Source organism: Uloborus diversus, chromosome 1 (genome assembly GCF_026930045.1).
Source record: "Uloborus diversus isolate 005 chromosome 1, Udiv.v.3.1, whole genome shotgun sequence".
Lineage (NCBI taxonomy): Eukaryota > Metazoa > Arthropoda > Arachnida > Araneae > Uloboridae > Uloborus > Uloborus diversus.
The window spans coordinates 260,137,360-260,281,538 of NC_072731.1; the positions used below are offsets into that span (position 1 = coordinate 260,137,360).

At 34.4% G+C, this 144,179-nt stretch overlaps 1 protein-coding gene across 1 annotated transcript; it reads right to left on the reverse strand.

Moving 5' to 3' along the window:
* Nucleotides 1-77,734: 77,734 nt before the first annotated feature.
* Nucleotides 77,735-120,337, reverse strand: LOC129220370 (dystrobrevin beta-like). The gene is made up of 16 exons (XM_054854780.1): nt 120,247-120,337; nt 120,085-120,165; nt 119,004-119,217; nt 117,044-117,129; nt 116,738-116,889; nt 113,898-114,006; nt 111,568-111,734; nt 109,707-109,834; nt 106,830-106,925; nt 106,659-106,740; nt 104,196-104,278; nt 101,722-101,926; nt 95,052-95,334; nt 91,016-91,069; nt 86,043-86,245; nt 77,735-77,863 (listed from the first exon to the last, which is right to left on the reverse strand). The coding sequence occupies exons 1-16, from the start codon at nt 120,335-120,337 to the stop codon at nt 77,735-77,737; spliced, it is 2,163 nt and encodes a 720-aa protein (XP_054710755.1).
* Nucleotides 120,338-144,179: the final 23,842 nt, after the last annotated feature.

The following is a 144,179-nucleotide window of genomic DNA, read 5'->3' on the forward strand; positions in this document are numbered from 1 at the left end:
GGTGAACAATTTTAGGTGAAAATTAAATGTAAAATGTTTCATTTAACTCTGCAGAAACTTTTACAGTACTCAAATGTGTATTTTTCATAATTTTTTTAACTTTAAATCTCCGATCACATTTTGTCAACTTTGCCGGTTGACCTTTTCTTACCTTGTTTTCGGTATGATTCCTTTCTTTAAAGCATTTTATCAAGCACTTTACTATGCAAACAAATAAATTAACTAATTTAGAGACATTTCAAACCAATATACCACTACTGTGTGAAAAAAATTCAAATTTTGAATGGTGTTTGCGGTTTTTTACGAATAACCAGCCATTACAGTAATAAGCACAATATTAAGGAATAAATAAACGAAAAATTAAAGCCAAATGACTTATAGGGGTCAACACAATGCAAAAATAATAATAAAACGGCGTATGATAATTTTAATCACGAATTTATTCGAAAATATTTGAGTGTACGATGACTTTTGTGGCGTGTTCTTTCTCTGTTTCTTCGTTTTTTGACCCATTTCAAAAAGAAGATCCGTCAATATTTTGAAAAAAGCAATGGGTTGTATTTAGAGTGACATAGGAATGATGTGAAAAAATATTGGACTTTATATTCGAATTCAGTTTTGAGTTATTTTGGTTTTACTAAAAAATTTCAAAGTGTACGAACACTTTTGGGAGCCACTGTATATCCACGTGTGGTAGGGTTGAAAAATAAACTCAACATTCATTCGGGGGGTGAGAAAAATGGAAATTAATTTTTGAGTGAAATTTTTTTCGCGAATACAATACTTCTTTTTTTTTGTAAAAGGAAGTAAAAAGGAAGTATTGTATTCGCAAAACAAATTTCACTCAAAAATCGGCCTTAACTTCAATTTTGCTCACCCTGAAAGAATGTTGAGTTTTTTTTTTTTTTTTTTTTTCCAATCCGACCACACCTAAGAATGTATAGACACCCGAAATATCCATTCTGAGATCCACGAGTTAATTACAACGAGTTTTCTCGTGGCATCCGTATGTACGTATGCATGTCGCAACTCAAGAACAGTATGTTTTAGAAAGATGTAATTTAGTACGTAGTCTCCTAGTGGGGTCTAATTGTGCACCTCCCTTTCTGGTTGCATTCGGATGTTCCAAATGGGGTCTTTTACACCTTTTTTTTTGGGGGGGGGGAGGAATCATTGCTAATTTCAATGTAAACTCAAGTGGTGTTATAACTTTTCAAACACTTGGCGATATATCGCCAAGCTTTTAGTCGCCAAGTTTTGTCGCCAACTTGGCGACAAATTTGGATTTTTTTTTTTAAATCTGGTTTCATTTCGGCCATTATTGGCGACAGTTAGAAAGTTAACTACTACCAATAATGTCACGTTAAAACTACCAATAATGGGGGAAAAGACATTAAATTGGTGTAAAAGGAAGTCATGTGATGCACACATTAGCTCGTTTTAAATCACTCTGAAGAAAACATTTTGGAGCAGTTTTCAGAACAGTTCTGGAAGCGCCTATCAAAGCGTCTCTTTAATTTAGCATATTTTTTGAACATACAAGCAGCAGATTTTCTAACACACACACATTTGAGAGCAATTTTTGATTACTGACACATGTCCTTTATTTTTGAACACTTTTGGGAAAGCATTTAAGAACATTTTTTAATTACCGACACATGTCCCCTATTTTTGAACAATTTGTTGCATACTTTTTAAAATATTTATGGCACTCTTACCTTTTCCCAGTTTTTTTTAAAGTTTTGCAATAGTGCTTGCGCCCAATCAACCGAAATTTGCAAAGCTGGCCGCTGTCAGCCACCGGATAATAGTAGAAGTCCAAACGTTTTATTTAAAGATTCTATTGATTGGTAGTTAAAATATGATACTGGGTAGTTAAAGCTATTACATTTTGGTAGATTTCAACAAAAGGATTTATTCTCTTTTTACATGGATAGTCTCTCAACAACAAAAAGGCAATTAATGCGACTTTTTTTTTTAGTTTTTCAACCAGAAACGGCGAGTAGTCCCAGAAATATTGATTTGAAATGAGTTTTTGGAAGACTTTGTGGCTACGCCAGATTTAACGTACATCAGCCAGCATTAGGGTACACGGAGAAGCTTCGATCGGCAAGTATAGAACCCGTCAGTCTCTAGTTACGAGTCCAACGCCTTATGAACCAGGGCACAGTGTCAAACAAATTCAAATCATTATAAATAAATATATACAGAAAAGTTTTATTAAGATGCAAAATGTCACTCATTAAATTAGGTAATATTAAAATGCTCATCTTTACCAATAATAAAGCTGAAAGTCTGTCTGGATCTCTCTCTCTCTCTCTGTGTCTGGATATCTGTCAGGATCTCTGTGACGCGCATAGCGCCCAGACCGTTCTGCCGATTTTTATGAAATTTGGCACAAAATTAGTTTGCAGCCTGGGGGTATGCACCTCGAAGCGATTTTTCGAAAATTCGATTTTGCTCTTTTTCTATTCCAGTTTTAAGAACATTTTTCCGAGCAAAATTATCATAAGATGGACGAGTAAATTACCAAGTAAATTACCATCATAACGTGGAACCGTAACATAGGCAAGCCAATTGGCGAGAAATTCCCCATACATTATTGGTAAATATACAGGCGACCCAAAAGATCTTTTAATTTTCTACTACGGGCAAAGCCGTACGGATACTACGAGTTAAATATAAAATAATCCTCCAACTAAATAAGACGAAATTAAGAGACCCATTAAAATATACAGTTATATGCAAAATAAATGCATCAAGTCATTAGAAAACAATAACAGTTCCATCAAAGTGAAAAAAATTAAAAACTAGGAGCAAACATGTCAGCAACAATTTGAGCAAATGAGAAATTTTTTTCCCACCAGCCTTTCATATTCCACGTGATGTGATAACTCCTGTCCCTTCAAAATTGTCACACGATTAATTAATAGCAGTATATATATATATAAGTAATAGATTTTCATTTTTCTGGTAGATAATAATAGGTTTAGCCTTATGACAAAACGAGAACAGTGCAACGATAACTACATGTTTCAAATTGATACATCCCGGAAACATGCGTTCGCTCCATTCGAGATTCGATGTCAATCGATCACATTTCACATCAGAAACTCGAGGCGATGTGGAATGGAAATAGCAATCGATTTCAATCATTCCAGAGCAAATCCGCCCAAAAAGCACGCTTTTAAAGGCGGCTTCGTTTATATAAAAAAATATGATCCAATGACCTCTTTTGGTTATTTCGTACTTGCCGGTTTTGAAAATCACTTCAAATTTGAGGAATTAGATTTCAATAAACACGCATAACCACAATTTCAGGCAAAATAAACAAATCCTCTTACTGTCTAACCACGGATTGTATGGAAAGACAAACATCCGGTTTACACGCGGAAATGGAAGTGACAATGGTGTGCAAATGTAGTTCGATGAAATAAATCAGAAGGTAACTGAAACTAAGAGAACAGAGATACAACTGCACAACAGTTAATTACTAAAAACAACTGTAATATAGCAACGAATACTCTCATAAAAAATATGACAATTAGTTTTTAAGTCCATAAAAAAATATATTTGAAACATATTATAGTAAAAGAATTAAACCAGTGTTTTCCAAACTTTTCTGTGCACCATGGGCGCTCATATAGGGGGGCAAGGGGGGCTCTAGCCCCCCTTAGAAATTAGAACTTCCTTGCTTTTAGTACTTTCTTCTTTGCAAAATGTAAAAACATTTCTTTTCCAGCCATTAATGAATCTTATACATATAAAATCTGAGTATCTATCTATCTATCTATGTCCAAGCTTCTTCTCCCGAACGACAGTGAACTGTCCATCGAACCAGGTATCGATGGATTCGTCATCTTCCCGTCTTCATGTTTGGCTATTTAACATAATCCTCCGATAATAATTAGCGGAGATATCAATTAAAAACTATTAATTATGACTCTTAGATTTCAAAATCAAATCCCTATTTTTCGAAGGCTTTCCTCCATTCAAATTATTATTCAGTGCTTCAACTCAACTTTCCGGATGAACGCTTTTATTAAAATTTACAGCGTGAAGAAAATCATTGAAAAGAAACATCTGTTGCAATTTTTTTCTCGAATATAAAGAAATAAAATTAGGCTTTTGTTTTAAGGCTTTTCCTGTAATCAGGGTGTTTAAGTTGTTTACTTTTCGATTATTTTGCCGTAATCTGCAGCAAAATTTTGCTGTTTTTTTTTTTTTTGTTGTTGTTCAAGCCTGATTGTTAAATACGCGTCACATGACATAACTTTCATTTTCGAGGAGGACCGTGCACGTCGTAAAGTAAATGAGTGATTTACATGCAGTTTATTTTTAGTTACCTAACCTTAGTTAAACCTTGCTTTACGCGCATTTATTTATTCCTTAACGCGTTAGAAACTAGTGTCAGTGTACTACAAAAGCATCAACTGGACTGCTCTTACATTTTTTAGGTAGCCCGTGCAACGCCGAGCACGCAGCTAGTAAGTTATTAAAAATGTCAAATTTTAAAACTAATCTGTCCTGAAATCGGTTTTCATGGGGAAAATATCCTGCTAAATCATGATTAAAATATTTGAGCCCCCCTTACAATTTTGCATATGGGCGCCCATGCTGTGCACCTCTTCTATAATTTTTGTAATACCAAGTACTGTCTAACCACGGATTGTATGGAAAGGCAAACATCCGGTTTACACGCGGGAATGGAAGCATCTATTAGTTTTCAGGGATGTCAGATTTTTGCAGATGTATGTCAGCCTCTAAATTAAACAGTCTCATTCAAATAAGCGGAATACGTGAATCAAATTTTTATTTTTTCCCTCATTCAGATGGAGTCGCCTTAACTGGATGTTTGCCAATTCCATACAATCCGTGGTCAAACAGTATGTATAATAGCCGATGATCGAGTAACGCGCGTGTTTCAACAATGAAACTCGCGCCATGGCATGATCATTTGATAATGTGTTTTGGTAATGTTTAACATTCAGGGAAAGGCTTTATTGTGACAAGGCTGAACTCGATCCGGTCACTTAACTGTTTTACTGGTAAGACTGTCATTTTAGAGAATAAAGAAATGTAAACATTGGTCAACAATGACAGCTCTCTGCTGTTTAATCCACTGGAATTAGGGTTAAACTATCAAATTTAACTTAAACTACCAAAATATCACCAAACAGGTAATCGCTGCGTTCAGATGTACATAGAAGCAAATTTTCGCCCGTCAAACCATGACGGGCGACTTTCTAGTGATCGACTAATGCTCCTAACGTCACCAACAATGAAATTCGCGCCATGGCATGATCATTTGATAATATAATTTGGTAATATTTAACCAAGGCTTCACTGGATACGCGCTTAAGACGCGCATCCAGTGAAGCCTTGGTTTAACATTCAGGGAAAGGCTTGATTGTAACAAGACTGAACTGGATCCGGGCACTTAACTGTTTTATTGGTAAGACTGTGTCATTTCAGGGAAATGAAGAAACGAAAAAGCGGTCAACAATGAAAGCTACCTACGAGAGTTTAGGGTTCATTCACTGGAGTAAGGGTTACAATTTCAACCATCAAAATATCATCAAAGAGACAATGGCTTCGTTCAAATGTAGAAGGAATTTTCACCCGTCATACCTTGACGGGCGACTTTCTAGTGAACGTAATAATAAGGAAGGCTTTTATGTTTCTACAAATACTAGAAAATCGTCCGTCAAGGTATGACGGGTGAAAATTGCTTCTAATTTTGAACGAAGCCATGGCCTGTTTGGTGATATTTTGATGGTTGAAATTGTATCCCTAACTCCAGTCGATGAACCCTAAACTCCAGACTCGACGTTAAATCCCGGTTATCACAAATTTGCCATTTCAACTGCGCTTGCGCACGGACTTAGCTTTTTGGGCTTTCTGTTTTAAGATTTCGTGTTGCTTGTTTATATTTAGGCTGAGCGAGAGTTCAACCAAATTAATGAATGCGTTAGAATATTTTCGTGATATATTATAAGCGATTTCGTGATATATTATATGAAACTACGGATATGAATAACTGCTAATCTTAATAGAAAAGTGACACTTCAATATTTATTAGTTTGGAAATATTTATTTACCATAAATGTAAAATACGTTGCGTACTTCAAAAATGATTGGAATATGAGTACAGATATCCGTCTTTTGCGGATATTTTACGTTAGGCGTAAACAGCTTAGTATTATACATTTTTATTTAGGTTGAGGGTTCGGCTTTGTATTAGAAGTGATGTTGCAATTCTAGTACGCTCTTCTGAGGTTAAAAATTTGGTCTTGAAAAGGGACAGACAAATCAGACACCGAATCCATTAATAATTAAGACGCAAAATTCAATCTTTACCGAGGCCTAAAAACTAAATCAGAGAAAACTTTGTGATTTCTAATTTTTATCTGTTGCCATCTCATATTTATTACCAAACTTAAAATGTTTGTAATTAATTTTAGCAAGATTTTTGAAATCAGCTAAGTCCGTGCGCAAGCGCAGTTGAAATGGCAAATTTGTGATAACCGGGATTTAACGTCAAGTAAACTCCAGTAGAGAGCGTTCATTGTTGACCCTTTTACGTTTCTTCATTCCATTGAAATGACGCAGTCTTACCAGTAAAGCAGTTAAGTTGTCGGATCGAGTTCAGCCTTGCCACAATGAAGCATTTCCCAGCATGTCAAGCATTACCAAAATTCGCTATTCGCAACTCCAGAGTTCGAATACGCTACCTTGCGGTGATTAACAATACTAAAGAAAAAAGTAAAACATTCCATTCCACGTGTTTTCTTTGGGGGTAAACTACAGGCTTCAGACAGTTTATGATGTAAATTTCAGAAGAATAAAAAAAAAAAAGCTTCCCACAAACACGATGAAAAATGACCGTCATTCACAAAGCGTCAAAGCAAGTTATAAGTTACGGCATTTGTTTGTTTTACCTTTTTCATCCGCCATTACATTGGCTGCAGCCCCCCCCCCCCCTATAGTTTATTGGAGTTGCGAATTCGAGCAACATTTAAATTCAAAATTATGCAACCATCCATGAACCAACAAATCTCTGTTAGAAAGATTCGCAACTCCAGAGCTGGAATACGCTACCTTGCGGTGATTAACAATACTAAAGAAAAAGGTAAAACATTCCATCCCACGTGTTTTCTTTGGGGCAAATTACAGGCTTGAGACAGTTTATGATGTAATGTAATTTCAGAAGAATAGAAAAAAAAAAGCTTCCCATAAACACGATGAAAAATTACTGTCCTTCGCTAAGCGTCAAAGCAAGTTATAAGTTACGGCATTTGTTCGTTTTACCTTTTTCATCCGCCATTAGACAGTGGCTGCAGCGATCCCTATAGTTTATTGGAGTTGCGAATGATACATATGAGGATTGTACAAATAAATGCAGATCTGACTCACTTTAACGACCTCTTTCACACGAGTCAACTTAGTTGAATCAACTTTCGAACGAGCGGTTATCAGGATGTGTAAACAGATAAAAAGTTGAAGGAATCGCCCTGAATTCTTTACACGCCAGTCAACTCATCCGGAGCGCTAGGCTGGAATTAATAGCATGTGCCGTTACCATTCTCATCTTGATGAGTCGAATCAACACTTTAGTTGATTCAACTCATATGGACATGCGTTCAAAGCGTTCGCCCTAGACGGCAGTAGACTAGTTGAGTCAACTCGGTTCCGTTTTAACAGCGTTGTGGAACAGCTGCTCGAATAAATTCGGCTTGTTAGAAGAAAAGTTGCTTCAACTAAGTTGTCTTGTGTGAGAACAACGAAAAACGCCCGTCAACTAGTTAACAGACTTTTCCGAAAAGTTGATTTAGCTAACCGCCTCGTGTGTGGGAGGCCTAATACTACACAATAATTAATTTTTTTCCAGTTAATATTTCGAGTTGAGGAGAGTCTTGAAAACAGAACTAAGAACTTTATAATTCCACTAGCAAAAGTACCCGGCGTTGCCTGGGTCAGTAATAATTATTAGAAAAAATCGTTATTTGCTTTTATTTTCTGTTTTAAGTGAAAGAATTTAAAACACATCTTTTTGACGTGATTAAAAATCGAGTTTCTTCCTTACCCATAAAACTAAAATAGCAATAAGTATAAAGAACAAAGTAGTATTGATTTAGAACCGAAAGCACTATATTTAAGCATATACAAATTTAAAAAACATGAAATTAATCTTCTCATGTTTAAAAAGATTAATCTGTTGATATTTTTTTTTTTTTTAACATGGAGTCTAAAACCTTCTCTGTATGGCTAATGAAGTACGAAGTGATTAAAAAAAAGTAGCTGCGCTCGTAATCCCCTTATACTTGCTTTAGTTATTTCGGGAAATTTCAATCATTGTGGCTCTTGGTGCGATTTTGCCGAATTTGCGAAAGTCGTTTCGAGGTACCTTCGATGATGCTCCCCCATTCTTTCCTTACTTTGTAAAACGGTATGATATTAATTTTCGTTACAGAGATATCGTCGCCAGATGCTGAGATATTTTTGGTCACCATAAAATGGCGCAAAACAGTTTCATCCGAAATGTTACCAAAATAAGTAATAAAATTTGGTGATTGTTTGAAATTGTGCAAAAAGGAAAATTAATGGAAGTTTTTGCGCTGTTTATGGATTTGCCTAATTTAGTTGCTGGATTATTTAACACAGTAAAAAAAGTCTTTTGAAAATTCTTTGATTGGCGATATTTCGTTTACATGGTGAAAGCTGAGAAACATTATGACGTAGTCTTCGGCTGCAAAAACAGCAACGTTGAAAAAACTGCCAAATGCATCAGCTACGGAAATCTTTCTGCAAAAATTTTGGCGATCTGCTGGTTGTTTGGATAATGAGTAAGTGTTCAATCAGCATAAATAATAATAAAAACCATTAATTACATTAAAGTTCCGTCTAAATGGAAAATCATCAGCCAAATCATGTATTATTTGCCAATCTTGTGCAAAAATCTTACTTCAAGATTTGACTTGAGAAAAGCCTTGAACAATCACGAAAAGCAAAGAAAGTCAACAATACAACAATTGTCGCTATCGACAGGGAGTTGAGATGATACACTAAATACTGTATTGAGTTGAGGAAAGCCTTCGAACATGGATCTAAAAAGCTCATAACTCGTTTTTTATTCTACTTAGAAATTTCGAACAGGTGCCATCTTCAGCAGAAAAATCAGAGCTTTCGATGGACATATAATGTAAATATGTGCAAGTATTTTTTCATCCCAATATTAGAGAATTTATACAAAAATTGTGTTTTATTGCCCCCCTAAGGGGGTTTTGCCCCCCATAACGGGACGAAAACTACCCTATGTGTTATTCTGATGCATAAGCTATATTATTGTAAAGTTTCATCAAAATCCGTTCAGTAGTTTTTGCGTGAAAGAGTAACAAACATCCATACATCCATCCATACATCCATACATCCATACAGACAAACTTTCGCATATATAATATTAGTAAGATTTCTACTGTACTAAGAAGATTTGAACAAATTTCAGCTTATGTAAAAAAATAAATAAATAAAATAGTAAATAAATTAACTGTGATAACTCCATTTTGTATGTAAAAATTTCAAAATTGTAATTAATAATAGATGTATTTTATTATTGTTATTTATTTACTTGTATTATTTTTTTAAAATCAAGTTCCGCGGGGACTTACTTGCTCAGATTTATCTGAGCATTCAACTCGTAGACCAAGCAGTTGGTAGGTGCAGGGGTCTCTGAGTGTGGCAAGTATCAAGTTTCATCATTATTTAAGATCATCTAATTGGAATAGCCAATAGAGCTGCAGTAAACATCTCATTAAGGCTGAGAGCACCTTCGTATTGGTATCTAAGTTTAACTTTCAGAGTCGGCAACTTTTTGCTTACTACCCAAGCTTTCACCTAAATAGTTAAGAAGATCATTCGTACCATGTTTTCACGTGTGCTAAATTAAATTTAACTACCAGTGTGAAGGTATTCCCTTCTTCAATGAGCGGTTAATAACATCCAGCTCTGTAAGAGCTACTGCAGACTGATGATCCCAAGAAAAAGAATTAACGAAAGAACCTCCTTCAAAAGTAATCTTCCAAACTAATGATGGAGGAACATTTGGAATTAATCCTTTGGAATTTTCCCAAATATTAGCTTTAATTTTAAACGTGCCCTATCTTATACTTTTAATCCTTAATCTTACATCCTTTAAAAAACATCCATTTTTTTACTAACCAACAGAGCTAGCAAAGGGCAGCTTTTTTTTTTCTTTGCCTTCTCTTTGAGACTCCTGACGACGATAAAACGATATTGATGCCAAAGGAAAAGAAATAGAGCAATAGTAGGTACAACCTCTAAATCAAGATGAGTGATAGAATTTTTATGACGTCACTGTAATGGCCGGCATGTCACAATATATATAATAACGTTGTTAACACATCACTGAAACAGTTTTTTTCTTCCCTCTCTAAACGCTTTCGCTCTTTAACTTGTTCGTCACGTCTTGTTCCATGTTGCGTGAAAGTAGGGGAAAAAAAAGCGTTAGCTGGATCTGTTCTGTCGATAAGGTAGTTTTGTTGTTTTTCTTTTGCATGGAGGAGTAATGAAAGTATTGATAATACAATTAAGTTTTTTGCTTGGAGATTACTTCCAACAAAATCAGGGGCGTATGCAAGGGGGTGGTTTATAGGGTTCAAACCCCCTCCGAAAGTTTTCATCCAAAGAAATGCTTTCCATTATTTGTTTATTTATTTACATTTTAGTGACAAAAATAATATTGTTGTTATTATTATTATTTCAATTTTATTTGTGAAAAGAAATTAGTATGACTGAAAAATAGTACACACTCATTGTGTGTTTATGGCAGTTATTGAGAAATTCATTTATTGTGTAACACTATGGCGTTTTGTAAGAACATCAATAACAAAAATCAATAGAATACACATGAAGCCAAATTTGATAGACCATATAAATGTTTCGAAAAATGTGTTTGATAAAACCCCCCAGAGCCCGACTAATTAAAAGTGAGGCCCTAGGCCCACATTAATTTGGAGGAACCCTGAAGACTATGCAGTGTTTGATTTACATTTTTAAAGCACGAACGCACTTTCGGAGGCCTCTTTGTCTAATAACACAACTATGTATAAATCACTTATGTGCTTTTATGTATCCCCTTTGGGCCCCCTCATAATCATGACCTAGTAAATTCGTTACTGGCAGAATGATTAAAAATTCCTACTTAAAAGAAGTTTTTTTCCAATTAATAAGTCATAATTTTTTTTTTTTTTTAAATATATGTATTTTTCATATCGTTGCAAATGCTATGCATAATTATTTAAAAAATGTGGGGCCTAGGCCTAGCCAGCCTGTGTGGTAATAAGGCCCTGAAACCCCCTCCGAAACAAAAGTCTGGTTACGTCCCTGAACGAAATATTTCTTTGGGTACTTTGATGTACGATTGACAGATTTGCATTTATGGGGATGGTCAAAAATGAGTATTTCGGCTGCCCATGAGTTCGATGGCACGAACGGTTGTGCCGAAAGAACTAGAAAGGGGCTGTCTATAAATGATATCACACTTTTTTTATATGACCCCTCAACTGTCACAAATCACCTTACTGTCTTCCCCAACCCCTTATCACATGTCACCAGGGCAGTAACCAGACTTTTGTTTCGGAGGGGGTTTTACCAAACATATTTTTTGAAACATTTATATGGTCTATCAAATTTGGATTCATGTATATTCTATTGATTTTTGTTCCTATGGATTATCTAAATGGAAGGAGGGGCTGTTCTTGCAAAACGCCCTATTGTTACATAATAAATGAATTTCTCAATAACTACCATAACTACCATAAACACACAATAAGTTTGTACAAATTTTCAGTCATACTAATTTCATTTCATAAAGTTAATTTTTAAGAATAGCCCCTCCTTCCATTTAGATAATCCATTGTAACAAAAATCAATAGAATACACAAGAAACCAAATTTGATAGACCTTATAAATGTTTAAAAAATGTGTTTGGTAAAACCCCCTCGGAACAAAAGTCTGATTACAGCCCTGAGCGAAATATTTCTTTGGGTACTTTGATGTACGATTGACAGATTTGCATTTATGGGGATGGTCAAAAATGAGTACTTCGGCTGCTCCTGCGTTCGAAGGCACGAACGGCTGTGCCGAATGAACTAGAAAGGGGCTGTCCATAAATGATATCACACTTTTTTAAATGACCCCTCCCCTGTCTTTGTCACAAGTCACCTTACTCTCTTCCCACCCCTTATCACATGTCACCAGGGCCGTAACCAGACTTTTGTTTCGGAGCGGGTTTTACCAAACACATTTTTTGAAACATTTATATGGTCTATCAAATTTGGTTTCATGTGTATTCTATCGATTTTTGTTACAATAGATTATCTAAATGGAGGGAGGAACTTCTTACAAAACGCCATATTGTTACATAGTAAATGAATTTCGCAATAACTATCATAAGCTACCATAAACACACACTAAGTTTGTACATTTTTTCAGTCATACTAATTTCATTTCACAAATGAAATTGAAATAATAATGATAACAACAATATTATTTTTGTCACCAAAATATATGTAAATAAATAAATAATGGAAAGCATTTCTTAATACCCCGCATTAACCGGCATGCCTCAAAATTCGGGGGTCACCGGATTTTCAATAACACTTGCCTGGTCCTTTCCGGCATGTCGAAAAAATCGAGGTTAGGAAAAAATATAATACTATAAAAAATATATATGTCCATCTTAAAAATGAATGTAAGTTCTGTACATATCTTATTAGTATTTATAAACATTTTAATTTTGTAAAAATATTTACTAACAGTGTCATTTGTTATTTTACAAGAAAAAAATTGTTTTACAACGAATAATTTAAAAAAATTAAACTTTAAAATTAAATTTATGTAAGCAAACATTTAAGCAGCAAGTTACCTCCCCTAAACCAGTGCTAATGAATTTACCATAGCTATTCAATTAATAAATATTAAACTTACCCCTCTAAAAGGGAGCCTAAAATAATTTATTTAAAAAAAATATGAACAGATCGCAGTAACGATAATTGTTTCTGAAATGATTACTTCATTGGCATATAATTAAATCCATTAATAATGACCTACCATAAATAAGCACATATTATGTGCAATACACCTTTTTATTTATTTATTTATTTTATTTATTTATTTATTTATTTTTTTGAAAGAATATTACTTTTGGGATTTATTTATTTTTTTCCTTACAGTGGTTTGCTCCCTGATTGGAACTGAATGGAGAAATTTACTTTTGTTTTGTTGCAAAATAAACCTCGAATTAGCCGGCATGCCGGAAAATTCGAATTTCCCGGCATGCTGGTCAACCTCGCTTTTCTCCGGCATGCCGGATAATGTGGGCAATAGGGTAATACGTACATGTGTTTCTGGATTGGAGAACGTCTTTATCAAAGTTAAAATTATGAGCTTCAGCATGTAAATAATCCGAATGAAGCAATGCAATTGGAGGTTATGTCTTCCATCAATTTATTTCGCAACTTTTCTGGGTCACCTTTTACTTTCTGTTAAATTACTTCATGTGCTTAAGTTTCCACCAATCACATCGCTCGTTAGTTTTCAAAATGCAATCTGGAATCGGTTACTTTTTGCAAAGCCATCACACACTGAAGTGACAAGACTATATCCAATTATCGACTTTTTGTGGTGAAGATAACCAACTTCTTCAAAAGAGATATTGATCCCAGGCACGAAATGCATTAACCTTATTATAACCATGTAATGGAAAATCAATGCCTTACGCTTAATAATTGAACAGACTTTAGCAGGACTCGACTGATTTGTTTTGCTGTTTTCATGTTTAATAATTAAGCGTTTTCCTGTTGGCGAGCTTACATAGATTGTTACTAAACTGTTTCAAGTCTCTTGGGACGAAACGCATAAAATAAGAAGCAGTCTTTAAAAGAGAGCGCAAAATAAGATGAATTAGATACAGTTGGGTGTCATAGTATTAGTTTCATGCATAAGCGATATTCAGTTAAATTGTTCATTGTTGAGTAAGACGTCGAAAAGGAAAAGCATTTAATCGACTTAAAAAGTTTTATTTTGTTGATAAAACGTTTTGTAGTCGACTGGGCAGCGTAGTGCTTCTTATGTCGTTGGTCGCGGGTTCAAGCCCGTGGTTCAATGTTCGGTTGGCGGATTTTCGAGATGCAGAAAGACGTCCGCGATCTACACTGTAAAAAATACCCGTAATTTCAATTGGTTTTCCCCGTAGATTTGACAGTTTAAACCCGTTTCGTTGACAAAACGGTTTTTCTCCGTTCTACGCTTCAGCTATAAACGGTTTAAAACCATAAATTTGTCCTTGTATGGTAAAAGACCGTTATGTTGACGGGTATTCTCCGCAACTTTTACGGTTTTGCACAACCAATCCAGCTGCCGGTAAAAAACCGTAAATTTTACGGATTTTTTTTACAGTGTATTACAAGGCTCGATATTATGCGGTATGTTCCCTTGAGTGTCTATTTGCCTCAGACACTCTCGTTCAAAATGAAATTCTAGGCAATTTCGCATCGTGAGAGTTCAGGTGCCTCCATCTGGTGGAAAACTGGGAGTCAAAATTCTCAACGTGCTATCAGCGCCAAAATAGTGGCAGATGGAAAGATTGGCTCGTACTAGGTAGGGCTTCGGAGTCGGAGTCGAACACTCGGATCGGAAGGAATCGGAGTCAAGAGTCAAAGGTTTAATGTTCTAAGAGTCAGAGTTGGTTATTTTCCATCTAAGTCCGCAAATCTGCCAGTACTTGTGGAATCGGAGGCGGAGTCAAAGGTTCTAAAGTTTCCGGAGTCGGAGCCGGTATTTTCCGCTCCGACTCTAGAGCTTTGACACTAGGTCTAAAGCACAAGGCAAAAGGCGAGGTGCCATTCGCAGCCCTATTGTAAATTAAGAAAAAAACTGTTGGGGGGAGGGCGGAACAGTTTAAAAAAAAAACATAAAACCATAATCAAGAAAAAAAAAGAAAAATGAAAAAAAAACCCCGAAAATTTTTATGACGCTTTTACTGCTCCATTGAGACCTATTATTATGTGCTGTGTGCTATCAGCGCAACTTCACATAAGGTGGAGAATATCCATTAGAATTTTCATGGAAAGAGGATGGATAGGTGTGTGCTGTCAGTATTTCAGTATACTGTCATAGTTAGTATGTTGACAGTCTCCGTTGTGTAGTCAGTATTTTTTTAAGTATTAAAAACAGTATATTAGTTACTCAAAAAAAAAAAAAAAAAAAAAAAACGAGCTGATGTGTGCATCACATGACTTCCTTTTACTCCAATTTAATGTCATAGTCTCATTATTGGCAATTTTAATGTGATTCAATAATAACTTTTTAAATATCACCGTGGCTAAATTGAAACCGAATTTAAAATAAAAAAAAAAAAAACCCGCCAAGTTGGCAACAAAACTTGGCGACCAAAAGACTGGCGATATATCGCCAAGTGTCCGCCAAATTATAACACCACTTGAGTTTACATCGAAATTAACAATGATTCCCCGCCCCCCCCCCCAAAAAAAAGGAGGGGCAAAAGACCCCCTTTGGAGCATCCGAATGCAACCAAAAAGGGAGGTGCACAACTAGACCCCACTAGGAGTCTAACATTCCGTTCTTGAGTTATGCGACATACATACACACGTACGTACATACAGACGTCACGAGAAAACTCGTTGTAATTAACTCGGGGATCGTTAAAATGGATATTTCGGGTGTCTGTACGTTCATAGGCATATATCCACGTGTGGTCGAGTTGAAAAATAAATTCAACTTTCATTCGGGGGTGAACAAAATGGAAATTAAGGCCGATTTTTGAATGAAAATTTTTTCGCGAATACAATACTTCCTTTTTTTGTAAAAAAAAAATAATAAATAAATAAAACCTTTTAATTTTATATGTAATAAAAAATAAAAATAAATGAAATTGAAGAATTTTTTTCCAACAGACAAAATTGTTTTACAGGACATGACAAAAACATTTCCTTAAACGGAAAAGTTTTATATGTGTCTCTTTAAACAGTGATCGTTTTGCAATGTATTTACCTTGCTCTTCACATGCTGAAAACCCGCAAGTTTTCTGAAAAAGTATTCCGAAAAGAGAGACATAGAAAGGAACTAGAAGACTCCGACCAGATCGTCGAACGTAAATTCTGAAAAATCGAAATAAAACAACTTACAAAGCAGATAGATAGAGTTAGAACCCCTATAACTGGAGAGGCCGACGCATCCGCCATTTTGGAGCAAGTGAACAACAGGGAAAGCTACCTTTATTGACAATCGTTCGCCAAACAGGGAACGAGAGAGTCGGAGAGCGAAGGTGAACATTGGCGAAATTTTGGAAACAGTTGGTGTCGTTTCCAGGCTGCCGGTCACTTCGCGGGCTATTATTAATCCATTTCTTTTTTCTTTCTGCATCTGCTGGAAATCTGAAGAACTGAAAATCTTTTTTGGAGATGTTCACACAATTAACAGCCGAACAACCACCCATTTGACTCAATTTAACACATGCTAATGAAATGTAAACATCAGCAGCAATGCTATCACTACGAAGCACTGGATCAAGGTTGCTCCAAAATGGCGGATGCGTCGGCTCCTCCACTATTGGGGCCTTAGACAGAGTAATAGCGGAAAAGCTTCCTCCCATTGATGGCAGAGAAGAAAAGCTGTAAATCAATTCTTCTTCCTACTTTGCAAGCAATAGAAGGAGTTTCTCCCACCAGCAGAAGGAGGTCAGGTATCGACTCGTAATGTTCGGATTCATTTTTGGCAGAGAGAATTTCCTCTGAGGAAAAATTTATAGTTGCCTGGGTTGGTCAAACATTGTTTTTACTCTTCGTCCTGTAAGTGGTAAAAGTATCGATTTTTGCAAAGCTCCGATTGGTTGATCCTATGCAGTTCCAAGTTTTGTTGGATGATTATGAGTTCCGATGCTTCTTTGTTTAGCGTGAGATTAAATCGAGAAACGATAATTATTCTTAATGGGTCAGTTTATGCAAGGAAAATGTAATGAGCCGGGTTACTGCAGCGAGTAGGGAATTATTCCGATTACTTAACGAAATGCTATTAACACCGAAACACGTGTCTGCAATCATTTGCAAGTTTTGTGCTTAATAACGTTGGATTACTGACTTTTTAATTCTCAGCACAAAGGTATTTATTCTTTACTACAGTATGCGTTTAACATTTTGCCCAATGTGGACCGAACAGAGTCTGAGTGTGTGAAAAAAAAAAAGCTGGGTTATCGGAAATACGCGAGCAACAGGTTTTTCGCACGATTTTTACTTCCTTTTACAAAAAAGGAAGTATTGTATTCGCGAAAAAATTTTCACTCAAAAATCGACTTTAATTCCCATTTTGCTCACCCCCGAATAAATGTTGTGTGTGTGTGTGTGTGTGTTTTTTTTTTTTCGATTCGACCACACGTGGATAAGTGCCTAAGAACGTACAGACACGCGAAATATCCATTTTGACGATTCTCGAGTTAATTACAACGAGTTTTCTGGTGACGTCTGTATGTACGTATGTGCGGATGTGCGTATGTATGTCGATAACTCAAGAACGGTATGTCCTAGACAGTTGAAATTTGGTACTTAGACTCCTGGTAGGGTCTAGTTGTGCATCTCCCCTTTTGGTTGCATTCGGGTGTTTCTGAAGGGGTCTTTTGTCCGTTTTTAGGGGGAAATCATTGTTAATTTCGATGTAAACTCAAGTGGTGTCACAATTTGACGGACACTTGGCGATTTATCTCCAATTTTTTGGTCACCAAGTTTTGTCGCCAACTTGGCGACAAATTTGCCATTTATTTTTAAATCTGGTTTTAATTTGACTACTGTTTGTGATATTTAGAGAGTAAACTATTGAATCACATTAAAATTGCCAATAATGGGAAAATGACATTAAATTGGAGCAAAAGGAAGTCACGTGATGCACACATCAGCTCGTTTTTTTCGTTGTGCCGAAGAGTGTCTGAATTTCCTAGTTGGTTTGTTCTATTGGACTTTATGTCGCAAGAGCCTCAATAAGCTATACTGAGCCAAAAGATGATTTTAGAATGGTAAAAGAACGAAAATATATGTCAAATACCAGCAATGACGAAACATTTTCAAAAAATCTCATAAATTAATGTCTTTCAAATTGGTTGTCCACTACTTTATTTAGTTTCAACTACTAAGTATAATTAAAAATAAAATTAGTTCACGAATATGATAGTAGAATCATTCCATGTCAAGTGACCTAGTGGTCCCCACCCGACCATCTTCGATTTGGATGGATTTTTATAGAGGAGCAGACATGCCTTTGAAACTAATCTATGCAAATTTTCAGGTTTCATGATCCAAATTCTGGACATCTATACGATCTCCAAAAAAGTGCTCCAAAATGGCGGATCAACCTCGTGAAAGGATTTGCCATGTTTAGGCTAAAGTTGCAGAAAATGGAATCACACTGGAAACCTTAAATTTTGGAAGCTTGAAGTTTTAACATTTTTAACTATAAATACAACCTTGTATTTTTGTGATTTTCAGCTCATTAGTTTTTGTGTAGCACACATGTAAACTCTTGACAAAGCGAGCTGGTGAAACTTTTCCCTGGATTTTTAGAATTATAACAAGGAAGTGCGATATAACAGGGGTTCGAGTCAAGTAGAAGGGACTCTTAAATCCGAAGAAGAAATAATGTGACACATGCTGTCTTCAAGCTTTTCCACGCGATAAATATTTCATGCCAACCCTCTCCCATCAGCCCTTAATGTCCTTACTGACAAAATCATTAAAAATAACGGATATTGAATCCATTTAGCAGAAACGTAATTATTGCGTGGATCACGCAATTTCCAGCGCATTAACAGTAACGAAGACAGATTGAAGTCTTCCATCCAACTATTAACCAATTCCATCATTTTAAAATGCGTGTACGTGGGGATGGCTTGTACATCAGATAGAGAAGTTTCATTTTAATCGAATGTGTTTCTCTTTTTTATTAAAAAAAAATCATTTGCGTATTCATTTGCGGTTAGATAATGTAATTCACGTGACAACGGCGTCTTGATGGTTAAAGTGCGTTTTTGTTTTAGTTGGTAGTTGTCCGCTGATTTTAAAATTAATATTTGAGGCATTCGGTAGTTTAATCATTAATTTTCTGTGCTTAACTAAGGACCACGGGACATATATGTTACTTAAGTTCAAAATTAATTTTATAAGTTATCGAAGACAAAAAAATTATAAATTATGTCTTTTCCATATGTTTGAGACATCAGAATATAATCAGCAAAATGAATCAATAACAATACTAATAAAAATAAAAATTATTTTTATCTCTATATATTAGAACAACAAATATATTAAAACAAACTTGACATCGTTAGAGGAGCAAAGTAACGTCACAGAAATTGTGAAGTTTTGTCTGCGGCTGACCAGCGTCCATGAGATGCCATAGCACCAACAGCTTTGAAATTTTGTATAAAATTACTTCGAGCTCCGGGGGTTTACACCTGTTTTTTTTTTTTCTTTTTTTTTTTTTTTAAATTTCATATATTTTTTTTGAAGTTAAAATTTCCCATAAATTGCCTATTGAAGGGATGCAAAATTTCTCGCACCCCCTTAACATTCTATATCATTCGAAAGAGCTTCTTTTCTGCATCAGCTTAAGCTTGTTTCAACTGTCTCGTTATACTGCCGTGTGCAGGTAAAAGGCAGTATTTGCAGAAATGAGTTTTCAAGATATTTGAAGAAACGCGTTTCGGATTCAATACTAACTATAGGGAAATGTTGAAATTAGATGTCATTTTCGAGCTTTTTTTTTTTTTTCAGCGGAAACCAAATAAGCGAGCTTGCACTGTGAAGATAACGTACAATAGATGACAAAAATGCAAAAAAAAAAAAAAAAAAAATGAAAAATTTGCAGTTACTGCCCTTTACCTGCACACGGCAGTATATTACATACGCCGATATAAGACCTTCTTATTTGCGAAAGTCCTAGGCTAAATTTAATTCCACCCAGAGGCTGAAGAGCAAAATGTTACTGGTGATCACAAATTTAAAAGCGACCTTTCAAACGTACAAAAGGGCCGTTTTGCTGTGTTCAGAAGGCTCATAAGCTGTAAAACTTGATACAAGTTAATTTGGACCCTAAGGGAGAGGTGCTCTTTGGAGCGTTTCTTCAAAAATAATTTTGTAATGCGTACGTTTATCATATTCTTTTTGTCTTCGGGTTGGAGTGGGATTTTAATAATTTTCTAAATTTAATGAGTTCTTTACTGAAACTCTATTTTATACCGGAACGCGATTTTTATATTGTTCTAACTGTGACGCGTCTTTTAATCTGATTCCTCTTAACAGGTGATTTTAATCTTCGCGAAACAAATACGAGTGTGAAGCAATCTCCGCAGCTGATGAGAGGCAACGAGCAATGGGCGGAGCCCCCTTGTTGTTTCAAATGTACACTACAATTTTATTTTGAAAACATCGCAAATGAAGTATTGTGAGGCTCTGAGAAGTTGAGCTCCGACTCTGACAATATTTACCTGCGTTTCGGAAAATACGGAGGAGTAATTAGCGCTAAGTTGAGTTGAGAAACTTTCTTAGTAGTTTTAAAAAAATATTCCAACTTAAATCCGAGCCAATAACCCGTATATTTTTCACTAAACTCTCCTAAAACAGGTAAACATAGTCAAGGTCACAGCTCAACTAACCAGAGCTGCACTATACATGATGATTGCTAGAGTATATCCAAACCTTGAATGTTTTTCAACTATAAAAACCGTCTGCTACATACCGCAAAGCAACTCAATTCAGAATTCGCAACTCCAATAAACTATAGGGGGCGCTGCAGCTAATGGCGGACGAAAAAGGTAAAACAAACAAATGCCATAACGTATAAGTTGACGTACGTTTGACGCTTAGTGAATGACTTAATTTTCTTCGTGTTTGCGGGAAGCGTTATTTTCTTTCTTCTGAAATTACATTACACCGCAAACTGTCTGAAGCCTGTAATTTACCCCAAAGAAGCGCGTGGAATGTTTTATATATATTTTTTTAGTAGTGTTAATAACCGCAAGGTAGCGTATTCGAGCTCTGGAGTTGCAAATAAGAACCTAGAGCGTTCGGTTTTTTTTTCTTTGAGCAATCACGATTGCTTATTGTTCTCATTTGTCTGTCCTTGACGTTAGGTTGATTTTATTCCCCCCCCCCGCCTCCCTCTGCAGCACCTCCGTCGACCGGCCCTTCCCGATGCTGCTCCTCTAGCAAAAACCTTCTCCAGGTTGCGTCCATATCCAACATACACACATACACACACACACACACGCACTCATGCCTGCACACAGGCACAAACACACACTTACAAACACACACACTCATGCCTGCACACAGACACAAACACCCACGCATACATACACACACTTACATACACACACACTCATGCCTGCATATAGACACAAACGCACACGCATACATAGATATACCTATACACACATACATACCCACACACTCATGCCTTGACACAAACACACACGCCTACATACACACACACACGTGATTGCGAAAAACATAATTTGAAATCAAAAAGCCATAATTCAAATTAATTTTTATCTGTATCTTTTCTCTCTCTCTCTTCGTTCTTCGTTGATATTCGCTATGGCTGGTTTTTCGTATAGCTCCTGAAAAGGAGCATTAATAGTTTATCTAAGGCATTGGTTCCAAAGTAGGGATATATTGGTTAATTAACAATGATTATTAGAATCATTATGTATAAGTCTTGTAAATAATGCACACAAAAATTTATTTGCAGCAAATTCATCTCATTTTTAGTGAAATACAGTCCGCTGAGAAAATCGCCGCAACAATGGTTCTGATTCTGAACTCATACGCTGGTACTTTTAGTCACGATAACTATTTAAGTGAAGAAGAAATGTAGGTAATGTCATTAAGTAATCAAAATATTTCCGAATTGAATAATAAATGAACCAAACTTTTGAACGAACTTTTGCATCGCTAGTGAACCATTTAGACGAGTTTGTTCTATTCATTTGCACAAAACCCACTAAACATATTTTCACGAAATTCAACATGCATGCTATTAACGTTGCCAGTTAAAAACAAAATATATAAACGAGTAGAGACAATTTCCGTTCTTACGGCAAATCTCAGGTCCTTCAAAGGTCTAACTAAACGAGTTTTAACATTATCCTTAAAAATGTGCTTATTTTTTACTATTTTTGAGCAATCACGATTGCTTATTGTTCTCACTTGACTGTTTTTGAGGTCCTATCATTTTATTTTCCCGCCAGCACCCTCAGCAGCACCACCGTCGACCGGTCTCACGATGCTGCTCTCTAGCGAAAACCTTCTCCAGATTGCGTCCATATCCTACACGCATACATACACACACGCATGCCTACACACACAAACACACACATACCCACACACACACACACATACCCACATACGCACAAGCAAAAAAAAACATGATTGCGAAAAACATGATTCATTGAATTCAAGATGTCAAAATTCAAATTAATTTTTGTATATTTCTATATGTTTTGTTCTGTTCTTATTAATTTAGTAATCATATTATCCGAAAAGAAAACTGTAACCTGATTATCAGAAACATTAAAAGAATCAAACCATAACTCACATTTTCAATTCTAAGTATCAATAAATATAGTATCAGGGACTTATATTTGTACTCTAAGAAGAAGCCAGTATTTCTGAACATTTTTTCGGCACCATCATAAGAAATAAGAAAAGTGATGAATACGAATAATAAATGAAACACAGAATTTACAAAATGATGACTCGTTCATAGATCACAAAAATTCAATTTTAGTAGTGGACTAAAATAGCACAAAAAAACTCAAACCTCAAGAATAGGTTCACACTCGTAAGGAATAAAGCACAGAACCATTCGCACGAAGAACACAACAAAATCAATTCGAAATTTATTCTATTCTATTCTATTCAAGAGTCACAACTGACTACAACTGTATTTATGTCGAGGACTGCATACTAAGTGCCTTGCCTCCATTATTTTATATACCGATAGATGGCAGCACCATCACCGGATCGAACAGTTAATGAGAATTTAGAACTAGTCCAAGAGCTAATAGCTACCTGGTACTAGCACCCCCAGAGGTATCGTTTCACTTGGAGGACATTGAGACCACGAGCATATTTAACGTCGCCCAGTCCCCTTTAATGACGACGGTGGGTCTTCGGCCAGCGGGGATCGAACCCAGGACCCTCCGGCCCCGAATCCGACACTCTACCGATCGGGCTACCACGGCCCATTCGAAAATTAAACAAATTCGAAATATTTTTTAGACTGTTGCCACACCCTTAAAAAGAAATTATGTAAATTAAATTGGGAACAAAAACCATGGAGGAAAAAGTTTTAGCCCCACATATAAAGAATAAATTTCAGACTTCAAGGTAATCATATTGAGATAAAATATAACATAATAAAATAAAGTTTTTGATGAATCGAAAACTTCTCTTCGAGAACATTCAACTTTATCGTAATGTCCGATATCAAGAGCTCCGAGTTCATATATGAAAAAAAAAAAAAAAAAACATTTATATTGAATGATGTCATTAGCCACATTGTTATCTTTTTTTTTTTTACATGTAAAAAAGCGATGTCTATCGTTCAAATGTATTGGAAGCTACAGCGCGTTGAAAATGTATTGCCAGGCATATATTTCCAGAAAAGAAGAACATTAATCTCTTCAGAAAATATTGCAAAAGACATTACTAGAAAATGGTTATTCCTATGTCATGCACGCATATACATATTATGTATATAATTTTTATTTCGAATATTATCGGATTTTCAGATAAAAAGTTTTGAATTTCTCCCGAGAAGTTATTTAAAACTAGAAATGCACCGAATGTCATATTTTGCCGAATACCGAACAATGACTTTTCGATTAAAATCGAATACCGAATACTTGATTAAAAATTTTTAACTGTAATATTTGAATTTTAATATAACTTAAAATAGAAAATGTTTCTCTATTTCGGGAAATACATTTCCATTTAACATCTTAAATTTATCTACATTAAGTATAATTATTAATTTAAAATAAATTATTCCAAAAGCAAAGACAAATTAATATAGTAGATAGCTAATTTGATTTAAGTTTATCTCGCATTTACCGAATATTGAAGTATTCGGCCGAACCGAATTTTCGGTTTGTCTGCCGAATATGTTGTATACCGAATGCCAACCGAATATTCGGTCCATCTCTATTGAAAACAAAAAGAAGCCTTGCAATAAAAACCTGAAACACTATGCATCAAAATTTCAATCAGGCGTTATAGTGCGACTCTGGATAGTTCAGTTAAATGTTGAAAATGTTTACTTCTTTTTTTAGGGGCGGGGGATGCGGGCATTAGAGCAGATTTTGATCTGAAAAACTTTAGCAAAACGAAATTTATACGAACGAAAATATTACGAAAGTAATCCAATTCAACTCAGCGCTAATTACTTATCATGTTACCCCAAAGAGGGGTAAATATTGTCAAGATCATAGTTCAATCAACCAGAGCCGCACTGTAAAAAAGACTGGTTCAGTTTATAATATACAAAGGCTTGTAACAATCCGTGAACTGATAAAAACTAAAAATGTAAGATTTCTAATAAAACGGGAACCAGTTATCAAATGTGCACTAAAAAAGATGCGATATTCTGATATGCGCCAATAAAATATAACAATTCAAAAACATTTCAAAACTTAAAACTATATCTATAAACTTCATCTATCTTCTTCTATCTTCATCTATATGCATCTTCATCTATATGTATCTTCATCTATATGCATCTATAAACTTCGAAAAAAAAAAAAAAAGCTCAATTTGTTCTGCAGCCATTTGTAAATGAAATCACACATTTATACCACCTTTATTCAAACCTGTTTAAGTCTTGTCTCTTTCTTTTTTTCTAAAATACAGAAATATTCTGTGTACAAGAAAATAAATACGTAATATTTAAAGTAATATTTAAAGTAAAATATCTTGTTGTGCTGAAAAATAAATGCCTGCAGGCTGCAGGCGAGTTGGCGAGTACCAAACGTGGTAGAAACTGAGTTTAATAGATGAATGAAAATTTAAGTAGGTAAATCTGATTTCAAAAAGTCGTATTTTCGAGACTACTGCACATATTGCAATAAGTAATACATGAATGCAAAGAGAAATACACCAAGGTTTTTTTTTTTTTTTTCAATTATAAATGTTCGATATATGACCCTTTTGTTACAGGCATAGATCCAATCGATAATTCGATTATTTCCCTGGAGCAAGAATTAGTAAGTGGAAGGAGCAAGTCCGAATTATTGGCTAAGGAAAAGCTGAAGCAATGATCCCAAGTCACGTGATTCAACTACGACGAGTGTGCGACACGTTTTGCATAAAACTAATGAAATAAACCTGATCCAAGATACTTAGGATCTTTGCTTCGAGAAAAAAAGAGTTTCACTCCCTCCATCTTTTATTTCTTCTCAACGGTTTTTCCCACACATTTTGGAGTAGCACACAATCAATATCACGATTAATGACAATGTTACGAATTTGGAGCGAAATATTCAGAAATTGGTTTCTGAAAAACAGATGCAATTAATAAACAGATGCAAGTATTAAGTAATGATAACCACAATGATAACAGCAAAAAAGTAGAGCACCACTGAACTAGGTGTTTGTACAAAAGGTTCATACATTTGTAACTTGCTCGTTGGTAAAAAAAAAAAAAACTTGGTACTATACAGTGCTGGTAAAAAAAATTGCATCACCCTCGTACTTTCAAACAATGGGATTATGTAAGAAGTTTTGGTTGGCCGATTAACGATGAATGTATGTGAAATTCTGCAAAACTTATGAACATTTAACAGCAGGAATCCGATCATTGTTTACGTAGATCGGGGCTGTTTCCGGGTCAAGGCAAACTGCTGACCCCATGCTCATTTTTCCATTTCCGAACCTGCGTGTGAGTTTAGAGAAAAAAAATCACTTAACCCCATGTCAATTTAAGTCTAATGGCAGAATAAAGGTTTTTAAATTGTTACTTACCAGTTTTGCCCTATGGCACGGAGCAGAATCATCCTTGAAGTAAAGTGATCCCAGACAGTAGGAAGCAATTTCTCCTCCAAAATGCCAATATGCACCACTGTTCCTTGCACAAAGTGAGGCCCACCAACCCCTTGATCAGAAATACATCCCCAAATCATCTGGGATACGGGATGCTTGACTGCGTGTTGAATGCATTCGGGATGATATTCCTCTCCTTTGCGGCGCGGGTGATGCAATTTTTTTTACCACCACTGTATCTCTCTTTAAATTCAAGTATCACGTATTGTAATGTGTGCAGTAGTTTCTAAAATAAGATTTTTTTCAAATAAGGTCCAACATTTGTATTCACCCTGTAAATATTCTGTGATGGTTTACAACTATTAAAGTACTGTCGGATAGAAAGAGGAAAAATTATTTTGTTATATAGAGCTAATGAAAATTTTCTTATGCTTGTATTGTTTTCGCTGAAATCGCGTAGCTCTCTGTTCTGTATTTCAGTTGTCGTTAGGTATCTGTGTAAAATAAAAGTGTTTCGTGATTTCAAAACCCTTTTTCTTTTCTCAAAAAAATATATTCCTCGTGACAAAAGTATATTTTAAGGGGAAAAAGTGATGAGTTTCGAATGCAGCAGCTCAAAACACAATGGTTGCGTTCGACAGACTCAACCGGTCGACCGTTGACTAACCGGTATAAGTAACCGCAGCGTTCAGTCACAGATACAGTTCGGGATAATTTCGAAGGCGTGAGAATACTTTCCGACATCGTTTTAGGGGAGTGAAGTAAACAAAAAATTCTAATTTATAGCTTTATAACTACTTATTTTCTAATACTTATTGGACTGCTAAGAATTTTGCATCATATTACTTTTTGTGTACCATGAACTGTACTTTAATTTTTATGAATAGGCTATGGGTTAGTATCAAGCCCTAGGCTCCACTTTAGAATCGTCTGGCTTTAAAATTTCCGAAACACTGACAATGCAATATTGAGATCAATATCTTAATATTTTATAGCAAACTCAAGAATAAGCGGACATTTCGGCGGGAATGAACGAGGAGAAAAATATCCATTATTCCCCTTGAAGACCAAATTTCGTGCTAATGCATTACTCGACCTTCAACGTAATTTACTACCACACATAAAATATTTAAATTTGGATTTTAGTGCATGCTTGCAAATCATTTTCCTGATGCAAAATGGGGTGGAAAATAATCTGAGGAGGCGTGTCCCTCGATATCCTTTGAGAATAATTTCGTGTTTCGCATTCGCCCGGGGCAGAATTCAAATGACCTAATTCCCGTTCTTTTTCCTCTTTAATTTCGGTGTTCTCATACAGATTCTGCTGGATTCCCGCCAAAAAGGTTTACAACACAAACAGAGGAAATGATCAGGTATTAGACAGGAGGACGAATGTACGTTTTTTTGACGCAAAAGGAGGATCGAATTAGAAGAATATTTTCTGTACCGGGAGAGGAATTTATTTGCCGAATTCTATTCATCGATGGATCTGACGCATACATTTCCGTAAATAACAGGCGATTTTGTCACGTGTTGTTGAAAGCTATGAATTTGAACCTCTGCTATAATTTGAACGAGGGAAATTATGGAGTTGAAATCATTCATGCTGGAAGAAGTTGAAGATTTAGAAAACACATATTTCTTTGAAAAACGGATTGAAATCATGTTTTTATGGCGATGGAGGAAAAGAGATTTCTTTTATCGTCAGAAGATTTAAAATTATCCACAGAATTGCATTTCGTTTCGAAAATTGATTTATTTTGCTACGTTTTATTATCACATACTTGTTTTGTGATCAGAAAGATCAATGCTGTATCCGACCCAACATTTAACTTGAATGCAAATTGATGAATGTATAGTTCAACAGATGTTTAAACAGATGTTCCAACCCTGAAATGTTTTGATTTAGGATCAGAGTTTTGCAAAAAGTAATTTTTAATCGAATAACAATAAATCAGAAATTATGTCCAGCAAGTCATTTAAAAGTACGTAAAAAACCAGTACTTTCTTTAATTTTTTTTTTTTTTTTTTGAGCAATCACGATTGTTTATTATTCTTATTTGACTGTTTTGAATTCCTATCATTTTATTTTCCCACCAGCACCCTCTGCCAGCACCACCGTCGCGTCGACCGGCCTAACGGTGCTGCTCCTCTTGCGAAAACCGTCTCCAGGTTGCGTCCATATCTTACACACACACGCATACACACACATACACACTCATGCCTGCGCACAGACACAAACACACACTCCTACACACACACACACATACACATACACATACACACACTCATGCCTGCGCACAGACACTAACACATATGCCTATATACACACACGCATACGAAAGCCTACACACACGCGCGCGTACATACACAGCACTGCATACACAACACGCACACACATGCATACATACACACACACACGCACTCACACACATGCACCTACACGCGCATTCATACACACAGGCTCGTGATTGCGAAAAACATAATTTGAATTCGAAATGCCAAAAATTCAAATTAATATATATATTTTTTTTTTATTTATTTTTTTTATTTATTATTTATTTATTTAGTTAATTTTTTTTGAACATTCTGGGAGCATTGTCTGGTTCTAAATTTTTTTTCCCTAACATTAAATTCAACTGGCAGAATCTCTCCATTTCGAGGAGAAATATCTTAAAAAGGATACATACTTCATTCTTCGGGCATTATAAGTTTCATTTTATTCCGTCCCCCCCCCCCCAGGGCAGCAATTTATCAGCGATAACAACACCTCATGTCAGACAGCGTTGTCTTCTGGCTTTCAAGAACAACCGTGATTTATGAGTAGGCGTTGACAATAGATGTTTTTAAACATTGCATGGAAGCAAAATCTTTGCTTCCATTTATTTTATAATTCATTAAGTCTGATTATTTTCCGAAATCGATATCACTGTAACTGTGATAAATCAAATTATAAGCATCTACTGTCCATCCACGGATTGCATGGAATTTTCAAACGTCCAGATAAGGCGAATCTATGTGAATAAGGGGGGAAAGTAAAAATTTGATGCGCGTATTCCGATCATTTGAATGAGACTCTGCTTCTGCGAAAGCTGACATCGGTAAAAAATAATAGATTCGTCCATTTCCGATGTAAAACGGATGTTTGTCTTTCCATACAATCCGTGGTCAGACAGTAACGGCTTAAACAATCCATGAACATGAAACCCGATACCATGTCTGCTATTTCGTGAAATGAGCCCAATGCATCATTCAGTGTTCAAATTAGTCTGAAATTAGTAAGTGACAAAGGATCAAATTCTCATTAAACAATTGATATATTAAAGAAAAATATTCCTCACCCTGGAATTTGACACATGACTTCTTTGTACGCCTATTAAATAATCTACAGTGGGTTGTCAAATGAACTTGGACATTTCATGATTTGATAATATGTATGATGTAATTCGTCTCAAAAATCTTACTCGTTTTGCATATTTTACTTTATGTCCCAGATGTATAGAGCTTAGGAAATAAATCGAAAAAATTTCACCAATTTGTGATTTTTTTCTTCAATTTTTCATTGAGATTAACTTTGATTTCACATAAAAGAACAAGCAAACAGGGCCCGACTAGCTTAAAGGGAAGCCCAAGGCCCACAATACTTTGGAGAGGCACCCCTCTCTATTTTATTATTTTAATTTAGTGCAAAATAATGCTCAACATTAATTAAAAGAGGTATGTTTTCAATTAATAAATCGTTAATTTTTATTATTTTCACAAAAATACGTGATTTTTTAGTGCTGTGCGTAAGTTTTTGAGAAACTCGAGGCCCATTAGGAAGGTGAGGCCCCAGGCCCAGGCGACCTGTGCGGTAATCAGGCCCTGCAAGCAAAGAGTCACTTTTGGAGCATCCGGTTGAAACCAAAAAAGGAAGTCACAACTAGACTCAATACAGATCCAACATGCGAATTTTCTACCGTCTGCTACTTACTGTTTATGAACTGAGAGGGATAGGTACGGACAAAACTCGTTATAATGAGCTCCAGGAAGGTACGAATCAGGGGTGACCCCTCTAAGAGCAAGGGCGTATCCCCCTCCCCCCAAATATAGAGAAGACCCCCGTTCCCAGAAGAACAAGATCCCTCCCCCCCCCCAAAAAAAAAAGAAATAGGAAAATACCCCTCTAAAAATTTCAACGGCGTAATGTGCGCCATGACCACCCCTCCTCCCAGGGGGGGGGGCACCACAGTATGAATGGACATTTCAGTTCCTTGTGTAGAAAAATCTATCAAAACTTATTCACGGGAGATCGAAGTGGAAACTTCGATTAAAATTTGCCTGAAATGTCTTTTTTTTTTCTCCTCACAACGTTCCAAATTTTATTTTAGAGTCATAAAATTGCATTTAATTTTCCTATCGTTTCGAATTTTGTATCACATTAAAGCCCGTACAAACTGAAACAGATGAAGTTTCTTCGAAGAATAGAAAATTAAAGCACTGGAAATAATTGTACATGTCTAACTAAACGAAATTGCGTATGTTCATCCATTTGTAACATTAATGATCAAATATACCGCTGGTAAGTTTGAAGCTCAGTACGGCGTTTGTTAAAGTCGGGAAAAAAATGGAAGGCAGCAATAAGAATTTTTGAACTTTAATTTACTTTCCATACATGGATACCGAAAGTAATAAAAAAAAAAAAAAAAAAAAAAAAAAACAGATTCTTAGCGCGGGAACCTTGCGTATTCACAGGGGCGAGCAATGCGGAGGAGGTAAAGGGACACCTGTTGGCCGGGGCCCGAGCCTGGAGGGGGCCCGGAGATTTTTCAAATGAGGGGTGAAATATATGGAGGGGGCCCCGTAAAAGTAGTTTGTGACGAGCCCCAAAATTTCTGTGCACGCCCCTGCGTATTCATAAAGCTTAAACTAATCAGTGAGAACTGTTAAATAATGAATTCTATTGTTGTGTTCCATTAACAACTCATCAGAAGTCTGTATTTAGTTTTGCTAAACATTGAAATATTAACCAGTACAATAACAAATGCGTACAAGTTTATTTACAATAACGAAATTACTTTTCAAAATCAACGCCTTTTCTCCACTAATGTAATAGCTATTTCTACTTACTAAAATATTAATGGCAAAATATAATAGAAGTTAATGTGCTTTTTGCATCGTAAGTGAATTCGCAAATGATAAATGCTTTGAATGGTAGCAAGGCTTCATTGCGTCCTTTGAATACTTAAAAATGCAGAGTGCTTTTCTGCACACTACCAGAACAAAATCTGATCTTTAATTTATTTCAAGCAGAATATTAACAGATACCTACGTTCTTAATTTAAAACGAGCATCACATGACTTCCTTTTTTACGCCAATTCAATGATAATAGAGCCTTGGAGTAAGCAAGGAAACACTAAATAATTTTCACCCCTAGTTTCTTGCGAACCGAAGCAAAAAAAAAAAAACGTTTTACACAGATTTATTTCCCCATTATTGGCAATTTCAATGTGATTCAGTGGTTAACTCTTTAAAAATCACCAAAATTGGCCAAATTAAAACCAGATTTGAAAATTTAAAAAAAAAGAAAAAAATTAAAAAAAAAATTGAATTTTGACATCTTGCATTCAAATTATGTTTTTCGCAATCACGAGTGTGTGTATGTAGGCGTGTATGTTTGTGTGTGGGGAGTATGCGTGTTTGTGTGTAGGGGGCATGTGTATGGGTGTGTAGGCATGTGTGTTTGTGTCTGTGCTGGCATAAGTGTGTGGGTAGTTGTGTATATGAATGTGTGTGTGGGGGGGAGGGGGTATATGAATGTGTGTGTAGGCATATGTGTTTGTGTCTGTGTGCAGGCATGAATGTGTGGGTAGTTGTGTGTGTGTGTGTGTTTGTGTGCGTGTGTGTAGTTGTGTATGTTTGCGCGTGTTTGTAGGAGATGGATGCAACCTGGAGACGGCTTTCGCTATAGGAGCAGCATCGTGAAGAGCCGGTCGACGGTGACAGGGTGCGGAGGGTGGCGGTGGGAAAATAAAAGATAGGACATCAAAACAGTCAAATGAGAACAATAAGCAATCGTGATTGCTCAAAAATTGCCAAATTTTTCAACAAGTTGGCGACTAAACATGGCGGCCAAAAGCTTGGCGATATATTGCCAAATGTTTGACAAATTATAACACCACTTGAGTTAGCATTGAAATTAACAATGATTTCTCCCCAAAAAGGTGTAAAAGACCTCCTTAGGAACATCCGAATACAACCAAAAGAGAAGGTGCACAACTAGACCTTACTCGTAGTCTACGTACCAAATTTCAACTACTAGGACATACCGTTTTTGAATTATGCGAGATACATACGTACATACACACATACATACGTACACCGAAATTAACAATGATTTCCCTCCAAAAAGGGGCAAAAGACCCCCTTAGAAACACCCGAATGTCCACGTACCAAATTTAAATTTTCTAGGACATACCGTTTTTGAGCTATGCGAGATACATACACACATACATACGTTACTAAATTCATAAGAATTATTTGATTTACATTTTTAGAAAAGGTATTATAACACAATAAAAAATAACTATATTTTAAAAGGGTAATCACTTTTTTTTATGCAAATTTTAAAAAAAACGAGCTGATGTGTGCATCACATGACTTCCTTTTACTCCACTTTAATGTCATTTTCCCATTACTGGCAATTTTAATGTGATTCAATAGTTTACCCTCTAAATATCACCAACAAAGGCCAAATTAAAACAGATTAAAAAAAAAAAATATCCGCCAAATTAGTCGCCAAGTTGGCGACAAAAATTGGCGACCAAAAGACTGGCGATATATCGACAAGTGTCCGCCAAATTATAACACCACTTGAGTTTACATCGAAATTAACATTGATTTCCCTCCAAAAAGGGGCAAAAGACCCCCTTAGAAACAAGAAACACCCGAATGTCCACGTACCAAATTTCAACTTTCTAGGACATACCGTTTTTGAGCTATGCGAGATACATACACACATACATACGGACGTCATGAGAAAATTCGTTGTAATTAACTCAGGTGTCGTCAAAATGCATATTTCTGGTGTCTGTACGTTCCTAGGCACATATGCACGTGTGGTGGGGTTGAAAAAAAAAACTCAACTTTCATCCGGTGGTGAGCAAAATGGAAATTAAGGCCGATTTTTGAGTGAAAATTTTTTCGCGAATACAATACTTCCTTTTTTGTAAAAGGAAGTAAAAAACGAACATTTTCATTTGTTCATAATCTGCATAAATATTTTAAAAGGTAAAATTAAAGTAAAACCAACGTCCTTCCCATATTTCTCACGAAAAATTCACTCCCGTATTTCCACTTCAGCAACTTCATTCTAATGTACTGTAATCGAGAAACAGTGAAGCTGGACTTGTGCCCGGAGGAGTTAATGGATAACTTATTTTCTTATCTCCCAGATTTCTGGTAGGTATCCAGCATTATTCTTCTCCATTCCCAACTTGGCAAGCCCTTTGTGAGTAGTGAACACCGCGTATAATCAAATTTCCTGACTTTAGAGTGATTTGCTTTTTGTTCTATGCATTCATTTCATTCTACTGAATTGTAACGATCAATTAACTCTTTTGAAACATTAGATCTAGAAATTTATGGTATTTTCATTACTTTTCTCTACCTAATATTATGGTAACAAGCAACGATAAAATTAAAAATTTTAAAAGACCCCGACTGAGTCGCAACTGTCGAATCAAGAGGGAAAATTGAAAATCCTTTTAAAAGTTTTATATTATTAAAAATCAATGTCAAGTATTTTATTTGCTATTAAATAGAAACTGGCAACAGATAAAAATTTAAAATCATTGCGTTTTATTCATTGACTAATAATAAGAGTAGACCGAGCTTTCCCAGACTTGCTGATGAAAAAATTGGTTCATGGATACATCATGTGACTGGTGTTGGCGAAAACTTTGGCAGCATGGTTGCTAGATGGCAGAATTATCTATAGTTTGGCACTCGACATGTATCTTAAGACGTAATGTGTTTTCATTATAATTTTTTTTCCAGGTGCAGAGATTGAACTGTTTTTCTTTTAGTTATGCATTATTTTGACATTAGTAATTAGTTTTTGATCACAGTTTCCAACAACTTTTATTTCATTTGGAACTGCTATTTCAGCGTTGGCTTGTATTTTAAATTGAAATTGTAGGTAAAAATCTTACCGTTTGTCGATTCTTTTTGGGCCGCTTGCATCTTTAATTGCTGAGAGAGTTATTGAAATTGAATAAAAAAAATGCACGATACTATCTAAACGAAAAACTCACTATATTAACAAAATATTTACAACTTAGAATAACAAATTCACAAATCGGACTCCGTAAAAGATAATTCTTCCGTGTTCCATCAATTCTATTTATTTTATTTCTCGCGGGCGATGATCGTCTGCTACGATCAACGCCCGCTGTTGCGAGGATATCCACCAGTCACATGGTTTGGTTTATGAGCAGCAAAAGGGTTGCCATAGCTCGGTCTATTCTTATTATTAGTCTATTGTTTTATTTCTTTGTCGGCCAACAATGAATTCGGTTATCAATCGCGTGAATCAAGGCTTAGCCGTTTTTAAAATCTGCTTTAAAAAACGTTATAATTCGAATTCTATGAAACATGGAAGTTCCAAGCACATTCTATCAGAAGCGGAAAAAAATTCTCTTTATTTTGGTATTAAATTTTTAAAATTTAACTATGTTTTCATGCAAAAAACGCGAAAACCTTTTAGAGGTTTTAATTAATATCTTCGTTAATTAATGTCATCCAAAGACGCAGTCTAGCTAAGAACACTCTCGATCAATTCTCTTTTCGAACCAAAAAAGTTTTTCAAAATAGGTCCATGCGTTTAGGCGCTAGAGTACCAGACAGACACACAGGTACACAGATACACAGGCACGTCAAACTTATAACCCCCTTCCTTTGTGTGTCGGGGTTTGAAAATTGCGGTTTTTAGTTACTTTTTATACGTTGAAATTCGAAACATTAACAACAAATGTACGAAATTAACAATGAAAAACAAAATCCTCATATTTTTTTTCATATGTTTTAGTTGTATTGATGCTCAAATTCGAATGCACACTTAAGGAGGAGAAAAACGAACGAAACACTCATGTATTTACACTATAGTTAGGCAAATCTAACTTGGCAGCATTGTGAAGGCTACGCAGATTATAATCACAGCATTACTAGGCTGCCAGGTTAGGTTTGCTCCAATTATAGAGACACAGGAACTGTGTCCTTTTTTCAAAGATTATGTAGGCTATGAAACCCCATTACTAGAATGTTTAAGGGATCGTCTTCATCCTGAAATGAGCATCAACTTTAAAAGTTTCAACCCCTTTTACTTCCTTTTACAAAATTACTTATTCACGTGTATTGGCAACGATATGGTTGATAACAAGCGAAGAATGCTATATTAAATTCGCTGCTTGATTATCATAACGTGGAAACGGAGTAGAAAGATGCGCCAACATGCATCATTTGTGACGTCATAAAGACCACGCCTTGTTTGAAAAATCGGACATTTAAAAAAATTAATTAAAAAATAACTGTTGGGAAAATAAAAGTATTTTCTGGGTCCATGTTATTTTATTTATTTATTTATTTATTCTATTTTATTTTATTTATTTATTTATGTTTTTTGCTTATTCTATGAATTTCAGTGACTAAAAGTAGAACTTTTGACTGAAGGAAACAACCCCATTAGTAAATTTATTCCGCATTAAATAAACCGCATTACATGTTGATAAAAAATTAATTCAAAACAGCTTCAGTACGAATATCTAAAATTTGAGTCAAAGTATTCAGGAGTTTTTTACACTATGCATGGAAATCGAATTAAAAACTTTGATTTTTGGATTAAAGCATTCATTCACCGGTAAAAAAAATGACATAAATTTAATTTTATCGGGAATTTTCAAATATGTTTTCTTGCTTATTCGTTGTGACGTTCTAAATTTGACGAGGGAAAAAGCCTTAAAGTGACTAAAATAATGAACAATTAATAAATGTTTCCTTGGTATATTCCGACCGTTTTCGAACTACTCGATTTTAGTTGCATACCTAGTGATCCCCCTTCCCTCTTTTTACACTCTGCGTAAATCAAGTAGTTGTTATAGAGTTTTAAATAAAAGCACTTTGTTTTATTTTTAACCTGCTTCTCGCCTACCATTTCAAAAGATGCATAAAGACAAATTGAAATATTAAAATAAACAGCAGTCGGTTGAAATAAATCATTGTGTTAGAGCAGACTTAGAAACTGGTGCCAAGCGGTACCAAGGTTGTTAAGGATACAAGAAAACGATTTTTTTTTTTACAAGAGTTACTCTGTGTTGTTTAAGTTAAATTGAGCAACAGGAACGGAACGGTTAAGTTCACTCAGAAAGTTTTGCGTTTATTAATGCATGCCAAGGGAGCTGACACTTAAGATACTTTTGATCTATTTCTGGTCACAACTTTAGTTTTACTCCAGCACTCAAAAATAAACATTTTTTAAGAACACGAATGCAGTCACATTTTGTACACAGTAAAGCCTCTCAAGTTCGTTTGTTTTTTCAAGAATTATTCTTTTTCATTTCCGCGAAGGATTATGTAATGCTTACGTTTATCTTAATAATTACCTCAATGCTAAAATCGAATAAAATGATGCACGTTAATCATTTATTTACCAATTTATTTTTTCAATGACCCTATCTAGCAGTTTTGTAAAGAAAGCATATAAGAGTAGCGGGAAAAGGAGAGTTCTGGGACGGGAGGCGGTGTTGCGGTGGTAACACTGCCTCTCGATCCCCCTCCTGCGCCTCCCGATTGCTGCCTCTTCCCCCCTCCCAGCATGCTTAAGTTTATATGCCTCAGATGCTAAAATCGAGTGCTAAAATCGAATAAAATGATGCATATCAATCATCTATTTACCAATTAAATTTTTTTATGACTCTATCTAGCAATTTAGTAAAGAAAGAACGTAAGGCAAAAAATTCGATCACACAGATTAGAGATTTTTTTCAAGGCGTGAGATTACTACTTTACGTTTTTTGGATTGGTCGAATTCACATTAGGGGAGTGAACTATACTAAAACAGTGAAGACAATGCTGCCGTAGGCAAGTAAAGGGCAGTAACTGCAAATTTTTCATTTTGCAATTTTGTCATCTGTTGTACCTTAGCTTTATTGCACATGCTTGCTTATTTGGTTTCCGCTAAAAAACAAAAGTGCGAAAAAAACGTTTAATTCCAACATTTCCCTATTGCTAGCATAGAATCCAGAACGCGTTTCTTCAAACATCTCGAAAATTCATTACTGCAGATTCTGTCGTTAACCTGCCCACAGCAGAATAATAGTGAGCAAACTTTTGGGGATGAAATAGAAGGTGGTACCGGAAATGAAATACGTGGTGAGTGTTTTTTCTCCTTTTTACTTCCTTTTTCAAAAAAGGAAGTATTGTATTCGCGAAAAAAAAATTTCACTCAAAAATCGGACTTAATTTCCATTTTGCTTGCCCCTGAATGAATATTGAGTTTTTTTTTTCAATCCGACCCCACGTGGATAAGTGCCTAAGAACGCATAGATCCCCGAAATATTCATTTTGACAATCCCCGAGTTAATTACAACGACTTTTCTCGTGACGTCTGTATGTATACGTATGTATGTGCGTATGTATGTCGCATAACTCAAGAACGGTATGTCCTAGAAAGTTGAAATTTGGTACGTAGACTATTAGTGGGGTCTAGTTGTGCACCTCCCCTTTTGGTTGCATTCGGGTGTTTCTAAAGGAAGCTTTTGCTCCTTTTTGGGGGGAAATCATTGTTAATTTCGATCCAAACTCAAGTGGTGTTATAATTTGGCGGACACTTGGCGATATAGCGCCAGTCTTTTGGCCGCGAAATTTTGTCGCTTACTTGGCGACAAATTTGGCGATTAAAAAAAATAATAATTAATATATTTTTTAAATTTTGTTTCAATTTGGCCACGGTTGATGATATTTGGAGAGTTAACAACTGAATCACATTAAAATTGCCAATAATGGGGAAATAACATTAATTTGGTGTAAAAGGAAGTCATGTGATGCACTAAGGGGCCACTCAATGGGAGGTCATAGGAGTCTTTCAAAAAGTTCTTTACCAGCAAATTTTGCATGCCAATTCGAGACATTTGAGACAATTTAGTAAGATGACAGTTTTTTAATGATGTCTAATGTTCCTTCTCATAAGATGTACGTACCTGTAAAAAGCCCGCGTATTTCAATGTGGTAAAATTCAGTGTCACATTCGGTAAATGGATAATTCCTCCCTCAAAAGTTTAAGCTCAGGGTACCACTACAATCATCCATACGTTTTTTTTCCCTCCCCTTAAATAAATTCCAATTGCCTTTATTTCTTCATTCGCCATGATGCCAAATTTTAATTTAAAATACTACGCGCAAAAACACACTCGACAAATTTTTTGAGGCGTATTTTCAGTTCTTTAATTGTGTAGTCTTGTGTTCTCCAGTAGAGGCTTCATAATTATCTCCGAGTATAACACACACACAGGGGCGAGGGGCGCCTCGACGGGCGGTCATCGTGACCGTGACCTCCCAAGAAATGTCCTTATTCAGCAGTTTTTTTTTTTATATACATTATTGAAATGTGGTAGAAAATCCTCAAATCGGACATGCAAAATTCAGAAACTTCCAAAATTTGGACGCTTTTATTTCAATCGCTATTATTTTATTTTCGGAAGAAAAAAAATTACACACACACACAAAAAAAAAAAAAAAAAAAAAAACTTTTTTGAAGATAAAATTGTATTTTTACACCAAAAAATAAAAATCGGACGATTCTATAATGGAATCTAAAATTCTGAGTTAATTGTCTATTCTCATTAAATGCGGGAATCCGTGCACAGTGGCATAGCGAGAAACTCCTCAAAGGGGCTGTCCACTGGGCGAACAAAAGCAAACTCTAATGCTTGGAAATTTAAGTAGAAGCAATACTTTAATTTTTAGAGACACTAGACAGTCTTAGCTGTATAAAATTTATCAAATAGTAAAAAAACATCTTTTTAACAGAGAAAACTGATTTTAGTTTTCATTTTAAAAGTTCAATTTTGAACTCCAAGGGAGGGGTCTATCCCTGGCGACCAGTGGGGTGGCGAAAAATGTTTTATTGGGGGAGGGTTCATGTGAAAATTTTCGAAATAGGATTTTGTTGCTTTTTGGGGGTGAGGTTATGACCCCCCCCCCCAGCTACACCACTGCTGAGGACCACCCCTTTCCTACGCCACTGTGTGTACATACATTTTATCATTCGGTAAAATTCGTTTATCGTTCGATAAAATGGGAATTTCTCCTCTACCAAAAAATTAAAGTTCGGAGCACTCCTTTACACACACACACACTAAATGCTCTCCGTATTCCAACTTGATGTGTTAACAGAGTTCGCTGATATATATCAGTCGATATATATCATGATATATATCAAATATTTATTTTGATATTTATTTTTTCAACTACGGTATTTTCAATACAAAAATTATATTAATCATAGTAATATTGTTCATTTATTATCAAAAATATCCAAAACAGTATGTACTATATTTTACGATGTATTGATACATCATTAATATAGCAAAGTAATACAATCTTTTTTTTTTTTTTAAATTTTATATTCATAAAATTTTTAGTAATGTAACAATGGGGTTGTTTCCTTCAGTCAGAAGTAGTACTTTTTGTCACTGAAATTGATAGAATAAGCAAAACAAATATCATGAACCCAGAAAATACTTTCATTTTCCCAACAGCTATTTTTTAATTAATTTTTTAAATGTCCGATTTTTCAAACAAGGCGTGGTCTTGATGACGTCTCAAGTGATGTTCTTTGGCGCATCTTTCTATCGCGATTCCACGTTATGATAATCAAGAAGCGAATTAAAATTTGCGCTCTACGCTAGCTATCAACCGGATTATTGCCAATACACGTGAGTAATGAATTAAATATTTTGTTCTGTAAATGGCAACACTGAATGGCATTTCATCATTTGTGATGTCATCGGCAGAAGTATAAACAATGAAAGCATACCGATTTAAGTAATTTTTTAAAAATAGTAAACTAAAACAAATTGTTTAAAAAATAGTCAGATCCTATGTTTTTAAGCGTGCTCTTTCAGAAAAAAAAATACTTTTAAAATTTTAGAAACGGCTCCGTTTTAATTCATATTCAAAGTGCCTAGTTAAATATTAAATGTTGGTCAGAAAAATAGAAAATATCTTATGACTGTGCACCAACCAATGCATATTTTTTATTTATGAATCATATAACTGTGTGAAAGTAGCTAAGAAAAGAAAAATGTGTAAAACAGCTATTGCTAAATTAACTTCATTAAAATTAACAAAAATGTTTAGTGAAATATTTGATATAAGTAATGAAAGAAACCATAATTTTAAGTCTAAATATAGTAAAATAAGAAAAGAAAAAGTGATTTGAGGATGCATTTACTATTTTGAAGACTTTAATTTGTACCGATTGAAAATACCGGATATGTATCAAAATATCCGATATATATATATATCAAAATATCGGATACTTCCGAAAATATCACGACATTTTCAAACCCTGCGTGTTAAGCTAAAGTTATGCTCGAGAAGTGATCCTTTTTGGAGATGTCCCCCGCGAAGGGAGGTGGCCTTTCGGAGATCGATGCTCACGGGGGTGCAGGCGGGGAGCGTCGTCAGCCTGTCCCGCGACCGAATCCCGCTCTCTCTGCGTGTCCTTCGGAGAAAGGTCGAGGGCTGGCACCGGAGTGATGATCTCGCGGGACGAACGAACTCGGGAGTTGGGAGAGGCATCTGCACGGGATGGGGATCGGTAGCGTCATTTCCGGTTTCCGTTTTAATTTATGTCCGGGAAAAAATTAAAAGTTTGCAGCCGATAAATGAAGCGTTCGGTATCGGAACCACGTCCAACCATTTATTAAAAAAAAAAAAAAAATGAATAAATAAGTACGAGTAAAAAAATAGCGGTACCCACACGGCTTTGGCCGTAGTAGAAAATGAAAAGGTCATTTGGTTCGCCTGTATATTTACAAACAATGGAAGGGCCATTCCACGGAAAACGGTAATTTTGTTCCGCACATATTTTGTTCCGCTTCATATATTTCATAAAAAATAGTAATTTAAAAGGATGATGAACAAAATTTCGCTGCTTAAGAAATCACAAACGCATGTGTGACTTCTTAAGCGAAAACTTTCTTCAAAAACTATTTCTTTTTTATGAAATATAGGAACCGTCACGTGTGGGACAAAATGACCATTTTCAATGGAATGGGCATACAAATATTTTTTTTTTCAATAGTTTAAATAATTATTTCTAAACTAATGAGAAATGGTTTCCTTTACATTGGAACCATAGCTTTCAAAACCTACAATTTGTTTCGTCATTGCTGTATTAATAGAGCAAAAATATTAGCAAGTCATTCATAAGCAAGTTACCAGAGGTTGACTTTGGATGTCCCGCACGTGTAAATTAATTTTATTTTAAGTAGCAAAATTGTTTAATGAAAATATAATTGTGTCAGGAGTATCTTTGTATCAAATGTAAAGGTTAAAAAAATTGCTTCCCCCTGTTTCATTAAAATATTAAGAGATATGACGAAATGTTACTGATATTTAAGCGTATTTTTGTCCCGCACGTGACGATGGAATGCCCCGAAGATGAATTTCTCGAGAGCTTGCTTTGTTGATTGCTCGCCCATGTTACGGTTCCAAGTTATGGTGATTCGGTAACTTACTCATCCACGTTACGATAATTTGCTCGGTACGATAATGTGCATGCAATTGTACACTAAAAATTTCTAAACTATGCTCTAAATAAGCAAGCAGCAGACGTTAAGAAGAATAAGGCAATTTTGAATTTCTATGAAAAAGTTCACAAAGCAAAAACTTCTTTGCAAGAGCACATGAATCACTTTTAGTTAAAAAGGCGTAATTCAGCATTGATCGTAAACTGACTTACACCTTTTCAACACAAACTGAATTATATAACAGCTTTGAATTTCTTTGAAAAAAAAAACAAGGAAGATGTCAAATTCAAGTGAAGTTAAGAACAGATTGGAGTCAACTTTCGATTTTGATTGCTTAAAAACATAGAATCTGACCATTTTTTGATAAATTTGTTCACGTTTAATATTTTTAAAAAATTACTTAAATCGGAGCGCTTTTATTGATTACGGCTTCTGCCGATGACATCACAAATGATGAAATGCCATTGAGTGTCGCCATTCACAGTGCAAAACATTTAATTCGCATCTTTACTCACGTGCATTGGCAACGATAGGGTTGATAGCAAGCGTAGAGCGCAATATTTAATTCGCTGCTTGATTATCATAACGTGGAAGCGCGGTAGAAAGATGCGCCAAAGAGCGTCATTTGTGACGTCATCAAGACCACGCATTGTTTGAAAAATCGGATATGTTAAAAAATTAATTAAAAAATAACTGTTGGGGAAAAAGAAAGTATTTTCTGGGTCCATGTTATTTTTCTTTTGCTTATTTTATCAATTTCAGTGACAAAAAGTACTAGTACTTTTGACTGAAGGAAACAACCTCATTCTAGAGCTTAATACGCTCCCTTGTGGTGATTAAAGAAAATACGAAAGAGGTAATACATTCCATTACACGCTCTCATCACTTTCTAGATGTATCCCCACCAGACTTAAAAAATTCATTTCAGAAGAAGCAAAAATAAAAAACCTACACACCAAAAAAAAAAAAAAAACATGCCATTCACTAAGCTATAAAGCGGTTTAATAAGCGCCGGCCCATTTGTTTGTTTTACAATTTTTTAGCGGCCATTATCCAGAGGCTGCAGCGGCTCCTATAAATTGTTGAAATTGCAAATGGAAGTCTGCAAAACAATAAACGTTAATTCACTTCCAACACATTTAAGTAGCGAGGAATTTCTGTGACAGATTTAAGTAGACAAAACATAAAATTTGACTGAAGTTAAAAATAAATTTAATTGACTTCTTGAAAAAGCACTTAAATTTCGCTTAAGTTAGGGAGGAATAAGTTAAGTTTTGTGAAGAAAAAAGTATTAAAAGATCAAAAATTCTACGTTCTATCATGCAAAAATTATTGTTAGCGAAAAGGATAAATTTTAACACAATGTAGCTGAAGAAAACCAACCATAGTACTTCTTTGTGATTGGTTTGATCATAGCTATCTATAATCATAGCACGTGTTTTTGATTTGAACGAAAACAGTAAAAATAATTCCAATAATCATTTGGATTTTGATATCTTGAATTCAAATTATGTTTTTCTTGATCACAAATTGCGATAGGACCCAACTCGTTGGGGTTCTTGTTTCTAGAAATGGAAAGGGATGTAAATGGCTAAGAAATTTGCACCCGTTATATAATGAGTGATGATTTTCTAGAATAGGTAATATCAGGCATATTTTAAAAAAAGAAATGGCAACAAGGATGCGGAGATAAAGATTTGATAACCGATATCCACCAGTACACTTAACATAAATATTACTTACAGCGTATAACGTGATGTATTTTGCAATCTTAAATGGTGGGAATTAGTAATTTGGAAATTTTGTATTCAGATGAAGTTCTTCTGTTTAAGTTAATCAATATCGGTGTTTCTTCCTGAAAAAACGTAATTTTACACAAAAAACACCTTTTTTAATATTAAGTCTGCCTGAGTTAAGCCCTGGAAAAAATATGAATAAAATGAGACCGCAGACGATTTGTAACTATGACGACAAATATTTTGCTCTCTAAAAAATATTAAAAATAACCGTCGTCATGGTAATTTGAAAAATCAGAGCAACATCAACTTTGGTCGTGTGAGGATGAGAAGCAATTCGTGGTTTCTTAAAAAAAAAAAAAAAAAAGAAAGAAAGAAAGAAATGATAAAATTAATTTGAATTTTGACCTCTTGAATTCAAATTATGATTTTCGCAATCACGAGTGTGTGTGTGTGAGTATGTAGGTATGTGTGTTTATGTGTGTGAGGGGGGGTATGTGTGTTTGTGTGTAGGGGTATGTGTATGTGTGTGTAGGCATGTGTGTTTGTGTCTGGTGTGCAGGTAGTTGTGTGTAGGTGTATGTGTATGTGTAGGTGTCTGTATGTGTTTGTGTGTGTGTATGTGTTTGTGTGTGCGTATGTATCTGTTAGTGTGTGTGTATGTGTTTGTGTATGTGTGTAGGTGTATGTATTTGTGTGTGCGCGCGCGTGTGTGTGTGTAGTTGTATATATATGCGCGTGTGTGTAGCATATGGATGCAACCTAGAGACGGTTTTCGCTATAGGAGCAGCATCGTGAGGAGCCGGTCGACGGAGATGCTGCAGATTGTGCTGGCGGGAAAATAAAATGATAGGACGCCAAAACAGTCAAGTGAGAACAATAAGCAATCGTGATTGCTCAAAAAAAAAAAAAAAAAACTTGCCTTGAACGACGTCGTTTCATTGCGTATCTTTATCATACAAGATTTATGGACATTCAAATGTTTTAATAAACTAAATATATACGCAAATAGAGGATGCTATGTCTGTGAGAGAATAACATCTACCACACGTAAAGCAACGCCATCTTGAATAAAGTTTGCAACCAACTTTATTCAAAGGAGATTATTCTAAAGAGATAAACGGATTTTGTAAATCATGAATAATTCATGTCACATAATCTGCAATTAAAGGTAATATTTAACCAGAAACTACTTATCGCGGGATTAGTAAAAATCCCGCCGGAATAACAGATTAAATAATCCAATTTAGCGCTCTGAAACGGCATTCGATGAATATCGTCAAACTTCATGCTTATTTAATTCGGCTTCGGATCAATTTGCATAAGAACTACCGCTTCACCGCTCATAATTTGGTGACGTGCCAACAAAAACAAAATCATTCAGAAATATTATGACTCTTCGAAAAAGTTTCTTCCGGGAGATAAACTTAGAGTTTGATTAGTTAACAACTGGTCACGATTTCTAAGAACGTTCATCCATTTTGATTAACATTAGTGACTGTTTCTTCACTCGGGATTAGTTCTTAATATTGTGATTACATTTCAGAAAGAAAACCATTATGAATAATGATAGTTTTGGTGAAATATGTAGTTCAATCAAACACTTTTGTGCACTGAACTATTTTAGAGAACTTTTTTTTTTTTTCATTTGACTTTGTGTATATTTTTCAAAACTTTAATATGAAGTAAACATTACTGTAAGTTGAAAACACACTTACCCATTTTAATCAACATAAGTTCTATGTGGTTATATTCTTGACTTCAAACTATTAAAATTTCTTAATAGGGCAGCTTGAAAAATGTATTTTTCAATTCGCAATTCCAGAGCTCGAATACGCTACCTTGCGGTGATTAACAACACTAAAGAAAAAGGTAAAACATTCCATTCCATGTGTTTTCCTTGGGGTAAAATACAGGCTTCAGACAGTTTATGATGTAATGTAATTTCAGAAGAATAGAAAAGAAACCTTCCAACGAACACGATGAAAAATTACTGTCATTCACTAAGCGTCAAAGCAAGTTATAAGTTACGGCGTGTGTTTGTTTTACCTTTTTCATCCGCCATTAGACAGTGGCTGCAGCGCCCCCTATAGTTTATTGGAGTTGCGAATCAAAAATTCATAAAGTACTGAAGTATTTCAGACGATTTTTTCAAATGTCAGTTTATGTAATTTTTACAAAGACTGCTATAGAGTTTAAACATTACTGAAGGATTAATACATCTTTTTCAAAGACATATTGTTATATTGTCTAGTTAACTCAAACTATGTAGATGATTCTCCAAAATCCAAACAATATCATATCCCCCGAAGCATAGCACAAGAATTGTTTGACCTAGAAAGTTATAAAATATATATATTATAAAAAATATATATTTTGTTTTTATACACTGCTCGACATTGAAAATGCGACACCAAGAAGGAACGGTCAGAAAGTGATGAAATTTGAAAAAAAAGACAGAGAAAGCAAGGAATAATAAATGATCTTAATTTCAAAATGATAGGCAGAATACAGAGTGAGAACGGCGTCGGATGTAGTAGGATGTAGGACTACCGCGAACAGCGATACACGAAGAAACACGTCTAAGCATAGAGTCAATAAGGGTGCAGATGGTGTCCAGAGGGATGGCTCTCCATTCCCTTTCAACCATTTGCCACAGTTAGTCTTCTGAACGAGGCAGGGACAAAGTCTGCAAACGGAGTCCAATCACATCCCACACATGTTCGATTGGTGACAGGTCAGGAGAGTATGGTGGCCAGGGAAGCATCTGTGTGCCTTGGAGAGCATGTTGGCAGATACGAGCACTGTGTGGTCGCGCGTTATCCTGCTGAAAAATTGCATTAGGTAGCCCTTGGGTAAAGGATTGCCACGGCCGCAGCACATTATCCAAGTAATCATTGGGCCGTCATAGTGCCCTGAATACGAATTAGAGGTGATATGGCATTGTACGCAATTGCGCCCCAAACCATTATACCACGTTGTCGTGCGGTGGGACGTTCTACAGTTACGGTCGGACTAAATCTGTTTCCACGTCGACGCCACACACGTATGCGGTGACTATCACTGGATAAACAGAAGCGGGATTCATCTGAGAACACGACATTTCACCATTCTGTCATCCACGTTGCTCTAGTCCGGCACCACACTAAACGTTGCTGTCTATGTTGTGGGGTCAATGGCAGTCTTAGCGGACGCCGTGATTGCAGACCACGTGCGACCAAACGAGGGGAAATGGTTCTGGTTGACACGGGAACATTCAGGACATCTTGCACCTGCTGCAGAATCGAGGAACAAGTGACTTGTGTGTCTGCTACAGCTTGTTGGTGGATGCGCCGATCCACGCGTTTTGACGTCACTCTGGCTGCCCCTGCATCCTTCAATCTTACCACATTTCATTGCTCCAACCATCTTCCGCACAGCCGATGCACCGTGCTCGCATCCATGTGGGTATCAGCTGTGATTTGACGTACGGACCAACCTCCCCTTCTCAGTCCGATCACCATACCCCTCGTAAAATCGTCTATCTGCTGGAAGTGCCTTCGTTGACGGCGGCCTGGCATTCTCTCGTGTTACGCGTATCCTCCAAAACAAAAACAAAATTTCTTCGATAATTATTAGTCTTAATTATTAGTCTTCTTAATTGTTAGTCTATGAGTTAAACTTGACATTGATTGCTGTTCCATCTCAGAACACACCACGTGTGGTTCATAATCATTGAGAAGAGATAAAATAGAGGGAGTGAAGACTTTGATTCGTGAAGCAAAGATTCCAAGTCAAGTGATAGATTTTAAAGCAAAGCATTGGAAGAAATCAGGGTTCTTTCTCTAGTTTCACGCAAAACATGTCATTTATTCGTCGTTGTTGAGGTCACGTAATTTGGCGTCTTTGCCTCCGCTTTTGCGAAGCCTTGCTAAGCTGCTTTTACTTAGCCGTGTGTGTGTATATGTATGCAGGTGTGTGCGCGTGTGTGTAGGCGTTCGTGTGTGTGTATGTAGACATGAGTGTGTATGTCTATGTGTGTGTGTGCAGGAGTGTGTGTTTGTGTCTGTGCGCAGGCATCAGTGTGCCCCTATTTACTAATTCCTGCTTTAAGTTCATTATGTATGTAGTATATTCTAATGTATCGAGCAATTTTTCTAAAAGACATCAAGGTCAAAGTGAAATGGAAAATTTTTAAAAATTCTGTGCACTTCGCTTATTTACAAAGCAAATAAAAATGGAATTTTTTTTCATCCTTTTTTACTTCAGAGAAAAATAAACCGAGTTCTCAGTGGATATCAAAATAGATTAACAAAAATACAATAATAGTGCGCCACTAAAGAAGGTAACATCCACCATTTTATTCCACTCAAGTTAATAAAATCGTTAAAAAAAATGAACGTCAGTCGTTTAGATCTTTCTGCCGCTGAAATAAAAAAAAAGAACTAAAATCATTTAAGTAAGACTTGCTTAGTTGCTCCATTTGAGTGCATCAACAAAACAAAGGAACAAAAATAAGAGATCTTTATTAGCAGGCTCAATCTGCTGAGAAGGATTCAGCAGTTTTACTCTTTTAGTGGAAGTCTTACTCCATTCGAATGCCAGCAAAAAGGAATAAAAAAAGATAAACCACACAAAAAATGCTATTCATAGGAAATCTTTGGAATGCGTGACATTTCTGATGGGGAGCGGGTGGGAGGGGGGGGGGAGTAACCGATGAATCGACATGATAACCTTAAACATGCGATCGATTGATGGATAGATCGCCAAGACGTCGTGATAAAATGTCAGCTGCAGATTTTGCTCTTAGCTTCACTTTTCATTTCCTCGTTTTATTCCCATTGCGTTTTACCCTGAGAAAGCTCGTTTTTTGGGCCACTAAGAATTTTTATTAGTTATTGTCTTTTCCTGTTTTCTTTTTACCGAGAACGAAAACTGCAATGCAAAAGATAGAATTGGCACCGTTTTTTTTTTAGCCATGATTTTAAGCCAAGATTTGATGTATTTTTTCTGTTGATATCCTATATTTAACTTTTGCTCCAACATTTGTTTTGTTTTATAGGATAACAAGGCCGCCCATATAGAAGGGCAAGGGGGGGGGGGAGCCTTAGAAACTAGAACTTCCTTGCTTTTAGTACTTTTTCCTTTGCAAAAATATAAAAATATTTTTTCTCCAGCCATAATGAATAAGTAATTAAAAATGTCAAATTTTAATGAGTCTAATCTGTGCTGAAATCTGCCTCCATGGGGAAAATATCCTGCTAAACCAAAGTTAAAATATCTGAGCCCCCCCCCCTTACAATTTCCATATAGTCGCCCATGTACATAATAATCTTCTAGTGGCCTCAATAATTTATTTATGTATTTTAAGTAATAGAAATAAGATTTCGAAGTAATATATAAACACCTTTGTGTGCTGTTGTATAAAAGATAATTAAACAATGTATGAAATACACAAATGCAAAAGAATGCCCACATATGCTTCGGGATTCCAAGGAACCCTCTTTTTTAGTGGAAAGCAAGGGGCTCATGGATGAAAAGATATTTGACAAAGGGGGACAAAAAAAAGGGGTGAAATTATTACTAGAAAATCGCTGTGTCAAGATATGACTGGTGAAAATTGCTTCTACATTTGAACGAAGCACTGGCCTACTTGGTGATACTTTGATACTTTAACCCTAACTCCAGTGGATGAATCTTAAACTCCAGTAGGTAGCGTTCATTGTTGACCATTTTTACGTTTCTTCATTCCCCTGAAATGGCAGTCTTACCAGTAAAACAGTTAAGTGACCGGATCCAGTTCAACCTTGGCAAAATAAAGCATTTCCCTGTACGTTTAACATTACCGAAACGTATTATCAAATGATCATGCCGTGGTCCAAGTTTCATTGTTGATGACGTCAGGAGCGTTATTCGATCATTGACTATTATATATATGAAGATAATGTATGCTATATTAGGCGGAAAACTTCGAAGTCAAAATAAAAGGTTAAGCTATAGTTAAGGTAAACCTAACCTGGCAAAGTCGTAATGGTGTGATTAGGATCTGCGTAGCCTTCACAATCCTGCCAGTTTAGTTTTCCCCAACTATTGTGAAAACCTGTGTCTTTTCTAGACATTTGATTTTAAATTTATCGCCTTTTATTCGATAAGTCAAAATAGGAAAACAAACATTTATTTGAATCGAATCGACGACAGAGATCACGAATTTAATTGCTACCAATAGGTTTTTCTTTATCCCTTATCAACTACCCTTTAAAATCAAACATTGTGGCGACCTCGACCATGCCTCGACAGAACAGGAAGGTGTCGCAACGTCAGTCAATGCTCGTTGAGGTCGCCGTGATGTTATCTGCCACAGGTTTGTAAAAGAAAACAAAATATAGTACACCTCTGGATTGTTGTCCTTGGAAGAGCCCGCGACTAAATCGGTTGAAAAGAAAAGAAGAAAAGCGCAGGTTGTCATAAACAAGCGTTGACAAAACAAGTTTCCAGGTGGATTTGTCTAAGGCCCCTATATATACGAGCCGACGCATCAGCTTAAGATTAGCCATTTTGGATCGGAGCGCGTGTTTGAGTGGTTGTCTTTTTGGTAATAAGTTATCACGTTTGGTGATTGTTCACTATGAACAATTATTAGCGGCACGTGAATTGTTTGTTGAATAAAATATTATTTTTGGCCAATTCGCAACTCCAACGAACTATAGGGGGCACTGAAGTCACTGTCTAATGGCGGACTTAAAAACTAAAACAAACGCACATGGTAACGAAGAAAATGCTAAAAGTGTTGTGATTTTTGTTCGTACGTATCATTTTTTTCGCTTTATTCTTTTTAAATTAATTTTCAAAGTCTTGTGGATATTCTGGCCCATGTAGAAAGAAATGAGAATTCAAGAAGCATTACTAAACGTCAAAGATTAATGCAAACTACGTAGTTCGTAGTTCTAAGCAGCTATTTCCACCATGTTGAATTCGATATTTATCAATTCTTGATAAAACTAAATAATAATTGTGGCCTGACAAGAATAACAATTAATGCTAGAAAATTCAATATGACATTACAAATTGTTATCGAAAGAAGATGATACTTTTTTGCCTTGCTTGGCTATCGCTTATTGTTTTCCATTTGTAGCCGAGTTATTTCTCTCGAATTCTGAATCGGTTAATTTAAAAATTTTCTGTTTCGATTTTTCTAATTTCTGAGTTACGATTTAATTGTGTCATGTTATGCAAATCATCAACAAAATTCTCACTTATATATGGTGGTAGTTTTTTTTCAGTTGATTGACCATTATTTCTTTTTACTTACCGAACTCTGTAATCTTACTACCATTTTATTCCACTCATGATAAAAATTGAAAATGGTTTAACTAAAAACGCGAAATCTCGCCAAGGCTACTTTGCTCGCACAATACTAAAACTATAACCCTAAACAAATTTGGCGAAACCTTTCAGCTCAGAATAAAAGGAATAAAGTAAATTCTTTCTCGGTTATTCATTTTGTTCTATGATAATATATTCAAGAAAATATTTTGCATACTGTCCATTCGAACTAAATGCTGCTGTAAAATATGGTAAGTTTAATTAATTTAAGATTAAAAAAAACCCCATATTCTTACAAATTCATACAAAAAACAATAAAATTTATTACCTTGTATAACGTTATCCAAGTTTGTTAATCCAGAATTTTCGCTTTCACCAATTATTAAGGAAATAATGAAAACTAACATTATTTTGAGAAGCTCGAGAATACTACCAAGGGACGAATTAATTTCTGTAGCTGAAAGCAAACTAAGACACATCGATTGCGTTAATAAATACTCAGAACAAACTGCCTGTGTTTACGTCAACAGACACACGTGGAACGCAACGTGGCAATGTTTTAGTTTCATTTGCAGTTTTGTAAATCACCGCAAAGTAGCGTATTCGAGCGCTGGAGTTCCGAATTTAGCGAAATCCAAAATTTTGCTGTAGTAACCCTATGAGTGCAACAATGAAAAATCCGATCCAAAATGGCTAAACTTAAGCTGATGCGTCGGCCTATCTATATAGAGGCTCTAGATTTGTCGAATGACGAATTCCAACAATCCTGAGAGGCTCCCATACTCTCAACTTACCACTCCACTTTTGTTGTACACTCTGTTCAAGGAATACATAGACCGAAAGTAAAAACGAATGTTTCCCCGCTTTGTCAATTTTAGAGGTTTTCTCTGTTATAAAAAAAGTAAACCCAGTGGTTGGAAGTAGCGCGTTACAAGTAGTGACGCTATTGTAGTAGCTACATTTTTCAGTACTTTGTAGTGTAGCGCACTACTTTTAAAAAAGAGTAGTGTAGTGAGTAGTTCGATACAAAAAAAAAGTAGTTTGTAGCGATTTCTGAAAACTACTTTTTAATAAAGATTTTTTTTTTTTAGAAACGATTCGGTTCAAACGAATTTGACTCGTGCAAATCTTACGCGAGTACATCAACGGATGCAATGAAAAATAAGACTTATAAAAATACGAGATGACCTCTGGCATGTCATTTTGACGCCATACGTTCTATCTGTTTGACGCCATTAGTTCGTTTGCAATTGTAATTTTCATATTTGGCCAAAATTTGTATTGAATAGAGCTTGACTTAAAAAGAAAAGTATATATGAATTAGCGATAACCGCCAATTTAGTAACTCCTTTGTTTTTTCTGACTGTCGGGAATGTCCCGTGGATGAACGTTTTAAACTTCAAAGAGATCCAACACTGTAAAAACATTTATTTTCGCGAAAATGAAGATATCGATGATTTTTCGAATTGAAAATTTCGTTAATTTTATATGACCAAACCTAAAGTTGAAAAGAAAAATATATATAATATATATATTTCGTGAAGCTTAAATTTTCAAGCTATGGTAGATGTTATAGATGAGGATGATATTGAATTGCCCTAGCCGGCTTACAATGAATACGAGAATTACAGTGTTATATAAGAGAAGAATAACGGACATTTTGGGGGGGAAAATAAATAATAGATAATTCTTAGTAATATTCCATGTTCAAATGCGCTAATTTGTCAATCTAAACCTTTTTTCGTTCAATCCTATTACCGCGTGTGTTTGCATTAGGGTGTCCGCCAAAAATCGAAAATTGATTTTTCAAGTCGCACACCCTTTTATATTTTCCCGCTTACATCAAAACAATTGTAAAAAAGTTTCATATAATTTGAACAACTGCAACCAGTGCCAAATTTAAAAAAAAAAAAAATTTAGAAACTAGAAATTTCTGTTGATAAAACGTTGCCCCCCTATACCCCGCATGCACCACAAAAACATTTATTCAAATTAGAAAACATTAAGGTATCCCCTACACTTGGCCTAAAATTATAACTTTCTTCAAAAAATTGTTTTTTTTCGATACATATTTTTTAAAATTTATGGTAAATTTTACGAAATTACCAAGCTGAAAAATATCAACAGTAAAGTAGGTAATTAGTGTTAAATAGAAATTTTTGCTTTCCTGCAATATTGAAGTCTTCCACATAGTACTCAAAGATATGGATTTTTTCAAGGTTAAGTTGAATTTTTCATTTTAAATGTATTATTTTTTTGTTACTCATTTGAAAATGTTGATCTGAAAATGAGCTCGCTAATAATTTTTGAGCTTGATTTTTTATTTAAATTCATGTGTAAATATTTAAAAGATAAATAGGAAAAAAAATCAATTATTTGAAGAAAATTATAATTTTTAGGCCAAGTGTGGGGTATTCAAATGATTTTTAGTTTGAATAAATATTTTTTGTGGTACATGTGGGGAGTAGGGTTTAGGGGCAACGTTTTATCAACAGGAATCTCGAACTTTATTTACTTATTTTTTGAAAAGTAGCGAAGTAGCGACTACATTTTAAAAGTAGTTTGTAGTTGCTACTTTTTAAAAAAAGTAGTTGTAGTTGTAGTTAACTACATTTGTAAGAAAATAGCTGTAGTTGTAATTCGCTACCAAAAAATGTAGTTTTTCCAACCACTGAGTAAACCAATAGGATTTGCATTCGCCGTCTGCTTGGCACCAATTTGTATTTTTCCAAGCCAAGCACCTGATTGAGGTCGCCAAATGGCACAGTTCCCTGCTTACATCTTGTCTATCTTTCCCGTGAATGAAGTTTAGTTGCTTCCTGCTTCACTTTTTCAAAGTCGCTCCTTCGTTCATACACTCCTGTTAGTGAAAATTGCAGCACCACGAAGGACTTAACGCGAGTGAGCTGAGAATTGCAGGAAATGGAAAGTAGTGCATGATATGCGAATGATTAGAATTGCAGACCGGTTGCGCATGCGTATGCTGAGCAGCGCCCTCTGAACGGCGGATCGAACCGATTATAAACAGACGGTTGTAGCGAGGCGTGTATGATTATCGGTGGTTATATGCTAGAGTAACGTTAACTGAATCTTTACTATGCCTCTCCGATGAAAGAAAGCGAAATTTGAGCAAATTTCGGAGTTTGAACGGGGCAGAATCGTCGGCGTTCGTGAAGCTGTATTGTCTTATCGTGCAGTAGCCGCTCGTGTGCAGCGTAACAGCAGCACAATCATGCGTGTTTGGAAGCAGTGGACGGACGAGGGTCGGAAATCCGGAAGTGGATCCCGAAATGTGACGTCAGCTCGCGATGACATACACCTGGTGCGTATGGCGCTGACGGACCGCACAGCTTCTTCTAGACAATTGGCAGCACAGTGGACAACAGCTACATTGTGTGCTTCGTCAATTTGGAGACGTCTGCTGTAGCGTGGGTTGCGCGCAAGAATTCCTTTATACAGGATTCCTCTCACGCAAAACCATCGCCGCCTGCGGCTACAATGGGCCAATGTGCATAGGAGCTGGCGTGATGATTGGCAGCAGGTCGTCTTTTCTGACGAATCCCGCTTCAATTTGTGGCACCATGATGGCCGAATTCGTGTCGGGCGCTATGCCGATGAACGGCACATTCCGGAGTGCATTATCGGAAGCCACAGTGGACGAACACCCGGAGTTATGGTCTGGGGTGCCATAGCATATCATGGACGATCACAATTGCTACGAATTGTGAGCAATTTGAACAGTACCCGATACATAAACGAAGTTTTACAGCCCCAAGCTATTCCTTTCCTGCAAGGATTGCAAGGGGCTACATTCCAGCAGGATAATGCCCGTCCACATGTCGCCAGGACTGTCAAACCCTACCTTGATTCGCAGCAGGTACGACTTTTTCTTCGGCCTGCATATTCCCCGGATATGTCACCGATTGAACATGCGTGGGATTTCGTTGGGCGGCATCTCGCTGGTGATCCTCGTCCTGTTGCTTCGACAGACGAACTTTGGCTGCGCATACAAGCAATATGGAATACTCTTCCGCAGGCAGATATTCAAACTTTGTTTCACTCCATGCCGAGTCGTGTAGCAGCTTTTGTTGCGGCGCGTGGTGGCCACACAAAATACTAATTTCGATCTCTTTTTATTGTTTGTTTGGTTTGAAAATGTAATAATTTATTTGTACCATTACCACTCAACTGTGTATTAAATTTCATTCAACTATGATGCATAGGCGGATTTAGGACTGAGTTCCTAGGGGGGCTGGATTTTTTTTTTTTTTTTTGGAGCAACATTTTTAATTGCCCTCCCCCCTCCCATGTTTTTGTCTGTTTTCTGTGATGCGTAAGGCCATTCTTTACTTTTTTATGTGTCGTTTTCATTACTGTGGGTAATCATGCTGTCTTTTTTAAATTGACCTTAAAAGAGAGGGGGCTGGTATTAAGAGAGTAACGCAGTGCTCCCTTTTAAGTGGGATATAGAATATCTACAGTTTTAGGGGGTCTGGGGGTTACTCCCCCGGAGGAAATTATCTAAAATGGATATAAAATTCTGTATTTTTAAGTCTTATAAGGGTTAATTGGAAATAATAGGCAAATATTTTTTTTTTAAACTTTTACGCTTTAAAAGTGCTTTGTGATGCAAGTTAATACTTTAAAAGAAATGGTGCACAGATTTAGAGAATAGGTATCAAGAGAGTAACATATTACCCATTTGAACAATTCTTAATTTATACACTTGATAAGAAATAAAATTGAAACTCCTAAGCAAAGTGTGCTTCGAAGACTTGTCTAATTATTTTCAAGGTTTGGTTGGTTAGATTGGGTTTTTGGTTCAAGAGCCCTTGAAGGCTATACTGCGCCAATTCTTTTCAGGGATTTTAGAACCTATGAATAATTTGCACTTTCCAACCTCTGAAATTGAGTAGTAGATTATACACTTGTACAGTATTGTTCAAACTTTATAAGAAACGGCTATTTTAAGTTTAAAAGAAAAAATAAACTTTAATTTCCTATTCAAAAAAGAAAAAATCATGATTTTTTTTTTGTTATAAGATTTTGGAAGATAAGTTGTTACTATATAAACTCCTCGTAAAACTGGGGAGCATTGTCCCCTCCCCCCCCCCCCTATAAATCCACCCATGCTCTTCTGAACTATTCAAAAATGAAAAAATAATGATTTTTTTTTTTTGAAATTTTTGAAAGATGTGTTATTACTACATAAAGTCCACCCAAAACTGGGGGGGGGGCATTGCCCCCCTCTGACGCCCCATAAATCCGCCCATGCTATGATGCTTCCTTCATGATGTTGCAATTTTCACAAACAGGAGTGTAGATACATTTTTTTTTCCTTTTTAGAACATAGATGTAGTGTTAAATAGATACACCTCGGGAAACCGGTTCCATTGCCAACCGAAACTAGTTAACTCGCAAGCGTCCGAAAAGCGCATACGCGCAAACAACTTCTGCCGTAGTCTACGGGGATACAGACAGCGTTGTATCCACTGGAGATCGATGGTTGCATCCTCTAGGCTACGATTTTGCCCGTTTACTTCAAGATTCGCGCGTTCAATGACGGCCAGTGGCTGCCACTACGGAATTGTGTATATAGTTAAACTTTATCCAAGGTTAAGAATCGTATGGAAGCAAAAGTAACGGTTTGCAATTCATCTAAGAAAAGAACTGGTAAAACCTTATTACTATATTTTTTAATTTTAAAAACATACTGTTCATTTTTAGGGGTATGTTCATTTTCTGATTGCACTATTATACTTTAAAGAAAAACTGAGAATGTCACTTAGTTCTTCGGAAAATCTTTAAGCTGAAACACAATAGTATTTAATGTTGCAATTGCTTTTCAACTAGAAAAAGAGCGCTGAAGACTGTAGAAATGGAACCTCAATCAAAAGCTTTTAGTTTCGAACATAAACATTACCATTCTAAGAAACTATCATTTTACTTCCTAAATAACTCCTTATTTAATACAAAATTAAAGACCTATCAATCGATTTCAGAAAACTATCATTACCGGTTCTTCCACCGGCCCATCCTGTCTGTTCTATTCATATCCCACACTGCACGAGCGCGTCCGAAATCGATTTTAAAGAAACGCCATAAATTTATTTTCGCATCCACAAGGAGAAGCGACACATTAATTGCATTTTTGTCCGAAAAGAATGTCGACAATTTGAAACCGATCCATTAGCATTATTGCGCCATTTTTTTTTTCTGACTCGGCCTTTTCATGATGGCTGCCGTAACATAATAGTCCTATCAGATTCGAGAAGCAATCCCAGTCGACGTAACAGATTCCACAGATCCGTTGCCACCAATCGATTTACAAAAATTCTTTTCATTACGAAATGAAAAGTTATTTTAGAAAACCGATCATTATGGCGGGAAGAGGGTTATTCATCAACGCCTTCTCCGAAGGACAGATACTCCTTCGGGATTAGAAATGATGTGTCTTCATAAAAAGATATCCGTATTTAAATCATTAAGATACTTCAACCCAATAACACCAACGCTGGTACGGAACCCATCATTATTTATTGCCGATTTAAATAATTTTATTATCATGTTTGAAGGAATTATGGATGCTTAAGGAGTTGGAAAGTAGAAAACTCTCTGCAATAAAAACTTGGAAAATACGCCATTAGTGTTACAGGGTTACCAAAATTGAACATCCCCAAATCAGAGTGCGGTGCAGAGTGTTTGTATGAGTCCCAATGACATGAAATATGGATGACAGATACTTCATTCAGACCCAAGCCCGGATTACCCAATAGGCCAACCTAGGCCCTGGCCTAGGGGCGCAAGCCAAAAAGGGCGCATATCCAGGAGGAGAAAAAAATGAACAGCTCATTAGAAAAATAAAAGGAAAGTGGCATGCTAGTATTTGGACAGTAAAAATACAGCTAGAACTGATTGGGACCTTACCACTGAGCAGAAAAAAGCAATTAGAGGAGAGGGGGCGTAATGCTTGAGTCTAGGTACTGTTTCTGGTCAAAACAGATAATTTTCTAGGGGCGCCGACTCCGAGGGCGCTGCGATGCTCCAGCAACCCCCCCCCCCAATATTTGCGGGGGTGCCGGGCACCCCCACTATCAGCAGAAAACTGATGAAAACCTTTTTGTATGGCCTCTTTTTCTACAAGCAGAAAAAAGAGGCCATACAAAAAGGGACGAATTTTTAAATATTTAGCTAAGCTTAACAAAAAGAACAAATTATACTGTTGTATTTTTGTTCCTAAACTATTTGTGTTTTGATTCTCACTAAAATTTTCTCTGCTTTAATTTAATTCATTCTATTTTACTTTATTTTATTTTCATTTATTTATTTTTTTCTCGCAAAATTTTTTTGTGGTAAAAACCCGAAGTAAAATAAGATATTTTCCGCCTAGTGTTTCTGTTTATAAAACTGAAGCACATTTTCTTGAGAGTTATACGCTCTGAAAAATTGCCCTTGTTTGGTCCATTGTGCTCGGTGTTTGAGCACCCCCACTGGTTTTCAAAACCCGGTGACACTAAATTTTCAATATCTTTGATTTGAACAATGATTTCAAAATTCGGTAAAGCTATGATATAGAAAGTGTTCAATGTAAAAAACTTGTTCATGAAACAATTTTTCTCTTGATGTCTTTAAATCATGTCAATAAGTATATGTTTTGCAATTAATAATTTATTAGTTCATGTTTAGTTTCGACAGTCAATAATTAGCGGCGCCCGAAGCTTAAATTTTTGAAGGGATGAAATTATTAATTTACCGAATGAAGTTTCAAATTTTACGGAATGACAAAACACGAGTATGCATAATTGCAAGTGTAGCAAAATCTAACGAAAACAGATAATAGACATCCCTTTGAAGAATATTTTTATGTTGTCTCCAAACTGTCAGACATTGTTTGACGCATAAGGAAATTTTGGGAAGTTCACAGTGACCTCCTGCGGCCTTTGCCAATAATATCCCCTATTTTGTACACAAAATATTCACCATAGTCTGCTTTAGTTCTTTACACTAAGCATTGCATACAAGTTTCCTAATAAATAATTTCTTTGACACAATTTTCTATCTTTTCCTTTATAATTACCTCTGTTATTGGGTTTCACTTCCAACATATTATTTTTCTGAATATTTTTTTTTTTTCAAAACATCATCTAGATCACAACAAAGTTGATAAAAATAAAAGAAAAATTAAATATATTTACAGAGAGAGACCAGCAGTTTTAAATATTTTCAAGGTAAAAAAGGAAACTATCAAGGAATTCAAGAGTCATGATATCTAAATGTAAATAAAAAGGGGAAAAAATACTTCAGATATCACTGCTAAATATCATCTCAGCTCAAACCGGTAAAAGCTTTTTCCTTGGGCTACAGACATTTGTTTTCCAAACAGATAAACATTTTGAGGCAGAAAATTTGAAAATTTCACAATGGAAAACCAAAACAGTTAAATGTTTTTGAAAAAGAAAAATTGAGGCAAGATGTTTGATAACATATTATAAGAAATGAATGAAAATTTCGAGACGTAGCAATGTGGGGAGGGAGGCGTTTTCTGAGCCTAATCCCATCATGTTACGTCACCAAAGGTAACCTAAAATTGCGAATTTTATAAATTTAATTTCAGAAAAAAATTACAGAAGAGATTCCCCCAACCCACTTCTACTAACATCTTCAAAGTTTTTCTGAGTTTGCTTTTTATGAAGCGTTAGTTTCAAAAAGTTTCCGAGTGTTTCTATATTTTCCGAACATTATCGAGATTTTTTTCATAGGACCTCAACTTTTGAACATCTGTGCAGGAGGGTCCCCCTCCCCTTCTTAGCATTTTGAAGATGGTCTAAAATTTCGAAAATTTTCCGGAAAAGAGTCCTCAAACCCCCAATCCCTTTACCCAGCACCATCAGATGCATTAGAAGTCCTACAAATGCATATTTAGAGTTTTCTTTTCAAAGGCTTCATATCATAACAGATCGTCTGAAACTTTGTTTTTAAGTCCTCAAGCCCTAAGATTTTCCAGGGAAGTGACCTTGACTTCAGTATCCCCTCCCCCCTTCTCCAACTCATTTAAAATCGCCTAAGATTAGGACCTGAATTTAGAAAAAAAAAAATCCGGATAGCTGCAGAGTTCATTCTTCAACATTATTAAAATTGTCTAAAGCTTTGTTTTTAAGACTTTAAATTCGAAAAATTTACGGAAGAGAGTCACCCAATTCCATCCCTCCTCCTTTTGTTATTAAAGATGGCTCACAATAAAGTATTTAGGCTTTTAATTTCGAAAACTTTCTGGGGGAGAATGGCTTAACCCCATCCATTTCCCTAACATCATAAAAGATGTCTTCGAATGTTGCAGTCTTTAATTTCAAATAAGTTCCTTGCTAAAGCAACCCGCTCATCAAAAAAAAATATCCTCTAAAATTGTTTTAGGACCTCAATTTCTTCGTTGTCTCCCAGTATCATTAAAGTTTTTCAAAAACTTAGTTTTATGACTTTAATTTCGAAAAGGGAGGGGTAGAGTTCCCTAACCGATCCCTTTCTCTAACATCATCAAAGATGACCGTTACTTCGAGTTAAATGGCCTAAAATTGCATTTCTGAAACGTCAATTTTGGCAAATTTCTGGAGTGCACCGGCAAATCCACAGCCCGCCCCCCCCCCCCTTTTTACACATTAACCATGGGAAAATTGAAAATGAAACCCATTCCTTAATTTTCAAACTGGGGAAGGGGCGCGAAATTTTCACTTATCTCCCGGACACTGCTACGCCTCTGAGAAAGAAGAGGGGGGGGATACGATTTCGATACACTTCGAATATGTGAAGGGAGTAGGAGGGTGTAATCTCTAAGTTTGGCCTAAGGGCGTAAATAGACGTTAATCCGGCCCTGTTCAGACCATGCGCTCCATTTATTGAATAATAATAAAAAAAAATGGTACAAAAAGTCGCCGATAGGTGGCGGTAACGAGTGAAAACCGCAATGTCACTCCATTTCAGTATCCCCTTACTTACAAAAAAACGTGGATTAATCGGGCGTTGTAGACAGCACTGCTTTTAGATCCAGGACAGGAGTCGAGCATAGACAGCGACATTGAGAAATTAAATGACGTTGCGACGACGACAGATTTGACGTGCACCAGTCAATACTAGCGAACGTGGAGGATCTTCGACCGGCTGACATATCCAACCAGTGATCCTCCAGTTACGAGTCCAACGGCGCTAATCGGCCCGGAAGCTATAACGTCACTAGACTATATGTCAGAGTATGCGGAAGTGGCTACTACGATGGACAAAAATGAAGTGGATTTTGATTTTAACATACGATTAGAGCAAATAAATTAAAAACGCGAAGAAGTAATAATTTTAAAGCTATAATCAAAATTAATTGAAAAAATAAAGATTCCTTCTTCAAATCGTGAAAACAGTGCAAGTGGAGACTGTTTCTTCTTTGCCTGTAGGTTTGTTTATTTTATTTAGCTTGAATCGCGTGAAAGGAAAATTTAGACTACTAAAGTAAAAAACCATAGAGGCAAAGAAGCAATCAATGTTTGTAAATCCTGTTAGTTAAGGTTCAATATTTTGATCATAAGAGGGGGGGGGGTAGAGAACAGATACCCCGCAGCAGCGTATAATCCAAACCTCATGAACTTTACACCTTTTTTTACAAAACCCGCAGGATATTAGGACATTTAAATTTTATATGTGTTCTGGCTTCATCTTAATAAGAGGTGCGGTCCTCGGGTGAAAAATGTTGGGAACCACTGTTCTTAGCTATAAATTCCTTTGAGTCGAAGTTTTCTTAAAATTTTTAATTTAACATAATATTACAAATTCTGTAAATAGTTTTTTTTTTTAAATGACGAATCTGTTGTAATCTGGCTAAAATTGGCGTTTATTCCATTATCTTTTATCTAAAATTGTCATAGTAACATAACCTGGGAGGTCATTCCAAGCTCGTCAGCTTGCGAGATCGAGATTTTCGCTCACGTGATCAGTTGTGATGTAGAAATGTCGCAAAGTAGTATAAGCTACTCGAACTTAACTTGCGGCTAGGTTCGAATAGATTAGAATACTACTTTGCAACATTTATACGTCACAACCGATCACGTGAGCGAAAATCTCGATTTCGCAAGCTGACGAGCTTGGAATGACCACCCTGTAAATAGTTTCTTGTAATGAATATACAATCCCCTCACATTCAAATGAAGTATACGGTCCCCTATTTCTCATTGATAAGATTCGTGAATGAATAAAAAGAAAATATGAGAAATTGGTAGAAAGTGGTAAAAATTAGTGTGTATTAGCCTTCGCGCTGTATTTTTGCGTATTTTGATGTGACTACGTGTGTGACCGTTGAGTTTACGGTGTTAATTGATAATTGCATAACTGCTATGGTTAATTTAGCAGTTGCTAACGATATTTCTTGTACATGGTTATAAATAAATCTCCTGTGTTTTCTCAAGAACTGAGTCGCCATTTAAAGAAAGTTTGAAGTTGCAACTGAGCTCGTAACAATAAGTTTTTTCAAATATCTGTTACAGAAGCTGACTATCAAGAGTTAATATAAAGTGGCGCTGATAATAATTAATTAATTTGGATAGTTTTGTATAAAAGTTTTACTCATCGGCATTTACAAACTGCATAGCCTTTAAGTTATTTGTTGTAACCCTCATTTATTCATAACTCAATTTTTTTCAGTTACGGTCAAAGTGTAAAAAGACAGAGTGGTAATTATAAATTATGATGAAATTTACCTAAAAATAGGCTATTTCTCTCTCTTTTTTCTTTTTTGATGAGAATTTTACATGCAAAATAATAACAATAATTAAAAACAAAAGCTCTGAACGCTCTTTCACCAAAGCCAAGCTTTTCTTCATGGAATATTTTACCGATATACGTACAGAATATTTTGAAGCTTGATAATAAAAAAATTTTATAACAAAAATTATGCCGCTGTAGCTTATAGTAAGAATTAGGCGATGAGTCAAGATTACTACACATCTCTTCTTCTTCAAAGCTTGTTCTTATGATCAGGCAGTAAGAAGGCTACCGTATATAATCGCGTGCACGTCGACCTCGCGCATTATCGGGGCCGCCGCGACTTAAATGAAAAGCTGCTGTCAGTCTACTTTCACGGCGGCACCGGTATTATCGACCCCCTCCCTTTTGAAGGAAAATAAGGAAAAAAGTAAAAACCCGAGTATAAGTAGAGCTTCTACTTTCAAAAAAAAAATGGGAACGTTTTGCCACAATTTGTGAAAATATGTATACCTTCAAAAAGAAGGAAAATGAAATGTAATGAACCTTCTTACGATCGAAAACGCCCAATCAGAGGAGTGCACGGAGGGGGGGGGGCACACCTGTTGGCCCAAGCCCGAGACTGAAGGGGACCCAAGATTCTTGAAATGAGGGTGAAATGCATGTAGAGACGTCCAAAATTTCTGTGCACACCCTTGCGCCCAACTTTATTCTTTTGTACGAAAAGGTTTTTGCGATCACGATTTTTAGAAAAAGTTCGTTTTCATGATTACGATTTTTAAAATTGTTGCTATTTACGATTTTTGAAATTTTTTATTAATATCAATAAAATTTTGCACTGTAGATACGTTACATTTTTTTTTTTTTAATGAGAAATCCCCGTACTTTTCGTGCAATCGATCTTTTACTGTAATTATATAGTCTTTATTTCATAGTCACACCATGTGAAATTATAGCAGAATGTTTTAGTATTTAGCTTTTAACGTTTGTTTAAAAAGGTTGAACGAAAATCGGGGAAATGTTCATATTTTTGTAGGTTTTTTCCCCCAAGAATAGTTTGAAGAAACTTTGTATGTTCCCCCCTCATAGACAAAACATAACACATAATTGTCACTAGATTTCTCGACTTATGCGCGAGTATATACGGTAAATATTTCCTTGTGCTATGCAGGCACGTCATTTAGGAATTAAGGGGGGGGGGGATCAAGTGAGTCAGCTGCTCCTTCTACTTTTGAAAAATTAATGTTTTCAAATATGAGTAGGCGTGGTTTTTTGTTATTTTCCGATCCAATTTGAATCGCATATACACCCTTTGCCCCCCCGCCTCGACAACCTTCTAAAAAACTGATGTCCTTGTTTCACCTAAAACACCGGGCCTGGTGCAATACTTGGCAAACCAAGCTCTACATGAAAGCAGTGACGTCTAAACTCGAGGACTTCCTTCTGTTAAGATTTCTTTACATGATTTAAATTCTTCTTCAGTAAATAATGTTTTTTCCTTCAATGCAACACCTATGGATCTTATCCTTAGGCCAATGGCATGAAAAAGACAGTCATTTTCAAAGGAGCAGCATGTAAGCACTAAGTACTCATCATTATCCCAAACACTGAACGATAATAACTTGATTTACCACCGAGAGATGGCACCACCAACCATCTCCACTTCTAAAGTTTAGAAGAGTTGAAGAGGTGGAAAGTTTTTTTTCCAATGGCATAATTCATTTTCTGACACAAAGAATTGAAAATAAATTATCCAAATAAAATGTTAAAACAAAAAAAGAAAACAACTATCAACATTTTATTGACTACCAACAATAGGTTCTGAATAAGAACAGTTAATATAAGACAAAACAATGCTACAGTAAAATCGTGTTATAATAATTTACGTTTTATTCCTATAACAGTCCTAACAATAGCATATATGCTACTCAGTTACATGCAATATTTTACAAACATGGTTTGTGCTGATACAAATGGGTGCACAAGTAAGGAATGTAAAAATAGAGAATGTGCTTGGTCTTACTCTATAGTGACAATGGTGTGCAAATGTAGTTCGATGAAATAAAGCAGAAGGTAGCGAATATTAACTGTAACTGAGAGAACAAGAGATACAACTGCACAACAGTTAATTACTAAAAACAACTATAATACAGTGCCCGCCGCTTATTAAAATCACATTCGTTCTGAGGACATTTGATTTTATAAAGCGGCTGGTTTTATAAACCGGCACTCATGCACTGAAAAAAATAAAAGGTTTTTAGGTATAAATACTCTAAAAAAGAAATAAATTACGATTAGTTGTATTTTATTTTTAGTCTAGTTGTATTGTATTATTTTAGTTCAGTTGCAAAATTCAGTTGACATTTTGACTTACATAAGGTACATTTTTAAAAATTCTCAAGGGTCTTAAAATATTGACTTATTGTTGTTTGAATAAGAGAATTTGAAAGTAAAGATTGAGAAATCCCTAATTTAATTGCAGCATCACACTAACTACATTTAGGAAGCTTGTCATACTAATTCAAAATTTCGAATTAATCTTTCACACTCAAGTCGCCACGACTTGCTAGCTAACAATTTTAACTCAATTGTAAAAATGAACTATCAACCTCTGTAGATAGCTGAATGAGCACGAACTGATTGACTCAGTGGTCAGTGAGCAGGGCTGCATGTCGAAACAGTTCTGCGAAGTGAAAACAGGCAGCACCAACTAAATATATGGCTCTGAAACAATTCTCTTGAGACTGCTTAATTTTTCTCTTTTTTTTTCATTCAACTCCCCCCCCCCCAAAAAAAAAAAACCTACAACCTTCACCTTTTTGTTTTCGGTTTTGCTTCTGTGGAATTAGTTATTTTATTAGTGCTGCAATGTTTTAAATCCTTGAAAGAAAAAATAAAATCCTGGTTCTATTCAGAGAAGAATTAACCTATGCTCTCCAAAAGTTTGATTTTATAAAACGGCGAGGATGATTTTATTAAAGGATAAACCTAACATGTTTTGATATAGAAATGATTCTGTTCTTCCAGATTTGATTCTATAAAGCGGCTGATTTTAAAATCCAGTGATTTTATTAGTGGCGGGCACTGTATAGCAATGAATACTCTCATAAAAAATATGACAATTAGTTTTAAAGTCCATAAAAAAATATATTTGAAACATATTATAGCAAAAGAATTAAACCAGAGCTTTCCAAACTTTTCTGTGTACCTCTTCTATAATTTTTGTAATATCAAGATATCAAGTTACTCTTTGTTGCGGGAAGGGGGGGGGGAGGGAGCGCATTTATTACAAATTAAAACTTGCTTAATTTTCTTTTCTGTTCTTGAACCATAAACCATTAAACACATTCATAAAATATATTAATAAAATGGATATGTTTACTCAAAAATGAACCAATTTCCATACCTAATTAAGGTCAAAATTGCTTATGCTGAGACAAGGTTCCCCAGTTGTAAATTTTAACCTGAGATGTAATTTTCACATTCAAAAGTTTGATGTTCACAGCTCTGATGATGGAAAGGGTAAGGTATATTTCAGGACTCTCTTTTTTTTTCCCCATGTTGAAACTGGATACTCCCTGACCTTTAAAAAAGGAGAGAGGGAAAAGAAAAGATATTTATGGTTTTAACCATTCCAGTTTTCCCTTACGACATTTACTCAATGTTCTCAACTTGGTACCCCCCCCCCACCCCAAAGCTCTTCCTGACACCTTGGGGGTATGCGTACCCGTGTTTCACATACTGCACTTTGGGAAAAGGAAACATTGGTTTTAACAAGTGTTAAAGAAACAACAAATTCTACAAAATAATGAATTTTTCAGACATTTAAGGTAAATTTCAAATCACTATTTTTCTTGTTTTTCCTTTCAACTTTTGAAAATATCTACTATACTTCAAGCAATCTGCAACATCTTTTATACACTCTTATTGCTAACATTCACTTCCTGTTCCTTTATTTATTTATTTTTTTATTTCCTCATATTTGCAATTACACTCTTCACGCTACACTATTTTCACGTTAAATGACAAACAAAGCTATGAATTTTTTTACAAATTTAAGGCAATATTCATCACTGAACGAAAGACATCTCAACACAGCACCTTCACTGATTCTTGAGCAATATAGAAGATTCCGTCATTACAAAAACAAAAAATTAGGGGAAGAGCAATAAAATAAAAAAGGTTCATTTTGCTTGAAACTGAGGCAATGTAGACATTGCTACGTAGAGAGGAACTGCTATTTTTAAAATTTTATTTATTTTTGTGCCTTTTTTGAGCAAAAAAAAAGAGACAACTTTGTAAATGTTTGTTATTTTCGATAAAAAAGAAAATATTTTCATGATTTTTTTTTTTTTTTTTTTGCCATATCAATTAAAAGCATTTTTAGGTACAGCAGAGTTTTGAAAATGCAAGACTCCTTCACACTTTTAAAAAACTTGAGCAACGTCGCAATATTTTTCCATTTCAAGTTCCAAGTAATATCTACACATTTATCAATTTACTTCAAAATCCATCATGTACCATTAAATATTTTTAAAAATATAAGTATATTTTTGAATTGAAATCAGCACTTGGACTTGAGCCATATCATGCAAGGCGCTAAATAGCACATCATTTTCATTGTTATAGCACCCAAATTTCAGTATTTTTTAATAATTGTCACACAAAATGAAATTTGCTGTCGATTGATGTAAAATTTACCTCCCTATGATCAGAAATTCTGGAGAAATTAAAAATTATATTAATTATTCATTTTGAATTTATTTCCGTTTATTTAATTGAAAGTAGTAAATCATATTGTGGATATATCATGCAAGTGATAGTGTTTGGACACCAAACTATGGGTATGTTCGAATAGAGCAACCGGTTAACCAGGTCGGTTGATTTGATGATGTCCATGTTTAGTCCATAGAATGTTTTTATATATAATCGACCAACCGGTAACTCTATTACAATGTGCCTGGTTAGGCACCAGTGCAGCCAGGTAAACCAGGTAGGTGTTTGAATGTATCTTTTACAGTGAAACCTGTGTATAACAATACTGTCTATAACAATAAACCTGTCTATAACAATATTTTCCTCGGTCCCAGCAAAATTTCAGCATGAATAATCAAACTGTCTATAACAATATTTTTACTCCCTTTTCCAAAAAAGGAAGTATTGTATTCGCAAAAAAAATTTCACTCAAAAATCGGCCTTAATTTCCATTTTTCTCACCCCGAATGAATGTTGAGTTTTTTTTTCGACCCGACTACACGTGGATATTTGCCTAGGAACCTATAGACACTCGAAATATCCATTTTGACGACCCCCCAGTTAATTACAACGAATTTTCTTGTGACGTCTGTATGCATGTATGTATGTATGTGAGTATGTGTGTATGTATCTCGCATAACTCAAGAATGGAATGTCCTAGAAAGTTAAAATTTGGTACGTAGACTCCTAGTAGGATCTAGTTGTGCACCTTAAATTTTGGTTGCATTCGGATGTTTCTAAGGGGGTCTTTTGCACCCTTTTTGGGGGGAAATCATTGTTAATTTCGATGTAAACTCAAGTGGTGTTACAATTTGTCGGACACTTGGCGATGTATCGCCAGTCTTTTGGTCGCCAAGTTTTGTCGCCAACTTGGCTACAAATTTGGTGATTTTTTTTTTAAATTTTAAACTTGATTTCAATTTGGCCACTGTTGGTGATATTTAGAAAGTAAGCAATTAAATCATATTAAAATTGCCAATGATGGGGAAATGACATTAAATTTGAGCAAAAGGAAGTCATGTGATGCACACATCAGCTCGTTTTAGATAACAACAGTATCGTTGTAGACAGGTTTTACTGTATTTTTACAACAGTTATGATGGATGTTATTTTTAGGCAACGTTTGACAAACAGGGAAGTGCTTCGTTGCGATTGTAACATTGAAAAGGAACTCTTTCGAAACTTTAAACTTTTGCCTAGGGTCTGACAATATGAGAATTTCATGGTGATTTAATTATTATTTACATAAATGTAGAATGAATTTTGGAATTCCTTTTTACTGTAATTTAAATTTTATTGAACAAAACATTGAATAAGTTTACTGTGACTAACTCGGTGAGGAATCCATTGAAAAAGGCAGTAGATTAAGCAAAAAGAGGTAATTTGCACTTATCGTACCACAATTTCCTAGATGTAAATTATACGCGTACAAAATATAACCTGAACATTATGACACAATAAAACGGACATATTATTCGATACAGTCACTGAATTTGCACACCAAACTACAGGACACATGCAAAACTACTCACAAATGCCATGACGCATTAATGAGCATATGTTGAACACTTTGATCACATCACAAAATGATGTACATGATATGATTTACATTTCTACAGCCCACACAAGACTAAATGCGTTCATTAGAAAACTAATTTCGTAAAAATTATGCCATTAAAATCAAAGATGATGTATGATTCAAATACTACAAAATGGTAGAATTATTCATCAAGCAATGATACTAAAAAATGCATTAAGCACAAATTTGAGATTAATCAATGTGTGTAAACAATAAAACATTTCTCCACTATGAACATTAAAAATGACGTGCAATAGTTATTTTTTAAAAAGGTTATACACAACTTATATTTAAAACAAAAATAAATACAATGTGATGACCAGCAACAGGTTCTGGGCCCAGCTAGGCTGGTCATGGTCAATTTATTAGTCCCCAATGAAAAACAATGGGCCTCTTAAAACTATCCACCCCCTTGCTCATTACAGCCTTTTTGGTAAGCTGCCCACAACCCTACTCACGACATGTAAAAATGAGCATATGCAATATACATGTCACTCTCAATTAAACGAATATTTTCCAATGAAAATGTCCCCATGCTTTAATTCTTACTTTTCCCCAAACTAAACTAAAAATCTTTTTATCTCATTTGGTTTTTTTTTCCTTCCATTTTCATAAAATACCCTTTGGTTTAACGAAGTAAAATAAGAAACATTATTTTTTTTATGATCATGCAAAATTTATAATTAGCAGACGTTCTCAAATTTTAAAATACTAAAAATATTTGCATAGGGATAAAAACAAATAATTGTTATTCATTACAAAATGAGCCAAATACTTAAAACTGCAATGGAAAATGATTAATGAGACATTAAAATTTCGTTGTAAAAGATTCGAAAAGAAAACGATTAAAATAAATATAAATTTAAGACAAAATAAGATAAAATTATAGTAAAAGAATCAACAATTCTAGATCAACAATAAAAAGAATTAACCTAAAAAAAAACCTAAAAAATAGATAATAGTTTTTTTTTTTTTTTTTGAAAGAAGAATAAATGAAACTCTTATAAAACAACAAAAAATATAGAATTTTGAATCAACAAATATCAAATAAAAAACTGCAGCATGAATTGGCAATTTTCTGCAAAATTAAAGCAAAGTAAGAGACTTCTAGTTGTTATTTTTGTTGTTACTAATCTCAGATTGCTTAGCTTTGCTAGTCATTCTCCATGAACCAACATATCTGCAGGAAGTACAGGAACAGCACAGTTCTTTTTGACTTCTAATAAAACGTTGAAGTGGCGCTAGCTGAACTCGAGGAGTAGTTAACATTAAAAAGAATTACATATTCATAAGACGTATGTATAATTCCTTTTATCACTCTCCAACAAAAAAATAAAAATAATATAAAATAATACGAACCATAGCAATAATGCAAAATAAAAAATAAATAAATATCTAATACTAATTTCAAATTCAAACAAAGGTAACAATAAGATAAATAAATACCTTTGTGCTGAACAGTAAAGTAAGACAAAACAACGTTAGAAGAAGCACAAATTTGTAAATTACAGTAGACAGGTGTTTCGGCGTTACAGGGAATGCCTTTTTCAATGCAAAAAATAATGAGTTTATGGATGAAAAGACATCCGACAAAAGCCAAGAGCAGATAAGCATGCAGCTTAAAAGGTTTTTATCTTTTACAAAAGTTTGCTAAGGCTGATTTTGAGAGCATATATGGGTGGTAATTGAAGCAAATCTAACAGCTTAACTCATGTCTTTCTAAAGATTCTGATGAATGACTTACACAATACCTTTCCCCCAAAGGAACACTTAGACATGAATTAGATTTACATCATTTACCCTACAGTATTTTGAGGTGTCGCAAACACTTGGTAATGACTTCATTAAGCACGTATGGCTTGTTTAAGTAAAGCAATTGATTTACTAATCCAGTGGCGGCTCGTGCCTTGAAAAAGTGAAGGGGCCAGATCATGGGTGCACTCTCCCCCCCCCCTCCCTCCAGCATTCATATATAGGATAATACGGTACAATCTTTTTTTTATTTCAAGCACTTAAGCACAAAAAAAAAAAAAAAAATGAAAATAAATAAAAAGTTATAAATTATTGTCTGGAAAAAGTGAGGGGGCCCAGGCCCCCTCTGGCCCCTCCCACGAGTCGCCCCTACTATTATCTGAACAATGAATACATAAAATAAAAGTTGCTGCTCGTGCTAAATAAATGATCTGAAAATTTTGTCACTTCTGCTTTTTTACTAATTCCTAGTTTTGGTTCCTAAATTGGAAAATAAAATAAATGAATGAACCATAAAAAATGGAAGGGGGCAGTCCCCCCCCCCCCCGATCGTCGCCACTGCCGGGAATTGAGCCCAATCTGGGTGAAAGAAAGCAGTCCAAACCGCTAAATTATGTGAAACTCAAAACAAAGCATCCTGACAAAGCGCTTCAAAATAAAATGTGGTTCGTTTGAATTGAACTACTCTCTAGAAAGTTATTTGGGGACACTGACAAACACACAATTTCCCATCTCAAAACCCTTTTTTTGACTTTCTTGTTTGTTAGTTAGCTTTTCACTCTTTTTTTTTTTTTTTGCTTCGCTTTTTTTAAAGAGAAAGTAGGCTAAAAAGAGGTCATGATTGGTATACAAATATACAACTTAAATAAATACTACTACAGAAAATTAAAATGTCAATTAGTAATACCGCTGCGCTCTTCATTTACGAGTTCATTTAATTAATAAATTTTTTGTAGAAAAATACATTTGATTTGGAAGTTTTAAGTGCTTTCATCCCTGAGTTAACTACGAGAAACATATCTGTTTTATTGTATGAGAACGTACACTACTACGAGTTGAAAAATATGCTCACTTATTAACCTTTTTCTCAATCCATTTGCACAGGTGCTATATTTTTAAGCATATATTTGAACCGTATTCTTGGTATTTTAAAGTTATGTGTTCCCACATTCCCATAAATTAAAAATGTCCCACACATTAGGATATAAGAAACCTTTATGAATTATAACATTCAGTATCAACACCCTAAAACCATTTTTCGTACTTAAAAAATTATCATTTGTGCGTTCTGCAGATGTGACAGTACAGTCCCACTTTCAACATGTACAAATCATTATTTTGCAAAACACAAAATTTATCTTTGAAAGTTGATACTTTCTATTTTAACACATAAGGGTGACTTACATTTGAATATATACAAATACAAATGTGACCACCAGCAACAGGCTCTGGGCACAGCTAGGCTGACCCTAGTCGGTTAAATATACACAGTCAATTGGTGATAATTCGAATTTAAAGGGACCGACAAAAAACTTTGACTTAGCACTAGTTTCGGTTTCCAACATTTTAATATTAAAAACCATCGAATATTTTAATTAATATGTTCAAATAACAAATAAAATTACAGAAAGTTTTCAAGTACAATATGCACAGTTTAATCAAAAATATTGAGATGAAAAAATCAAAAGCATGGTTTTGATTTCATTACTACTGGAACCAATTGAATAGAGCTGATTCTACTGCAGGAAAGGTGTACATCTTCATTTGCTTCAAATTCGGATTCATGGATTTTACCGCTTTAGAAGTTTCATTTTTTCTTTTAATATCATTGACACAGTACTCGCTTAGACAGCTTTGATAGTAAAGAAAACTCTCTCTGTCTCTCAGGAACTTATCAGCAAATGATCGAACTAAAGAATGAAGGGGAACGCAACTTAACTTAGGTCAGCCTTTGAATAAAGGTACAACTTGATGGCATGACAGCTTAAAGAGCAAATTTCGTAGTCCAGCAACATGTCAAAGTGTAAACAGTACAGTACAACAAAAGAAAACAATCTAACTCATTTCTGCACGTGTAACTCCTATATTGCACATTGGCTCAAAAGGTGCTCTTCTTGCTTTAGAGGTCTATTGTGAAGGAATTGAAAGTGAAGGTGAATTAATTTTTCTCTCATAGTCACTTGTTTCTTTCTTTCTTTTTTCTCTCGTTCTTTCGAAATAAATTTCGAGTCATCTTGGAAAAAACTTCGAGTTAAAGGAAATTAACTTCGAGATATTGAGAATAATTAGCATGGAATTAAAGATAAAGGGGTCGGGACTTCATAAAAACTTTGAGTTATAGTAATATTCAAGTTATCGGACTTCGAGTTATCGCGAATTGACTGTATATATATGAACTAATATATAAAAATTAATACATATGTATACATGAATTAAAATCTAAACTTAAATAAAGTTTCAGTTCTAATAAATTGCAAAATATATAAGGAAAAATTCACACCCGTGCATAAATACTTGACTAGTGGAAGGACATAAATTCCAAAGACAAATTTTCAAACTATGAATTTGGGATGCATTTAAGGATTCACTTTCCCTTTTCAAGGTTAGTGTCCATTCCAACAGTTATGAAACATATAAAAAGCAACAGGTGGCGAATTTAATTAAGGTGCTAGTGCAATGAAAGAGAAGCTTCCCCTTAATGGAAATTAGGGACCAATTTACAGATCTCGGGGTCCCTGGGCCCGAAGCCATTCGGGGCCCCCTAACACAGTCAATACTTTTCAACTAATGTGCATGGTTTCAATCATAACCCCAAAATATTATATTTTAGTCAACAGCAAATTGTAAGCAGCCAGGTTTTTTTAGCAGTACATCACATAGAAATTCAAAATTAAGTTTAGCTAAACTATGAACAAAATAATAAAAGAATTTAATCAATAGAAATGCTGATGAACATGATGAAAGTTACGTAACAAATGAAATGTTTGTACTGAGTAATAATATTTCTATATGCATTTTGTAGGTGCCTTATAAATTGGAGGTCCTGGTAACGTGCCTCAAATGTCCTCCCATAAATCATTCCCTGCCTTAGACCAATGAAGGTGTTTACAAAACATTAGATTTATACTTAAGTAGGAAAAAGCAATTCACACTTGCTTTTTGTTCAGTAAAACATTTGTTAAAACTTTAAAAAATGAGGAAAAGGAGTTTAAAACTCTAAATGAATAGATAACAGAATATTAATTTCTACATTTCAAATATGTTTTAAATCTTTCAATTTGCTTTTCAAAATAATAATAACAGTTCCTTAACCCTCCACGTAAATTGCAAACCAAAAAGCAAAATAGAGATATTTCACTTGCATTTTGGTACATATAAAATAGTGCAATTTTAAACAAATAAGTAAACGAACATATTAAATCAATGATGAAATACGTAAGCTAATACTTAAAAATAATACTAAATTGAAATATATTTGTTAGGTTTTGTTTCAAAGCAGAAATTAAGAATGCTTCAAAAAAAATTTTCAGACATAGCTTTTTTATGTATGGACTCTAAAGTTGTGTCCATCAAAATACAGTATAACCCTGATTTAACAATGGGGTCGTTTCCAAAATTTTAAAAGTATTTTTTTCTGAAAGAGCATGCTTAAAAACATAGGATCTGACCATTTTTTAAATAATTTGACTAAATTTAATATTAAAAAAAATACTTTAATCGATGTGCTTTCATTGTTTAACGCTTCTTCCGATGACATCACAAATGATGAAATGCCATTCACTGTTGCCATTCAGAAAAGCACAATATTTGATTCACATCTTTACTCACGTGTACTGGCAACGATAGGGTTGATAGCAAGCGTAGAGCGCAATATTTCATTCACTGCTTGATTATTATAACGTGGAAATGTAGTGAAAAATGCACCAACAGACATCATTTGTGACGTCATCAAGACCACGCCTTGTTTTCAAAATCGGACATTTTTAAAAATTAATTAAAAAAGAACTGTTGGGAAAATGAAAGTATTTTCTGGGTCCATGTTATTATTATTTTTTTTTTTGCTTATTCCATCAATTTTTGCGACTAAAAGTACTACTTTTGACTGAAGGAAACAACCCCATTGTCAAGGGACTGGAAAAAGTTATCGCTAAATCAAGGATATCGTTAAATCAAGGAGCATAGACGTTCAATGCAGTCGAATCCAGAGCAATGAAATGTATCATTCAATAGAGGAAATTGTTAAATCGGGTATTGTTATATCAAAGTTATACTGTAGTACATTAACACATTTTAAAATAATTTTTATTTAGAGCAGCATGACGAAAATCATACAATTGAATTTTTCGAGCATAAAGTAAGATGACCTGAAAATTCAGCAAAGAATAAATGCGTCTGAAAACTAACAAATATTTACATTCACCATACAATTCAAACATAAAATGAAAAACCTAGAAGCAAAGGGTTATAAGCGTCAATGTTTAAAATTTGTAGATAACTAGTACAAATGGTAGAAGTAACTGTCTTCTGTGTTGAGGGAATGGAGCGTACTGGTATCCCTGGTGCTGCTATACAGAATGATTTAGAAAAAGTTTTCAATGAAAGCCTACCTACGGTTTGAACTTTGCAGGTGTTTTACTCTTAAAACTTGGAGAAGTCCACTTACATCCCTTTACCTCTCACTGCCTCAAATATTGTCAACTGGGTTAAAAGTCGTCCACAAATGATATCGTGCTTTGAAGGAGGGAGAAAGGTTTGGGAAATTGAAAAGGGGTAGGGAGGGGGCAACAAAAAGTACAACATTACACATTTTGGTTGATATAAATTTTTTTTTAATAACAATATGTTTATGTAATAGACTACAAAAATATAAGATAGTAATTTCTTTATACAAGAAAATATAATATGAATCATTTACAATAGAATCTTAAAAAACAAAAAAAAAATCATGTAACACAAAACTACAGCATGCGGTGTAGATGTCCTCATAGTAATAATTTACTAACATCTTTTCAAAAACTGTATGACTTCTAGTACTTCTAGAACTAGAGAAGTAGCTAACATAAATAAGAATTTCATATTCACAGGATACAGTTAATTTATTTTTAAATTCTGTGCCAAAAAGTATTTTAAAAAATCATAAAACCAACATGTATAAAAGTATTTTTTTTTTAAAATCAGTAATGTCTCATTTAAACGAAAAAATAAATAAATATATGCATGACTGCATATAGCGTGACATGTGACAAAGGGAGCTAAAGTGTGACAAAGGGAGGAAAAGGGGGTTAAATCTGTACCTCAGGACTAGACTAAGATAACTCCAAAAATGGTGATTTTCAGGTTATTACTGCATAGTATGCAGGATCCTATTCCGCACTGAGCCATAACAAGATATTTCTATAAACTGATTTTCTTTATAATTATTTAGTCTTATAAAAGCACAAGTCCTGAATTTTGTACCAGAAAAACGTTGCACTCTCCTGCAAAGTATTGACAATGTGACTTACGTTAGTCTGGCTTCGAGGTATCGAAATATGGTGAGAAAAAAAGCGTGACATCATTTATGGACAGCCCTTTATTAGAGTGGTTCAAAAATACATGTAAAAAAAACGTTTCTCCTTGATAACAGGACACCCCTCAATATTTTTAGACTTGTGGACAGTAATATACTGGAAGAATTTTAGCTTCCTATCTCGACTGAAAGAGGGTGCTCAACCCCCTCCCACAACCTTCATAAGTATGGGGAGGGGGGTTAAAAATGCATTGAATGGAGAAAATAATGCTACATATTATAATATACACAAGTAATATGCATATACATTGAAATAAAATAATTATTTACAAAAAACAAATAGCTGGGGAAATTAAATATTTCTGAATTTGTGACATTTTCTATGCTACGACTAATGCTAAATTGAGGGGTCATTGCACCCCCTTAAAATTTGAGTAAGAAGCTAAAACTTTTACAGCACAATACTATCAGTAAGTCTAAAAAAAATAGGGGGTGTCCTGGACTCTACCTGAAAAAAAGTTTTTTCGAACCACTCAACCCCTCATCTGAAAACAGAAAACATTATCAAAAATACCCATAGACTAATAATAAGAGTAGACCGAGCTATGGCAACCCTTTTGCTGCTCATAAACCAAACCATGTGACTGGTGGATATCCTAGCAACAGCGGGCGTTGATCGTAGCAGACGATCAACGCCAGCGAGAAATAAAATAAATAGAATTGATGGAACACGGAAGAATGATCTTTTATGGAGTCCGATTTGTAAATATTTTGCTAATATAGTGAGTTTTTCGTTTAGATAGTATTGTGCATTTTCTTTAGTCAATTTCAATAACTCTCTAAGCAATAAAAGATGCAAGCGACCAAGAAGAATCGGCAAACGGTAAGATTTTTACCTACAGTTTCAATTTAAGATACCGATTGCACATTTTTGTGTTAACGCAAAACGTTTACGCCATTTCGTTCACGCCAACGCTGACAGCTCCAAATGAAATAAAAGTTACCGAAAACTGATCAAAAACTAATTACTAATGTCAAAATAATGCATAACTAAAAGAAAAACAGTTCAATCTCTGCACCTGGAAGTTTTTTTTAATGAAAACACATTGTCGTAAAATACATGTCGAGTGCCAAACTGTAGATAATGCTGCCATCTAGCAACCATGCTGCCAAAGTCTTCGCCAATCCCTTCCACTAGTCACATGATACATCTATGAACCAATTTTCTTCATCAGCAAGAATGAGAAAGCTCGGTCTACTCTTATTATTAGTCTATGAAAATACCATTAAACTCGGTTTCTAAGAAAGAATAGTCAACCAATAAAAGCATCCAGACTTAATCGTGTGTGGGCCACGGCACGTCGTATGGCACTTAAACGACCGAATGAAAGAGCTAGCTGCCTCCTCTCGTACATGATATGACTTCAGAACGGTTTCCACCAATCACGACCTAGCGATTGACCCATCGCCTCATCGTCTCTTCCCAGTCCGTGTTGTTGCCGTCGTCGTCGTCGTCAGTCCGGACATAACTTTCGTCGTCCGTCGTCAGGGATGCGTGGTGCTGGAAGAGGTCCAGGTCCTACAAAGGGGAACAGTGGAGTACACTGGGCCTGAGCCTGGAAGGAGCGCTAAGCGATGACTAAAGCTCGGTGCTGAGGTTCGAGTGCAGAAGAGGAGGAACAAAATCACACACAGGAGAAAAAGAAAGAAGAACAAGGAGAAAATAAATATAAAAGGAAAGAAATAAAAGGTATAGTAAACTCCCGATTATCCACGAGTCAATCAACAATTCGGAACTCCAGCGCTCGAATACGCTACCTTGCGGTGATTTATAAAACTGCGAATGCAACTAAAACATTGCCACGTTGCGCTCCACGTGTGTCTGTTGACGTAAACACAGGCAGTTTGTTCTGAGTATTTATTAACGCAAGCGATGTGTCTTAGTTTGCTTTCAGCTACAGAAATTAATTCGTCCCTTAGTAGTATTCTCGAGCTCCTCAAAATAATGTTAGTTTTCATTATTTCCTTAATAATAGGTGAAAGCGAAAATTCTGGATTAACAAACTTGGATAACGTTATACAAGGTAAAAAAATTTATTGTTTTGTATGAATTTGTAAGAATATGGGTTTTTTTTTAATCTTAAATTAATTAAACTTACCATATTTTACAGCAGCATTTAGTTGGAATGGACAGTATGCAAAATATTTTCTTGAATATATTATCGTAGAACAAAATGAATAACTGAGAAAGAATTTACTTTATTCCTTTTATTCTCAGCTGAAAGGTTTCGCCAAATTTGTTTAGGGTTATAATTTTGGCATTGTGCGAGCAAAGTAGCCTTGGCGAGATTTCGCGTTTTTAGTTAAACCATTTTCAATTTTTATCATGAGTGGAATAAAATGGTAGTAAGATTACAGAATTCGATAAGTAAAAAGAAATAATGGTCAATCAACTGAAAAGAAAACTACCACCATATATCCGTGAGAATTTTGTTGATGATTTGCATAACATGACACAATTAAATCGTAACTCAGAAATTAGAAAAATCGAAACAGAAAATTTTTAAATTAACCGATTCGGGAATTCAAGAGAAATAACTCAGCTACAAATGGAAAACAAGCGCTAGCCAAAGCAAAGCAAAGAAGTATCATCTTCTTTTGGTAATAATTTGTAATGTCATATTAAATTTTCTAGCATTAATTGTTATTCTTGTCAGGCCACAATTATTATTTAGTTTTATCAAGAATTGATAAATATCGAATTCAACATCGTGAAAATGGCTGCTTAGAACTACGAACTACGTACTTTGCATTAATGTTTGACGTTTAGTAATGCTTCTTGAATTCTCATTTCTTTCTACGTGGGTCAGAATATCAACAAGACTTTGAAAATTAATTTAAAAAGAATAAAGCGAAACAATCATACGTACGAACAAAAATCACAACACTTTTAGCATTTTCTTCGTTACCATGTGCGTTTGTTTCGGTTTTCAAATCCGCCATTAGACAGTGACTTCAGTGCCCCCTATAGTTCGTTGGAGTTGCGAATCAAGAACATGTGTTTTTGTAGTAAATACAGTCAAACCCCGCTATAGTGAACCCGGGATATAGCGAACCCCCGGTTGTAACGATCGTTTTGAATGGTTCGAACTGAAGTCCTATGTCATTAATGCAATTTCAAACGCTTGTAACGATCCCCAATTGTTCGAAAATCGGCTATAGTGAACCAAAATTTTCAAAAAATTCAAGCTTTTCAACATTTGGTGCGAAAAGTAAGAAAGAAATCCTTTCATTCGTAAACGTTCCTGACCTAAAAAGTGGATACACTTCAAACAAATTTTATTGGACAGAATTTATGACTTTAAACATGTGCAAAGAAGTTTTCTGGTTTCATGTGCTTCAGTATTTTCTGATCTATGCAAAAACCTTTCACAAGAACAATTTCACTGTGAACTCATCTTCTGATGTTGATGAAGAAATAGGAGGTCCCGAACCTCCAATTTCAGCTCCGAAGGCAACTGTCAATGTTTTTAACTTTTTTTCTTTTTTTTTTTGCAACTGAAACATGTTGCGGATGTTTCCAATAGCTGACTAAAAAAGGGGTGAAATGCGTTCAAAATCAAAATGCTTGCAACCTAAAATAACATCCTTTTTCATAGAAAAAGTAAATTTTTATAGTTTGCTTTTTATTGAGTACAATGTAAATAATACATTTCACTTTTTGTGAACCTAACTACTGATAGAAACATTGTGTAATTAGGATGTCCATTATGGAAGTAATTGAGTGAATTTAGACTTTTTTTAAAAATCGGATGTAGCGAACCCTCGGCTATAGCGATCTCTCAAGTCGGTCAGTTGAGGGTTCGTTATAGCGGGGTTTGACTGTACCAGTAGCTGCTTTTTTATCGAAAATTTGTAAATTTAAACTCAGTTGTTTTTGTTTTGTTCACTTATTTATTTTTGTGCTTTCTTCATCGTACATACACTTTTTCTTTATTGATCTTAAGTTCTGTTGTGCAAAAAATACAAATATTTTTACTGGACTGTACATATTTTCACTGTTTGAAGAAAGTATTACGCATCACTGCAGCTAAGCTTTCGAGGAAGGACAATTTTTATCTCATTTGTCACTCATTATTGCCTTTTTGCAGTTTATCCGCAATTTTTATTATCCACGGCACTTGTGCCACCCAATACCGCGGATAATCGGGAGCTTACTGCAGTTCAAAAATAGTAAAATGGGAAAAACAAAAGAATCAAACAAAATGGAAGTGCTCTAAAAAACAGATGTGCACCTTTCCGATTTTCAGAAAATTATCACATAAATACACTGCAGGCTACAAATGCAATTTGCATCAGTATAAAAATAAAAATATCGGACATTAATAATGTACAGGCATCCCTCGTATAACACGGTTAATTCGTTCCGTGTAGTATCGAAACCGTGTTATACGAGATTTTTTTTAAATAACATTTTTTCTTTTTTTTTTTAAATACTAATTATGTATGTGCATGAGAAAAATCAGGTTAAGATGTATCGTGTTACATCGAAACCAAGTTATACGAGACTTAGAAGTAACGTAACTCAAGGGATGTGTTTCGTGTTATATTGAAACCGTGTTGTACAAGATTTTTTTAAAAATAACATTTTTACTTTTTTTTTAAATACTAATTATGTATGTGCATGAGAAAAATCAGGTTAAGATGTATCGTGTTGCATCAAAACCAAGTTATACGAGACTTAGATGTAACATAACTCAAGGGATGTGTTTCGAGTTATATTGAAACCGTGTTATACGAGATTTTTTTAAAAATAACATTTTTACTTTTTTTTAAAATACTAATTATGTATGTGCATGAGAAAAATCAGGTTAAGATGTATCGTGTTACATCGAAACCAAGTTATACGAGACTTAGAAGTAACGTAACTCAAGAGATGTGTTTCGTGTTATATTGAAACCGTGTTATACGAGATTTTTTTAAAAATAACATTTGTACTTTTTTTTAAAATACTAATTATGTATGTGCATGAGAAAAATCAGGTTAAGATGTATCGTGTTACATCGAAACCAAGTTATACGAGACTTAGATGTAACATAACTCAAAGGGATGTGTTTCGTGTTATATTGAAACCGTGTTATACGAGATTTTTTTAAAAATAACATTTTTACTTTTTTTTAAAATACTAATTATGTATGTGCATGAGAAAAATCAGGTTAAGATGTATCGTGTTACATCGAAACCAAGTTATACGAGACTTAGATGTAACATAACTCAAGGGATGTGTTTCGTGTTATATTGAAACCGTGTTATACGAGACTTGGAAGTAACGAAAATCAAGGGATGTGCACCGTATTATATCGAAACCAAGTTTCATAAAAACTTTAAAACCGTTAACAGAATGCATTAAACAAAAATGAAAAATTCCATCTTTTCAAACATAACGTTCGAGTTACATCAAAGTCATGAAGTATTAAATTCAAGTTTCGTACCATGTAATATCGAAACCGTGTTGTACAAGTACCGTGTTATACGAGACTTTTTTAAAAATAACTTTTTAACTTATTTTTTACACTAATTAATCATGTACATAGTAAAAATCATCTCAATCTGTACCGTGATATATCGAAACCGTGTTACACGAGACTTAGAAATAATGTAAATCAAGGGATGTATCAGAACCAAGTCTCATCAAAACAAAGTAAAAACTTATTAGAGCTATCAAACATTAACAGAATGTATTAAACAAAAATGAAATTCCATCTTTTTTAAAGATAATATTCGTGTTATATCTAAACCATGAAGTATTAAAATGAAGTATAAATACTAAAAGGAAATAAGTTTCGTTCCGTGTAGTATTGAAACCGTATTATACGAGACTTTTTTAAAAATAACTTTTTAACTTATTTTTTACACTAATTAATCATGTTCAGAGTAAAAATCATGTCAAAATGTACCGTGTTATATCGAAACCGTGTTTAGTGTCATATCGAAACCGTGTTATACGAGACTTAGAGATAATGTAAATAAAGGATGTGTACTGTGTTGTATCAGAACCAAGTCTCATAAAAACAAAGTAAAAACTTATTAGAGCTATCAAACATTAACAGAATGTATTACACAAAAATGAAATTCCATATTTTTTAAAGATAATATTTGTGTTATATCTAAACCATGAAGTATTAAAATGAAGTATAAATACTAAAAGGAAATAAGTTTCGTTCCGTGTAGTATTGAAACCGTATTATACGAGACTTTTTTAAAAATAACTTTTTAACTTATTTTTTACACTAATTAATCATGTACATAGTAAAAATCATCTCAATATGTACCGTGATATATCGAAACCGTGTTACACGAGACTTAGAAATAATGTAAATCAAGGGATGTGTACCGTGTTGTATCAGAACCAAGTCTCATAAAAACAAAGTAAAAACTTATTAGAGTTATCAAACATTAATAGAATGTATTAAACAAAAATGAAATTCCATCTTTTTAAAATATAACATTCGAGTTATATTTAAACCATGAAGTATTAAAATCAAGTATAAATACTAGCATGAAGTAAGTTTCGTACAGTGTAATATCGAAACCGTGTTGAATAATAATCGCAAATTGGGTACCGTGTAATATTGAAACCGTGTTGTACAAGTACCGTGTTATACGAGGTACGCCTGTATTTAGTACAAGATGCAGATTTTAAATATCAAGTCGAAATGCAACCATATTTTCAAGAAAAGGTAATAAAGTATGAATTTGGCTTGCAGAAATCAAATCATTGATTTTAAGGGACTGCATGACACGTTATAAGTAAAAAGAATGATATTAACTAAACTGTAAATCTTTATTCAATTATACATATTTAGTGCTATTCTTCACAGTTAAGAAATGATTGCTATTAATATAAATGCAAAAAAAAAAAATCCAAGAATGAATTAAATAAAATTTAATAATAACATTTTTATTTAACATCACATAAAAATGAGTGGAAGTGGCAAAGGAAATTTTAAAAAATCACAGCATCATTTATATTGCATTGCAATCACTTTCTTTGACACATCAGACTGCATTTTGCTTTTTTTCCCCATTCATCTTCAACTTTTTTTTTTTTTGAGGGAAAGTTATTGTCATTAGGGACTACTGTCCTAACTGTCAAGGGAGGTTTGGGTACACTGTTTTTATTGTAAAGGTGATTTTTAAAGATTGTTGTCCCTAATTTGATGGGACTAGTTAGGAATTGTAGTTCTTTTTTCCAAGTGGCTATTTTCAGATACTTTAACTAGAAAGTGTTTTCTTAATGCAGAAGCAAACTTTCAAAGAGGAAATTGAGACAGTGAATGTTAATTCAAGACTAGGACTGTTCAAATTCTTCTAAAGGGAATTTTCAGGGACTGTTGATGTTATTTAAATATGGTTGCTCTTATTTAAAAGAGGAGTTTTAAGAGTCATTATCTTTATTCTAATGGGGATTTTTACAGGGGTTGTGGATGCTATTTAAGAACTGTTGTCTCTAGTCTAATGGGAATTTTTATGTATAGCAGTCTTAATTAAAAAAAAAAATTGTAGTAAATGAACCTGCTTCCAATGAAGATTTTGAGGAGCTGTTGACTGCTCTCATGTAGAATTTTGGAGGTAATTGCAATTATTTGATTCAGAATTAGCAGGGGTTGTTTTCCTGATTCTAAAGTGGATTTCTTTTTTTTTTTGGACGGTCATTGTGAGATACACTGTGGCGAGATGCCAAAATATTTACATTGAAAATTGGATTAAAATAACCGCTTTTATTTACAAATTTATATCTGCACCAGGGTTTGCCGATATATATCAGTCAATATATATCACGATATATATCCGATGTTTATTTTGAAAATACTATGATATTTTGATATTTTCAATATTTATTTTTTCAACTACGGTATCTTCGATATAAAATTTATATTAATCATAGTAATATTGTTCATTTATTATTCACAATAACCAAAACGTTATGTACTATATTTTTATGATGTATTAATACACCATTGATATAACAAAGTAATAGAATCCCTTTTTTAAATTTTATATTTATAAAATTATGAATAATATAACAATTGTAATTCATAGTGTCTAGTTAAATATTAAATGTTGGTCAGAAAAAAATAAAATGTCTTACGACTATGCACCGTCCAAAGCATATTTTTTATTTCTGAATCACATACATAACTGTAAAAGTAGCTAACAGAAGAAAAATGAGTATAACGGCTAATGCTAAATTAACTCCATTAAAATGGTTTAAAATGCAAAATGAAATCCATCCACTATAATATTAAAATCTGTTCGCGTCTGTCTGTCTGTCTGTCTGAAGATCTATCTTCTCGAGAACCGCTGCGAATCGAGAGTCAAACGAGATACCGATCAATTCGAAATTTTCCAAAGAAAACAATAGGACCAATCTCGTAATTGTGCAACTTTAATTAGCGGAGATATTAATTAAAACGTTAATTAACATAACGTTATTCAGGAATTTTTATTTCTTTCCTGTTGCCATTTTGCATATTGGTGAGCAAGTAAAATTCTAATCATTCTTTTAAAAGAGATTTTTTTGGCTGCTGTCCAAATCTTAAAACAACGCTTCCATCTAGAATTTTTATTTTAAATTAGTTTAAAATTGGTTGCACTATTCGGACATAGCCTTTATTTTATCGTCTGTCTTTTTTTTAATTTTTACATTCAACGTTCTTAACTTTTTTCAGCATAGGAAAGTTGTTTCTTTAGCTATCTTTATTGATTGTAGTGTAAGTTTATCATTCGCCGGCTTCATATTTTGGTACATTTAGGAGATGTGACTAATTATGTTTATTCTGTTGGACCTTTTCCCGTCACATGGGTGAGTTTTCGAATTGTAATAACTCTCTTTTTCCTTCCTGTTTCTATTTTTGAAATACAGTTTGTATCGTTAAAATAACATGTTAAATTAAGATTGTTTGGATTTCTTTAAGTGAAACAGAGTTGAATAAAAATAGTTTTTAAGGATTTTAACTAGAGCTTAATTCGAATCTGATGGCTTGGTATTAAATTAATGCTGATTGGTATTTATAAAGTCTTGGTGCTTTAGTTTCACGTAAGCAACCAAAAAGTATGTGTCATTTTATGTAAAAAGCTGATCTTAATTGTACATACAAATGTTTCAGGTATAGTCTATCAGATTTCATTCAGTTTAAAGTGAGCACAGATTATAATTGATAATGCATATATTTTTATATTTTGTGCTAACTGAAAATACTCATAACTTGCATTATTGATAACTATGATTAACTTTAAAGAGATTTTTGCCAAAAATATGCTCTACTGGTGTTTTGCAAACCTTGCATTACGCATATTTATTTACTCCTTAGCGCTTTAGAAGCTGATGTCAGAGTAATACAAAAACATCAATTGGACATCTCTTTCATTTTTTAAGTAGCCCGTGCAACGCCAGGCACGCAGCTAGTATTAGATATAAATAATGAAAGAAACCTTAATTTTAAGTCTAAATAATGTAATAACAATATAAGAAAAGAAAGAGTGATTTGAGGATGCATTTACTATTTTGAAGACTTTTAATTGTGCCGACTGAAAATATCGGATACATATCAAAATATCAGATATATATATCAAAATATCGGATATTTTGGATATTTTCGAAAATATCATGATATTTTCGAACCCTGTGCACAACAAAGGGAGCAACATCAAGTTAGGCAATTGATTGCACATCCATCGAGGCAAAGGTTTCTTACCCTAGGATCATTATCATAGAGCTCTTGGTCGTCTTCCTCCTCGATAGTGCTGGCTTCGTGGTGACTCGAGTTGGAAGAATTGTTGCGAGCCTGAATTTCCTGCAGGAAATGGTTCTCTTGAGCTCTTTGCCTTTCCTCACACCAATTGGTTCCCCCGCCTTCCAGACTTTCAATAGCACTTTCAGTGTCTTCAGTTTCAAAGTCTGAAATAAAAACATAATCAACATCTTTAAAAACTAGTATGTTGTGGCCATCACGAAACTTTCTTCTATATTTTTCCTTTTTCTGATCCCTCCCCATGCTTGACGAGGAAGCAATATTCCCAACAAAAACAAAATTACACATGCAAAAACTTGACGAACATCCCAATGTCTGAATTATTGTAAAAACAAAACAAAGAGCGAAAATGGAAAGTTACTTTAAAAGCCTTACTTGAATTAATTACAAATATTTTATTTGTTAACAAACATAAGATGGCAACAGTTAAAAATTTTAAATCATTGAGATAATATTTCCGATCATTTCCATACAATTAAAATCACGGGAAATACGCAGACGACAATCTATTACGATTTATCTTTCTTATTGTTGCATTAATAAAACTATATTTATTCGCAAAAAAAAAAAAAAATCAACACCTCTTGGAGCAATTGGAGTCAAAATTGAACCAAAGCCTGTTTACATATGGATTCACATATATTCCAAATTTCAACCAGAACGTAGCATTACATCTTGAGATAGGGCACTCACAATGGAAAAAAAGAACGGGCGATTGCGCCACCCCCTTTTTAGCTGTCGACACCAAAATAAAATCAGCTCTTATACCCACTAAGGGCTACTCGCCGATAAATTTTTGTTTGATTCCGTTCGTTATTTCTTGAGATACAGCAGTCACAATTGACGACAAAAAACGATCTATAGCTCAACCCCCCTTTGAGTTATTGACACCAAAATTGAATCAGCACCTGTTCCTGTTGATGGCAACATGTGGACCAAATTTTGTTTGATTCCGCCAGTTACTTCCTGAGGAATAGCAAGCACGCGTAACTCAAGAAACGTCCCATTGCTCCACCCCCTTGAAGGGATTCGCGCCAAAAACCAATGGGCACAAGTTTACATAGCGGCACATATGTGTACCAAATTTCGTTCGATTTCATGCGGTAGTTTTTGCTGTAGAGGGGCCACAAAAAACTGGTCACACACAGACGTGACACACATACATACACACACACATACATACATACACACACACACAGACAGACAGACATTTTCCAAAAATAGTCGAAATGAACTCAGCACACCTCAAAACATTCGAATCCGTCAAAATTCGAAATTCGAAAATTTGCACGAATCCAATACTTTCTTCTATATATTAGATATAGAAGAAAGTAAAAATGGAACTTGGTATCTAATGAAGTTTTAAATAGATATGCAACCATTAAAGTATATAATGCAGTTATTTTATAGAATCAGGGGTGATTGCGAGTTCATCAAAAAATACCTGAAAGTTTCAAAGCGAGAACGGGGGGGGGGGGGTAATCTTTGGCCCTTATTACTTAAGTGCACCTTTGCCATAGTTTTAAATAGTTCTGAGTCAAAATATTGCGTACACATTTAATTAAATTTTTAATGGATTACAAAGTTACTTTTGAGCGGGTGTTATACAAATTATCTTGACATTTCTCCATCTTAAGGCTCTTGCAGGTATATTTGATGAGTATTATATAATTTAAAATAAATTGCGGAGGTAGGGAGATAAAAGCATAACGAAAAAAGAACATAATTCCGGTATTTTCAGACATGAAAATACCGGAAATTCGGTAAAATACCGGACCACAATCGCCCCTGTAGAATACCTAGTTATTCGATGAAATAACTGATTGTGTCTGTTAAAATGTGTAATATGTTACTAATTTGACACTTTAACTAGTCATTCTATGAAATAACTAGGTACTCTATAAATTAACTAATGAGAGACAGCTAAAGTGTAAAATAAACAATTTATCTAAAATGAAATAACTAGGTATTCTATAAATAAACTATGATAGAAAATTAAAATGAAAAAGAAGCAATTTATCTAATTTATGCAGCGTATAAATGGTATTTATGGAAACGTACCAAAAAATCATTTGTTACAACAAGGATTACTAAAATGACACTTGGAATTACAAAGAACATTATTTTTAAAACAAAAACATTGCGCCAACACGCTAAACAAGTTCTCTTCCTATGACCTGGAATAGTTCATAAATACAGTACGGGTGGAAAGTAAATGTATTTGTCGTGCAAGATATATGATGTAGATTACTTTACACTTTAACTGGCTGCAGATTGTTATTCTATGAAATAACTAGTTAAACCATGAAATACAAGAGAGTTTTACACTTTAACGGACACAATCAGTTATTCCATGAAATAACTAGGCATTCTATAAAATAACGGAATTCATACTTTAATGTTAACAGATACAATGAGCAGCCATTTATTAAAGCATATTTTTAATGGATTATAAATTATGTACTTTCATTGGGAATATGGAAAAACCTAAGAAATCAAAAGCATTATTTAGAATATTGCACTTTAAAATATTTTGGCTATTAGTTAAAATAACTTGTGTCTTTAATGCATATGATTCGCTCATTTGTGTCATGATTCAAGTTTTATTTTAATGGAAAATTTTGAGAAAAAAAATATTCTTTTAATTTCAACAATAGCTTTGTGCTGCAAATAAATGTATAAAAACGATAAAAACACAAAAAATGCAAATTATTGCATACAGATATCTTGGAGTTACAGGCAACCCTTTTGTCAATGGAAGAAAAAACATTTGATCAAAAACTTGCTTAGTTGAAATTTTGGGGAAAAAATTAGCATTTTCAACACTGGTTGAAATGATTATCATAGTTAGATTAATGCACCCTTATTCTCCTTTCCCAATATAGCCCTAAAAAGATGTTTTATACCATGACTAATAATAAGAGTAGACCGAGCTATGGCAACCCTTTTGCTGCTCATAAACCAAACCATGTGACTGGTGGATATCCTAGCAACAGCGGGCATTAGTCGTAGCAGACGATCAACGCCAGCGCGAAATAAAAAAAATAGAATTTATGGAACATGGAAGAATGATCTTTTATGGAGTCCGATTTGTAAATTTGTTATTCTAAGTTGTAAATATTTTGTTAATATAGTGAGTTTTTCGTTTAGATAGTATTGTGCATTTTCTTTATTCAATTTCAATAACTCTCTAAGCAATTAAAGATGCAAGCGCCTAAAAAGAATCGGCACACGGTAAGATTTTTACCTACAGTTTCAATTTAAGATACCGATTAGTACATTTTTGCGTTAACGCAAAAAGTTTACGCCATTTCGTTCACGCCAACGCTGACAGCTCCAAATGAAATAAAAGTTACCGAAAACTGATCAAAAACTATTACTAATGTCAAAATAATGCATAACTAAAAGAAAAACAGTTCAATCTCTGCACCTGGAAGTTTTTTTTTATTGAAAACACATTGTCTTAAAATACATATGTCGAGTGCCAAACTATGGATAATGCTGCCATCTAGCAACCATGCTGCCAAAGTCTTCGCCAAGCCCTTCCACTAGTCACATGATACATCTATGAACCAATTTTCTTCATCAGCAAGAATGAGAAAGCTCGGTCTACTTATTATTAGTCTATGTTTTATACTTTAACAGTTAGCATAACCCATACTTGCCAACCTTCGAAGAAAAAAAAAACAGGAGATTTCACTAGAGGTATATAGGTGATTTACCAGCGACATATATTCACAACAGAATTTTTAAATCATGCTTTTAAATAACATGAAACCTAAATTTAAAGTCAAATAGTTTTTTTTTCAGATTTAAGCTAATTGGTAGCAGCAAGAAAAATATACTGCAAAGGAGAAACCAAATAATGAGTGAATTTGCTTTAAGTTCCATACATTCTCCAGTCTCTACCAAAAAAAGGAGATAGAAAAAATTTAATTACTAAAATCCGAAAAAAAAAAATCAATATGTAATGAAAATAAAATATAAAATAAGTAGGTATAGGGTAGCACATGTTAAAAAAACTTGAAACTTTCAATATAATTGAAATACTTTGAAGATGCAAAAGGATTGAAATTTGTTGCGATTTTCGGCAAAGCACGTGCTTCGTTGGAAGTTTCCAAAGAAAAAAAAAAAATTTTTTTTTTACTAAATGAGTTAATTAGAAAAATTCCTTTCCCCGACATTGGTAGACTAGAACAAAGCGCCATCTGTTAAGAAAATGAAAATTTTTGATGGTTGACTGAAAAAACTGCAAAAACGGGAGAAAATCGTAAAAAACGGGAAATCGGGAGATGGAAGCAAAAAAGTTTCCCGTTAAAAACAGTAGAGTTGGCAAGTATGCATAACCTTTTCTCTTGTCATAAATGATTTCCATCCCTAAAATTGACATGTCTTGGCACATTTACACAAAACTCAGAATATGAATAAAATGCTTTATAAAGTTAATTGTTGTAAATAACAATGTCACACATCAGCAATTGCTGGTGTTTTTAATACTTGAATACAAATACTTCAAAGACTAAAACAGTTTCAAAGAAACAAACTGTTTTCACGGTAGTAATAGGATGCATCACTTTTAGGTGCCTACCTTAAGAGATCTTATCTTTGGAGAGTTTTAAATTTGATATGATGAACTGATAACAGATGATTTTCCTAAGATTTGTCCGTTGAAGGCTTAAAGCCATAATTATTTCAGAGGTGAATTCCCAACTTTTAAACTGATATGCATCGAATAATAAATGGTGGTGTTAATCGGCAAAAAAGTTCAAGATGTTTTAGACAAGACTCTGAAGCAATTGTAAATTTCAAGCAGTTTTTAATAATTGTACCTATGCACCATTTACTTTTTAATTTTTAGTAATTCAGAGTGAATTACGTAAATTGTAAAAGGAAAAAGAAATAGGAACATAACTTACCACGACTACTACTTAAAACTTTACTGTCTCCCCCATTATCTTCATCTTCAGACCCTATACAAATTAAAAACATAATTAACTAAAAATAATACACTAAATGTGCAAGTTTTCTCATTTCATTTTGCTTTAGTGCAATAACTCTTCACAACTTACAAGAAAAATTTTAATAAACCTGTTATTTTCAGTTTTTTTACTTTTCCACTTAAACAATTAGATGATACCATGAACGTTGCATGAGAATACACAATGCTCAAACAGACTAAAATTACGCATTTGTTTTATTTTATTTTTTAAGGTAATATACTGATAGCTGTATTGTAATATTTTATTGTTGAATGGTATGTAAAACTTTTTACGTTCAAAAAAGAAGAAAAAGAAAAAAAAGAGTTTAGGTTCTACTGAGTTTTGCCTGAGCTGCTAGCCTCCAGTTCAAAATTCAGCATCTCTATCTCAGTTACAGGTATAGCTCAGCAGGCAACCAGTTAGCTAATCAGCCAGCTGAACATTGTCTATTAATGCAATAGAATACATATGCATGCATTTCTGTTCTCTCTATATAATGAACACTCCCGCAATCTAAACAATTTTGTTGTGTCCCATGAGTGTTTCAAACAAAGAGAATTCCCTTTATTTGAAAGTTTGATTAGGAAATTTTAAAAAACTTTGGGAATTTAAGCCCAAGCTTGTGTGATAGGCGGCATACAGAGCAGTTAGACTAACCAAAAACAAATTTTAATCATTTAATTTTTTAACAGAAAGTACATACTAGAGTAGTGCCACTCAAAATTTTCACAATGTATAAAATGTTGAAAATGCCATACTTTTCATAGATTTTGCATTGGCATCAAACTTAAGTAATAACACTAGTCTGCAAATTTAACTTTTGGTTTGTTTCCTAAATAAATTTTTTTATAAAATATTGATATGCTGAATCAAAATTATCAATCCGTTTATTTCTATTATGTAATGTTTTCTTGCAAAATCCCATTACATTTGCATAGATATGTGAATTTCATTGTAAAGGCTTTCATAATACTTTTTTATTTTAAAAAAATAACAATATTTAATGAACACAGCTTACTTAAATTAGTGTGTATGGTAATTAATAAATATCACTAGACTGTTTTTACTTTATTATGCCTTTCATACTTCATTATTTGAGAGTATCAGGTAAGAATCTTCTGGTGTCTTCAATGTTAACTTTAAAAACATTAACAACATTCTAAATGCATTTGGTTCTCAAATCCTCACATCATAAATTGCACATGGTAAAGCATTAGTTGCATAAATTACCCATTGAGCACACAAAAACTAAGCTATAAGTAAAATAAAATTAAAAAAAAAGTGGCACAAGGTATTAACTTTCTAGTTTTGAATTTCATTTCAACATGCTAAAATAATCCCCCAAAACATTTAAACTTTGGAAACAGCAATTTCATTGCAAAGTAGAGTAGTCTGACTAAAAAAATTAACTAACTGTGAAAGTAAACAAAAAATTACCTACACATTATGTTCTACAACTTTATTAAATTAAGATAGGAGGCGGCCACATGTGTTGATTTGGTTGGTGCATGGTCACAATTGCGGAATTGAATCCTGTTTGCGTCCATTGTCCTCTAGCTACAACAGAAAAGCAAGTCAGCTTCATTATCAGATTGCACCAATGGGGAGCAGGGGGGAATGGTCATATTTCTGTTGGCCAATAAGCTGGAGCCAGCGATTCAAAAGAAACAAATGTGGTCTAATCTCAAAGTAAGTTTTTTTGGTGCAAAACAACGCCCGCCGCATATGGTCCATCACACAATAGGAACAATCGACAGGTTGGGCTTCAAGACCCTGGAACACCCTTGCTGCAGCCCAGATATCGCTCTCTCAGACTTTCATCTCTTATGACTCGACAAGGAAGCTTCGAGAGACTGTCGATTTGCTTCAGACATGGACGTTTGGGATGCGGTGCAAAAGTGACTTCATGTCTAACCGAAGACCTTCTTCCGGGAAGGCCTACGGAAGCTTGTGGCTGGCTGAACCAAGTGCATTGCTAAAGGTGGAACTATACCAAACTATACCAAAAAATAATGTATCAGCCGTACACCTATCTTACTACCAAACGGCACGACCTTGAGAGTCACGGATTTGGGCAAAATCCTAGATATAGGTCAATTCCCACTAGGTATGTGCCCAGGTAAAGTGGTTAGACTGCATAGGCCCTAGTTCGGCTACAACGGAGGTCCAAAGTTGATAATATGGACCCAGTATTGCAAGAGTTTCTAATAGAATTACCATTTTTACCACTTTTTCTGCTATTGAACTGCAGTATGAGCCATTTGCATGCACTTACCTATGAATTAATTATGCTAAATGCTAATTTTTAATAAGTGGTTCTGAAATTTAAATTGAGCACTCCTTTTAATTTCAATAACTTGAATGCCGCAATAAATAACATAACTACAGGATATTTATTATCGTTTGCAAATCAAACAAATTATTTTCGTTTTGTATTGATTCTCTGTAGTAAAAAGGATTTATCGTTTGTTAATGAAAACATTTACTGAAACTGGATATTTATAATCTGCTATCAAAGACATTCCTCAGTGATTAGCAAAAAGAGGGAGAGGGGGAAAAGCTCTAATTTATTGCACATGGCACATAAAAAAAAACAAAAATACAAGATCATTTCAACTTTTCAAGTAACTGAAATAATGCTCATAGATAACTAGGTGTTCTCCTTCCACTTGTTGTACTAACAAAAGATGCAAAATGTGTTGGGACATTGAACATAGCGCCGAAGTCTGAAATTCCAATGGAAATGCCATTGCATTTCTGGGGCCAAACTAGCAACTTTGGACCCTCCTTGCAGCCGAATTAGGGCCTACGCAGTCAAACCGCTTTACCTGGGCTCATATCTAGCGGAAATGGACCTATATATAGAGCTAGCATTCCCGTACCCGGCACTGCTCGGGTAATGGAATTAGCAGGGGTTAACAGTGCTTGGTGCACCTAGTTTCGAAAATCCCCCATAATAATTACTTATTACCTATAACTTTTTCTAATTTTGGAGGATCCCGGGGCCCCTGGACTCCTTATTTATATATGCCCTTGTCCTTAACCGATCTTTAACTGTTATTAACGATCCTTTTAAAGTATTGATTATCTTTGCAAACACAGGTCATCCACATTTTATTGTTATACCTATGTTTAAGCTAGAACTTCTTTGTATACAACATTTTTAGCTTTTTTTTCTGGTGCTAAAATTATTAAACTGCTTGATGAACTGGCTTTGGAGCAAGCTACATAACACTGGTCGTGTGAAAAAAAAGTCTTCTCTTAAATCGATCCCTGCTACTTTTAATGTCTGTCCTTGTGACTTATTAATGGTTATTGCAAAGCAAACTTTAACAGGAAACTGCACTCTTCTAAATTCAAAAGGATAGTCCGCCTGTGATGATGTTCTTGAAAACTTCGTTTCTAGTTTTGAAAAAAGAAAAGCAAAACACAGAAACATTATGATTTGAATTGAGAAAATCCTCGAAGAATCACGTGAGAAACAAAAACAATATCAAATTAATAGTTCGCTATCGACCAAAAGTTGAGATGAAGTACTGAATAATGATTTGAATGGAGGAAAGCCTTCGAAAATAAGGGATTTGAATTTCAATGACAGGTTTTTAATTCCGCAGAAATTAAGGGGTTTTAATTAATTTCTCCCGAACTAATTGAGATTTCGAAAAATCCTTTCTTAGTGGTTACTTTCGTAATCATGCGGACATGTCTGCCAAATTTCAAGTCTGAAGCTTCAGCGGTTTCGGCTGTGCGTTGATATATATATATATGTGTATATAAATATATATATGTATATATATATGTTATCTCAGGACACTGATTTTTATATATTAAGATTTTGCCCAAATCTGTGACCCTCAAGGTCCTGCCCTTTGGTCATTAGTTCAATAAAGTTGTAGAACAAAAAGTATAAGTAATTTTTTGACATTAAAAACAGATGCACACACGCGGGAAAACACGAACAACAAAAACGAACCTGAGTTCAACTCCCTTACGAGCGAAGACATGGCATTGGTGACCGAGTCGGCAGCGACCAGGAGATCGTTTCTTAAGCTCCTCGTGCTGCCCGATTGTTCGTAGACCATCATCACGTTGTTTGGAACGTTGGGACCACTCTCCGAAGTGAGCGGATTGCTGCCAGGAGTGGTGGGAGCGCTGCGGGAGGAGGAGAGTGGGTACGGAGTGGATAACGGCGGAGACTTGGAAGTGGCCGACCTGGGGGAACTATTCGGTGTGGATCGTGGAGACGTTTGGTGATTCTTGAAAAGGAAAACATCGAAAGATCAGAACTTTTGAAATACAGTAGAATACTTTTATAACGCCAACCTATATAATAGAGACGTACCGAGTAGCACTTTGGCCGAGTAGCCGAGTACCGAGTACTCGGCCTTTCACTACTCGGCCGAGTACCGAGTTACCGAGTACTCGGCCTTTCTCTACTCGGCCGAGTTAACAAGTACCAATTATGTTTTAAGAAGAACCACCGACACACATCGATGAATTTTAAACTTATTGAAATAGTAGTATAGACCTCTTTGTCCATATAATAGTTTTTAAAACTAAATTCCTGCTGAAATTTAATTTCGCATTATTTAAAAAATTTTGTTTACGTCAAAAAGTTTACAAAAAAATAATTTTTAAAATTAAAAATAAATAAATAAAAGGTATGATTGATCAAGTTGGAATTAAGACAAACTATACCAATCTATTTTAGTTCTAGTCCGCCAAACATAAATAATTTTTAAAAGCAAATGTGCAGGAACACTGCACACATGTGTTTCTGCGTTAGAAGGAACGTCTTTATCGGTGCATAAAATGTGAGCTAACAAATGTTAAGACATTCGACAAAAAAATCCGACTTTTGTCGGATGCCTTTAAATCTACAAGCTCACATTTTGTGCATTGAAAAAGGAATTTCCTGTAACGCCAAAACACGTGTCTGCAATGTTCCTGCACTATGCTTTTAATGTTGTTTTATTTCCCTTTTTTTTAAGCAAAGGAATTTTTATATTTCTTATAACTAATTTTTGTTTGTAGCAAAAATCTATTTTTTATGTAAAAATTTCATATTTTCTATGCTTACCTTTTTTGCACAATTTTTAATAAATAAGTTTTATTAACTTTGGAGACATTAAAATAAAGATTTATTTCATTAAAGCATTAAAAACTTCATTATTCTCAAAATTTAAAATTGACTTGTAAAATGATTGCAGAATATTTAATATGCTTGCGCGTTTTTATAAATTTTAATATCTGTCTTGGACAATATTCAATTTTTTTGCAACTACTCGGTATTGGCCGAGTATCTGATCAAAATTTGGCCGAGTACCGAGTACTCGGCAAATTGGCCGAGTATGCCGAGTACCGAGTAGTTACCGAGTACTCGGCACGTCTCTACTATATAACACAATTCTCTATAAACCGCATAACTTTTCAGAAGTAAACAATAGGTTTTGAAATTTAAAATATCCCTCTGTTTCGCTTTGAAAACATAAAAATTGTTAGGCAAATTACATTTTGGAACAGTTTTTCATCTTTCCATCTTAATTTAAAGCTTTTAAATGAAAATTAGTATTCATGGTAAGCAGAAAATACCAAATGGCTCTTAAAGATGCAAAACCATGAAGCTAGCAGAAGTGCAGGATATTTCACTTTCTTTTAATTGTGAAACATATTTATTTGTGAATGACTAATTGTAATGTTAGTGCTTTAATACTCATTGCAGATAAAACTCACTCTGAAGTGCTATTTTATAGATATATTCTGAATATTAATCTATATTTATTTTATATATTAATGTTCTATATAATATATTGTACATAATTTTTAAAATTTATGAAATGATCTTTATAGGACGCAAAAACCTGTATTATGCAAAAGCTCTGGTCCCAAGGTGTGTGTTATAACAGTCTTCTACTGTACAACAAAAATTTAAAGTATGATGAGGGAAAAAAAATTAAAGAAAACTCACATCAAAAGAAGAAAAGTAACCAATGCCACTATTTTAACCATCAATTCCTTAATAATTTCAAGCTTTCAGGATATGTTTGAATCTGCTTTAGATTTTTTATAACACATCAGTCAATGGGTACAAAATTTGCTGTCATGTTAGAGGAAAGAAGACGAGTTTTGACCACTGTGCTGGCTGAGCATAATTTTAAAATTAACACAAGCATTTATTTTTTTGCTATTTATTGATTTACTTCAAAGGAAATGAACTTACAAAAGAGATTTAATGGTTGGAGGGGTGAAAATTTCATTGGGTTTTCAAAACTATTGAGTTATTAAGCTTTTCCCTGTGGCTTTAAAATTTCTTCGAATTAATAAAAGAATCATTTACAGAATTTCAGTAATGGAAGCTTGATTATGTACATATCAGTTGACAAACAGCATTATTTTGATAGACATTTTACATTTTTCTCTAACTTTATATTTTACAAATGATGAATTAAGTATGTAAAATGCTGTAACAATATGCAAACATTAATTAAATAAGTTGTTTTATTTTCATAATCACTTAATTCACTAATATTAGATATAAAATGTAAAAGTTGATTTTTTTTTTAAGGATTCCTTTCAGTTTTTTAACTTTTAATCACTTTTTCTGGCAGGCTACTTATACATACCCTCCAACAATGGTCACCTAGTTATCAGTATGACTTAACATACTATGACAGTCTATCTTTAAAAACTAAACATTATATTAATACAGGGCTCGAAAATTATGTTGCCCGATATGCCCAGGGCATGTAAAAATTCTGATTGGGCGTGAATCTTTTACCCTTAAATTCCCGGCTGGGCATGTAATTATTATAACTTTTTAAATTGAGTACTGGAATTTTTAATGACGACTTATTATGTACTATTTCTTTAAACTTCTATTTCTGTTTTATACTGAATGAAATAATTCTTGTTTCAGATATAAAACTGTTAAAATTTTTGTCTGATTAATGCTATACGACAAATTCAAATATTTTTGTTAATATACAGTGAAAAAAACCTAGCATGTAATATTTATATTCAGGCATGTAATTTTTAGATAAACATAAACGGCAGGGCATGTAAAATTTTAAAGATTTTTCTTGCCCTGTATTAATATAGATGTCATAAAATTTTCGTCAATATTAGTATTAGAATGTCAAAATTAGTTTAAAAATGTATTTATTTGAATTAGAATTTGACTAATATCCGCACCAACTACAGTAATTCCATAGCAGTTGGAGGGTATGCCTAAGGGTCATCCACAAATGATGTCACACTTTGAGGGGTGTTAATGATATTATGGCAGTTTCCGTCAAAGAGGAAGGAGAGAAAACAAAATGTATAACATAAACTTTTTTAAAATAACAATATGCTTGTGAAAAACATTGTGACATATTACAAGTGGAGAGGAGGGGATAAGATGAAGTGTGGTACTTAGTGTCAGCAGGCCCGGCTCTTGGGGTAGGCAGCCTAGGCGGCCGCCTAGGTCGTCTTGGTTAAAGCCCTGGATTCTTCTCTTAAGTGGCGACACACTTTGATCCATGCACTGCGCGCCGCTTTCGACTGCGATTGGAGGCGGGCAGTCACGTGGGTTCAGTCCGCCATTTTGTGTCGTTGCCTGTGTTATTTCACTGTGCGGAATACTAGATATTTTCTCTTTGCTATTCGTATTTTTCATCAAACGCTATCTTTAATGTGAAGATGCCTTGATGTAGTGCATCAAGATGTTCTAACAGTTCAAAATTATTATATCGAAGTACATTGAAAGATTATTTATGTATTTTAAATGTTTTCATCAATACTACTGCGCAATTTCAGGTACTTTATGAAACTCTTGTTGAAATTGTAATATTTTTTACTTTTCATGAAACTGTCTGATGGTTTGTTAATTTTCATGGGATAATAAGGACATTCACTAAAATCATCATAAATAGTTCCTTCAAATATTGCAAAGCTCAACTATGTAACGGCACCTAATAAATTGCTAGCAGTAGTAAAATATTTGCCCTGTTTTCAAAACTGATTTTTCTGAGTTTAAGATAACAAAACCGTCAAAATTTAAATATACTAATTATTTTATTTATTTTTAATGTAAATTTTCTATTATTTAGTTAGTTTCAAAATGACTCAATAACTGTAACAAAATTACTTTAAGAACACGTCGTTTTGCTTTTAATTGTGTCATAGCCATGAGTTTCAGTGTGTTGCCAAGTTAATTATTTATCTATTTTGTGCATAAAAATTAAGATATTAAAAGTATGAAATTATTCATTAAAAAAATTAAGCTTCTTTGAGATTATAGTAACACGTAACTCAAGCCAAGTTATATAATTACGTAAAGATTTTTTTTCCCCCGGAAAAATCTGTTTTCGTTTAATTTTTATTTTGATAAAAAAACATGGAAGAGTCCTGCTGAAAATAAAACCTTATTAGTTAAAACAAAAAGAAATTTTGCAATTTTTTAGAAGTGAATAATTTTTCATACGAAAACTACACACATTAGTAATATAAATGATACTGCTTGCCATGAATAAGTTCAAACTGTTTCCCACAAATAATTTATTACATAATTAATTTAGCTCACTATTGTTCTACTCAGTAGTGGATTTAAGGGGGGGGCAGGAGACCCGTGAAGGATGAATTTTTTTAACTATTTTATTCACTATTTTTTAATTGACTGCTCCATAGCATTTTTTTATATAGTTAATTAAACAGAACACAGAACACACATAGAGCATATTTTGAATAATAGCATTTTTATTTGCTAAAGAAGTTATATTGAAGTCCTAGAGTGGCAGAATACATTTATACATTTAACTCGGTGGTTTTGAATTCAAGGGAACGTAGTATCGCGATTTGTCCATTAATTTTTCTTTGATGGAATCAATATCTAACATTCTTCAAAAAATGTGCAGGCGTGCCTAAAAGAATTATTTTGATCCAGGAAGCTATTTGCCAAATAATAGCTTTTTCTTTTTCAGCTTATAAAAAATGCATAATGAAAGAAATCATATCGTAGTTTCTTGAGAAAACCATGATATTAATGGAGGCGGTATGTAATATGAATATGTTATCTCAACTGTATCATGGCTTCAAGAACAATCAGCAACTGCTTCGAAATCCACACAGAAATTGTCCTGAATTTTTCAGAAAAACTTATATGTTTAATAACTATGATTTTCTTAATTAAATAATATTTTATAGGTAAAATACTATAAAATAATTTTAAAAACTCAAATGAGGTATGAGTATATTTTTTTATTGAATAACCTCGCCCTCATGTTATAATCATTACGACATTGTTCCTAAAATTAAAACCGCTAATTGTATAGCATTTCGGTAACATTATTATGGTTTAGTATTTAATTGGCTTGAAACGTTAAAAATGTTTTACGTCCACATTCAAAGTATATTGGTACATAATATATATGTTCTTAGAAGTGGATATTAGCTTAAGGGATCCTAAAAAAATATAAAAAAAGACATTTTAAAATAAAGTAATGAAAACTTTGTTATGAAACACCGTATGTGGCAGGGGGAAAGAGGAATTCAATTTCCCGGGTCCCCTCCGAGAGATTTTTCTGTATCCGCCCCTGGTTCTACTACACCAACTTTCTAATAATAAAACGCATATTTAAAACACTTCAAGTAGTTTTTAACTCAGAAGGTCAATGGGGGAAAAAAGAAATTACTCTTAAACATAGTCGAAAATTTCTTCAAAACACCTTTTTACTAATATTCGGTTTAACAATAAAAAAATATTTTACTAAGGTATAATTCAACATTTTTGTATGTATATTATCAGTTACATAAGTTACGATTAAAAATCTGTAAACATTCGTTGATAAAAAGATACTTTTCAACGAGCGAAACTCTGCATTTTTCTACTGTTGAGATAGGGAGAAAGTTGCCGAACGACACAAAATGGCGGACACTGGAGCGTGTCGCCACTTAAGAGACGGATCGAGGGCTTTAGTCTTGGTAGCCCAGATTTCAGGGGTGGCAAATATCGAAATTGAAACATACTTTTTTAAAAGTACCTGTTTCAATGTCATAAAATTCACTGCTTCAATGCTAAAAAAAAATAACAATTCAGAGTGTGTACCAGTGCTTGGATATGTAAAACATAGTTTGTAATTTATCAAAAAATGTAAATTTAATTTCAGACTCGGCAAATTGGGTGACTTAAAAAGTCTTTTAAAAATATTAATATCTGCTTCAGTGCCATAAGTTGCACTACTTTAATGTTAAAAAAGATAATTTAAAATGTGTACCAGTGCTTGGATATGCAAAACCTAGTTCGTAATTTATCTATAAACTCGCTTTAATTTTAAGCACTTTACAATTATTTTCATTTTATTAATATATTATTATTTTATATTATTATTATTTTATATTATTATTATTTTATTATTATCATTCAATGGGAGGGGGCGGCACTTATCCATATTGACTAAGGCGGGGGAACTTCTAGAGTCAGCGCTGAGTGTCAGAGAGGGGGGAGGGGGGGGGGAGGGGGGGAGTGTGACATAATTTACGGACAGCCAGTAACATAATTTTGAAATTTATATCCATAACAGTGTTGTCATTAGTGTAAGAAAAGTAATAGCACAACTTGGAAAAATAATTATTAGCTACTCTCTAAATTGGAGAATGGTTCTTACTTTGAGCATTTTCATCAAAGCTTCCAACTGAACCATGAGCTCTCGCCTGCTTTCTTGGAGGGTAGACAAATGGCTTTCCAGTTCTTCCTTCCTCTGTCTTAAGGCTCTTAACTCTGCTAAAAGTGTAGGATTTTGCTCGTTTTGTAATGCAGCATCTTCTTGTTCTTGCTGCTTACGCAACCTCACTATTTCACGCATAATTTCTCTGGAATTTCACAAAATGCAATGAAAATCAGAGCAAACTACAAAGCAGAAACTGTGGACAATACAATTAGGTACATATGCTATTGAAAGTATATTTTCAGAAATATTTAAAACAATTGAATAAGCAACTTCATTAAAAAGGGAAATACTGAAAAGTCCTTTAACTTACTAAATTCTGCGGTTCTGAAATTCAGCTGAACCTAAAATCTTCTGTCTTTTTTGCTTAAACATTCAAAATATTAAGTTTATACTGTATAAAAATTTCTATTTAATAAAATGCATCGTAGTGAGAGATGCTAACTTTAAGCACACATCAATACATAGGATTAATTTACGGATTTCATTGAAATTTTGTGATCTACATATAAAAGAAATGAAACAGATATATAGCGAGCATAACCAAAAGCTGCTTACAAAACATCGGTCACCTAACAGAGTAGGCAGTGAATATTTCATTTTCCTGTTCATAATGTTCAAAACTATTGGTATGGTCCTTAATGTTACTATCCAAAAGTGTCGGCCTTTAATAATAAACCAAAATGAAAGTTCCTTTCACTCAATACCCAAGAGCTTAGGAAAATTATGACACAATTACAAAAGAGTGTAAATAAAAAAAAAAAAAAAAAATACAGTCAAACCTCCCTTAACGGACACTCCCCATTAATGGACAGTTTCTGAATCCCCAGACCCTCGAGATAGGCGTACAATGTATTTCACTCCTCGCTAACGGACACTCCCTTAGGGGACAGTAAATCAGCCGAGTTTCATTACATTTTTCTGTGTCTGGTATGATTTTGCTCAGCACTGCTTTTGTGGCAAGCATTTTTTCTACTCCTTTACGATGTGCTGGGACTAACCAGTACCGATAAGAGGATGAACACCCTCTTTTCTCCGAAAACAGGAGCCTTTTAAGTCGAAGCTCATGAAAGTTTAGTTTCCATTTCATGCACGAAATTCCAGCAAAAAACAGAAGGAAAAAAAAATCTTTTTTTTTTTTTTACACAATACCTTGTTTTATCAGTTCGTATGGCAGAGGAATTCATTCAAAAAAATACTCTCATGCAACTTAATGGTATTCCCTCCCCCCTCCAGATTTTGGGAGACGAGCGTTAGTGTCGCGTCCTTTCCTTTTAGACGCTGATGAGGAATCGGCACAGTGTTGCCAGATTGAGTGAAAAGTAGCCAATTGGGCTACATTTTGCTACCATCTATAAAACAAAATAGGTGCTGAAAATCAACGACATTGATTCCAGTGTGTTTGACTGGTTTTGTTCAGCTAGGGGACAATTAAGAAATGCCTTCATACTTTATTTTCCCGAAAGATTTATTGGATTATTTACTTATTGGGTAAGTTCACTTATATTCACGCTACTCACATGGAACTATACACTATGTTGTGTAGGTTTAAAATACAAAATTAAAATGTTATTGAAAATTCAGTCTCCCCCAATAGTGGACGCTCGCCCTTTAATGGACAAAAACTTTGGTCCTGACAGTGTCCGCTATTGGGAGGTTTGACTAAATAAATAAAAATCTTTGAGGGAAAAAAAAGTAAGCAAAGTAGTACAATTTTTAGAGACAAATTGCAATTCTGGAGCAATTTGGTGAAGAAATGATAAATATATAAACTTTTGTAGACATATAAGGTATTGAATATTTGGTACTATCAGGCATGGTTGGTGCAGCACACTTAGGCAGTTTCTTTACTAAGTGGCATTATATGAGGCATTTATAACCTTAAATGGTTATAAATGCCAAAGATATTGAAATAACATCAATCATTTTTTTTAATGAACAATGATGCATTTTCCTATCTTGTACAAATGTTTCTTGAGCAAATGCAGTTTAAGAGCACAGGTACATTTGGTGGAGGCAAAACATATTGGAAGCTGAAGACTTTATTTTAGGCTATCTTTGGGTAACTTCAAGGGGAGAGGCTTGGGAGGTTTGCTTCTGAAAATTCTTTGAAGCTGAAGTCTTCAAACTGCAATATTAAGCAAGTTTTGATGATGTCAGGATTGGATTCCCCTTGGAAATTTTTTGAAATTAAAATCTTAAAAATAATCAAGCTTGCTTTGATAGTGAAAAAAGTGCAGGGGCGGTAGTCGCTCTCCTTGCCCCGAGTCACCTCTATTGCATAAATTAATAACTATTTATTAAAAGTAATGGGATTTAATTTCCTGGAATAAATTTATATTTAAAAATGTTTCATACAAAAAAATGAAAAATAAAGCCTACTTCATTTTAATTTAGAGCTTTGGAGCACATACCTGTTTTTTAATTCTAATTGAGCAATTAAATCTCTCTGTCTAGATGTATCCATGTTTAAACTAAGATCTGATGGACTCCTCATCTGTTAAGCGGAAAAAAGTCGCATTTATATTCAAAATTGATATTAGAACAAGAATTTCATTTGATTAATACTTAATACACAAACAATAGAAATTTATTCTCATATAGAACTGAAAAGTAAATCCAAGCTTTTCATGATTAAGACTTCATCAGACAGCAGGAATTGATGCAATTTACTTATCTGCTGTTCGAAACACAGTGTCTGTGGCAAAAAGTTGATTTTGATATTTTTCAGTCTGAAATATCTGCAACATATTTCTTCAAATATGAGGGGAAGGGGGGACTGAGGGCAAAAAAGAAATCAAAATAAACCCTTTTGAATTAAATATATTATGCCTTAATTAAAGATATCATTTATTTGAATTGAAGATATTTATGACAATTTTATATCATTAAGGACATTACTAGTATATTATTATTCCAGACTTTGAATGCTTAATACAGTCAATTCGTGATAACTCGAATCTAAAGGGACTGACGATAAACTTCGACTTATCGGAAGTTCGACTCGCCGCTAATTTTGGTTTTGGACATTTTAATATTAAAAGCCATCGAATATTTTAACTAAATATGTACATACAAGAGACAAAATTATAGAACTTAAAAGTTTTTAAGCACACTATGCACAGTTTAATCAAAAATATTGAGAGAAAAAAATCAAAAGTATGGTCTTGATTTCGATACTGCTGGAACCACTTGAATAGAGCTGACTCTTCTTAAGGAAAGATGCACATCTTCATTTGTTTCAAATTCGTATTCATGTTTTCTACTGCTTTAGAAGTTTATCTTTTTCTTTTAATATGATTGACAGAGTGTATTTGCTTAGACATCTTTAATAGTAAAGAAAACTCATTCTGTCGTTCAAGAACTTATCAGCAAATGATCGAACTAAAGAATGAAGGGGAACGCATCTTAACTCAGGTCAGCTTTTGAATAAAGGTACAATCAGTAGACTTGACAAATTGACAGATTAAACGCAAATTGGTAGACCAGCAACATGTCAAAGTGTAAACAGTACAGTACAACTAAAGAAAACAAGCTAACCTATTTCTGCATGTGTAACTTCTTTATTGCACATTGGCTCAACAGGTGCTCTTCTTGGTTTAGAGGTCTATTGTGCAGGCATTACAAGTGAAGGTGAATTAATTTTTCTCTCACAGTTTCCCCCCCCCCCCCCCCCCGTTCTTTCAAAATAAATTTCAAGTTACCTTTGAAAAAACTTTGAGTTAAAGAAAGTTAACTTCGAGATATTGAGAATAATTAGCATGGAGTTAAAGGCATAGGGGTCGGGATTTGATAAAAACTTCGACTTATAGTAATATTCCAGTTCTCAGACTTTGAGTTATTGCAAATTCACTGTTATTTATAATATTGAGCAAAGGAAAGTACGAGATGATCTAGTTATTTAAGTTTATCAAAATGGAGGACATTTATGGGCTAAATTTCTACACAGGAAGCAAAACCAGGGCCCATTGTTTTAAGCTTTTCAAATTTCAAGCAAATCTCGAAATCAGGAAAAATTACAACTTAAACAGGATTGTAGGCATCTGGACTAGTTAACACAAAACAGCTGTTTCTTGCAATGGGGTGAATAGTTTTAAGAAAGCTCTTGATGTCATGATCTTCATTGGAGATTGATGGATTAACTAGGACCAGCCAAGCGCTGGGCGTAAAGTCCGTTGCTGGTCCTTACTTTTGTATTCGTGTATAATTTAGAAAAGCATACAGATGTTCTAAATTGTGAATAAAATATATTTCATATTCAAACAAAACAAAAAAGTGATAAAAGATACAGAGAATTACAAGTCAAAAAGAGAAAAAAGATTCTAACTGATCTTCAGAGGGCATAAAATTCTATTTAGCATGACAGATAATTTCCTAAGATTTGTTAAAAATAATAATTGCACTTGATACTTCTCTGAAATTCAAGGGCGTTCATATGCAACATTTTAAGGGGGGGGGGGGGGGGAGCTCAAAAATTGTCCCCATGGTTTAGCAGAAAATTTTCCCTATGGAAACCGATTTCAGTATAGATTAAAAATATTAAAATTCGACATTTTTAATAATTTATTCATTAATGGCTGTAAAAGAAATTTTTATACATTTTTGCAAAGAAAAAAGCACTAAAAGCAAGGAAGTTCTCATTTCTAAGGAGGGGCTTGAGCCCCCATTTACCCTCCTATATGGGCGCCCTTGCTGAAATTGGTTGTTATTCGAAACCATACATATATTTAAAAACTACCTCTCAATTTTTTAAAAATTTTACAAATTATCAATTAACTCTGAGAACAGATCTGCAGTGAAATTTTAAAGGTTCTTTTTATTTGACTTATGTACCAATAAGCAAGCATAAACATGATATAATTCAAAATTTTACTCACAGTGCTTCTAGTATCTGCCAAACGAGCAGCGTACCTAGCAATCAACCGATGCTCATCATCTCCTCTACTTGAAGATTCTAAGCTGCACGGGAAATTTTTAGACAATCAATTAAAAAAAATGACAGTGCAAATAAAGTGAAAGGCATTAATCGAGCAACAGCATCTAAATACCTTCTTGTTGTGGATCTTCCATCCAATGAAGACATGTCAAATGAATTGTTTGTAAGGTCATGAAATCCATTATGGCTGGGGATAGGAGAGGGTGGACTAAAAATTGAGAAAAATACGGTAGTGATAAGTTTTGCACATTTTTAATTCAATAGTCATAAAACAATTGATTATAAAGAACAATATAATCGCAGAACATTGATTTATGGAAGAAAATGTACAGGGTGTCCTAAAAAGACTGACTGTTTTCAAAAATTTATAACAGGAAAACGATAGATGATAAAAAAATAATTCTTGCAGAAAATTCATGTGGTGGGCCGTAAATTTTTTCCCCTGAGTTCCAATTTTTAGTTGAATTTTTTTTCAATAGATGGCGCTGCAGATAGTAAGCCCGTGATAAAAAAGATAGAAAATTTCATCATAATTTTTCGAAAATAATGAACAAAAGAACAAAACAATATTTTCAAACAATTGTTGGCTGTAATCACATGTCGCAATCAGAAGAAAAATCGTTGAATTTAAATTCTTCTTCTTTGACTTACAGGCATACTATGTGCAGCGCCATCTTTTGAAATGTTTTTGAACTAAAATTTGGAACTCTGAGGGAAAAAATTTAGCACCCACCACATGAATGTTCTGCAAGAATTGGTTTTTTTTTATCATTAACCATTCTCCTGTTATAAATTTTTGAAAACAGTCAGTATTTTTCAGGACACCCTGTATATGCTTATGTTAATGGCAAAGTATAAAATGCCGGTAATCCCTAAAATACCAAGACAATGTGTATAATGCCGGACTTTTTTAGGCTAAGTATCAAATATGAGAATTATTAAATACTTTTCATAAGCATTGTGCATTACACTTATGCATTCTACAGAATGACAAATGCTATTCAGGAAAATTTTGAAAAAAGGGTCTTAGTATAACTATTATATTTGTAATCAACAGTATCAAGCACTGGCTACAGAGTGGGCTGATAAATGGGGTATGGCTGTTAATGTTGGGAAATGTCAAGTGCTACATTTAGGGCATGGAAATAAGTGTACAAGTTATTATTTGCAAGATTCAGTCATTAGTCAGGCAAACAAAAATACTGATCTGGGGGTCTTAATAAGTCAGGATTTAAAGTTTAGCCAACAGTGCAGCATTGCTAGTAACAAGGCCAATAAGATGCTTGGGTTTATCAATAGATCTATTTCAAACAAATCTAAAGAAGTTCTTCTGCCCTTATATAGAAGTTTGGTAAGACCTCATTTGGAGTATGCTGTTCAGTTTTGGTCTCCTTATCTTAAGAAAGACATTAATATATTGGAAAGGGTTCAAAGGCGGGCTACAAGGCTAATTAGTGAACTTTCCCACTTAGATTATGATTCCAGGCTTAGAAGGCTAAAAATGTACAGTCTTGAGCAAAGAAGAGACCGAGGGGACATGATTCAGCTGTTTAAATTTATTAAAACGAAAGATGTTACGGGGCTGAAGTTTAGCACTGAAAACAGGACAAGGGGTCATTGTTTTAAGCTATTTAAATCTCAGGCTAACATGGATATTAGGAAAAATTATTGTTATAGCAGGGTAGTGGAACCTCGGAACAGCTTACCGGAAGATGAGCAAGGGAGTAGATAGTTTTATGAGGGCCATTGTTCTTCACTGGGGATTGTAAATTGACTAGGACCAGTCTAGCTGGGTCCAGAGCCTGTTGCTGGTCGTCACTTTTGTATTTGTATTTGTATTCTACAGAATGCCCAGGCATTTTTGTAATGGCTTTTTGTGCCTGTACATCACTTACGAACTTTTTGTATAGTTTTAAATAAGAAAAAACTTTTTTTTTGCAGCATCAACTTAAATTTTGAACAGTGCTGAATTATTATTTTCTGTCTATAAATCATAACTTTTTCTCCAACACTGCAACTTTTCATACAGCACAATACAACACTAATTTATATTGTTCAACAATTTCAAGTAAAATTGCGTATTTCGGCACTTCCGAACAAACCACAAAGTGCAACTGACAAATTCTGAACCTCAGGATCACATTCAAAATCTTTGCCATTTGCTATTTGAAACAAATCAGAGATGTATTTCGCATGTAATATACAGTAGAAGATTGTTGTAACGCATACCTTGGGACCAGAGCTTTTGCATTGTACAGGTTTTTGCATTACATAGATCATTTCACAAATTCAAAATTTATCTATATATTAGAACTTCAGAATGTATTATTTGCAATGAGTATAGAAGCACTAATATTACACTTAGTCATTCACAAATAAATTTGTTCCACAGTTGAAGGAAAGTTAATCATCCTGCACTTCTGCTGGCTTCATGGTTTGCATTGCAGCTTCATTTTCAAGAGCCATCTGGTGTTTTCTGTTTACTGTGAATATTAATTTTCATTTAAAATCTTTGAATTAAGATAGAAAGATGTAAAACTGTTTCAAAATTTAATGCGCCAAACAATTTTTATCTTTGGAAAGCAAAACAGACAGATTTTTAAAACTTCAAAACCTTTTGTTTACTTCTGACAAGTTGTGCGGTTTACAGAGAATTGCGTTCTATAAGTTGGCGTTATAAAGGAATTCTACTGTATAAATACAGAATGCCTAGGAAATGCATGAACTATAAAGCGTTTTATACATTGCTGGCTAGTTTTAGATATTTTATAAAATGCCCTAGCCTAGGCATTGGATAGAATGCTGGATTTCAAACCTTGCCAGTAACAGGTAAACTAAAAATGCATGCACAAAAATCAGAAAATACATCACAAAACAAAATTAATTGGGATGAATCAAATTTATTTGAAGTAAATTAATCCTTAACACCTCAAGGTCAGCAATATATCACATAATGTAAAAACATGATAATGAAAAGATTGATCCATACACAATATGCTGTAAATTAAGAGTTTTCTCGGGCTCTTCTGGAAATCTGGGGATAGCACTTGATTGTTTTTCTGGAACACAGCGGAAGGATTTCTTTAAAGAATGGCCTAATTGTTTGCTAGGAGATTTCTGAAATTAATTAGCAGCATCTATCAATATAATGATGCACCTTTGACAAAGAGCAAAATAACAAATATGCATTTTAATAAGTTCTTTATTTGATAACATATTTAAATAGCTTCCAAATTTTAATTTTAAAATTAAATTGAAACAAAATGTTGCACAAGTTTAAAATCTTCATACAAATAACTACAGATTAATTCCAATAAAGGAGGAAAACATAGTAAACATTTTTTATGTTGTGCATATTTCATGGAGTATTAGTCTTATAGAATGAAACAAAAATTTGGAACTACTGTTGATAAATCCAATTATGTAAAATAAAACATCTAATTATGTATCGATAAAATGTCCAGATAAAATAGCATATTTATTTTATCAAACGTATTACATATAAAGATAGGAATTTCCTTAATATGACCATGGTTTTTGCACCCAGATATACAAATGGCAAAATTTAATAAGCCAAAAAGTATTTTTGTATTTTTCTTGCTACACTTGCAATTATATTACAATGTGAGAATTAACACTAATAAATTGTAGACATGTGCTAATTAATTAATCAAGTTTGTTTTAAAGTTTTACTTGTTCATTGTTATTACTTACAGTCCCCAAAGCAGAATACTACGAAATTTGCAATGTAAGTTGCAGAACAGCTACCTGAGATGCAGAACAATTCTGTTCAAATGTGAGAGGAAAGCTCAAATTTTCTGCAAACATCTATCAACTCAAGATAGAATTTTGCACAAATTCTGAAGGTGTCTTTAAATCAGAAGAAAATCTAAAATTCTTGGAAATTACGATAATTCGGCGGAAAGCTTGGGAAAAATGTTCAACTTGATAAGTCATCTGTAGAAACTTCAGATTTATTGTGAACTTAAAGAAGTCTGCAGAATTTGTGCAAAATCGGCAGGTTTCTGCAGGAATATCACATTCTAAATCTGAAAAGATTCTGATTTTTCTAGTGTTTTTGATTCCCCTTTTCCTTATTTTTCCCAATTGATCTACATCCACTGCAATTTTCTCCATAAACATATTTTTTGGAAACATGCCAACATTGAAACAAGTCCATTGCCGAAAATTGTGTCTTATTTGAGATTTCAATCCTTTTGCATTCTGAAAATATTTCAATTATTTCAAAAGTTTTGAAGTGTTTTATTATGTGCTACACCAACTTGACTCCATTTATTTAATATTTTATTAATTTATTTATTAACATTATTTTAATTGCTCCTTCATACCATGTAAAATTAACCAAAAAAAAAACATGGTTGGACTTTTCGGTTCGTATTTTTATAAAATTTTGTATCTTTGCTCTTTCTATGCATTTTAGAAAGCGAATAAATTATTTTTGGAGAATCTCAATCGGTTTAGGTTCCACAGAAATGCATAGCAACAGTGAAGTTTTAAAAACTGGCAAAAAAAAAAAAAAAAACTTCCTGTATGAAACGATTTTGAGTTGAGGCTTCCGATTTGTGGAAAAGGTCACGTTGGTTGGCTTGTGTAGACAATGCTTGAAGTACTTGTAGAACAAACAGTTTTGATCAAATGATTTTACGTTGCAGAACATCGTCAAGTATTCTGCTTTGGGGCTTACAGTTAACATACAAATGCATGAATTTTCGTCACGTCATATTAACCCGAGTTCAAGGATATATTAAAAAATTCTGTATTTAAAATGTAAGTAATTTTAAAAAGATATGTATGCTAAACTGCACATACTATCCTGAGCATATGCTTACATAATAGGTGTATTCTTTCATTTCATGCTGGCTAGTATGGCTCCCTGACACTCGACCACGCCAAAAGCAGTCTTGGCATAGTTGATAATTGTAACATTTTTGACATCGATAGCGAAAGCCTAAAAATGCTTCCCTATTGCAGCCATCACATTGCACAGGATGCAAAACTGAAATTAGAAACAACTATTAGAAAAACGAATATGATTTAATATTTACAACTTTTAAGCATTTATAAAAATTATTAAGTGGACAAAGAAAATGTGTAATTTTGCTCTATGTATTTTCCCCCTTCTTCTACTTAATTAAAATATTTGTTTTGAGATTGCCTAGATAAAGAAATGCACTAAAATTTTGAAAATAAATAACTTAGTTTGCAAAAAATACTTAAGGTTTCAAAATTAGCAAAACATTCTTTTTTTCCTCCCCAATTGTGAAAAATATTTTGTTAAAATGCAAAAACTGTGAAAATACTTTAAATACATTTAAGAAACATTAAACAAAAAACCAATCAAAGACTTTCAGAAAATAAAGAAAATATGCTTTTAGCATCAATTTATTCTTTGTAAACAAAAAGATATGTGTCTCAAAAAATTTTATTCAAGCACTGTAAAATGATATTCAAAGCTCTATGCAACTACGCAACAAGTCGTTAGTTCACAAAGTTTATTTCAGATGCTATTTTCCTCAACTTGTTAACTTGTTAGTCTTTGGGAAAATGTAGATCATTTTGAGAACTTTATTCATATATTTTGGTAATAGTTGGTTTAGATGTTCATACACACATACATTTGCTTAGTGTAGACATTTTCGGGATACTATAAAAAAACCCAAGAAATGAATAAATCCAAATAAAAAATGTGGAGATATCGTTGTTTATTTAGGTAATTTATTTTTACCTTATTTTTTTTTAAAAGCTTTTTTTTTAATTACAAAAGCTATGAATAAAAAAGAAATTTTTTATCAATTTTTTACATGTAATAGAGAAGATAAAATACTTAATTAATAAAAGTATTTTCCACCAGTTATAAGACATCAAAATTAATAAGATGCAGACTCTCATGTAAAAATTCTTTGATAATCAAAAAAAATTGCTACAAGTATAAATTCTCATTTATTAAAACTATGTTATTTATTTAGTAGTTTATTAATTCATTTGCTTAGTTTTACTTAATGTAGTTTGTTTGTTTGTTCACATATTTTATGATTAAACATTGATAAATACAAATACAAAAGTGACAACCAGCAACAGGCTCTGGACCCAGCTAGACTGGTCCTAGTCAATTTATTAGTCCCCAGTGAAGATCAATGGCCCTCTTAAAACTGTCTACTCCTTTGCTCATTACCACCTCTTCCGGTAAGCTGTTCCAAGGTTCCACTACCCTGCTAAAATAATAATTTTTCCTAATATCCATGTTAGCCTGAGATTTAAATAGCTTAAAACAATGACCCCTTGTCCTGTTTTCAGTGCTAAACTTCAGCCCCGTGACATCTTTCATTTTAATAAATTCAAACAGCTGAATCATGTCCCCTCGGTCTCTTCTTTGCTCAAGACTGTACATTTTTAGCCTTCTAAGCCTGGAATCATAATCTAAGTGGGAAAGTCCGTTTATTAGCCTTGTAGCCCGCCTTTGAACCCTTTCCAATACATTAATATCTTTCTTAAAATAAGGAGACCAAAACTGAACAGCATACTCCAAATGAAGTCTTACCAAACTTCTAGATAAGGGCAGAAGAACTTCTTTAGATTTCTTTGAAATAGATCTATTGATAAACCCAAGCATCTTATTGGCTTTGTTACTAGCTATGATACACTATTGAATTTAAAATCCTGACTTCTTAAGACCCCCAGATCAGTAACTTTGTCTGCCTGACTAATGACTGAACCTTGCAAATAATAACTTGTACACTTATTTCCCTGCCCTAAATGTAGCACTTGACGTTTAACAACATTAACAGCCATACCCCATTTATCAGCCCACTCCGTAATATGATCTAGATCCTCTTGCAGCTGATTTGCTTGTTCTTTATTTTCTACACTTCCCATAACTTTGACATCATCAGCAAAACAATTCATGTTCCCAGAAATATTTTTATAAATATCGTTCATAAAGACAATGAACAAAGCAGGCCCTAACACTGATCCTTGAGGAATCCCCCTTAAAACCTCACTCCAATTAGAATAATAAGATAACTTAAGCTGAAGATTCTTAACTTACAATGAGCATTAAACTACCAAGTGAGAAAAAATAAATTTAGTTTGACAAAAGATATGAAAAATAAAAATAAAAATAAAATAAAATAATGACAAAATGAATAAATATATAACTTACCATTTTCCACACTGGCCAATCTATGTAGAAGAGGTAACCATACAATGCAAGGAGGAGCAGGATCAGACATGATAATGTCCAAGAAATCATTGACAGTAACTTTACTTTGCTGCAAATATCAGAACCACTTAGTAAATTACTGACAGAACACCAAATTTCCATTACTTCATTCAAAAGTAATTTCAAGTAGTTATTAAAACAATGACAAAGGACATTGCTGGGATCCAATAATCCAATGTAAAAATTAAAAAAATAAAAGAGATAAAAAAAACGAGCTGATGTGTGCATCACATGACTTCCTTTTACTCCAATTTTAATGTCATTTTCCCATTATTGGCAATTTTAATGTCATTCAATAGTTTACTCTCTAAATATCACTACCAGCGGCCAAATTAAAACCAGATTTTTAAAAAAATCGCCAAATTTGTCGCCAAGTTGGCAACAAACTTGGCGACCAAAGGACTGGTGATGTATCGCCAAGTGTCCGCCAAATTATAACACCACTTGAGTATACATCGAAATTAACAATGATTTCCCCCCAAAAACAGGGGAAAAAGACCCACTTAAAAACACCCGAAAGCAACCAAAAGGGGAGATGCACAACTAGACCCCACTAGGAGTCCACATGCCAAATTTCAACTTTCTAGGGCATACCGTTCTTGAGTTATGTGACATACACACGCACATACATACATACGGACATCACGAGAAAAGTCATTGTAGTTAACTCGGGGAATGTCAAAACGGATATTTCGAGTGTTTATACATTCTTAGGCACTTATCCGCATGTGATCGGGTTGAAAAAAAAACTCAACATTCATTTGGGGGTGAGCAAAATGGAAATTAAGGCTGAATTTTGTGTGTGAAATTTTTTTCGCAAATACAATACTTCCTTTTTTGTAAAATGAAGTTTAAAAAAAAAAGAGCTTTTGTTTGCAAGTAAATGATTTTTCATAAAATGCAGGGAGGGTATTTTATAAAAAATCACTTACCAAGCACCATGTTTATGCTGGTTGTCACATTTGTATTTGTATGATATTATTGTTTATAAAATACTGTATAAAGAGAAGTATTAAGAGATTTTTGTATATTCTGCAATTAGGCTCTGAACAGTTAAATAAAAGCCGTACTCAAATACAAAAGTAACAACCAGCAACAGGCTCTGGGCCCAGCTAGGCTGGTCCTAGTCCATTTACAATCCCCAGTGAAGATCAATGGCCCTCTTAAAACTGTCTACTCCCTTGCTCATTACCACCTCTTCCAGTAAGCTGTTCCAAGGTTCCACTACCCTGCTATAATAATAATTCTTCCTGATATCCATGTTAGCCTGAGATTTAAATAGCTTAAAACAATGACCCCTTGTCCTGTTTTCAGTGCTAAAACTTCAGCCCCGTAACATCTTTCATTTCAATAAATTTAAACAACTGAATCACGTCCCCTAGTTCTCTTCTTTGCTCAAGACTGTACATTTTTAGCATTCTAAGCCTGGAATCATAGTCTAAATGAGAAAGTCCATTTATTAGCCTTGTAGCCCGCCTTTGAACCCTTTCCAATACATTAATATCTTTCTTAAGATAAGGGCTAAAAAGCCAACTGAAGGTAAATTTTGTAAATGGGTAACAAAAAATTAATACACAAAAGAATATGTGTTAATCATTTTCACTTCATGCTCAAACACTTTACAAATATCTAACTTTGAGGAATTTCAGTTTTTCAGAAAACGTTTTTAAAACATTTCTTAACAATCTTGAACGCTACTATTTGCACTAATACCTCCGTTATTTCCTACAATAAAGCTAAAGTTTGAAAATATCAACTCTAGTTTTGAATTTAAAGTAAGGTTATGCAACATTCAGTTTAGGTCAAAACCTCATATTCATGGCCAATTTGTGTGTGTGTGTGTGTGTGTGTGTGTGTGTGTGTGTTTTTTTTTTTTTTTTTGTGCCCACTAAACAGTTTTTTTGCATCCAAGATGCTTCGTAACTGCTTGGGCATGAACCCAAAAATGTTAGTATGCCTATTGGTAGCTCTGATTTCTATAATTATATTTGAAAAGCAAGTCAGTCAGCAAGCCAAAATCCCAATAATTTGGGTACATAGACAAGATTTCAGTTTGCATATTATAAGGTAATATTAGGAAAATGTAATTTTGAATCTTCACCTCTTAAACTTGTAATATGTTTTATTACTACATCTTGTGCTATACAACAAAACATCATTTAAATAAATGCCGGATGAACCAATCTTTCTCAATTGTAAGTTTTTTTGAGTATGTTTAAAGAAATTTTAACATGCTACATTTTCACTATATTTTAATTGTATTTTCAGTAGCTGCTTTTGAAGAAAAAATTTCAAGCTTATTTAAAGTTGAACAAACCTTGCCAAAAAGCAAGTTTTCTATTTCATATTTTTGGGGGCAATTTTACTCTTTTTAATGCAAACTTTAAGCAAACTTTTAATGCAAATATAAGTTTATATGGAATGCTGAATCAGGCTAAAGAAAAAAAAAACATGCTGAATTTGTAAAGAATCTCTTCTTTTCAAAACTGACGATTTATTCAGAACTGAATGAATATAACAAATGAAAGACAAATATAACTAAAAAACGTTCCTCACTGAAATAACAATTCAGAAACCAGAAAAGTAAGTGCAGGTAGTTTAAAGTTTAAAAGAGATCACAATGCAATAAGAGAGTTAAAGGAAGAAAAATAAACTCAACAAGATTGATTTTAATAGCATAAGGTATTTGCAAACATCAGGTTCACAAAATACATCCAAACCACAAAATTTTATTAAGTACGTTAAATTGATTTCTATAATAAAAGGTAATCAAGACTTACACCATCAATAATAGTTGATGGGAGGTTATCACGGTAGCCAAACGTAGGAGATTCATGCACTGAGCAGGGAACTTGCAATATTTCTCTCAAAAAGTCTGCAAATTTACTCTGCACCAGAAGCCCATTATTATCACAAATAAGAGAAAAAATATCTGAAAAGTGAAAAAATATGGTACATATAAGCACATGAGGATCTCAGTTGGTTTAAAATTTAAATTTGGTCATAGCACAACAAATAGTAATTGATAATACTAAAGAACTTCAAAATCGTTACAAAATAAAGCTGGAAAAAAAATCAAGACTTACACCTTAATTTATCCATTAACTTCCCAGAGCACATAGTTGCTAAAGCAATTTTAATAGAAAACACTCTAACTTTACCAGTTTCTTCCCTGAAATGCAGAAAAAACACTTACAAAAAAAGCAAATAGGCATAAAGAAAATGTTTCATCATACTTTAGTTGGTCACACAAAATACTTAGGTTTTTCCAACTGAAATGTAAAGTATCAAGAGAAGAAAGGGTAAAGAAATAATAAAAAAGAGAAAGAGTAGAGAGCAAATGAAAATTAAACAAATAAAACAATTTTTGATATGGAAGAAAGCTATGTCTGAATTGAAAAAGATTTTCTAGTTAGAAAAAGATAAATAATTAAATAAACATCATTAAAGCATAAAAGTATACAATTTCTTTGATTTGAAATGCAGAAATTGAAGCTAACATTTCAACCAGTATATAATAGTGGTCGTTACAAAATTTTCTCTTATATCTTTCATATGAATACATATTACACAATGTTGTTAAAATTTTTAAGCATAACTTTCTTATTTCAGCACTAGGTGCTAAAACTATTCAACATCCATTCATATTAGAAGCCAACAGTGCATTTAAAATTTTAAAATCTTTTTGCGACTTCTTTTGAGAATTTTGCTTTGAAAGCAAACCAGCCAAATTTTCTATTGAGATCTGCATCTATACTCTGTACTGTAAATTTTTGCTTGAATTCTTGCATTACCCAGCATTAAGATATAGAAGCCATACTCTATGTAAGAAGATAAACATTTAATGATGCCTCCCCTCCTTGAGTGATTGGCACCAAAGACTAATCAGTACTTTAACTTCAGCGATTGGCTTCAAAAGCGATTCACCACCTGTTCCTACTCAGGCCCACCTGCACACCAATTTTTAGAATCACTTTTTCAAACATTAATCATGCTTATTCACAAAGCATTAGAAGGAAAACGAGCTGATATGTGCATCACATGACTTCCTTTTACTCCAATTTAATGTCATTTCCCCATTATTGGCAATTTTAACGTGACTCAATAGTTTACTCTCTAAATATCGCCAACAGTGGCTAAATTGAAATCAGATTTCAAAAAAAAAATTCATTTTGAGAAATAACTCAGCTACAAATGTAAAACAATTAGCGCTAGCCAAACAAGACAAAGAAGTATCATCTTCCTCTTTTGATAACACTGGTAAACAAAAGTTTTGTTACATGAAATATTTATAGTGTTTTTCTGGCACAATGAAAATGTAGTTCCATCAAGAATTGATAAATATCGAATTAAATGTCGGGAAAATGGCTGCTTACAACTATGAACTTCGAAATTTGCATTAATTTCTAACGTTTAATAATGCTTCTTGAATTTTCGTCTCTTTCTACGTGGTACAGAATATCAACAAGACTTTAAAAATTAATTTTTTAAAAAATAAACAAACGAGCTGTGCATCACATGACAAGAAAACTGACAACACTTGGCGACCAAAAGACTGGCGACATATCGCCAAGTGTCCGCCAAATTATAACACCACTTGAGTTTACATCGAAATTAACAATGATTTCCCCCAAAAAAGGGGCAAAAGACCCCTTTAGAAACACTCGAATGCAACCAAAAAGGGAGGTCCCCAACTAGACCCAACTAGGAGTCTACATACCAAATTTCAACTTTCTAGACCATACCATGCTTGAGTTATGCGACATACATACGCACATCCACACATCCACACATACATACATACATACAGAGGTCACGAGAAAACTCATTGTAATTTACTCAGGAATCGTCAAAATGGATATTTCGCGTGTCTATACGTTCTTAGGCACTTATCCACGTGTGGTCGAGTCGAAAAAAAAACTCAACATTCATTCGGGGGTGAGTAAAATGGAAATTAAGTTCGATTTTTGAGTGAAATATTTTCGCGAATACAATACTTCCTTTTTTGTAAAAGGAAGTAAAAGCAGAAGGGAGAATTTGACTTACGGGTCATAGGTAGACATGAGCCAATTGAGCAGTAAAGACGTACACTGATCTAGATCTATGTGTTGTGATGAAGGAAGGCGCTTATTCAGTTGAAAGTAAATGGAGGTGACAAGAGTCTCCAAACGAGGAATGCTTATCTCCATCCGAGGTTCCAAGGAGTTTAACCCATTTTCTCGAAAGGCTTCTATCACATTCCATATGTCGACCAAATGTACTGAAATAAATTTACCAGAAACAGATATTAAATTACTGAACGCTGAAAAATTACTTGTAATAAATGTGCCAAATACTCGCGCAAAGGTTGAACTTGCGCGTTCAAAGAGGCGAAGTCTACAACCCACAAAAATAGACTCTATACTCCCACAATAAATAAATAAATAAATGTTTTATTGAGTTTTCATGAAAATAAACTAAATACAACAAACATGTTTACCATAAGACATGGTTATCATATTTCAGTTCATTAAAAATGAGTTAATAATGAGAGTAGAAATCACCTCAAGAGTGTGATTTTCTTACTCTTGCAGGAAAAGGTTTCGTTTTTGCAATCGCAATTTTTGTAAGAATTCGTTTTCTTGATTGCGATTATTGTAAATTCTTTTTCTTAGTTTAAAACAAGTTTATTAACATAACTAACTTTATAATTTCTATTATTTTTTGGTGTTTCAGGCAACAATTTAAGAAAAAAACTATGTTACAGTCCGCCCATGGATTACATAGAATTGATAAATGTCCAAAAAAAAAGATGAGTTCATCTGAATGAGAGGGAAAAGTAAAAAAATCATGCGCAGGATCTGTTGAATTCAATGTGACTCTGCTTATTTTAGAGGCTAACACGCAACTGCAAAATGTGGCATCCATAAAAACTAATAGATCCACCTACGTCATCAGTGGTCAGATTGCACTTCCGTCACACAATAAGGTTGTGGATCAGAATTTCAAAGCCCTTGCACAAAAAGTTCCACTTCAATAATAATAATAATAATAATAATAATATATAAAAAAAAAAAACAGGTAAAATAATTTTTCTAAAAGTTGCTTTGCTTTGAAAATATTCAAAAACTGGAATAAAGTTACTTACAACTTATCCTTTTCTGAATAAACCTGAGTTTGCAAGCAGTACGATATGAAGAAAATTTCATAACATCGAAATTCTGCGTTTCTGAAACAAGGAATCAATAATTATATAGTCGCACGACAAATCGTCCATGCAGCGTGGAACAAGAGAAGAACAGACACTTACTGAGCTCTGCCATAAGATGGCAATAATCAGCACTTGGTCCCTGCGAGCCACAGCCATAGCTCATGTTTTCAGAGCAATGAACTAAGTCCATTGGCAGAAAAACAGCTGAAAGATAAACAATCAAATTGTAAAAATTGAAATATGTTCCTGACAAATTAAAAGTTTATTCAATCAAGGATTGCAGTTTACTTTTCTTTTTATTTATTTATTTATTTATTTTTTTTTTTTTTTCTGAAACACTCTTTTCTTGCGGATCAATGGACTAATAAGTCCATTGGCGGAAAAACAGCTGAAAGATAAACAATCAAATTGTAAAATTGAAATATGTTCCTGACAAATTAAAAGTTTATTCAATCAAGGATTGCAGTTTACTTTTCTTTTTATTTATTTATTTATTTATTTATTTATTTTTTTTTTTTTTTGAAACACTCTTTTCTTGCGGACCAATGGACTAATAAGTCCATTGGCGGAAAAACAGCTGAAAGATAAACAATCAAATTGAAAAATGTTCCTGAAAAATTAAAAGTTTATTCAATCAAGGATTGCAGTTTTCTTTTTATTTTTGTTTATTTATTTATTTATTTATTTTGAAACACTCTTTTCTTGCGGAGCAATGGACTAATAAGTTCATTGGCGGAAATAACAGATGAAAGATAAACAATCAAATTGTAAAACTGAAATATGTTCCTGACAAATTAAAAGTTTTCAATCAAGTATCACATTTTTTTAAAACTTTTATATATATATATATATATATATATATATATATATATATATATAGAGAGAGAGAGAGAGAGAGAGAGAGAGAGAGAGAGCAATGGACAAAATAAGTCCATGGCAGAAAAACAGCTGAAAGATAAAACACTTAAAATTTTGAAATTTGAATAAATTTGGGATAAAATAAAAAAAATTTCAATCAAGGATTGCAACGTTTCTTTATCCACTATTATTATTACTCTTTTTTTTTTAAAAACGTTCTTTTTTGAAAGGCAGTGAACTAAACCTGTCAGCAGAAAAACGGATAAAAGATCGCCACAATTAAAGTTACAAAATTTGCATATGTTTCTGGCAAACTACAAATTTTTTTCAATCAAAGATTTTTTTGTTTGTTTATTTATTTTTTAAACATTGTTTTTTGCAGATCTATGACCTAAGTCCATTAGCAGAAAAACAGCTAAAGGTTAGCCACAATGAAAATTAAAAAATTTAAATACTTTTCTGATGAACTAAGTTCATTGGCACAAAAACTGATGAAAGATAAACACAGCCCTTCATTTCGATTTTTCCAGGGGGAGGGGGGAGGTCAAAGGAATATTCAATGCAATTCATAAAAAAAATAACACCAAAATCTACCACTAAAATGAAAATACTTTAATTTCTGAAAGTTAGGAGGGAAGGTAATTGCCCCCCCCCCTTTTTTTTTTAAACGGACGTGGATAAACCCAAATTTAAACTCAGAGAAATCAACAGTTTTCTCAATCAAGGATTTGCAGTTTGTTTACAATTTCTTTTCAAATGTTCTTTTTTTTTTCTTCTTTTGAGCAATGAACTATCTATTGGCAGAAATTAACTGAATGATAAACCTAATTTTATGTTTTTTTCCCCTCCATCAAAGATCGCAGATTAAAAATATCGTCGTTTATAAATTTTTTGAAACGTCCCCCCCCCCCCCCCCCGACTTCCATGCTAATAAATTTCTGTTTCTAAAAGTTACTTTTTTTTTCATGAACAACATAATTATCTTTTCATATTTTTCTATTCACGCTAAATATCATACGAAAAATGAATTAATAAACCAGAACACTTTAAATGGTATATAAACAACCATAAAAAAAAAACTGTGCCTAAGAATATGCAGTTTGTAATATTAAATGGAACATACTAAAAATATCGTTAAAGTTTTGAAACATTAAAAAAAAAACATCTTAAAGCAGGCATGATGTGCGCTTATAGTCTAAGTTTTTCCTTTTCTAAATGAAAAACGTAGCCATTCCCCATAAGATAAGAGTGACTCTTATTAAAGATAAAGAGAGACAATTCTAATCAGGATGCATAAGGGCACTAATTATTGTTTCATTCTTTGCAAAAGGTTTTCAGGTATAACAGTCATGCTTAATGCAGAAAACGTTCTTCAAGTTGATTAGCTTCAAAAATAAATTGAACTTCCTATAGCGATTCAGCTATATACCAATTTTTTAGAGAATCCTCGAGATTTTTTTCTTGGGTATTAATATGCAGGACAAAATTATACAATATAAACTAATACAAACTTTACTTAAGGACAAAACTGTTCGTTGCACATTAGGTAGGCTTGTCAGTTTTCTGAAATATTCAACCGGAATGCCCCTCCCCTCGCCAGCACCGCTAATCTTCGAAAGGGTACACGCCCCTGGTTGATTTTTGGAGTATTTAATAGAGCAGTTTATACTCAATGCTATGAATAAATGGTTACTAATTATGAACCTAAAAAGGGGCAATAAAAATGACATAAGCAGGTAAAATCTAAATATTTCACTTCAGACCGGGAGCCCCCGTCTGTGCGCCCTCAAACCTGGTCCATCGGCCCGCAGGCCGATGGGCCAGTCCGCCCCTGGTTATGCTGCAAATATTTTTGGGCTTGAGCTGATGAAGTACTTCTATTTCAAATCATAAATTAAAAACTTTTTATCTCATTAAAGAAAAAAGTTTGCAGTTTTAAATCTTTAAAAAACAATAAGTAACAAAAGAATACAATTTTACCACGTTTTTCAAAACGCGCATTTCACTCTGAATGTGGAGCTATTAACTTGAAGAATTTTATGCTTCTTAAAAACCGAAAAAGATAAACCTGAAGATAAACTGGCAAGAAATACACGTAGAGCAGCGTTTCTTAAATTGTGTTCCGCGGAACCCCAGGGTTTCACGAAGTTCTCTCAGGGGTTGAATGGGACTTATATGTTTTCATTCCACATCACATTGTCACTTAAAAAATCGATAAAAACGCTTTCATAAAATTAAAATCAAATCTACTTTTACTTTTGTATACTAATCTGAGTTTTTTTTACCCATCAGGGTTAGCCATTATAGGAATAATTTTATTGGTCGCCTGAAATTGTGCCTTTAAGATTCAACTTCGAAACTTTTCCAAGATCAGTCATAAAGTACCTCTTTCTCACTTTTAAACACTTCAATTTCGAAAACATTCCCGAAGAAGCAACTGAAACCTATCCAAAAATAGTTTAAAAGTGACTTCAATGTTGAAAAACTTACGGAAGGAAACCCCCCAAATTCCCTTTCCTGCATCATTACTAAATATTGCCTAAAATTACGATTTTTGAAGTAAATTTCAAATATTCTACTATTAATACTAGCCACTCTCCCAGTATCTATAGCAGTTGAAAGCACATTTTTAACATTAACGAGGACCAATTTAAGTCAACATAACACACAGTGACATCAAAGTCTCTGATTTATAAATAACTTTAAAAACTGTTGCAAAATAAGAGATATTTTAGTTTTTAAGTTTTAAAAACTTTTTCTTCATAAATTTTAGTGAATCATTAACACTATTGTAGGTAAAACACATGAAAATATTTGAATTGTTAACTCATGCATAAATTCTGAGGTTATTTATCCCTTTCAAAATTACTCAAAATCACAAACAGGCTTAGGCGGCTTGTACAAGGGGGCGGGGGGGGGGGGCAATTTCCCTCTCACTTTGAACGGTGAAAGGACTTTGGCCCTCCACTTTTCTAAGTTCAAAACTAAGGGTCGAATGAAAAATGATAGTGATCTAAGATCTATTTACGTGTTTAAAGAAAGAACTGACTAAATAAGTGCTTGTGTTACGCTTTTTTCATGTTATTATTTCGTAAAACTTAAAATGGAACTTTGAATTTGTAGGAGGGAATCTTTTCTGTGGCCATCGGGTCCCGCATTTTGAGTCTGTTTCTTGAATTTTTGGAAGAAGGTCAATAAAATAATAATGACGCAAAAATTCAATTGCCCAATTTTTGAAGAAAAACTTTAGCTTTAAGGATGTGTCGCCCACCGAACCTGCCCCCCTCCCCCCCCCCGCACCTCCTTTGACCCTCACTTTTTTGAGGCATCCGCCGCCGATGCAAATAGGAGTGTTTTGGTGTTTTATAATCTTACTACTATTATATATGCGAAAGTTTGTCTGTATGGATGTATGGATGTTTGTTACTCTTTCACGCAAAAACTACTGAACGGATTTTGATGAAACTTTACAATAATATAGCTTATGCATCAGAATAACACATAGGGTAGTTTTCGTCCCGTTATGGTGTGCAAAACCCCCTTAGGGGAGCAATAAAATACAATTTTTGTATAAATTTTCTAATATAGAAATGAAAAAATACTTGACATATTTTCATTATATGTCCATCGAAAGCTCTGAATTTTCTGCTGAAGATGGCACCTATTCGAAATTTCTAAGTAGAATAAAAAACGAGTTATGAGCTTTCTAGTTCCATGTTCGAAGGCTTTCCTCAACTCAATACAGTATTTAGTGTATCATCTCAACTCCCTGTCGATAGCGACAATTGTTGTATTGTTGACTATCTTTGCTTTTCGTGACTGTTCAAGGCTTTTTTCAAGTCAAATCTTGAAGTAAGACTTTTGCACAAGACTGGCAAATAATATATGATTTGGCTGATCATTTTCCATTTAAACGGAACTTTAGTGTAATTAATGGTTTTTATTATTATTTATGCTGACTGAACACTTACTCATTATCCAATCAACCAGCAGATCGCCAAAATTTTTTCAGAAAGATTTCCGTAGCTGATGCAATTGGCAGTTTTTTTCAACGTCGCTGTTTTTGAAGCCGAACACTACGTCATAATGTTTCTCAGCTTTCACCATGGAAACAAAATACCGCCAATCAAAGAATCTTTAAAAAACTTTCTTTATTGTGTTAAATAATCCAGCAACTAAATTAAGCAAATCCATAAACAGCACAAAAACTTCCATTAATTTTCCTTTTTGCACAATTTCAAACAATCGCCAAATTTTACTACTTATTTTGGAAACATTTAGGATGAAACTCTTTAGCACCATTTTATGGTGACCAAAAGTATCTCAGCACCTGGCGATAATATCTTTGTAACGAAAATGAATATCATATCGTTTTACAAAGTAAAAGGAAAGAAGGAGGGAGCATCATCGAAGGAATACCAAAACGATTCCCGCAAATTCGGTAAAATCGCACCAAGAGCCCACAATGATTGAAATTTCCCAAAATAACTAAAGCAAGTATAAGGGGATTACGAGCAACTTCAATAGCAATACAGAGAAGGTTTTAGACTCCATGTTAAAAAAAAAAAAAAGTATCAACAGATTAATCTTTTTAAACATGAGAAGAATAATTTCATGTTTTGGAAATTTGTATATGCTTAAATATAGTGCTTTCGTTCCTAAATCAATACTATTTTGTTCTTTATACTTATTGCTATTTTACTTTTATGGATAAGGAAGAAACTCGATTTTTAATCACGTCAAAAAGATGTGTTTTAAATTCTTTCATTTAAACCAGAAAACAAAAGCAAGTAACGATTTTTTCTCCTAATTTTTACTGACCCAGGCAACGCCGGGTATTTTTGCTAGTAATAAATAATAATAAGCAGTTAGCAATAATTACCTTCATGACTTCCTTTTACTCCAGTTTAATGTCATTTCCACATTATTGGCAATTATAATGTGATTCCATTGTTTACTCTCTAAATATCACCAAAAAAAGCCAAATTAAAACCAAATTTAAAAAAAAAAATGCCAAATTTGTCGCCAAGTTGGCGACAAAACTTGGCTACCAAAAGACTGGCGATATATCGCCAAGTGTCGGACAAATCATAATACCACTTAAGTTTAAATCGAAATTAACGATGATTCCCCCTCCCCAAACAAAAAGAGGCAAAAGACCCCCTTAGGAACATCCGAATGCAACCAAAAGGAAAGGTGCACAACTAGACCCCACTAGGAGTCTACGTACAAAATTTCAACTTTCTAGGACAAAGCGTTTTTGAGTTATGCGAGATACATACACACATACGCACATATATACGTACATACAGACGTCACGAGAAAATTCGTTGTAATTAACTCGGGGGTCGTCAAAATGGATATTTCGGGTGTCTGTAGGTTCCTAGGCATATATCTACGTGTGGTCGGATCGAAAAAAAAAAAAAAAAAAACTCAACATTCATTCGGGGGTGAGAAAAATGGAAATTAAGGCTAATTTTTGAGTGAAAATTTTTTTGCGAATACAATACTTCCTTTTTTGTAAAAGGAAGTAAAAACTAAAAGTTCCTTGAAAAAAGAGATCATTTAAAAGGATTCCACTGATCAAAGAAATTAAGAAACGCTGACGTAGAGGATGGAAAAATTCTATTTCTATTCCCCCACCGAAACCATAATTTACATTTCTCTTACACACGATCGATGAAAACCAACGTCAAAACTTAAAACACGTCCACTGAATTATAACGAGAAGAGGGGGAAATAAAAAAAAAGTTTCATTCCATAAATCCTTCAGAACTTCTGTTGGACAACTTCAAAAGCAAGGATCCAAATTTAAACGTTTCTGCTCCTGCCATCAGCTTACGTTATCTGTCTCCTGCAGTCTGGATTCTAGCTTTCAGCGAAGTAATTCAATCAGGAATTCCTCCACTGTTCCGAAAAAGAGTTCAGAGCTCTCACGTTTCCGCTCAGTCACAAGAGAGCAAAGGTAAAATATTTTTCAAGTGCGGAATCTATCAGTAGCGAAGCCAGAAAATAATTTCGGTGAGGTGCAAGCCTAGTTTCAGGGGCAGGGACCTAGGCAGCCGCCTAGGGTGGCAAATTTTAGGGGCGGCAAATTTCGAAGTTGATTTTTTTTTTTTTTTTTTTTTTTTTTTTTTTAAAGTTTGAATATCTCTTTAAGCACCATAAGATTCACTGTTTCGATGCTAAAATAATCTTCTATACATATAATAAAATAAGATGTTTGTGTGTGTGTGTGTGTGTGTGTGGCGCGCTTCCCGGGAAAACGGTAAGGCCTAGAAAGATGAAATTTGGTATACAGGTACAGTTTCTGCCGAAGATGTGCACCTCGGGCTTCGATTTTTGATATTTTAATTAGAAAAAAAGTTATTAAATATTTTATGTGTTTTTTTGCACTTTTTAGTACTTTTTACCTCACAGACCCCGAACCAATCGCACCACACAAATATTTTTTGTACTGTAGTGTTGGAAATTTAATTTTAAATACAATGAGTGAAAAAATTTTGAAGATAGAGCAATTTTTGTATTTTTTTATGAATTTTTGAAAAAATCTTCAATTTGCATTTTTTCCTGGGTTTTAAATTTTTCTAATATCATCCTGCGAGAAGTATCACAGCCTCATTTCTAAAATTTAAGTTGGTAATAGTAAAAAGATTTCGCCCTCTTCAGAAGAAAGAAGTTTTTAAAAATACGCAATAGTTTTTTTTTTACAATTTTTTTTAATGCAGAACACATCATGTCTTTCTACGTATCGGCCGAAAAAGGCGTTCTTTAATCTTTTATGCCTCTGACGTCACTACTTGGATTTCGATTCGATATTTACGACGGAATCTTAATCGGAAACAATGTTAATTTCTTTTTTGCTATATAGCTTACTTCTACATTTTATGACGTGACGACCACGTGTTTTTCCGGCAGCGCTTGCTTTTTTCTTTCCTTTTTTTTTTTTTTTTTGTTTAATTTAGGGATTGCATTTATTTCTTTTTCCATTCCCCCCCCCCCAAGCTGGACCTTTTGCTGTATCTATATTACGTTACATTTCATAGATGTGCGCATTTAATTCAATAAAAACAGCGAGATTTTTTTTTCTTCGTCACTTACTTTCCTTCGTTACTTTTTGCACACTACAGGAAATTTTGGAGATAACTTTTTTTTGCTCTATTTAAATAAAAAAGCGGTTTTTTGAGTGATCTTTGTTTTTATTAGGAAATGAGCGGGGAAGTTAAAATAAATAGAGATGGATAAGAAAATTTAGAGATAGATCGTAAAGGTAGATAGCCACCGAAGGCGGCATTAGGTAGTCACAGAGATTGAGATTTAGTGGACAAAAAATGTCTTTTTCGAATTAATACTTATATAAATAAAAAAAGATAGTTAATTACTGTCAGAGATAGATATGCATAGATCGTATAGATAGATAAACAAATATAGAGGTCGATACTGTAAATGGACAGCAAAGAAAGAGGCATGCCCGTCATTTAAGGAACTTCAACGAGATGTCAATGCCCCCCCCCCCTCACACACACACACACACCATGACTTCGAAAAAACAATGCTTTCACATAAAAGTGTAAGTGCTTTTTGTTATTTTTCGACAAAATTTGCATGAAGAGTACGCCGTTTGCGTCTCCCCTCCCCCTCCTATAATAATATTCCAAACGACGGAACTGGAGATAGATCCAGAAAATATTTTATTCAAACTACTAATGATATAGATAGATATAGATTGATTGATACCGCCACAAAGTTTATTTAAACAGCCGCCGAAGGCGGCAACATTGGCGTAAAAAGGCGAATGATAATATTGATAATATAGAGAAAAACATTGATTAATACCGTCACTAAATTGTCCAAGCAGCCGCGCCTTCGGCGGCTGCTTGGACAAAAGGCGAATCAAAAAAGCGAATGGTGTTAAAAGGTGTACCAGCTGGTCGCCGCAGGCGGCTAGTAATAATAATAATAATAATAATAATGATTTAGGCTTATAGAGGCCCCTGTGCTTGGACATGCAAAGCATAGTTCGGAATTTAACTAGAAATTCAATTTAATTTTAGAGGCGGCAAATTACGTGATTTTAAAGTCTTTTTAAAATATTAATATATGTTTCGGTGCCATAAGATGCACTACTTTAATGTTAAAAAAGGTAATTTAAAGTGTGTACCAGTGCTTGGATATGCAAAACCTAGTTTGGAATTTAACTAGAAACTCACAAAATTTTAAGCACTTTAACTAGTATTTCTGCTTCATTAATATATTATTATTTTATATTATTATTTTTATCATTTTTATTAAATGGGGGGGGGGGGCACTTGTAAATTTCGCCTAGGGCGGCAGAACTACTAGAGCCGGCCCCGGTGAGGGGTATAGTAATATTTCGGGGGAAGGGGTATAGGCAATTTTAATCAGTTTCTTCTGTCAAAAAATAAAACTATCTGAGTTTCGAGGGGATATCCTCAAAACGCCTGGAATCTATTGCTAATAAATTAGCTCATTAATAAAATGCTTTGTTGAAGTTGTCCAATTGCTTAATTCAAAAGCACAGCTTTAAAAAAAAAATTGCAAACCCACTCCGGCACTAAGGCAAAAAAAAAAAAGAATTTACTTTCAAGAGGAGGAAGGGATAATAACAATAGTCACAAAAAGATAAACTACCATTTTAATAACGGCAACATGAGTTACAACTTACGGTTGAGGAGGGGATTGACCCCCACCCCCAGCTTCATCCAGGGGAGGACACATAGGATGGGTTGTGACCCCCCCCCTCCTGAACCGTCGGCACAGTCACACATTCACATTGTGGTCAAATAAATTGTGAATAAAATGTGAACGATTGCAGCAATCTTTTTAATTCATTAACAACTTTTAAAAGTTCATTTGAAACACTACTTTTTTTTAATTGCTTATGACATTAATTAGTAACGTTTTCACCCTGTTAGTGGCATTATTACTGGCAGATTTGGTGCTTTATATTGACACCCAAGTAGTTACAGAAATTTTTTCGCGCTCAAAACCGTAATTTCGTTTGGAGGGAAGGAGGGGGAGAGGAGTCATTCCTCAACATGACTCTCCCCCCCCCAACCCTCCTAAATGGTAGTCTGTATCTGCCCCTGGGTTCATCACTGCTGTGAACTGAAACTTACCCTATACATGCTGTACTCTGGGGTAATTTGAAACAACTAGGTTTGTCATTCCTCCCATTTTTCGGAAGATTAAAATTGCGAAGTATAATTCCCCTATTTTTGTGTGTTTTGCATAAACTCAGGGCGTAACTGAATGTATTTCTCCTTTTAATGATTTTAGATTACATTTAGAGAATTCGGCGGGTAGCATGGGACTTACGGGCCGCATATTATTTGCTGGCATAGATAATCTGCGGCTTTAATTGTTGGCTTCAATTTCTACCACTGTTGATACAGAATTTCGTAAGCTTCTAAACTGATTGTGTTGATAAGTTGACACTGCTAGTGTCAACTTATCAACCTTATAGGGAAAGAAATCAGTTCCACCTACCACCTAATCTCTGGGGTGAATGAAAACACTTTTGGGTATATGTAAACATGATTTCATTCGCTAACAAACAGTCATAAAGTCAAACTTTTCATATCCAGCCACTCAGAGAGTGAAGTCTTGAACACAATGCACAGAATTTTATCGCTCGAATCGTCCAAGAGAAAGGGAAGGATCTAAAGTTGAAACATTAAAAGTCTGTTTCCATTTACCTCAACTGACTCTACTACATACTATAATTTTTAAAATGCATAACCAAAGATCGATAAATGAGCTTTTAAGCGATTTTAACCCGCACACTTAACGTTCCTCGAGCACAAGCGATTTGACATCTAAATATAATAGAATCGATTATTTCAGAGAGGGCGTAAGGGACCATTCATTAATTACGTAAGGATAATTTCGGCAATTTTTGACCCCCCTTCCCCCATATAAGGACAAGTAAGATTTTAACCCCCCCCCCCCTTTATCTTACGTAAGACTCCGTTTCGTTTTTCAGGATAATAAAAAACCAAATCTAAATTGCTGGAATCGTTATTAAATTCACTATTTTTTTTTTTTTTTAAAGCTTTTTGTGTAAAGAAATATTTACTAAAAGCAATGTACACTAAATTATTTTTTGACAAATACTTTTTGTATATGATGCGATTCTAATTAAAAATAAGACATGCCATACACAGTGCGATTCTTTTGTTATATTTTACACTATCCATTCTCTGAAAAACAAATAAAAAACGGCTCATCTTAATGCGTTTTTTACCTTCCAGAAGCAAATGAAATATGATTCCAGCCAAACCACTTGACCGCGCGATTTCTAACAAAATATCGACTTGGAAAATATTAGGCATGAATGTGTATGACCCCCCCCCCCAGTAAGGGTATGTAGAGTTTTCCAACCCCTCCTCCCCCTTGGGACCCTTACGTAATTAATTAATGACCCCTAAGTCCCAGGGCCCGACTAACTAAATGTGAGGCACAAGGCCCACAATGCTTTGGAGGCCCCCCTCTCTATTCTATTACATTAACCCGGGAGAACTCGCGGTACTTTTCGTCACACGAACGCTCGCGGGGGGCTCCGTAGGCCCGGAGTGGTTATTTCAGTATATTAAGTTTGCAAAATAGAAAAAAAAAATGTGTTTTCAACACTGACTTATAAATAGATAAACAGCCTCTAAAATATGTTTTAAAAAGTAAGGTTTAAGAAAGTTTTATGATACATGAATCTAAATCTTCTTCTAAGCATGACTGATGATTGCTTTACTGTTCTGTGTCAACTTCTTCTTCATCATCTTCATAAAGGGAGTTCTCATCAGTTGAAACCTCAACTAACGAGGTCTGCAACCTCTTCATTTCATCTTTGTAGTTTAAATAGCGATGCATTTTACAACCTCTTCCTTTACATTCACAATCTGAAATGAAAAGCGTGAGCGCTCGCTCCGGGCCTCTGAGGCCCGAACCGGAGTTTTCTGGGGAAAAGGCGGAATGTACATTCCTGAAAAGCATGTGGTCAGTACGTAAGTCTCCTCAAACGCAACTACTGTGGACCTCATTCATTTCCGCTGAAGGGGTGATTTTTGGCAGCGTAATTTTGTAATGACCGGGCCTCAGAGGCCCGATGCGAGTTCTCCCGGGTTAAGTCAATGCAAAATAATGTTTAACAATATTTTAGAGGTATGTTTTCAATTAATCAATCAGTAATTTTCATTATTTTCACCAAAATGCATGACTTTTTAATGCTATGTATAAGTTTTTAAAAATCGGGGCCCCTGAGGAAGATGGGGCCCCAGGCCCAGGCCTAGTTGGCCTGTGCGGTAATCAGGCCCTGCTAAGTCCTACGGGAATCCATTGGACTTGTGCCCTTTCTGAAATAATCGATTCAATTGGGGTTTATACTTGAAATTTTTTCTCCGGCAGAATGAAAAGGAATGTGAGAAGTAAAGAGAAAAAAAAAGACAAGAAACGAAAACGGTCTAATTCATCCTACGTCTGACGTTATCATCAGCCATAATTTATTTCTTTGGAGAACCGAGATGTCGAGAAGCAAGCGCTGCTTTCTCTGAAAAACGAGCCTTCAAAGATGGGGCTGTCACACTTCTGCGAACCTTATCGAGTGACGGCTCTTCTGAAAACAATGGAGCTTGATTTTCAGTCCAAGAGCTTCCAGGAAAAAATGTAAACATACTTTCCTTGAGATTGCTTCCAACAGATGATTTGTTCGTGGATGAAGATCGGAAATAAAACTGTAGCTCATGAACACTTACAGTAGACCCTCGTTTTACACGGGGGTTACGTTCCACGGAAATGCTGAGGAAATCGAAACCGCGTAAATTGAGACCTAATAGTAGTGTTAAAATAGGGGTTAGGTTCCGTAGATAAAAAAAAACTTCATTCTAGTGATGACTACTTGTACAATAAGTTTAATGTGTACTTATATCTATTTTTATGCACAACATGCATAAAGAAAACATAAACTATAATTTTGCGTTCTGTTTATAAAGAAGAGCTGGCTACGATAGTCTTTTCGCATTCATTAAGAATTTTTCTCTGTAGTTCATTGCACAGCATTAACGCATCCATGATCACTTGCGTCATTTCCCTGATAGAATCTTCCTTCACTAACAAATCAGAAAGATCATTTCTATTGTCAAGGAATGGCTCATAATTTTCAATGTGAACGTTTTTGGTAATGTATCACCGATGTCGGTATCCTCGTTGGTTTTGGCCTCCTTTGACACTCCTGAAAGCTCTTCTTCCAGTGAGTTTGGAATTGTGTGAGTTTAATAACTTTACTTCTGGGAAGAGCTCTGGAACCAATCGCATAAAATGTCTCCAAGGGGCCCCAAGTTCGGTTATTAGCACGCTAAAATGCAGTTCATTACGTATAATCTGCAATGTTTAAGAGTTTAGATTTTAAAAGAGTGGTAAATTTCATCTGTTTGCATTGCCGCATCCGTGTAAAACCGAAACTCATCCGCGTAAAATTAAAAAAAGACTTCAAATCTTAAACCGCGTAAAATCGAAACCGCGTAAAATAAACCCGCGTAAAACGAGAGTCTTACTATACTTTAAATGTATCTTACCGCTTCTTAAAGCTATTAAAAACTATTTACAGGAGTCAAGTCTCCATCTGGATAAGGAAAACAGCTCCAAAAAATTCATCAGAAAAGAGGCAACAGTCCTATACCGCTCTTTTAATTAAGGACAATGTTCTTCAAATGAGGTAGTGAGAAGCAAAGGGATGCAAGTGGTAATACTAAAAATTTGGAGATAACCAGTACAAATAGTAGGTGAACCCCTCCTCTGTCTTGGGGCAAGAGATTGTACTAGTAGCCTTGGTAGGTGCTGCTGCTCAGCACGATTTAGAAAAAAAATTCAATAAAAGCCTATCTAGGATCTGATCTTTAAACGCGTTTTACTTTAGACTTAAAATAGTCCACGTTCATCCCTTTGCCTCTCACTGCCTCAAATGTATTCATTGGAATAAGGACACCAGTCCCTCAAAATCCTCAACAGCAACAATAATTCTGAACTAATGTTAGTGAAAATTCTAAGCGTCCCGATTTGGTAAAAGACAACATTAAAAGTATCCATCAGAATTCCAAAGTAAAATCCTTATTATCCTCAAACAGTACGCATCTCTTCTTTCCCTGCCAACTTCCATTTCATATTGAGATATCAGTTCCATATATGGAACTGATCATGTGGTTTTCCCTGTTTTCGCATATTTCACTCCTACAAAATGAATATTTTACGCTTCTAAAAATATCAAAGAATATTTTCACGCCTTGAAAAAACTCCTAAAATGTGGCTCTGATAAGTTGAGCTATGACCCTGGCATTGTTTACCGCATTTTGGAGCGTTTAGTGAAAAAGATGTACGATATTGGCGCGGATTTAAGTTGGAGTACTTCTGCAAAACTACTACGAAAGTAACCAAATTAAAACCAGCGCCAATTGCCTTTTACTATTACCCCTACAAAGAGGTAAACATTGTATAAGTTACTAGCTGTACCCGACGCGCGTTGCTACGCCAACAAAAAAATACATCATTATACTGATTTTCATGACAATCGGTTGAACGGGGCAGAAGTTGCTACTCTGCAGTGCCACCTGGTGGCGAGTGGCTTCAATGAGCATATTATGCACCTTCTCCGTGGAAAAATACATATATATAGAAATTTTCATAATAATCGGTCCAGGTATCAAGTGAAGCCGTGACTATACTCAAATTTTGTACTCACGCAGTTTGCAAGATCAATCAATCGCTAAAAATATCAAATAGAAAAAGTTTTAAATCCCCCCGTTGCACGAAAAGCCATAAAACAATAAAGAAAGAATTGATTTGTTCAAACTCAAGAAAAATGGCAACAGCTAACTTCTCATCAATGAGATCTTTCACGCGAATTAATTTCTGCAGCCGATCATTTTATTCGTATTTATCCAATGGATTGTGACTTAAATTGGAATAAAAAAGGAACTATCGATCGGATTTTTTTCGAACTGGTCTATAAACATTCCCAGTACCAAAAATAACAAACGGTGAAAGTTTCAGCTAAATCTGCCGGGTAGTTTTTGAGTTCATGGATGACATACAGACAAACATTCATTTATATATATATATAGAAGATGAAATTAATTAGTAACGTTTCCACCCTGTTAGGGGCATTATTCCTGGCAGATTTGGGCTTTATATTGACACCCAAGTAGTTTCAGAAATTTTTTCGCGCTCAAAACCGTAATTTCGTTTGGAGGGAAGGAGGGGGGAGAGGAGTCATTCCTCAGCATGAGACGCCCCCCCCCCCTCCTAAATGGTAGTCTGTATCTGCCCCTGGGTTCATCACTGCTGTGAACTGAAACTTACCCTATACATGCTGTACTCTGGGGTAATTTGAAACAACTAGGTTTGTCATTCCTCCCATTTTTCGGAAGATAAAATTGCGAAGTATAATTCCCCTATTTTTGTGTATTTTGCATAAACTCAGGGCGTAACTGAATGTATTTCTCCTTTTAATGATTTTAGATTACATTTAGAGAATTCGGCGGGTAGCATGGGACTTACGGGCCGCATATTATATGTTGGCATAGATAATCTGCGGCTTTAATTGTTGGCTTCAATTTCTACCACTGTTGATACAGAATTTCGTAAGCTTCTAAACTGATTGTGTTGATAAGTTGACACTGCTAGTGTCAACTTATATCAACCTTATAGGGAAAGAAATCAGTTCCACCTACCACCTAATCTCTGGGGTAAATGGAATCACTTTTGGGTGCATGTAAACATGATTTCATTCGCTAACAAACAGTCATAAAGTCAAACTTTTCATATCCAGCTACTCAGAGAGTGAAGTCTTGAACACAATGCACAGAATTTTATCGCTCGAATCGTCCAAGAGTAAGGGAAGGATCTAAAGTTGAAACATTAAAAGTCTGTTTCCATTTACCTCAACTGACTCTACTACATACTATAATTTTTAAAATGCATAACCAGGGGCGGCCTTTCAGCATTTCATTTGGGGTGTCGACTTTCTTTAATACGAATTACCCCAGTATGGAACAAAACACATATTGGCTAACAGCAAGTAATCATGATATGGGGGGAGACTGCATAGTTAAAGAGCCCGTAGAAAAGATACTTGATGATGTGAGATATTATTTTCGAAAATAGTATGTATTTTTAAAGAGTATCTATGAAAGCATACTATGCATTGAGCAGCTGAAGTGTCTTTCTAGCAGAAGAAAGTAAAGAGTACTCATACAGACACATTTAAAGTATGAGCGTAACAATGAATGTAAAACACCAAGGCATTTTCTTGTGAAAATCATGCAGCCACATCACTTCACGGACCTCTCATAGCCATCGTTACGCAGAGCACACAAGAACGAGATATTTAGCCTATATGAGGAAATTGCGTCTTTCGTTAAAATTAACCTTGATTCTTCATCTTTTTTTTTTTTTTTTTTCTGTTCTGAAAAAGCCGGTAAAGGCTTGATGAATTTCTAATAATTTAAGAAATGGAAAACACTTGCTCTTGTCTGGAAATGTGTCGAGTTTAATCAACCATTACAGAGAACCAGCAAGGTTGTTTTTCTTGAACATTGATTGGCGATTTACGTAAATTGAATTTGCTCACTTTTTATCATTCCTCTCTTAAAAAATTTGGGGGTGCGACGGCCCCCTTTTGACCCCCCTATTTGCCGCCTCTGTGCATAACCAAAGATCGATAAATGAGCTTTTAAGCGATTTTAACCCGCACACTTAACGTTCCTCGAGCACAAGCGATTTGACATCTAAATATAATAGAATCGATTATTTCAAAGAGGGCGTAAGGGACCATTCATTAAATACGTAAGGACAATTTTGGCAATTTTTGACCCCCCTTCCCCCATGTAAGGACAAGTAAGATTTTAACCCCCCCCCCCCCTTATCTTACGTAAGACTCCGTTTCGTTTTTCAGGATAATAAAAAACCAAATCTAAATTGCTGGAATCGTTATTAAATTCACTATTATTGGTTTTTTTTTTTTTTAAAGCTTTTTGTTTAAAGAAATATTTACTAAAAGCAATCTACACTGAATTATTTTTTGACAAATATTTTTTGTATATGATGCGATTCTAATTAAAAATAAGACATGCCATATACAGTGTGATTCTTTTGTTATATTTTACACATTCATTCTCTGAAAAACAAATAAAAAACGGCTTATCTTAATGCGTTTTTTACCTTCCAGAAGCAAATGAAATATGATTCCAGCCAAACCACTTGACCGCGCGATTTCTAACAAAATATCGACTTGGAAAATATTGGGCAAGAATGTGTCTGATCCCCCCCCCCCAGTAAGGGTATGTAGAGTTTTCCAACCCCTCCTCCCCCTTGGGACCCTTACGTAATTAATTAATGACCTCTAAGTCCCAGGGCCCGACTCAGTGGCGGATCCAGCCGATTGTTTTGGGAGGGGCCATCCGAAATTTTTGAACAAACTCCCCAAGGCCGAATTTAGCTACTAAGCAAAATTTGAAATCTGCCGCCCCCTCTCCCCTAAAAGAAGCAAAATTTCCTTGACTCAAGAAAACGTAAAAAATTGTTCCCCAGATTCAAACTGTCAAACTTATGAAGAAATAATGGCGTTTCACATTCTGAGGCGCCCCAATGAAATGATCACAGTGACCTAAAAAAAATTTTATTCGGCAAATTTTGCTCACGATTCGGCAAAAACCATGACTGAAAAACATTTGACTTTCATAAGATGTGTGAAAGTAATCATTATTAAATTACAAGAAAAAATTGTCTCTGTGGAAAATGAAAGAATGCTAATATTTTTTCTTTCAAGAATAACGATTTAATTCAAAAAATTTGTTTTATAATAGCACATTTGCCGCCCCTGAAAAGTTTGCCGCCCTAGGCAGCTGTCTACTCTGCCTATTGGGAAATTGGGCCCTGATAACTCCCCAGAAATTTTATTAAAATGAAGTTTAAAAACTCAATTTTTGGGGTATTGAGTTATTAGGTGAGGGGGTGGATTTAGGAATTTACCTCGAAAAATTTTCAAAATTTAAATTTTCAAGTAATTTTTGAAAATTAGGAAACTAAAAACGCTTTTTGTCAATTTCTGATGATGTACGGAGAAAGGTCAGGTTTCGGGCGATGGCCCCAAAATAGATTTTGAAAATAAAGCTTAGAAAACAAAATATTCTGTCTCATGTCAAATACATTGAGAAGTTAGAAGAGGAGGGGTGCGCTTCTAGCTCTTCAGCTGTCCAGCCTAAAAATGCACTTTTAGGTAATGTTTGCTTACATTTAAGGAAGTGTGAAGGTGCTTAGAACCCTTCCTTTCTGGAAATATTTTGCTTTGAGGCTCTAAAAATTCTATTTTTAACTATATTTATACATATTTTAGAAAGGGATGGAAGATTCGTGAGCTCCTTCAAAAAAACTCCTCTTAAAGCTATCATCACGATATAAACTAGGGAGGGAGGGGTTCCTATCAAAACTCGTTCGTAATTGAAGTCCCAAAAAAATTCATTTAAGTTGCTTTTGAGCAAGTTAAGTGATAAGGGCTGGATAAGCTAGTTTCCGTTGACATTTTTTCCAAATAAAAGACTTAAAATGCAGTTTTTTGCTACATTTCAAGGCATTTGGGAAAGGGCATGGGAAAAGGGGGTTCTCTCCCCTAGTTTGGAAATTAAAGCCATAAAAACGAAAATTCAGGCTCTCTTTGGTCTTGTGAACAATAGGTATATTCTGAGAACCGCAGCATTTAGAGATCGTCCAAGTGTCTGTAGTTGGAATGAAGAAATGATGTAAAAGATGGAGAAAAATTTCGGAAATAAAAGTTTTGTTTTGAGGATAGAGATATAAGTTATCTCCCAATTAAGGCCTATACTTCTTTTTCAGTAAAATACATGTGTTAAATTTTGTTATTTTCTCATAATATTTTTTCTTTTTTTTCCCTTAAAAAATTCCTACAATCACAAGGCTTTGGGAGGGGTCATGGCCCCCATGGCCCCCCCTCTAGATCCGCCCCTGGCCCCGACTAACTAAATGTGAGGCCCAAGGCCCACAATGCTTTGGAGCCCCCCCCCCCTCTCTATTCTATTACATTAAGTCAATGCAAAATAATGTTTAACAATATTTTAGAGGTATGTTTCCAATTAATCAATCAGTCATCACCAAAATGCATGATTTTTTAATGCTATGTATAAGTTTTTAAAAAATCGGGGCCCCTGAGGAAGATGGGGCCCCAGGCCCAGGCCTAGTTGGCCTGTGCGGTAATCAGACCCTGCTAAGTCCTACGGGAATCCATTGGACTTGTGCCCTTTCTGAAATAATGGATTCAATTGGGGTTTATACTTGAAACTTTTTCTCCGGCAGAATGAAAAGGAATGTGAGAAGTAAAGAGAAAAAAAAAACAAGAAACGAAAACGGTCTAATTCATCCTACGTCTGACGTTATCATCAGCCATAATTTATTTCTTTGGAGAACCGAGCTGTCAAGAAGCAAGCGCTGCTTTCTCTAAAAAACGAGCCTTCAAGATGGGGTTGTCACACTTCTGCGAACCTTATCGAGTGACGGCTCTTTTGAAAACAATGGAGCTTGATTTTCAGTCCAAGAGCTTCCAGGAAAAAATGTAAACATACTTTGCTTGAGATTGTTTCCAACAGATGATTTGTTCGTGGATGAAGATCGGAAATAAAAGTCTAGCTCATGAACACTTACAGTAGACCCTCGTTTTACGCGGGGGTTACGTTCCATGAAAATGCCCCGTAAATGGAGACCTAATAGTAGTGTTAAAATAAGGGTTAGGTTCCCGTAGATAAAAAACTACTTCATTCCAGTGATGACTAATCTTACTACTATTATATATGCGAAAGTTTGTCTGTATGGATGTATGGATGTTTGTTACTCTTTCACGCAAAAACTACTGAACGGATTTTCATAAAACTTTACAATAATATAGCTTATGCATCAGAATAACACATAGGGTAGTTTTCGTCGCGTTATGGGGGGCAAAGCCCCCTTAGGGGGGCAATAAAACACAATTTTTGTATTAATTCTCTAATATTGGGATGAAAAAATACTTGCACATATTTACATTATATGTCCATCGAAAGCTCTGATTTTTCTGCTGAAGATGGCACCTGTTCGAAATTTTTAAGTAGAATAAAAAACGAGTTATGAGCTTTTTAGTTCCATGTTCGAAGGCTTTCCTCAACTCAATACATTATTTAGTGTATCATCTCAACTCCCTGTCGATAGCGGCCATTGTTGTATTGTTGACTTTCTTTGCTTTTCGTGATTGTTCAAGGCTTTTCTCAAGTCAAATCTTGAAGTAAGATTTTTGCACAAGATTGGCAAATAATACATGATTTGGCTGATCATTTTCCACTTAAACGGAACTTTAATGTAATTAATGGTTTTTATTATTATTTATGCTGATTGAACGCTTACTCATTATCAAATCAACCAGCAGATCGCCAAAATTTTTGCAGAAAGATTTCCGCAGCTGATGCATTTGGCAGTTTTTTCAACGTCGCTGTTTTTGAAGCCGAAGACTACGTCATAATGTTTCTCAGCTTTCACCATGTGAACAAAATATCGCCAATCAAAGAATTTTCAAAAGACTTTTTTTACTGTGTTAAATAATCCAGCAACTAAATTAGGCAAATCCATAAACAGCACAAAAACTTCCATTAATTTTCCTTTTTGCACAATTTCAAACAATCGCCAGATTTTACAACTTATTTTGGAAACATTTCGAATGAAACTGTTTAGCGCCATTTTATGGTGACCAAAAGTATCTCAGAATCTGGCGATGATATCTCTGTAACGAAAATTAATATCATATCGTTTTACAAAGGAAGGAAAGAAGGGGGGAGAATCATCGAAGGTACCCCAAAACGACGCTCGCAAATTCGGTAAAATCGCACCAAGAGCCCACAATGATTGAAATTTCCCAAAATAGCTAAAGCAAGTATAAGGGGATTACGAGCGCAGCTACTTTTTTTTAATCACTTCGTACTTCATTAGCCATACAGAGAAGGTTTTAGACTCCATGTTAAAAAAAAAGTATCAACTAGAGACGTACCGAGTACTCGGTAACTACTCGGTACTCGGCCTACTCGGCCAATTTGCCGAGTACTCGGTACTCGGCCAAATTCTGATCAGATACTCGGCCAATACCAAGTAGTTGCAAAAAATTGAATATTGTCCAAGACAGATACTAAAATTTATAAAAAAGAGCAAGCATTATATTCTGCAATCATTTACAATTAAAATTTATAAGTCAAATTTAAATTTTGAGAATAATGAAGTTTGTAATGCTTCAATGGAATAAATCTTTATTTTAATGTCCCCAAAGTTAATAAAACTTATTTATTAAAAATTACGCAAAAAATGTAAGTATAGAAAATATGGAATTTTTATATTAAAAATGGATTTTTGCTACAAACAAAAATTAGTTATAAAAAATGTAAAAATACCTTTGCTTAAAAAATAAAACAACCTTAAAAGTACAATACAGGAACTCTGCAGACACGTGTTTTGGCATTACAAGGAATTCCTTTTTCAATGCACAAAATGGGGGCTCGTAGATTTAAAGGCATCGACAAAAGTCGTATTTTTTTGTTGAATGTCTTTATTCTTTAGCTCACATGTTATGCACTGAAAAAGACGTTCCTTGTAACGTGGGGGGGGGGGGCAGAAATACGTGTCTGGAGTGTTCTTGCACATTTGTTTTATCTGCTTTTAAAAATTATTTATGTTTGGCAGATTAGAACTATAATTGATTGGTATACAGTGAAACCCCTCCTAACGGACACCCCTCAAAGGCGGACACCCCTCTTATGCGGACAATTTTTAATTCCCCAGTTCCAATGCAATAACATTATTAAACCCCTGTCCTGCAGACACCTCTGTATTGCAGAAAAAAAAATTTGTCCTGTTAGTGTCCGCATTAGAGGGATTTTACTGTAATTTGTTTTAATTCCAACTTGATTAATCATAATTTTAATTTATTTATTTTTAATTTAAAAAATTATTTTTTTGTAAAATGTTTGACACAAACAAAATTGTATATATATATATAATGCGTAATTAAATTTCAGCAGGAATTTAGTTTTAAAAGCTATTATATGGACAAGAAGGTTTATACTACCATTCCAATAAGTTCAAAATTCATCACATGTGTGTCTGTGGTTCTTCTTAAAACATAATTGGTACTTGGAACTCGGCCGAGTGGTGAAAGGCCGAGTACTCGGTAACTCGGTACTCGGCCGAGTAATAAAAGGCCGAGTACTCGGTACTCGGCTACTCGGCCAAAGTGCTACTCGGTACGTCTCTAGTATCAACAGATTAATCTTTTTGAACATGAGAAGATTAATTTCATGTTTTGGAAATTTGTATATGCTTAAATATAGTGCTTTCGTTTCTAAATCAATACTATTTTGTTCTTTATACTTATTGCTATTTTACTTTTATGGGTAAGGAAGAAACTCGATTTTTAATCACGTCAAAAAGATGTGTTTTAAATTCTTTCACTTAAAACAGAAAACAAAAGCAGGTAACGATTTTTACTCATAATTATTACTGACCCAGGCAACGCCGGGTATTTTCACTAGTTGTATAATAAGTTTAATGTGTACTTATATCGATTTTTATGCACAACATACATAAAGAAAACATAAACTAATTTTGCGTTTTGTTGACAAAGAAGAGCTGGTGGTTATGATATTCTTTTGGCAGTCATCAAGAATTTTTCTCTGTAATTCTTTGCAGAGCATTAACGCATCCATGATCACTTGCATCATTTCCACGATGAAATCTTCCTTCACTATTAAATCAGAAAGATCATTTCTATTGACAAGGAATGGCTCAAAATTTTCAATGTGAACGTTTTGGGTTGTGTATCACCGAAGTCGGTATCCTCGTTGGTTTTGGCCTCCTTTGTCACTCCTGAAAGCTCTTCTTCCAGTGAGTTCTGAACTGTGTGAGTTTCATAACTTTACTTCTGGAAAGAACTCTGGAACCAATCGCATAAAATGTCTCCAAGGGGCGCCAAGTTCGGTTATTAGCACGCCAAAATGCAGTTGATTACGTGTCATCTGCAATCTTTAGGAGTCTGAATTTTGAAAGAGGGGAAAATTTTATCTGTTTGCATTGCCTCATCCGCGTAAAAACGAAACTCATCAGCGTAAAATTAAATAAAGGTGTCAAATCTTAAACCGCATATAATCGAAATCGCGTAAAATAAACCCGCGTAAAATGAGGGTCTACAGTACTTAAAATGTATCTCACCACTTCTTTAAGCTATTAAAAACTATTTACAGGAGTCAAGTCTCCATCTGGATAAAGAAAACAGCTCCAAAAAATTTATCAGAAAAGAGTCAACAGTCCTATACTGCCCTTTTGATTAAGGACACTGTTCTTCAAATGCCTTCATTGGAATAAGGACACCAATCCCTCAAAATCCTCAACAGCAACAACAATTCTGAATTAATGTTAGCGAAAATTCCAAGCGTCCCGATTTGGTAAAAGACAACATTAAAAGTATCCATCAGAATTCCAAAGTAAAATCCTTATTATCCCCAAACAGTACGCATCTCTTCTTTCCCTGCCAACTTCCATTTCATATTGAGATATCAGTTCCATATATGGAACTGATCATGTGGTTTTCCCTGTTTTCGCATATTTCACTCCTACAAAATGAATATTTTACGCTTCTAAAAATATCAAAGAATATTTTCACGCCTTGAAAAAACTCCTAAAATGTGGCTCTGATAAGTTGAGCTATGACCCTGGCATTGTTTACCGCATTTTGGAGCGTTTAGTGAAAAAGATGCACGATATTGGCGCGGATTTAAGTTGCAGTACTTCTGCAAAACTACTACGAAAGTAACCAAATTAAAACCAGCGCCAATTGCCTTTTACTATTACCCCTACAAAGAGGTAAACATTGTATAAGTTACTAGCTGTACCCGACGCGCGTTGCTACGCCAACAAAAAAATACATTATTATACTGATTTTCATGACAATCGGTTGAACGGGGCAGAAGTTGCTACTCTGCAGTGCCACCTGGTGGCGAGTGGCTTCAATGAGCATATTATGCACCTTCTCCGTGGAAAAATACATATATATAGCAATTTTCATAATAATCTGTCCAGGTATCAAGTGA

Coding starts and splice junctions, on each gene's coding strand:
- LOC129220370 (XM_054854780.1), bottom strand. CDS start 120,337: ATGGACTTAGTTCATTGCTCTGAAAACATGAGCTATGGCTGTGGCTCG. Junction 109,835..111,567: donor TGAAAGAATACACCTATTAT/GTAAGCATATGC, acceptor AATTAATTTCAG/AAATCTCCTAGCAAACAATT. Junction 86,246..91,015: donor AGTTTTAAGTAGTAGTCGTG/GTAAGTTATGTT, acceptor TTTTTATTTCAG/ACTTTGAAACTGAAGACACT.